Source organism: Schistocerca nitens, chromosome 7 (assembly GCF_023898315.1).
Source record: "Schistocerca nitens isolate TAMUIC-IGC-003100 chromosome 7, iqSchNite1.1, whole genome shotgun sequence".
In the NCBI taxonomy this organism is placed as follows: domain Eukaryota; kingdom Metazoa; phylum Arthropoda; class Insecta; order Orthoptera; family Acrididae; genus Schistocerca; species Schistocerca nitens.
The window spans coordinates 337,741,175-337,885,353 of record NC_064620.1 but is presented as its reverse complement, the minus strand read 5'-3'; positions in this window follow the sequence as shown (position 1 = coordinate 337,885,353).

Below are 144,179 nucleotides of genomic sequence, written 5' to 3'. Positions count from 1 at the left end.
TGTGTCTATGTGCCTGTGGTTCTGTCAGTGTGATCATGTGATGTATCTGACCCCAGGAATGTGTCAATAAAGTTTCCCCTTCCTGGGACAATGAATTCACGGTGTTCTTATTTCAATTTCCAGGAGTGTGTATCAACCTGATGGCTTGTGTGGATGATTGATTTGTTTGGAATGTGTTTGAAAATTTCCTTTGGACTGTGTATGAAAATTTAGCTCTTCCTCTCAATGGTTGCATCAGGCACACTTGGTTGACTGGTACAGAGACAAATAGTGTCCCTAAATTGTCAGTACCAGTGCACAGCTCTTTTTTTACATAGTGCACTGTTTTAACAGATAAACACCTCACATATTCCAACCACAAAGCTCTTTTCTCCCTTTGTCACCATATTGTCAAGATACTGCAGTTGTAGGCATGCAGGTACTTCATTTTGAAAAGGCAAACCGAAGTACCATTTTTTATAAGACAACATCAGCTGAAGGTATTCTGCCTCACCAGAAACTGCCAATGAAAAAACAATGAACAGGAAAAATGCCTAAACAACTTAGGAATCTTCAATCCATTGCTGTGAAGCCAAAGCTAAAATACACAAAACATGAAGACCTGATGGAACTTCTGCAATTTTTGCCACCAATACACCATCAATTTTATAATCTTTTATCCCATGAAACAAAGACTGATGAACCATTTGCACCTAGTACTCATGTGGATGATGATGATTATGATGCCGCTACAGACTTGGGTGATAACATCTATGACACAGATGATGATTGTGATACATGTTAATAAGTGTTAAACCTTAAAAATAAACAACAGACAATAAATGTCTGTTATGTTGAGTATGTACTCTGAGCATTAGCATTTTATTCTATTGTAAGTGAGAGGTAAAGGGGTCTAAGTGCGTATTTCCCATTCTTTGTACCTATCAACTATAAACTCTATGTTCTATTTATTTACTAGCATTGGTAATAAAAAGCTAAGGACCCGAGTATTCATCTGAAATGTTCGAAATGGTGAAAATCTCATGTCCCCTCCTATGAAAACTTTGGGTTTTCTCAAAACTATGATTTTGTCACTTAGACCCGTTGACCTCTGGGGTCCTGATACGTAATTACAGCAACGAAGCCCAATGATCCCTTCAATGCAGTTGCACACCAAGCTCGATGCATTTACCCTGTAATGAATGGAAGGTGTAGTTCAGGCCTGATGTGGTTCTGCGATGTTTAGGGGTGTTTTTAACACCATGACGACTCAGTTAGGTAACCATGAGCATGAACTGTGAAGTTTATTTCAACATTCTCAGTGACCAAGTGTTGACATTTCTTCCACATATTCTGGCAAAGGATATGGCTCAGTTGCTCCAGTCCAGGGTGATACTGGGTGACAAGGGATGCTGAGAAGATTAGGGGGGGTATGGTACGGGAGTTCTGCTTGTGGAGTAGGTTTGGATGGTAGTGCCTGTCTGCGAAGGCTTCAGTAAGACCATCCGCATACTGCCAGGTTCTTTGTAAATGTGACCTGATTTTGTAACATTGAAATAACATCACCTATCATCTCAGTACACGGGGTTTCATTTCATTTTCTCCCCTTTAGGGAGCTTTCTTCTTTGTCAGACAGTCTTTATTTCCCCCTTCAGTCTTCATCGCTAACTTTGAAATATTCTTTCTAAAACAGTTGAATATACTGCTGTCCTGTCAAATCACTAATTACACTGATAAGAATTCAAAAGTTATGCAGGTCATTAGAAACACCCAATTTACAAATGACCATATGTACAAATCTTCTGCTTACAGAATATGCAACTTTTCAGGGAAACTTAACAAAAGGTAATCGTGAGGACACAGTGACTTCAAATCACAACGCGACAGCCTGGTAACAAATCCAAATATTTAGAAAAAAGTGTAGCAGGAAAAAGATATGAATATCAGTACATAAAACTCAAAAGTATAGAAAATGTTGATACTGAAAACTTGTCCAGTTACATAAGTACAGCAACTGTTTTATAGATACATCTCACATTTCAAGCATGAAATTCACAAGTCAATAGAAACTGGAATATGAAATACGTGACTATACCATTAATACTCTTCTGACAATGACCGAGGAGTATTTAAAATGAATGAAGTCTTGAAACACAAATTTAGAGCTCTTGGCATATATTGCTTATTTCCAATTTAGTGAAAGAATTTTTCCATACAGTTAAAAAGTTCAAAAGTAATACCATTATTAACGTATTTACTCGAATCTAAGCCGCACTCGAATATAAGCCGCACCTGAAAAATGAGACTCAAAATCAAGGAAAAAGAATTTTCCCGAATCTAAGCCACACCTGAAATTTGAGACTCGAAATTCAAGGGGAGAGAAAAATTATAGGCCGCATCTCCAAATCGAAACAAAGTTGGTCCATTGTAATATGAGACACAATTTAGGTCGAATGAATGATGATACAGCTACAGTAGTTTGGTTCGAGTCGTAAGCTTAGCAGTTAAGCTTTACCAGGTAGCCATTGCTATGCATCAGGTGCTCCGTCCATATTTATATGGGTACCCTTCCTTTTCCACGTGCTTCGTCTGGTTTGAATTGATTGCTTATTTTTCTTTGATCTGATAAGCACAGTTTTCTTTGTTATAGGTGTTTACATCACTCTAAGCTGAAAATGCATTACTGTACTGTGCCATGCATTGTTTGTCGCATTCTGATAGTGCGTGTTTATGGCCTGTCGCCGCTCGCGGCATGGCTTGCTTTTGTGCGTGCTACCGCTTCTTACAATTAAAAAAATGAGAGAGAGGAATCGTCTCATTAGCGAAACAATGGCAAGAAACTGCTATTTGTTGTTACTTACACTGCTGCTTTCTTGGATAATGATCAACAAGAACCAAATAATAGACTGCATATGATAGAAGATGTTCTGAACGAGAGTTTAGCGAAAATTTTTCTCCGTTTGAAAATCTTTGCAGGCGCCTCTTTAGTACATTACATTCTACACAGAAATTAGAGTCATCTTAGATTTAAAAATCTAGTCAATTGCCGTGCTTCATTTTTGACTGTATCACTATTAAGCATAAGAATAATACGAATATAAACATGACATGATATGTATAGGAAGACAGCATTTAAATGAGATAGCAGCAAACATGAAACAATACATGGCAAAATGTTTATATGCGTATTATTCTTATGGTGACGAGAATACTGCATGTGATTCACAATTTATAAAAGTTCCTATTAGCAACCATCTCTTCTCACAGGTAGGAAAAAATTCAGAACGTAGTGTTGGCCATATTGACAAACATCCCAAACAGTCTTGCCAGTCAGATTTTTGTAGTACATTGAAATGCTGCTACATTCGAAGATGAACAATATGGAATTTGTATTTACTTTGTTGGATAATGTATGAAAATGCAGTGGTCGAAACTAGGGCGGAGAAAATAGCTCGTCTTCTACCTTTTTTTAAAAATTTATTTATTGACGCAGAGGTTTTGGCACCAGTATTTATCTTTGTGCCTACAAAGCATGCCTGTGTAGCGCTACATATATTCGACGGCAGAAGTAAGTTGTGGCGGCACCCACCAACTTTTTTCAGAATTTCCTCTTGCTTTGCACTCGCCGCAGGCGGTTTTTTGGATTACAAAAACCGGAAAAAAAGTGCGGCTTAGATTCGAGTAAATACGGTAAATAGTAGCAACAGATAAAAAGGTTAAACCATATAATTTGCCCTGACATTCTGTAAAGCATTTTACTCCCTAACAAAGCAGCTAATCACTAAAATCTTAACGTGACTACAAGCTACAGATTGGCAATCAGGTAGATCTTGTCCTCACTGTAAGGTGTCCCTCTCATCCTGGATCTGAGTAAACTGACTTACTATTTAATGTTCCCCACCCTACCACTTTCTCCTCTGTGATGAAGCAACTAGTAGTCCCAAAAGCTAGGATAGGGTATCTCATTTACTGTTGCATGTGTCTATCAGCAATATTACACATTTTGCCTCTTGATGGTTAGTACTGATGAGCATTTCTATCTTTTGATACGATGAAAATACACACATCCAAAAAAGTATTGCATCACCCTGGTTCCCAGAACTCCTGAAGATAGACATTGACTGTGGCTACTGTATCACAAACACAACCTCTTTGACTGTTCAGAGATGTCACTAACCCGCCAAAAGATGTAAATAACCATGCATGAGCAATGCCTATTAGACAGAAGGGGACCGACAGCTGATCAGTTCCAGTCATTCCACTAGGAAGGAGATACACAGCTTGTGTTGTCTGTAGTTCAATCACGCCTACACGGTCAATACTGCGGTTCGATTGCGTCCGCATCGTTACTTTGTACCAGGAAGGGCTCTCAAAAAGGGAAGTGTCCAGGCACCTCAGGGTGAACCAAAGTGATGTTGTTCAGACATGGAGGAGATACAGAGAGATAGGAACTGTTGATGACATGCCTTGCTCAGGCTGCCCAAGGGCTACTACTGCAACGGATGACCGCTACCTACAGATTATGGCTCGGAGGAACCCTGACAGCAATGCCACCATGTTGAATAATGCTTTTTGTGCAGCCACAGGACATCGTGTTATGACTCAAAATGTGCACAAAAGGCTGCATGATGCACAACTTCACTCCCAACATCCTTGGTGAGGTCCATCTTTACATCTACAACACCATGCAACATGGTACAGATGGGCCCAACATCATGCCAAATGGACCGCTCAGAACTGGCACCAAGTTCTCTTCACTGATGAGTGCCGCATATGCCTTCAACTGGACAATCGTTGGAGATGTGTTTGGAGGCAACCCGGTCAGGCTGAATGCCTTAGACACATGGTCCAGTGAGTGCAGCAAGGTGGAGGTTCCCTGCTGTTTTGGGTGGCATTATGTGGGGCCAATGTAGGCCACTGGTAGTCATGGAAGACGCCGTAATGGCTGCACGATACGTGAATGCCATCCTCCGACCGATAGTCCAACCATATTGGCAGCATATTGGCGAGGCATTCGCCTTAATGGACGACAATTCACGCCCCTTTCGTGCACATTTTATGAATGACTTCCTTCAGGATAACGACATCGCTCAACTAGAGTGGCCAGCTTATTCTCCAGACATGAACCCTATCGAACATGCCTGGGATAGATTGAAAAGGGCTGTTTATGGACAACGTGGCCCACCAACCCCTCTGAGAGATCTACACCGAATCGCTGCTGAGGAGTGGGTCAATCTGGACCAACAATGCCTTGATGAACTTTTGGATAGTATGCCACGAGGAATACCAGCATGCATCAATGCAAGAGGACATGCTACTGGGTATTAGAGGTATCAGTGTGTACAGCAATCTGGAGCACCACCTCTGTAGGTTTTGCTGTATGGTGGCACAACATGCAATGTGTGGTTTTCATGAGCAATAAAAAGGGTGGAAATGATGTTTATGTTGATCTCTATTCCAATTTTCTGTACAAGTTATGGAATTCTCGGAACCAAGGTGATGCAAAACTTTTTTTTTTTATGTGTGTATATCTGTTTGTGTTTTGAGAGTAAATTAGGATAATACTGAAATATAACTGTAGAATACTTATGTTTGTAATACTCTTATATTTTTCTGTATAACTTGACATTTGTAATACCATTTTGTGAGGACAAAGAAATGCTACTACTCACTGTGTCGCCTTGGCCCTGATGTCAACCAACTGTGCATATAATATTACATTATGAAATAATGTGTGTATAGCTTACGCAGTATGTGTCATAATCAGTGCTGAGAAATGAATGAACAGTGCAGTGCTATTTTTTCACGTTACTAAATAACTTCTTTGAAAATAGTATTGTATACTAGGGTTAAACTAAGTGCGGTTACACTGTTTTCAACAGACTTTGCTTGTACTTGGAAAGATGGAGGCTCCAGTCTCTGTCTGGCCATCCTAATTTAGAGTTTCAGTGGTTAATTTTTATCTCTTTGTCTCTTTCCCTAACACTGCATCCTCAACTTTCTCCCTGTATTCTCCATTTTTTTCTTAATGTTCCTCCTACCAGTCACCTACCAAGCTACCGTACATATCTATTTGTTCCTCTTCAGAACAATTTTGCTTACAACCTTCCCATTCTTTGCTCCCTAGTTCCACACCCCTTACATTTCCACACAATGCCCTTGAACAAATATTGCTACTTGCTCTAATCAGTCAGCAGCATCATAAGGAAACAGTGTCTGTGCACATGTCTTTGTTAGCTGCAAAGCTGTCAAAGTGGATATCAAGTGAAAGCTGGGAAATTTTTCACCTTTTCTGCGTGTTAATCAATTACACAGAATCTGCCCTATCCTTAGATGTGTAGTCACATACTACAAGAGTGAATTCCATCTGGATTACACACACACACACACACACACACACACACACACACACACACACACTCGCGCATACACAATCAAACACAACTTAATGTCATACACTGAAATACACATTGGGCCTTCTTAACTGCATTCTATGAAGAGAAAAAATGAAATTAGTCTACAATTATCTCAACAGGCAAATTGAAACATCTGTGAACTGTCTCTTTTCATAATAAGTAATGTGGAAGACTAGTTAATGAGTTCAAACTCCATTTAGTTTATGGAAACACTTCTTGATTCTTTATTATTGTATGTACACTGTTGTGATTTATATTATTCACTTACCTCATTAATCTGCTCATTTCATTAAGTTTTTCTCTGACAACTTCTTTTGCTGCTAAAAATAACTCATCTAGTTTCCTATGTCGAAATGTAGACGCCTTGTAAGTATTACTGAAATTATTAACAATTAATTAGAATGTGTTCATTTCTTTCATTACAAACAATTTAATGTAAAATCTCATTTAAATCAGTCCTCAACTAAAGAGTAATCTGCTTACCACTATATTTTCATAATAATCATCCTCTAATTATTTTCTGTCCAATCAATGCAGACTGTTTTAATATTTATTATTACTTATATAATGATCATTATTGTTATAGAACCTTCAAATCATAGCACACAGATAGTTTCAAGTGATTAGCAAATAAGCTATCAGAACAGAGGCATTACCGTCTACCTTAATGTTCATTACCAGGTAAAGCCCTATTGTTTTCTCATGGTCATTCTATTTCAATTGTAGAGCAGAGTTTAAAAATGAAACTATATCCAAACATTGGTTATGTTCTTCTGCAGACTTAACCAGCAGACAAAGAGTTGGTTAATACAAATTTGCATATTATTTAAATGACCAGCAAATTTGCATTTCACTGTAGTCCTCTCCAGGGCGGTTCACTGCTTTAGACTAGTGAATGCCTTCCTTTATACATTGTCATTTTTGGTTGTCTATAGAACTGGTGTGGTTGCAGTGATGTCTACATTGGTGAAACCCAGGGACCCATTAGAACTCATGTTTCAGAACATGAATGTTACACATGACTGGGACAGAACAACAAGTCAGCTGTAGCAAAACACCACCAGGAATGTGAACATCCCATCAATTTTCAAGAACCTCTCATGCCTGCTCGGCAGCCACTGAAATAATTAAATGCACAGGGAAGTTTGCTACAAGTTGGCTGAAAGCTCGTTTTGTGACAGGCTTTTTGTTGTTCCTATCTGCAACTCAGCATCTCTGCTACATGGGGAGTAGCAACTATTACTTCCGTAACATTGTTACATTCCATCCTGGATTTTCCATTGCTTGATTACTTACTCTGAGTGCTGTAGTTAGCACTCCAATTATTGTTTGATATGACTGAAAATTTGTCAAAACAATGGAAAATCCAGGATGGACTGTAACAATATTATGAAAAGGAAAGTTCCTATTCACCATACAGTAGAGATGCTGAGTTGCAGATAGGCTCAACAAAAAGACTCACACAATTAAAGCTTTCGGCCATTAAGGCCTTTGTCAACAACAGATATAGAAACACACACACACACAACTCACACACATGACTGCTGCCTCAGGCAACTGAAACCACATTTATTTGTAACAAAATCAACGATCTGACCAGTAATTTCCTTAGTTTGAGACATAAAAAAGGAATGGCAGGATTGTTATCAATAACTTCTGAAACAATTTGTTGCAGCATTTGCCACTTAATATACACTTCTGGAAATTGAAATAAGAACACCGTGAATTCATTGTCCCAGGAAGGGGAAACTTTATTGACACATTCCTGGGGTCAGATACATCACATGATCACACTGACAGAACCACAGGCACATAGACACAGGCAACAGAGCATGCACAATGTCGGCAATAGTACAGTGTATATCCACCTTTCGCAGCAATGCAGGCTGCTATTCTCCCATGGAGACGATCGTAGAGATGCTGGATGTAGTCCTGTGGAATGGCTTGCCATGCCATTTCCACCTGGCACCTCAGTTGGGCCAGCGTTCGTGCTGGACGTGCAGACCGCGTGAGACGACGTTTCATCCAGTCCCAAACATGCTCAATGGGGGATAGATCCGGAGATCTTGCTGGCCAGGGTAGTTGACTTACACCTTCTAGAGCACATTGGGTGGCACGGGATACATGCGGACGTGCATTGTCCTGTTGGAACAGCAAGTTCCCTTGCCGGGCTAGGAATGGTAGAACGATGGGTTCGATGACGGTTTGGATGTACCGTGCACTATTCAGTGTCCCCTCGACGATCACCAGTGGTGTACGGCCAGTGTAGGAGATCGCTCCCCACACCATGACGCCGGGTGTCGGCCCTGTGTGCCTCGGTCGTATGCAGTCCTGATTGTGGCGCTCACCTGCACGGCGCCAAACACGCATACGACCATCATTGGCACCAAGGCAGAAGCGACTCTCATCGCTGAAGACGACACGTCTCCATTCGTCCCTCCATTCACGCCTGTCGCGACACCACTGGAGGCGGGCTGCACGATGTTGGGGCGTGAGCGGACGACGGCCTAACGGTGTGCGGGACAGTAGCCCAGCTTCATGGAGACGGTTGCGAATGGTCCTCGCCGATACCCCAGGAGCAACAGTGTCCCTAATTTGCTGGGAAGTGGCGGTACGGTCCCCTACGGCACTGCGTAGGATCCTACGGTCTTGGCGTGCATCCGTGCGTCGCTGCGGTCCGGTCCCAGGTCGACGGGCACGTGCACCTTCCGCCGACCACTGGCGACAACATCGATGTACTGTGGAGACCTCACGCCCCACGTGTTGAGCAATTCGGCGGTACGTCCACCCGGCCTCCCGCATGCCCACTATACGCCCTCGCTCAAAGTCCGTCAACTGCACATACGGTTCACGTCCACGCTGTCGCGGCATGCTACCAGTGTTAAAGACTGCGATGGAGCTCCGTATGCCACGGCAAACTGGCTGACACTGACGGCGGCGGTGCACAAATGCTGCGCAGCTAGCGCCATTCGACGGCCAACACCGCGGTTCCTGGTGTGTCCGCTGTGCCGTGCGTGTGATCATTGCTTGTACAGCCCTCTCGCAGTGTCCGGAGCAAGTATGGTGGGTCTGACACACCGGTGTCAATGTGTCCTTTTTTCCATTTCCAGGAGTGTATATCATTTCTACAGACTTTTGTGACATTTTAATCCAACAAATATTGAATGAATAGATCAAAATATAGAAGGTAGTTTTCCACCTCTGTGCAAAACCATGGCACAAAGTACAGAATGGAAATTTTAATATGCATCTTAACATTTGTCACATTCTACTGCATTATGTATAAGTACCTTCATGGTTTCAGCAGATGGCTGCACAAAAACTAATGCATGCATTTTGTGTCCTGGAATTCACAAACTGTGGCTTAACTGTAACAGTTCAGTGACAGCTTTGTACCAAATAAAAGTGAAATTCTCCAAAAGACAAAACAATTGATAAGTGATGCAACACATTTCATGGGATTGGCTGCTTATGTGGTGCACAGAAAACAGGCTGACCAGGACTGTCAATAGAGAAAGTGGAGTGCATGCATGAATCATTCTTCAAGAACCTAAAGAAATTAACGACATATGTGAGCAGGCAACTGTAGATACCGCAGTCAACTGTGTGGCACATTCCATGCAAATGTCTGCAAGTAAAACCACATCAGCTGCTGCTGTTACATTGGCTGACTGCTCAGAACAACAAAATTCTTTTTGGCTTTTGCACTGACTTGCAGCAGTTACTGGAGGAATATGATTGTCTTGAGTCTTGCTGTAGCCATGGGAGTGTGAGTTTGGGTGCCTGTGTGGTTGTGTGTGTTGATGTGAGTATTACTGCTGCGGAAAGAGTTAGTGCTTGAAAGCTATTGTGAATACTGTTTTCTATTCTGTGTGCTATGCTCCATGCATCGAACCCCAGTAGGTAAATGATTGCCTTTCCCTTATTTTACATATTGCTCCATCAAGGAATTTCCGTTATTGTTCAACTCTATGTCATTTCTTCCTGTGAGATATGTCAAGAATGTGTGTTCCTGCCTCCACTGCCACTTAATCTAGATGACTTACCAGGAAGATAAAATTAATACAGTCACCAATATTGACCATGAGTTGTTAGGACATGAATGGCCAAGTTTCACTATCACATTGACATTTTTCTTGTCACAAACCTTGCCCATATTAAGCACTTGAAATTTGAGTTAAGAACTTGCAGAGATGCTCTATCCACTATACATGTCTGCTTTCAGTCTGGCTTGCAGTTTCTGTACAGATGTCTTCTGAAACAATGGAGGTACTTATGAATAATCCTGTTTATGGAATTTGTATCTGAATCAGCCCCTCTTTTGACAACATACCATGGATCCCTCAAATGAAACATAGGGCCCAGTAGTTGGAATGAAGGACAGGTCACACTCATCTACCAGAAGGGCAGCAGAAGTGAACTACAATACTTCTATCCAGTGTCACTGACATATATCTACTGTAGAATTTCAGAACTTTTTCTGAGTTCAGAGGTAATGTGGTATTCTAATAAAATGTCAACCATCAGAGATTCTGAAACCATCAGTCATGCAAAATGCAAGTCACACTTTATCTCACAAGACATACAAAAAGGCTTCAAGGGAATCAGGTGGTTGCATTAGTTCTTGACTTCTGAAAAGTGTTTGACTCAGTACCACAAAAACTCTAATTAACGAAAGTACAATTATATGGTGTATCAAATAAAATTAGTGATTGGATTTAAGATTTGTTGGTAGGGAGAACATACCATGCTGTCTTGGATGGAGAGTTACTGAAAGATGTAAAACTAATTTCAGAAGTTTCACCGGGAAGTGTGTTCGGTATCTTACTTATCATGTTATCTATTAATGACCTGGCCAATCATACCTCAATAAAATTTCAAACTTGACTAAACGTTGGTGACTTGATTGAAATGCTAAGAAATGTAGATCTGTGCACTTCACAAAACACAAAAATGTAGTATCCTTAGACTACAGTATCACTGGATCACAACTGAAATCAGTCAACTCGTACAAAAACCTTGATGTAACAATTTGTGGAGGGTATGCAAGGAAATGATCACATAAACTCAAATAGTAGATAAAGCAGGTGGCAGACTTCTGTTCTTTGAGAGGATGCTACGAAAATGCAGTTGATCTAGAAAGGTTTTCATTTACATAACACTCGTTTGCCATATCTTAGAATATTGTTCATGGGTGTGGGGCACATACAAGGCAGGGCTAAAAAGGGATTCTGAGGTTGCACAAATAAGGACAGCACAAATTGTCACATGTTTGTGTGAGCCATAGGAGTGTGTCACGGAAATATTAAAAAATCTTAAAATGGCAAATACTTAAAGATGTATGGTAACTCTATAACAAACAACTGCTTATGAAGTTTCAAGAAAAAATATATGTGAGGAATCTGAGTGACCTGCCATTTCTTTTTAATTTTGCCCAGATTATGCCTCACATCTCCCTGACAAACAAACTGTTAGTTCCAAAAGCTAGGGCAGTACATCACTTTTAATTTTATTTCTATATCTTTCAAAATTTGAAACAATAAATTTCACCTCCTGAAGGTTAATATCCATTTTGTCTATTAGGAGTAAAAGTTTTCAAAATATTTTCTCTATGAGAGCCTCAATTAAATAATAAATATTCCTATCAAATTTCGTATTTCATGGCCACGGTTTAGCAATCAGTGTTGACTACATAAATAATGTGATATGTGATATGTGATTTATTCATATCATTACATACAATTTTCAAATAATTTGATTTGATGTACAGGAGACATGTCAAGGTTTACAAAAAGAAACTTTTTTCTCTTTTTTAAGAGAAACACAAAAGTTTACATTATATTTTACATTTCTAAGTTACAGCTACCCAAGTACATAGTGTAGAGGGAAACATTCCACGTGGGAAAAATATACAAGTACATAAAATAATACATGTAATACAATCCCTGTGTTCAGACTGTGAAGCTGTCCTCAATGAATTCTTCAACAGAATAATAACACTTTTCCACCAGAAGAGTAAAGAGCAATCTTGTCATTGAACCAAACTCCATCATATATTTATTACTGCCTTTTATTTTATTGAAAATTTTTAACCCCATATACTCTGGCATTTGGGCATAAAGTTTTAAATGATGTGTTGGAAGTTTGAAATTATCTCTGTGGCGAGTGCTATAGTTGTGGTCAAAACGGAAAGTGTCTAGTGTATGTTGATTTTTATATAAGAACACCACTACCTCATATACATAAAGCGAGGGGATAGACAGCATTTTCAAATTTTTTAACAGTGGTTGAGAGGATTCCTGCTTTTTTGCAACATACATGTTTCTAATTACTTTCTTTTGTAATACTAGGAGCCTAGTGACATTTGTTGAATTTCCCCAGAAGATTATGCCATAATGAATAAATGACTCAAAGTAGCAGTGATAAACTATCTTTCTGGTATCCATGTTTGTTGCACCTGACAAAATACACATTGCAAGTGCCAAGTTGTTCAGTTTATTTGCTAAGTAATCTACGTGTACCTTCCAGTTTAAATTTTTATCAAGATTTAGGCCTAAGAACTTCAAGTGATTTGCTTCTGTGATATGCTGATCATTGCCAGTTATCTTTATTTCAGTCCTTTCTACTGATTTAGTTTCAGATTGCATCATTTTGGTTTTAGTTACATTTAGTTTTAGTCTGTTTTGATGGAAACAAGATTAGAGTTTTTCTAAAGTATTTTTGGATTTTTCTGGAATATTTTCAGATACCTCATTTTCAATTAGAACTGATGTATCTTCATCAAATAAGACTTAATGAACATCAATAGCAAGTGGTAGGTCATTTATGTAAAAAAGAAACAGATAGCGACCCAGTATCGAACCTTGTGGGACTCCTTAGGGAACTGTTTTCCAGTCTGAGGAATAATTGGTTCCTTTTGAAGTTAAAATTACTCTTTGTTTCCTATCTGACAGGTAAGAGCTAAACCATTTTAAAGCAGTGTCCCCAATTCCATACATCTGTAATTTGTGCAGAAGTAATTCATGGTTCACTGAACCGAAAGCTTTAGTTAGATCACAGAATATTCCTGTAACCTTTCTACCCTTACCTAACATGGAGCATATTTTTTGGATAAGCTCATTTATAGCATTCACAGTGCTTTTACCCTGTTGGAATCCACACTGGTTTTTAAAAATTATATCATTTACACTGGTTTTTAAAAATTATATCATTTACAGTAAGAAATTTATTAATTTGTTTTGCTGCAATCTTTTCAAACACTTTAGAGAAGACCGGCAAAAGAGAGATAGGGCGGTAATTCCCCATATCTTCTGTTGATACTTCTTTGAATAGAGGTTTGATCTCAGCATATTTCAATACATTTGGAAAGCATCCCTGTTCAAAAGATTGATTTATAATAATTGAGAGTGGTTGAGAAGTAATATCGTACACACAATTGATTACAGATGTGGTTATTCCATCCCACCCATGTGAGGTTTTGTTTTGTAGACTTTAAACCCTCCTTACACACCCCTGGGGGTTGGACTTTGAAAAATCCTTTCTTACTAGATGCCTACCTCACAAACAATGTTCCCTCCAAATTCTCTCAGTCAATGAGTTGCTCCTTTTCTTCCTTTTTGGAAAACTGCTAGACTTTGAAGGAATCATAAGAAAAAAGTGGATTTTAGTTTACATATGACCTATTATGAAGCTGAGAAAAATTAAATGCAGAGAGCAATAAAACAAAACAAAAAATGTGTCCTTGTTAAGTAAATAGGAATTCTATTTTTGTTTTACCATAACTCTTCATTTCAGCACTGAAAGTAAAGAAAGAATTAGTTTATACAATCATTCACATATAGTATGCAAACAATCAAACTGAAATACGTACTTCAAGCACAAAACAGTAATAATTTGAGAATCCAAGCTATTTAAGAAATAATCTTGAACTTTATGAAGGCCCAGAGTACTTTTCTCCACTATAAAATCTATTTTACGATGCATCATCTGAAAGTAGCTATCCAGCTCTGCTTCCATATCTTTTCTAATCCTTTTATCAATCTCAAATTCGTCATGTGGAATAACTTGAGATTCAGGAAGTTGCTGATTTCTGTGAAGGAAAACATAACATGGAAATGACACCATTCAAACTCCAATGATAATTAGTATATTTAGTATCTGTAGTGTAGTAGCTAACTAAATATTCTGCTTAGTTTTTTCCTTCCTTAATGTACTATTTTGTGCCCTATGAAAAATCAACTGAAACTACCAAGACATTTTGTATGAGTTACAGTGCAGGACACTACAGTTTTATTGTAAATTCAGACTATTTCATTTAACCTGCCTCTCCCATGCACTTCGCAGTGGTTAGTAGAGTATGGGTGTGGATGCAGGTGTAGATATAATATTAACAACAAAATTGCGTTACTGAATGCACCAGCAGACAGAGGCAGGAAAGTTCATTCATTTTGACAAGGTTGAGTTCTACGCCATTGTAACATGGCTACCAATGTCAGACAAGTTTTGGCAACATGAGTCAGACAACAAGGGTCTTGACATTTGAAATGAAACACAGCCATCTATGACAAATCTTGCACAAGTAGACACCAGAATTAGCCACATTCAGTCCTCCACACTGCTCAAAAATACTGCAGGCCCACACCCAATCAGCTGAATCAATAAAAATGAAAACAACTGCAGTTATATTTTAAAGTACATGTTTCTTGAAACAGATATTAAATTTAGAATACATTATGTACAATAAACATTATACAAACCACTATGGATTAAGATACTTGTGAATTCAGTGTAGAACTGGAGCAAATTCTTCACTCATTAATACAAAGAAAATATCTTTACACATGCATTGAATTATACTCTCAGATTAAAATTGCAACAGAAAAATGGCCAAGAAAGATGAAACCTGATAACTGTAGCAAGATAGTTGTTGCTGATGTCACCTAGTTGATGGGAAAAATAAAACTAAATAAATATGCACATCATAAAATAAATATTGTACAAAGTTACATACCATCCCATGAATGGAATACAATAATTTCTCTGACTATTACAACATTGTGCTCTTCCTGAAAATGCAATCTCAAATTAGCTGAAAAGTTGAATTCATGCTCATTCCTCAAGCATACAAATTTTCAATTATAAATTCATTACCGCACACACTGCAGACATTCAGATTTACCATTACAATGCAGTCCTTTCAAAGTAGCAACATTGTGTTCTAATAAAAAGCAGTAATTCTTATTGGCTGGAATAAGTGCCCTACTACATCATGAACATAAGTCAATCAGCAGAAATGTTGGAGCGCAGATGAACAGTGTTGAGTGGCAGACAGAACCTCATTTACTGTAATAGAGGATGTGGCATATCTATGACAGAATCAAACTGAGCAGTGACCATGTTTATCCAAGTGTTTATTTAGGTGATACACCACATTAAAGGTCTTCCCAAAAAACATCATTTTTAGTATACTTTGTTGTGTTAAAGTGACTGAAAATATGGCATCGGTAAATAAACATGCTGTAGCTCTTGGTATTGTTTAGTAGCTGATTATGGAAAGGGAATGTGATACACTCTGTAAACTTTTTTTTAGAGTGCCTTGGCATCATAGTTTCAGTCAGGTAGCAACAGAAGAACTTAACATAAGATCAAAAATAATAAAAAGACTATAGGAAATAGTTAAAAATGTCAAGTTATATTTTTCTAGTATAGAGCATGATACTTTGGCTACATGTGTCCTGTACTGTTGTAGAGCAATAATAAGGTAATTTAGATATGGAATAAGTACTGTGCACTCAATTTGGGAGTCTGCAGTAATGTTTTAAATGCCAAGTGTATCTGAACCTGTAAGTTGCTTGAGAATTGCACTCTTACAATAGCTGACACCCCTCCTCCCAACCCATCAGGTACGGAGCACACACACTGTCAGCTACTGGAATTGGAAAACTATTTGAGTTCTGAATGTCTGTTTATTTGGAACAGTTGATTATCACTGCCTTGTCTGCCTAAAACATTATTTTAACCAACATGTGTTTTGTACAGTTATAGAACACTAATAAAGACAGTTTAGGTACAAGAATACTATTATGACACTGAGTTTGAGGGTCCATTGTGTTCTGCATCAAGTGGGCTACATATATCAAACCTTACTTTTCGCTAAGTGTGCATTACCCTGTAAATTAGATCAGTAGTAGATCAGTAAGTGAGCCATGTGTATTTTGTATTGTTATAAAATAATAATACAGACAATTTTTACTTGGAAATAAATATGTGATATTTAATTTGAGGGTGCATTCTGCCTTGCAAAGCTCATTGACAAGAGCAGTACAGAGAACAAGACTCTGAGGTACATACAGATTGGCTATTTTGTTTTAATGGCCAGTAAAGTAAGAGAGAGAATGGCCTGTTTCCAGTAAAATGGTGTTGCTTAAGATGGAGTTGATAATTGTGATTGGCCTTAAAATGGAGTTGATAATCGTGATTGCACACTAAAATGCTGGTCCATGATTGGGAGATCTGAATATATGAGTATGTTGGCTTAGAAGCCCTGTTATTGGCCTGAATCAAAAAACTGGCATGGCTTAGAAGAGGAGAGGTGTATGATGATGTCAGCCTGATGCCTCTGCTCTGCCTCTGCAATGTAGGCAACCCCTGAGAGTTCTCTCGTGTGCTAGCCATGTGAATGGTATCCAGCCTGCCAATTGCTTTTCTTCTTACATGTAAAAGGAATGTGGCACAGGTGAGATAATTCTGGCTGCAGGAATAGGGATTTGTGGGCAGTGCACAATGACAGGGAGGAGTGGATTAGAAGTGGAGATAGCACAGAGGAAAAGGGAGATCAGGGAAAAGAGTGGAGTACAAGTGAAGTTACTATCTTGCAGGGATAGTAGTGGGTGTGGGACAGTGGCTAATAGAGAATTAGGCCAATTCCTTAAATGGTGCCTGAGTCACGCAATCCCCCTGAATGGCCTAATCATAAAAATTCTCCTCTCTAGATGCCACCCCCTTTTTTCACAATGACCTACAAATTTTGCCAGTTCCTATCTCTCATGGATCAGATATTTGAGAATCAAATCCCCATGATACAGGTCTTCCTGAACCTCGTCTGCTCCCTTTGCAAGATACTGTTACTGTGCAACCCCAGGAATTTTGAATGTTCAAAATTACAACATTAACTGTACTTTTGAATGAGATTCACATAAAAATGTTTAAGTTTGATAAGAACACATTTTTTCACAGAAAGTTTTATCATTTTGGTTCACCATACCTTGCCTCTTCAATATTGTCTGGCAAATAGCTGATAAATTGTTTGTAAAGTACTGTTGTTGTTGTGGTCTTCAGTCCAGAGACTGGTTTGATGCAGCTCTCCATGCTACTCTATCCTGTGCAAGCTTCTTCATATCCCATCCTTCTGAATATGTTTAGTGTATTCATCTCTTGGTCTCCATCTACGATTTTTACCCTCCACACTACCCTCAAATACTAAATTGGTGATCCCTTGATGCCTCAGAACATGCCCTACCAACCGATCCCTTCTTCTAGACAAGTTGTGCCACAAATTTCTCTTCTCTCCAATTCTATTCAATACCTCCTCATTAGTTGTGTGTAAAGTACTATTGCCTCTGTAATATGTGAGCTAATACAGTGTGGTCAAAATAAAATTGGACTGGATAATACTTGAGGCTGAAACAAAATACATTGACTAAGTTAATGAACAGAGCGTATGACAAATTGCCTTTGTTGTGTTTATGATGTCAAATTATAATCATACACGTTGCTCTCAGGACAGTTTTATTTTGGATATTCTGTGGTAATTGTCTTGCCCCAATCTGGTGTCAAATTTCTCTTCAAAATAGTGTTCCCTTATAGCAGACTTAGTAGCTCTATTACAGACATTATTTGTACAGCCTATTTAAATTAGAATGAATCTGTGTTTGTGGTGCTTAAATAACTGAAATAAGTTTTATATCTTCAGCAGTTATGCATTATGTTAACTATTCAGTTCAGCCTGATTGAGGTGACACACTGGTTACCATATTAAACTCACATTTTGGAGGAAAATATTTGAAATCCACATTGAACCATCCTGATTTAGGTTTTCCATAATTTCCCTACATCACTTGAGGCAAATGCCAGGATGGTTCCTCTGAAAGGGGATGGCTGATTTCCTTCCCCATCTTTGAAACTGTCCAAGCTTGTGCTCTGTCTCTACTGACCCTGATGTTGACACGACATTAAACCCTAATCTTCCTTCAATCTTTGTTCATTTCAGGCCATTTGAGATCATCCAGGGTTTGGCTTGACATAATCGTATAAACAGTAGAACATAAAATGTATGGTTAGTAGTACTTGTTTAGTGATATGTTTATAGTTGGGCCATCTACTGAAATGTTGTAGGTAAAATAGCAGAAGGTGTCACTGTACTGGGAATTTTCGATATTGTGAGAGTCTCCATCCATACTAAAGAAGTCAAGAGGATGCACCTTATTACTCAGCATGACCTCAACATGATGAAGGATTTTTGCATCAATGATAATCAGTACTTGACACTGAAGTGCTGATGTACGTGTTGGTTCTGAGCACACATACCATAATATTTAAGATTTGTAGGGCAACTGGAGAAACTTGCCATGTAAAAATGAGTGTTCTCTTATGGTAATGTAGAAATCCAGATGTCATTAATCCAGAAAACAAATAATTTGCTTGTCTGTTTTTGTTCGTACCTTTATAGTATTACATATAGCTAACGACTTTAACTGAAATACTCAATTGAGTATTACAACATTAATTCAACTTAATGTATTCTGTCAACTTCAATGGTTTTGCTACTTCCAATACATAAAATATCGTATCCTCTGAAGACCTGTATAAAAGTAAATCTGCAAATGCTGTAGTACAGTGTTTGTTGTCATATGTACATCTACATACTGCACTGCAATCATTACAATTGCATTTTTGCATATTCATTGTTCACTTGTGGCAAAAATTTGCACCAAACCTTGACATAGTTTATTATAAGCACACTTCTATACAAACAGATATGTAGAAGATGCAATGACTCTACAAGATACACTCACACAAGCAAAAACTAGTTTCACTCAGGTAAATAGACTTTGGCATTAAATTCAATGTAAGAAACTTGGCCATATCTTTTGATCATAACCCATTTCTGAGAGGCACTGTGGGAAAGGATGGCTTAATTTCATATAAGATATGCTTGATCAGCCTTAAATTGCCTGTAGACATTTGTATAGTAATAACATGCATGAGAAATTAAATGGGGTGATGAACCTAAAATGCCATCTGAAAGTAAAAATGTTTAATTGAAGTAAAGATCTCCCTTCAAATGACAATGATGAATAAATTATCAGTGCACTGTAATATAAATGAAAACTGTAGAATTTTCAAATGTTGTGGTAGTTGTTTTTTCTTAAGTCCAAATTTGTGCTGTATGGGCCTCTTCTTTTCTATATGAGTGTTCAACCTTCATTCATTTCAACATGCTTAATGCAGTCAAGCCCTGTTGTTTCCCTACAAGTTTTAGTCCCCTCCCCCAAACATCCTCTTTTACCAAACTGACAATTTCCTGATGCTTCAAGATGTATCCTATCAATCAATCTCTTGTTTTTAGTCAAGTAGTGTCATAAATGTCTTTACTCTACAACCTGATTTGGTAACACCTCATTGGCTGCCCGATGTATCCATATAATTTTCAGCAGCCTTCTGTAACACTATATTTTGAAAGCAATTTTCTTACTCATTCCAAAAACCAACAGACTTCCAGACTGCATAACCATCTATTTGTTGTTGTTGTTGTTGTTGTTGTTGTTGTTTGTTGCGGTCTTCAGTCCTGAGACTGGTTTGATGCAGCTCTCCATGCTACTCTATCCTGTGCAAGCTTCTTCATCTCCCAGTACTTACTGCAATCTACATCCTTCTGAATCTGCTTAGTGTATTCATCTCTTGGTCTCCCTCTACGATTTTTACCCTCCACGCTGCCCTCCAATGCTTAATTTGAGAACCCCTGATGCCTCAGAACATGTCCTACTAACCGGTCCCTTCTTCTGGTCAAGTTGAGCCACAAAATCCTCTTCTCCCCAATTCTATCCAATACCTCCTCATTAGTTATGTGATCTACCCATCTAATCTTCAGCATTCTTCTGTAGCACCACATTTCGAAACCTTCTATTCTCTTCTTGTCCAAACTATTTATCTTCCACGTTTCACTTCAATACATGGCTACACTCCATACAAATACTTTCAGAAACGACTTCCTGACTCTTAAATCTATACTCAATGTTAACAAATTCAGAAACGCTTTCCTTGTCATTGCCAGTCTACATTTTATATCCTCACTACTTCGACCATCATCAGTTATTTTGCTCCCCAAATAGCAAAACGCCTTTACTACTTTAAGTGTCTCATTTCCTAATCTAATTCAATCAACATCACCCAACTTAATTTGACTACATTCCATTATCTTCGTTTTGCTTTTGTTGATGTTCATCTTATATCCTCCTTTCAAGACACTGTCCATTCCGTTCAACTTCTCTTCCAAGTCCTTTGCTGTCTCTGACAGAATTACAATGTCATCGGCAAACCTCAAAGTTTTTATTTCTTCTCCATGGACTGTAATACCTGCTCCAAATTTTTCTTTTGTTTCCTTTACTGCTTGCTCAATATACAGATTGAATAACATCGGGGAGAGGCTACAATCCTGTCTCACTCCCATCCCAACCACTGCTTCCCTTTCATGCCCCTCGACTCTTATAACAGCCATCTGCTTTCTGTACAAATTGTAAATAGCCTTACGCTCCCTGTATTTTACCCCTGCCACCTTTAGAATTTGAAAGAGAGTATTCCAGTCAACATTGTCAAAAGCTTTCTCTAAGTCTACAAATGCTAGAAACATAAGTTTGCCTTTCGTTAATCTTTCTTCTAAGATAAGTCGTAAGGTCAGTATTGCCTCACGTGTTCCAACATTTCTACGGAATCCAAACTGATCTTCCCCAAGGTCAGCTTCTACCAGTTTTTCCATTCGTCTTTAAAGAATTCGCATTAGTATTTTGCAGCTGTGACTTATTAAACTGATAGTTCGGTAATTTTCACATCTGTCAGCACCTGCTTTCTTTGGGATTGGAATTATTATATTCTTCTTCAAGTCTGAGGGTATTTCGCCTGTCTCATACAACTTGCTCACCAAATGGTAGAGTTTTGTCAGGACTGGCTCTCCCAAGGCCGTCAGTAGTTCTAATGGAATGTTGTCTACTCCCGGGGCCTTGTTTCGACTCAGGTCTTTCAGTGCTCTCTCAAACTCTTCACACAGTATCGTATCTCCCATTTCATCTTCATCCACATCCTCTTCCATTTTTATAATATTGTCCTCAAGTACATCACCCTTGTGTAGACCCTCTATATACTCCTTCCACCTTTCTGCTTTCCCTTCTTTGCTTAGAACTGGGTTTCCATCTGAGCTCTTGATATTCATACGAGTGGCTCTCTTTACTCCAAAGGTCTCTTTAATTTTCCTGTGGGCAATATCTATCTTGCCCCTAGTGAGATAAGCCTCTACATCCTTACATTTGTCCTCTAGCCATCCCTGCTTAGCCATTTTGCACTTCCTGTCAATCTCATTTTTGAGACGTTTGTATTCCTTTTTGCCTGCTTCATTTACTGCATTTTTATATTTTCTCCTTCCATCAATTAAATTCAATATTTCTTCTGTTACCCAAGGATTTCTACTAGCCCTCGTCTTTTTACCTACTTGGTCCTCTGCTGCCTTCACTACTTCATCCCTCAGAGCTACCCATTCTTCTTCTACTATATTTCTTTCCCCCATTCCTGTCAATTGTTCCCTTATGCTCTCCCTGAAACTCTGTACAACCTCTGGTTCTTTCAGTTTATCCAGGTCCCATCTCCTTAAATTCCCACCTTTTTGCAGATTCTTCAGTTTTAATCTACAGTTCATAAACAATAAATTGTGGTTAGAGTCCACATCTGGCCCTGGAAATGTGTTACAATTTAAAACCTGGTTTCTAAATCTCTGTCTTAACATTATATAATCTATCTGATACCTTTTAGTATCTCCAGGGTTCTTCCATGTATACAACCTTCTTTCATGATTCTTGAACCAAGTGTTAGCTATGATTAAGTTATATTCTGCGCAAAATTCTACCAGATGGCTTCCTCTTTCATTTCTTACCCCCAATCCATATTCACCTACTATGTTTCCTTCTCTCCCTTTTCCTGCTCTCGAATTCCAGTCACCCATGACTATTAAATTTTCGTCTCCCTTCACTACCTGAATAATTTCTTTTACCTCATCATACATTTCATCAAATTCTTCATCATCTGCAGAGCTAGTTGGCATATAAACTTGTACTACTGTAGTAGGCATGGGCTTCGTGTCTATCTTGGCCACAATAATGCGTTCACTATGCCGTTTGTAGTAGCTTACCCGCACTCCTATTTTTTTATTCATTATTAAACCTACTCCTGCATTACCCCTATTTGATTTTGTATTTATAACCCTGTATTCACCTGACCAAAAGTCTTGTTCCTCCTGCCACCGAACTTCACTAATTCCCACTATATCTAACTTTAAACTATCCATTTCTCTTTTTAAATTTTCTAACCTACCTGCCCGATTAAGGGCTCTGACACTCCTCGCTCTGATCCGTAGACGCCAGTTTTCTTTCTCCTGATAACGACGTCCTCTTGAGTAGTCCCCGCACGGAGATCTGAATGGGGGACTATTTTACCTCCGGAATATTTTACCCAAGAGGATGCCATCATCATTTAACCATACAGTAAAGCTGCATGCCCTCGGGAAAAATTACGGCTGCAGTTTCCCCTTGCTTTCAGCCATTCGCAGTACCAGCACAGCAAGGCCGTTTTGGCTAGTGTTACAAGGCCAGATCATTCAATCATACAGGCTGTTGTCCCTGCAACTACTGAAAAGGCTGCTGCCCCTCTTCAGGAACCACACATTTGTCTGGCCTCTCAACAGATACCCCTCTGTTGTGGTTGCACCAAAGGTACGGCCATCTGTATCACTGAGGCACGCTAGCCTCCCGACCAACGGCAAGGTCCATGGTTCAAGGGGCGGGGGACCATCTATTTCATCTTCTAAAATAAACAGTGGAATAACGTGATTCAATACACATTTGGTCATGATAACAGACTGATCTCTAGAATAGCTCAAGATCAAGGTTGGGCGGAAATGTGACAATCAGGTTGCAAGTTTGCAAAGCTAACGAACGTGGAAGTGAATAAAATTTGTGGTAGCAAATTCCTCTGTAGCTTAGTATGATGCTGTGCCACATTAAATGCACATTCCATTATAAAAAATAAAACTGCAAGGAAAACTGTGGAAGTCTATTATATAATATACAAGGTGAACCAAAACATCTGACAAATTTCAGACATTGTTCAGGGACACCTTCTGAGTATTCTGGTACAAGGGGTGCCAGCTGATTATAAAATAATAGGGTAATTGCGATTTATTCCGTTTGTTACCCCAGTCACCTTCATTTCTGTGAAAATACTCTAATATCAATGAAAAGACTATTAATATGCAACTATTCTAATGTGGAAGGCTCCGGTTTCTCATAGGGACCTACATACAGATGTAAAAGTACTGTGATGAAGTCATCATCTCTGCAGGAACAGCTCAGTATAGCATCATAGTGTTGCTCTTTCATAGCATTCAGTGATCCCACACATTATGTCTACACTTCATCAGTAAATCAATCCCTAGTGCTATGTATCATTGTTAATGTACAACTAATATTGTTGGAAAAACAAATCTAAGTCATAATGGAGCAGCACAGAATGCAAGCTCAAGCTCAAGGGCCTAGACTAAAGTGGACATTACTGTTGCCAACGGCAAGTACCATGAGTAAATAGAACAACTGAAAAAAAAAGACAGAGAGCGAATACCATCATCATTTGCACTGCTGTGCTCTGCTTTCAGTGCAATACAGATACTAACTGGGGAATAGAAGCCACAAAAAATGAAATAACCCTGTATGAGTCACTGGAGACCATATATCTATTGCACCAAAATACTCAGAACGTACTCCTGAACAACCACTAAAAGTTCATCAGTGAAGTTCTGGTTACGTATATAAGTAATGGCAAAGTTGTGAACTACAGAGTTCTTATGTGCACCAGACTGTAACAGTGGAGCATTTCACAGATTTTGAAGAAAATGACCTTATATTCTGAAAAGTTGTGTAACTATAGTGCTGGCATCGAAGTGCAATGCAGTGTCCTTACCACAGATAAGACAATTAATTAAAGCCTTTGCATAGTTTGAGTCGTAGATAGGCATGACAAAAAGACTGCCACAAATAAGCTTTCGGTCAGCAAAGCCTTTATCAAAAATAGATGACAGACATACACACACACTCATGCAAGCACAACTCACACACACATGACTGCAGTCTCTGGCAACTGAAGCCACACTGCGAGCAGCAGCACCACTGCATGATGGAAGTGGCAACTGGGTGGGGGTAAGGAGGAGGCTGGGACAGGTAGGGGGAGGAATAATAGGATAGGGTGGGGGACAGTGAAGTGCTGTTGGGGAGTGTGCAGAGACGAGGTGGAGAGAAGGTAGGGCAGCTATGTGTAGTTGGGAGGTTTGACGGAGGGCAGGGGGGAGGTGGGGGTTAGTGGAAAAGGAGAGAAGTAAAGTAAAAATGTCCTGCCCACTCCTCAAACAGTGGTATTCCACTGCCTACTGAACCTACAGATTATACTTGTCCATCCCTACACAACTCCTGCTCCCAACCCCTTACCTCATGGCTCATATCCCAATAATGGACGTAGATGCAAGACCTATCCCGTACATCCTCCCACCACCATTTACTCCCGTCCAGTCACAAACTTCACCTATCTCATTAAAGGCAGGGCTACCTGTGAAACCACTCATGTGATCTACAAGCTAAGCTGAAACCACTATGCTGGCATGACAACCACCAAGCTGCCTGTCTGTGTGAATGACCACTGGCAAACTGTGGCCAAGAAATAAGTGCACCACCCTGTTGCAGAGCACGCTGCCCAACACAATACCCCTCATTTCAATGACTGCTTCACATCTTTTGCCATATGGATCCTTCCCACAAACACCAGCTCTTCTGAATTGCGTAGGTTGGAACTTTCCCAGCAATATATACTACATTCCCATAACTCTCCTGTCGTCAATGTTTGTTAGTAATTTCCTCACCTGTCCAAACCCTTCCCTGTTCCCATTCCAGCACTACACAGCCCTCATTCCAACATCGCACCCAGTCTTTTTACTTCTCTTCTTTTCCACTACCCCACCACCTCCACCCAGTGTTCCATCTAACCTCCCAACTGGACATAGCTGCCCTATTCTCTCTCCACCTTGGCCCTGCACACTCCCCAACAGCACTTCACTGTCCCCCACCCCATCCTACCACCCCAGCCTCCTCCTTACCCCCACCCAGTCACCACTCCCATCATGCACTTGTGCTGTTGCTTGCAATATGCTTCAGTTGCCAGAGACTGCAGTCAAGTGTGCGTGAGATGCATTTCCATGAGTGTGTGTATGTCTGTTGCTATTTTTGATGAAGGCCTTGCTAGCCGAAAGCTTATTTGTGACACTCTTTTTGTTGTTCCTATCTGCGACTCAGCATCTCCACCATACGGTGAGTGACAACTTTCCTTTCATAATATTGTCACATACTGCATTAATGATAATTCAAGCCTGCCTTTATAATGTTATCACCAGTGATCAGAAAAATCAGTATGAACTTGTCTGTTCAATATTTATTTTGTTATCTGAACATAAAGGTCAGTCGTATGTGAGTGGATTAACACCCACTCTCGCTACCATTTCATACCTAGGTTTTGGCGACAGGCAAATCAGTAATATATCCAAAGGTCTAGGTCTGGTTTGAAGACAACGGTTTGGTTGTAAGAGCAAGTGGGCTCCACTACACAACTTTTGTCCAGAAGAGTATACAGTTAAAACTAAAAACTATAATGCCTGCTGCAGAGTGCAATAAAATACAACTTCTGAATGACAAGAACATTGACAATTACAGAACACATTTGAAAATGAGGAAATATAATCATGAGCTTGAAAATTCTTCTTCAGGAATCATTTACATTATTTATCATTGTAATCTCTGAAATGTTTTGTCCTGTTTGCCCTAAGGCAGTAAAACAGAGATGTAGCAACTGCCAAGAAACATAATCCCACACCTCCACACAGAGAGATCACAACTGACCTGCAAACCCTTAGAATTCTGATCATAATTTCTCATGAAAAACAGAGAACGTCAACTATGTACAGGTATAATGAAAAGAATAGAAATCAGGTTAGCCAAATGCAAGGTGAATGATGAGTACTTCAATAGCTCTCAAAACAATATAAAGCTGCATGAAATTTTATCAAGATCCAAGTGGGTAGAAGTAATAATAGCAAAAAGACTCCCTCAGGAGATGCTATCTCTCCATATGGTTTCAATAGTTTCTTCAGTAATGCTTGTGCGTCAAATAAAAAAAATAAATAATAAAAAAAAAAAAACCTAAATTTGACAACATCGAGAATACAAACAATGTTAATCTGAATCATTTGGAACTCATTGTTCCTGCATTTCATTGGAAGGACATTAATGTAAATTATTACAGAAGTTCAAAGTTAGGTCACACAAAATCAGAGAACATTTATTGTCTCTCCAGTTTTGCAATAAAAAACCTTATGGGTATAACAGCACACCCACTATGTTCACTGATTCATTAGATGTTTAGTGGAGTCCATTATCCTTGATCCTTGAACAATGTAGTTGTGACACTTCTACTAAAAAAATGTGACTAGACACTTTCTAATAATTAGTACCCAATCTCTCTTGTATGCAACCTTTCAAAAGCACTAGAGTACTGCATACAGTTCCAGATCTGTAAACGTCTTTCAACAAATGACATTCTCCGTGAGACATAGGATGGTTTCAGGCACAGTCTGTCAATGGAGAAAGCATTTGAAGATATTTTTTCATTTGAACTACACTCATTTGTGTCATTATTATCTATTAATGTCATGGTAGTGGATCTCAGGAAGGCATTGAATCAGTCAGCCATATGATGCTGATAAATAAAAACAAAATTCTCTTTCATAATCTCAACCCTGAGTGAGAGAAAACAAATACTACAGTTATACTATAGAAGAACAAATGTTCTGGATGTCATATGTCTTTGCTATTTATAATCTATGTGACTTGTCAAGTACTATGTTGTAAAAGTCTACAATATATGCATATGCCACCACATTTGCATCACCTGGAAAAGTCTAGCAGCACAGCAGCAAGTAAATGGTTTAGAAACAATGATCTGATTTATAAAGAACGAATTGTATCTTAACCTTGAGACAACTCTAAGTATTCTCATTAGTTGACCTACTAAAGATGCCAATCATTGTGCTTCTCCTAAACTACTCAGGGTTCCACTTGACTTAAAGCAAACTTAGAAACATCATGTGGAATACCTGTGAACAGCCTTGGCATTTATCAAGTAAAGTCCGGTTTTGTGTTAGTGGCAATCTATTATACACTGCATATTATGCCTTTTTTTCTACAACCACTTGACATATGGAGTTCAGTTATATGGCAATTCCTCTCAATTAAAAAAAATCTTAATTGCCAGAAAAGGGCAGTCAGATGAATTTTTGGAGCTAATTAAAGAATGAGTTACATTCCTCTTTATTCTAAATTGTTTGATACATACAAAGGAAAACCAACAGTCTGTTCACCAACATGATAAACCAATGACACCAGATTGACATCCCAATTGTGTGTCAAAATGTACCAGGCCAATTACAGACACCAGTATTTAACAAATGGGCAGCACAGACATAAGGTGTGACATGTAGTGTATATTTTGATAGTAATCTGTTTATTTATTTATCCAGGGACCGTATCACAGTGATACAGGGTTTGTCATTATAACGCAAGTAAAAAAATAGCTCTAATATACATACACACAGAATATACAAGTATGTTTTATGAGGATCAGACAGGTGGTTGACTGTGGCCTTGCTGAAGTAATCATCCTGCATTTGCCTGAAAAGATTTATGAAAACCATGACAAACTCTAAGAAGAAATTCCATCCAACTGAATATGAAGTCAGTCTCTTAACAACTGCACTGCCCCATATGGATGGTCCATATTAAATGATGTTCTTTTCATAATACATGATTTGCACCAAATATACAATCTAAGACCAAAAAAAAAAAAAAAAAAAACGGTATATGTGATGTACATGTACAGACAAACAAATGACTACAGTTTCAGAAAAACTGGATGATTTATTCAAGAGAAAGAGTCCCACAAATTGTTGTTGTTGTTGTGGTCTTCAGTCCTGAGACTGGTTTGATGCAGCTCTCCATGCTACTCTATCCTGTGCAAGCTTCTTCATCTCCCAGTACCTACTGCAACCTACATCCTTCTGAATCTGCTTAGTGTATTCATCTCTTGGTCTCCCCCTACGATTTTTACCCTCCACGCTGCCCTCCAATACTAAATTGGTGATCCCTTGATGCCTCAGAACATGTCCTACCAACCGATCCCTTCTTCTGGTCAAGTTGTGCCACAAACTCCTCTTCTCCCCAATCCTATTCAGTACCTCCTCATTAGTTATTCGATCTACCCATCTAATCTTCAGCATTCTTCTGTAGCACCACATTTCAAAAGCTTCTATTCTCTTCTTGTCCAAACTATTTACCATCCATGTTTCACTTCCATACATGGCTACACTCCACACAAATACTTTCAGAAACAACTTCCTGACATTTAAATCTATACTCGATGTTAACAAATTTCTCTTCTTCAGAAACGCTTTCCTTGCCATTGCCAGTCTACATTTTATATCCTCTCTACTTTGACCATCATCAGTTATTTGAAATTGAGCAAGTCAATAATGCATTGGTCCACCTCTGGCCCTTATGCAAGAAGTTATTCTGCTTTGCATTTATTGACATAGTTGTTGGATGTCCTCCTGAGGGATACCATGACAAATTCTGCCCAACAGGCATTTTACACTGTTAAAATCCCGAGATGATTGGAGGACCATGCCCATAATGCTCCATACATGCTCAGTTGGGGAGATATCCAGCGACCATGCTGGCCAGGTAGGGTTTGGCAAGCATGAAGACAAGCAGTAGAAGCTCTTACCGTGTTCATGCAGGAATTATCCTGTTGAAATGTAAGCCCAGGATGGCTTGTCATGAATGTCAATAAAACAGGGCAGAGAATATCATAAACATACCACTGTGCTGTAAAGGTATCATGGATGACAACCGAAGAGGTTCTGGTATGAAAAGAAATGACACTCCTGATCATCACTCCTGGCTGTCGGGCCATATGGCAGGTGACAGTCAGGCTGCTATCCCACTGCTGTCCATGGTGTCTCCAGACACGTTTGGCCTGGTATCTCATTGACTGCAGTAGAATTGTCTTCAGTGATGGGTCCTACTTCGAACTGAGCCCTGATGACAAGCAAGGGCGTGTCTGGGGATACCAACGATAGCAGTGTGATACCAACCTGACCATCACCCACCACATGGCCCAATAGCAGGAGTGGTGGTCAGGGGTAGCATGTCTTTTCATAGTAGGGCCCCTTTGGTTTTTATCCACAGCACCATTACAGCACAGTGGCACATCAAAGATATTCTATGCCCTATTTTGTTGCGCTTCATGGCAATCCATCTTGGACATATTTCAGGAACGTAATGCCTGCCTGTACATGGAGACAGGTTCTACTGCTTTTGTGCTTGTTAACCCCTACCTTGATCAGCAAGGTCGCCAGATCCCTTCGCAGTTGAGACTGTTTGGAGCATTATGGGCAAGGTCTTCCAACCATCTCAGGATTTTGACAATCTAACACACCAATTGGACAGAATTTGACATGATATACCTCAAGAGGACATCCGACAACTCTCTCGACCAGTATCAAACTGAATAATTCTTTGCCTAAGGGCCAGAGGTGGACCAATGTGTTACTGACTTGCTCAGATTATGCAGATTGTTCTCTTGAATAAATCATTCAATTTTTCTGAAATCGTAATCATTTGTTTGTCAGTACAGGTACTGATTTCCAAGCCATTTAGATAATTCCCTCGTGGTCAACATCTCTTCCTTTTTTTTCTTAGAGTGTATTGTAAGCTAAAACATAGTTTTGACTGGATTACTGTGGATGCCTGCAGGTGACACCTGGATCACAAACATTGCATCTTACCATGTCTTCCTCATAATATATATATACATATTTTTATCTGTATAAGTTCACAAAATGAGGAGGCTCAACTGAACCTACTGATACTGGAAGTAAGCTTTGTCCTATGACATAATGATGTGGCATAGAATGTAATACATGTGCAAATAGGATGAAAACAGAACAGTGACAATATTTTTTTGGTTTCTATATTAAGTTTTGGTGTGTAGGTTGTAGTGTCAGCCTGATCTCTAGCATAGCCCAAAGTATAGATTAGGCTGAAAGATGAGAATTTTGTTGTAAGTTAATGAAGGCAGAGAATGTGAATACACTATCTTAAGTGGGGTCATCTGTAGCACACCCCAAGGCCTACGTTAGATTGAAATGTGATTCTTTGGTTGTCGTTTGGTGAAGTGGTATTGAAGGCTTCAGTTAATTGCATTTATATTCTTGAAACTAAACTAAACTCCATCCGAACAGGCTTTGTATGGCCCAACAATACTGACCAGCTGCCGTGTCATCCTCAGCCCACAGGCGTCACTGGATGCGGATATGGAGGGGCATGTGGTCAGCACACTGCTCTCCCAGTCATATGTCAGTTTACAAGACTAGAGCCACTACTTCTCAATCAAGTAGTTCCTCAGTTTGCTTCACAAGGACTGAGTGCACTCCATGTGCCAACAGCACTTGGCAAACTGGATGATCACCCACCCAAATGCTAGCCCAGCCCGACAGCGCTCAGCTTCGGTGATTTGATGGGAACCAGTGCTACCACTGCGGCAGGACTGTTAGCTTGTATTATTCAAGATGGAAAAAAAACTCAAGAAAAATGACACAATTTTTATTAAAGCATAATAACATAGAGCTAGTTTTTATGATAATATGATCATTTACTGATCATATTTCAGTCATGTATCTGATTCTAAAATACATGAGCATAAGCTACATGATCATAATAATGCCTTTTTTAAAAAATAAAATATCATACATGACTCAGGTGAGCAAGAAAATGGAGATAATGATTGTACCAAACAGTTTTTTGAGTGAGCTTGTAACGCAGACCACACCACATGTTATAATTTAGCCTGTTCTTCAACTAAACATTCATAATCACATTCATTGGCATTAGACTATTACCTTACAGTCTGATCTATAACTACAATACTGAGGAAGCTGTCACCACATTCAAGATCTATCACACTTGAACCTTATTTTCTAAAAAAAAATTTCAGTTACACAGAGCTGAAGCTCCTTGCGCCGCTCTACTGAGTATTACAGTAAATGTCACCATATGACATTAGTTACATACTCATATCATTCAGATGCCTTCCTTATTATGTCATGAATGTTATCCAGTCAATACACTTTCAACCACACATATTAATGTACTGCCTAACAGCCTTGTGCATCACCTACAGGGTTCCACACAAAATTTGATCTCTGATCATAAACTAAAATTCTGTCTTTGCTACAAAATAAAGCATCAACATCAGGGGGTCAACCACTCATAGCTTTGCTCTTCTGTGGCTAGTATGAGGACCCCTGAAAACAATAAGTCAATCACACAGCAGGTAGAAGAAGAAGAAGAAGAAGAAGAAGAAAGAAGGGAAAAAAACATGCCATACTGATCCCATTCCTGAAAGAATGCACTCTGGACAACTCATATGGACATGTGAAATGAGGACCGATGACTGTAGCAGTCTGGCCCCTTCAATCTCAAAAACCAACCATGTGAAATGATCTTCCAGAAAAGTGGGTTGGCAGCCACGATCTCCTACAACCTCAAAGGAAAATCCAACAAAGTCTGCTGGAAGTCTTTGTCCAAAGAGGAAACAAGAGCCTCCTGTCATTTGAATTCTAGGTCTGGTGCTGCTGGCAATCATGATAGTGCATCTGCATCTGCATTCTGTGCTGGTGGTAGCACACTCGACTTGCATTCAGGAGGATGACGGTTCAAACCCACTTCTGGCCATCCAGATTCAGGTTTTCAGTGATTTCCCTGAATCACTTCAGGCACATGCCGGGATGGTTCCTTTGAAAGGACATGGCTGATTTCCTTCCCCATCCTTCCCTGATCTGAGCTTATGCTCAGTCTCTAAGGACCTCATTGTTGACAGAACATTAAACACTAATCTCCTCCTCCTGCTGGTGGTGGACTGATACCTAATGTCATAACAATAACTGTTGATGAAGAGCAATCATCCCTGCAAATGGGGGCCATCCTATCCAGCAGCTTGGAATGAGCAACTTGTGACCAGTGATGAGCAGAAACTTTATACCATACAAGGAGACATGAAACTTTAATTCCTTTCACCTGTGAATAATGACACTGCGAGACAGAAAGTGTCTTTCATGCATAACCAATGAGCTGCTCTGTGCTATCAAGGTTCTGATATGACAGAATTGCAGCAATGACATATTGGAATGTGTAACAGGCCACGATTAAGGGTTTTCCTGGTGTAATTGGGACCAACAAGAAGCAGAGCACAAACACGGCTTGATGGACTAAAAAACCTATTGACAATCTCCAGAACAGACTCCTTTTTGGCGCAGCCAGTTGAGAGGATAGCAGATGTGTGCAGTCAGGGGAATGACCTGAAAGTAATATGAAATACTGCCTAAAAAGTACTAGGTCTCCTTCATGGATTGGGCACCAGCAAGTTGATGGTGACTTTGATGTCCTTATCCATTCAGACTAGGCTATTTTGCTTAACACACGACCCAAAAAATGCCCCTTGGAGGAAAAACATGACATTTTTCCAATTTGCAATGAAGACCACTCAAGAAGGCACTGGAAAATTTCCTGCAGATTCCACAAATGCTCCTCTCAAGTGGAGACTGTGACACAGATGTCATTAAGGGCATTTATGGAACAAGAAATATACTGGATAAATACTTTTGATAAATTCCAGGCACAGGCATGTTTTCCAAAGGCAAGTGATTAAACAAATAAAGCCCAAAGCACTAAGAGATTTTACGAAGCAGCATGTAGCAGCACCTGCAGTGTCACATAAATTGATGTGTGAAAAATACTGAGCTCCTAACAACTTCACCAACTGCTCTGGCTGCAGAACTGCATAGGAATCCAGGACATAGTGTGCATTGATTGTCTGTTTTAAATCACCACAAAGCTGCATGATGTCATCTCGTTTCTGAACTACCACCAAAGGATGGCCCACTGACGTGACGAAATAGGAGAGCAGACGCCAAGGTTCTGCCAGTGCTGCAGTTCAGCCTTGATCTTGTTGCGCATGGCGAAAGGAATGGGACAGAGGTGATAAAATTTAGGTGTCACCAGCAACATAAGGGACATGTGTGCTTTGAAATTTTCTGCCTGACCCAGACTGTCAAACAGCTGGTGGTGCTTAGTAAAAAATCCAAACCTTGAAAGGATACCAATGAGACACTAAATCTACCTTCTCAACCATCTGGAAGCCAAAATCAGAAAAGACATCTATCACAAAAATATTTTGAACCATTAGTGAATTTTCCATTGGCGGCATAAGTTTCTGTCCCACATTCTTACAGTTCACAGAGAGAGAGAAGTTCCTGTCAAATAAATACACTGTTTACTATAAGACACAATTTGATGTAGTGGCAGTTGTAATGAAGGGCAGCCCAAGAGCCTATACATATCTAAGTCAATTCCACTGGTCACCCATCCACTACCACAGACAGCATAATATGCTGGGGCGATGCTTGTGGACCATTGCAGACAGCCTCCACATCCAGAGGAAATAGTGGAGCTACTGAAAACCTTTCTGCAACTTGCCAACAGTCTTTAACTGTTGCCAAATGGCCTATTTTGTGACAGACCCCACACATGGCCTCTGCATGGAGACAATCCTGTTGAATAACAACAATACAGACAGTATAGATTGCTACTCATCATGCAGAGGAGGCATGGAGTTGCAGACTGGCACAATGAAAAAGACTGCTAAATAATAACTGCAGTTGAGCTGTAGTGCCCTGAGACAGTGGCCATGTGTATATGTGATTTTTTATTGCAGAAGAAGGACTTCGTCCATTAGCTTCAATATTTTAGCAGCCTTTTCCACTGTGCTTGTTTGTGATTCAACACCACCTATATACGGTGAGTAGCAATCTATCCTTCCCATATTGTAGTTATTACATCCTGGACTTTACATCAGCTGTTAATAAGAAACATACAGTGGCAATGGTGTATGGAAAGTCAAGAAACACCCCACAAGCTTAATCTTGCACTCATTAAACCAACTTGCTAAATTAGCTACAATCCAAAGAATTGCTTGTTTTGGCTACTGATGCTTCAAACTTTGGGATCAGAGCCATTATTTCATACAAGTCCATGGTGTGGAAAGGTGAGCAACTTTTGCTTTTAAAACACTTAATACAGTGTAAAGAGACTACAGCCAAATCAAAAAGTAGGCATTGGCCATTGTTCTCAATCACAAAAAGATTTATGACTATGTGTAGGGGCAAAGATTTCTTGTGTTAGTGGGACACAAGCTTTCACTCTCCATCTCCACTGATGGTAAGGGCATAACACAAAGAATGGCTCTGCATCTTCAATGGTGGGCTGTGTTCCTGTCCATGTATAACTATGAGATGCAGTACAGCCCTGCCGGCTGGGCAAGACACATCACTTGATGCAGCACCCTAAATCTGCTTCCACTTGGACACTGTTACAGAAGAAGAAGTGGAACATTTTCCAATTATTGTTACTTCCATTGTCAGTCTTATCCCAATGGCCCTATTCTGCAGGACATCAAATGTTATGTCAAAATGCAGTGGCCATTGGATAAGAAGTTATTTCTTAACTCAGAGATCACTGCATATTAGCACAGAAGGCATGAAATTACTGTTTTGAAGGGGGATTCCTCTTATAAGAAGAGAATGGGAAAAGCAGACTCATTGTTCAAAGTGCTCTTCGATGAAAAGTGATGAGTTTACTAAATTATGGTCATTGCGGTGTTGTTTTCACAAAATGGATGGCACATAAACATGTTTTTTGGAAAGAGATTGACAAAGGTGCTGAGATCATCCTCAGCAACTGTACACTCTGTCAGTGCCACCAAGAAGAGCCTCCTATTTTTCTTGACCACAACCCACTCACTCTTGGACAAAGGTGCGCCTTGATTTTGCATGACCATTTTTGGGGCACAGTCGCTTATGCCTTTAATAACTTTCCTTATACCTCCAGGATATATTTGTTTACCTCCTCAAAATAAATTTAAGCATTATCAAAAATTTTTGCTACAGAAAGGTTACCTGCCACTTTGTTTACTGATAACAGTACCCAATCCACTTCTCAGGAATTAGAAACACACACAGGGAAATGGTGTCACACATATTCAGCCAGCACCATTTCATCCATGATTCAATGGACTGGCAAGCAGATTTGTGAGGTCCTTTATGATGCAAATGGCCAAGCTGTTTAGTAATCACAACCAATATTACATATTAACAGAGTTCTTATTCAGACATAATACTCAGACCTAAGATGGTCAATTTCCAGTGAATAAGTTAAACTGTTGATCCCACAGACGGTGTTCAGGAAAGATAGATTAGGCAGAATTGGTGGTGGAGTGTTTGTGTCTGTCAGTAGTGGTTTATCTTGTAGTGAAGTCGAAGTAGATACTCTGTGCGAATTGGTATGGGTGGAGGTTATACTTAACAGCTGAACTAAGTTAATAATTGGCTCCTTCTACCGACCCCCAGACTCTGATGATATAGTTGCTGAACAGTTCAGAGAAAATTTGAGTCTCATAACAAATAAATACCCCACTCATATGGTTATAGTTGGTGGGGACTTCAACCTTGCCTCGATATGTTGGCAAAAATACTTGTTCAAAACCGGTGGTAGGCAGAAAACATCTTCCGAGATTGTCCTAAATGCTTCCTCCGAAAATTATTTCGAGCAGTTAGTCCACGAACCCACGCAAATTGTAAATGGTTGCGAAAACACACTTGATGTAGACGAGATGTGGCTCAAATTCAAAGATATAGTAGCAACAGCAATTGAGAGATTCATACCTCATAAATTGGTAAGTGATGGAACTGATCCCCCATGGTACACAAAACAGGTCTGAACGCTGTTGCAGAGGCAACGGAAAAAGCATGCGAAGTTCAGAAGAACGCGAAATCCCGAAGATTGGTTAAAATTTACAGATGCACGAAATTTGGCACGGACTTCAATGCGAGATGCCTTTAATAGGTTCCACAACGAAACATTGTCTCGAAATTTGGTAGAAAATCAGAAGAAATTCTGGTCTTATGTAAAGTACACAAGTGACAAGACGCAGTCAATACCTTCGCTGCGCAGTGCCGATGGTACTGTTACCAACGACTGTGCCGCTAAAGCGGAGTCTTGAACGCAGTTTTCCGAAATTCCTTCACCAGGGAAGACGAATGTAATATTCCAGAATTTGAAACACAAGCAGCTGCTAGCATGAGTTTCTTAGAAGTAGATACCTTAGGGGTTGCAAAGCAACTCAAATTGCTTGATACGGGCATGTCTTCAGGTCCAGATTGTATACCGATTAGGTTCCTTTCAGATTACGCTGATACAATAGCTCCCTACTTAGCAATCATATACAACTGCTCGCTCACTGATAGATCTGTATCTACAGATTGGAAAATTGCGCAGGTCGCACCAGTGTTTAAGAAGGGTAGTAGGAGTAATCCATCGAACTACAGACCTATATCATTGACGTCGGTTTGCAGTAGGGTTTTGGAACATATACTCTATTCAAACATTATGAATCACCTCGAAGGGAACAATCTATTGATACGTAATCAGCACGGTTTCAGAAAACATCAATCTTGTGCAACGCAGCTAGCTCTTTATTCGCACGAAGTAATGACCGCTATCGACAGGGGATCTCAAGTTGATTCCGTATTTCTAGATTTCTGGAAAGCTTTTGACATCATTCCTCACAAGCGACTTCTAATCAAGCTGCGGGCCTATGGGGTATCGTCTCAGTTGTGCGACTGGATTCATGATTTCCTGTCAGGAAGGTCGCAGTTCGTAGTAATAGACGGCAAATCATCGAGTAAAACTGAAGTGATATCAGGTGTTCCCCAGGGAAGCATCCTGGGACCTCTGCTGTTCCTGATCTATATAAATGACCTGGGTGACAATCTGAGCAGTTCTCTTAGGTTGTTCACATATGATGCTGTAATTTACCGTCTAGTAACGTCATCCGAAGATCAGTATCAGTTGCAAAGCGATTTAGAAAAGATTGCTGTATGGTGTGGCAGGTGGCAGTTGACGCTAAATAACGAAAAGTGTGAGGTGATCCACATGAGTTCCAAAAGAAATCCGTTGGAATTCGATTACTCGATAAATAGTACAGTTTTCAAGGCTGTCAATTCAACTAAGTACCTGGGTGTTAAAATTACGAACAACTTCAGTTGGAAAGACCACACAGATAATATTGTGGGGAAGGCGAGCCAAAGGTTGCGTTTCATTGGCAGGACCATTAGAAGATGCAATAAGTCCACTAAAGAGACAGCTTACACTACACTCGTTCATCCTCTGTTAGAATATTGCTGCGCGGTGTGGGATCCTTACCAGGTGGGATTGACGGAGGACATCGAAAGGGTGCAAAAAAGGGCAGCTCATTTTGTATTATCATGTAATAGGGGAGAGAGTGTGGCAGATATGATATGCAAGTTGGGATGGAAGTCATTAAAGCAAAGACGTTTTTCGTCGCGGCGAGATCTATTTACGAAATTTCAGTCACCAACTTTCTCTTCCAAATGCGAAAATATTTTGTTGAGCCCAACCTACATAGGTAGGAATGATCATCAAAATAAAATAAGAGAAATCAGAGCTCGAACAGAAAGGTTTAGGTGTTCGTTTTTCCCACACGCTGTTCGGGAGTGGAATGGTAGGGAGATAGTATGATTGTGGTTCGATGAATCCTCTGCCAAGCACTTAAATGTGAATTGCAGAGTAATCATGTAGATGTATATGTAGATGTAGACCCTTCAGTTTATTGTCAAACTGATTGACCATAGTGACCTACCATATATCATGCAGATGCTCAATGTCTAGCTGCATGACCAAGTGTTTGCCTCCATATTTCAACAGAGAAAACAACTGTGGATGCCAACACACACCAGCAAGCTGTTGGGTCATTCCATGTTTGAGACTGAATCAGCAGATGAGGCTAATGCCAGGAAACACTTGAATCAGTTACATCCATGAGAGGGTCTTCCCTCAAATGATGGAAATGCTTCCATGTTCTCTTTTTCAGGAAAACTCAGATTGGGTCTCTCGCCTGGCCAACCACAACACCTGCAGTCAGAACTTCCCATACATTAGGACCTCATCTCCATGGACAGAAACATGGTCTAGGGTTTCAAAACTGTCCCGCTGGAGGTTGATGTCATCGACCCCAAGGTAACTCCTCCCACCAACAAGCTTTCCAAGCATTAACTCAATGACACTGAGATAGCTCCACCACCTCTCCCCTACTGGGGAGAGGGATGCTGTATCCAAGGGGTACTGTGAGTGATCATTAGTGGATTTGTGTGCTCTACAATAATAGTCTTCATAAGAGTTAGAACTGTATTTACTACTGTGCTTGTAAGAAACAGGTAACTTCAGGTCAATGCTGTCACCCCACAGTTGTTTACCACCTTGATAAACACAGATAACAACTTCTGCATGCTATGCAGCATATGGTGATGACAGTCACTGCATCTACTACAGCCACTTATCATCGGAAGCAAGGACCAGAATTTCTCAATAGTCAGAGTCACGGAAAAAGTTGGTTATATGCCAGAACCAGTTGTGGCCATATCTACACAGTAAGAGCCTATGTCATCTCCCCAATTACAGCAGCCAAAGGTGTAGTAACAACTGCTTCAGCATTAGCACACCAATATGGTCTGTGCCCTCAACATCTACCAGTACCAGACATGAGCAACATCTGGAATGCAATGGAGATGAGACACCTAAAGACATACACTAAGAACCCTCAGCTTCAGCCCAACACCAGTGGTGGTACATAAGATGAACTGACAAACCATTTATTCTGATGAGAATTCATTTGACTATCTTCCACCCTCCTTGGTAATCCAGGTATACATCAGGGTGCAATCAGACATACAGGGTGGTCCGCTAATAGTGACTGGGCCAAATATCTCATGAAATAAGCATCAAACGAAAAAAACTACAAAAAACAAAACTCGTCTAGCTTGAAGGGGGAGCCGGCCACGGTGGCCGTGTGGTTCTAGGCGCTCAGTCCATAACCACGTGACTGCAGGTTCGAATCCTGCCTCGGGGATGGATTTTTGTGATGTCCTTAGGTTAGTTAGGTTTAAGTAGTTCTAAGTTCTAGGGGACTCATGACCTCAGATGTTAAGTCCCATAGTGCTCAGAGCCATTTGGAAGGGGGAAACCAGATGGCGCTATGGTTGGCCCGCTAGATGGCACTGCCATAGGTCAAACGGATATCAACTGCATTTTTTTAAAAAGGAATCCCCATTTTTTATTACATATTTGTGTAGTACGTAAAAAAAAAAGTTTTAGTCAGACCACTTTTTTTTTTTTTTTTTTTTTTTTTTTTTTTTTTTTTTTTTTTTTTTTTTAGATGGCACTGTAATACTCACAAACGTATAAGTACGTGGTATCATGAAACATTCCACCAGTCCAGATGATATTTGCTTCATGATACATTGCCCGTGTTAAAATGGACCATTTACCAATTGTGGAAAAGGTCAATATCGTGTTGATGTATGGCTATTCTGATCAAAATACCCAACGGGCGTGTGCTATGTATGCTGCTTGGTATCCTGGAAACATCATCCAAGTGTCCGGACTGTTCACCAGATAGTTACGTTATTTAAGGAAACAGAAAGTGTTCAGCCACATGTGAAACGTCAATCATGACCTGCAACAAATGATGATGCCCAAGTAGGTGTTTTAGCTGCTGTTGCGGCTAATCCGCACATCAGTAGCAGACAAATTGCGCGAGACTTGGGAATCTCAGAAACATCGATTGCACCCATACCATATTTATATGCACCAGGAATTGCATGGCGATGACTTTGAACATCGTGTACAGTTCCGCCATTGGGCACAAGAGAAATTATGGGACAATGACAGATTTTTTGCACGCGTTATATTTAGGACGAAGTGTCATTCACCAACAGCGGTAACGTAAACTGGCTTAATATGCTCTATTGGGCAACGGAAAATCCACGATGGCTGCAACAAGTGGAACATCAGCGACCTTGGCGGGTTAATGTATGGTGCGGCATTATGGGAGGAAGGATAATTGGCAATCTAAATGGTGCAATGTATGCTGATTTCCTATGTAAGGTTCTACCGATGATACTACAAGATGTTTCACTGCATGACAGAATGGCAATGTACTTCCAACATGATGGATGTCTGGCACATAGCTCACATGCGGTTGAAGCGGTATTGAATAGCATATTTCATGACAGGTAGATTGGTTGTCAAAGCACCATACCATGGCCCGCACGTTCACCGGATCTGATGTCCCTGGATTTCTTTCTGTGGGGAAAGTTGAAGGATATTTGCTATCGTGATCCACCGACAATGCCTGACAACATGTGTCAGCGCCGCGCTGTAACAGCATGCGTTCTCAGAAATGATAAGTTCACAAAGGTACATGTATCACATTGGAACAACCAAAATAAAATGTTCAAACGTACCTACGTTCTGTATTTTAATTTAAAAAACCTACCTGTTACCAACTGTTCATATAAAATTGTGAGCCATATGTTTGTAACTATTACAGCGCCATCTATCACAAAGCAAAAAAAGTGGTCCAACTAAAACATTCCTATTTCTTTACATACTACACAAATATGTAATAAAAATGGGGGTTCCTATTTAAAAAAACGCAGTTGATATCATTTTGACCTATGGCAGCACCATCTAGCGGGCCAACCATAGCGCTATCTGGTTTCCCCCTTCAAGCTAGACAAGTTTTGTTCTTTGTAGTTTTTTCGTTTGATGCTTATTTCATGAGATATTTGGCCCAGTCATGAGCAATGGACCACCCTGTATATGTCACTTATAGGCGGAGAGATCTTGTATCCCAGCCAGATCACCCAACACAGATGAAAGCCTGCAGTCCCTAGGTGACACTGTTATTACCATATACGTAATATGTGGATACATGCCACAGCACCAGGCCACCGATGCATTACACTCAAACACTGAGTCAACATCAGCTGCATGGGCTGGCCACCAGAGTCTGCCCGTGACTTGTGTACATAGCACAGCACTCATTGCGCCATCTACCAGTTCTCTCTTCTATAAAGGACAGTGCAGCACGCACCCATCCTCAAATTGTGTTCTATGCTTATTAACACGTTTCTGTTGTTTACTTGACAGTGGATAAATAAACTTTTGTTCTTTGGGGCTGCACTATTGTTGTGTCTAGCATTATGATGCAGTTGCTAACAACTGTGGCATTCACTTCTGTGTGCTCATTCTGTTTTTTTCCAGCAGTCCTCATGTCCATGGAGGCAGTGCTCAAATCTATACTCAAACAGCTGCAGGTTTTTACATTTGCTGTCACAAACTGACTAGGCAGGCACCCATGCCATCAGTGCACCTACCACCCTTTTCCCCCTTACTATGATGCAGCCAATGACTGGGCAGCTTATGAGAAGTGACTTCGACACCACTTCCTAACCTTTGGTATCACTGATGCACTTATCTGCACGGCTTTCTACCTTTCTTGGATCTCTCTTTGGATCCATCATTTGTCTTGCCAGTTAAGCCTGCTCCTGGAACCTGTGATGCATTTATTCAATGGAATGTGTGTGTTGTTCTCAAAATATCACCATAGATGCACACATGTAACTGTAGCACATGTAGGGTTCTATTATTGTCATAATCACCCCACCAGTTCAACCAGTCTTGGACAGTCAAACTCCACACCCTCAGTCACAAATGTCAGTTTGTTACCAATGCTCATCATGATTCCTATGCTTATTCTATGGTCTGTGATATCATCATTTAGTTGGTTCCTGACAAAGACGGGTGCAAAGAATCCATCTTTGATTGAAGTGTTAAATATTGCTCAATCTTTTGAGGTATCTCATGCTGCTGGTGATCAGATTGAGGCTGGGTGTGACATCAATGCAGTGGCTCCTGTTCCTGGTCATTGGAGGTCAGTTAGTTCTCGGGAGGAGGACGGCATGGCAGCCATAAAAAATGCAGCCTCTGTGCCACACGGGACAGTGACATGGCAAACAGCACCCACAGCAGTGCCACAACCCCTAACCACTGTGTACAACAGTAAGAAGAAAGGACATACAGTGTCTGTTCAGATACGAACATGGGTGTTAATTGGTTGTCTCCAGTGCTCATGAATAATAACAAACTGTTTATTGAAGTGTGACTGATGGACAAGCGTACTCAGACTAGAAGTGGACATAGGTGAAGCTGTGACACTGCTGAACTTCAAACTTACGCAGACTTGTGATCTCCAGCTTTGCTTCAAGTTACTAAACATTTGGTGAGTTTCAACAAACAGAATATCCCAATTTTGGGACAATTTATGGCTCTGGCTGAGTATAAATCTGTGGTTTACTCCTTGACTTTTCTGGCAGTGGATGATGCTGGTGCCAACATTTTGTTCGGTCTGGATGCTTTCAATGGTTTTGGTTTTTTCTTTACGGATATGGTGTACTTTGTTTCTGACAAGGTTCCTTACTGGCAGGTAGAGTCTCTGTGTTCTGAGTTCTCACCTCTTTTTTCAGAGGGGTCAAGTCATGCCACTAATTTTAAGCCCACATACCTTGGAACCAATGGCACAGCCACACATCTTCCATATGCTCCCTGTTTCAGTGGCTTTGTGTGATCAAGTGAAATCAGAATTGAACAGGCTGATGTCATAGGGATCATACAACTTACTACATCCTGTGAGTGGTCCACCTTCTCATGATTGTTAAAAAACTGAGTGGTCAGCTTCACCTCTGCCACGACTTTAAAGTTGCTGTTAACACTCAGTCCATAACTGACACCTACCCTTGGCAACATTAGGATGAGTTTCTGGTCAAACTCACAAAGGGCCAGTTTTTCTCTAAAACTGATTTATCTGAAGCCTATTTACTGATTCTGTCAAATGAGGATCCGAAAACGTTCCCTGTCACTGACATGCCCTTTGGGTTCTACCAATATCAACACCTCCCATTTGGTGTGGCTAGCACCACATTGATTTTTCAGCATTTTTTGGAACAACTGACAATGTCAGTTCCAGGATGCATCAACTATCTCAATGACATCATGACAGGTGCATTCCCAGAACAGCATTTACGCAACTTACATTCCTTGTTCACAGTCTTACATGCTGCAGGTTTCAATTGCAACTTGGCCAAATCCCACTTTTTTCATGTACTTGGGGTTTGAGGTGCCTCCCAATGGTGTAAAGCCTTTACATCATCATGTCACCACTGTTGTGGCTCTGCCTCACCCTTCCAATGTCAAAGAACGTCAAGTGTGTTTAGGGAACATTGCTTATTATCACAAATTCATTCCAGGTGCAGCCACATTAGCCATTCTCTCCATGAATTGCTCCACAAGGACGTTCCCTTTTGGGCCTATAAGCATAAATTTACGCTTTCGACATCTAAATTACATTCTACTCCTTGTTTGATACTTTCCATCTTAGCAACCCTATGTTCTTGACTACAGATGCTTTACTACCATTCTTGCAAATTGCTATGAAGATGGTTCTGAATTCCAGTAGCTTACATGTCAAAAACAATCAACTTCACTCAACAGCACTACTCCCAAGGAAGCACTGGCCATTATCTATGCCCTCAAAAAGTTTTGTGTATTATCGTATGGGTCTAAGTTCCACCTCAACACAGAGCACAAGCCCTTGGTTTTGATGTTTAATCATTCTGCTTTGTTGTTCAACAAAGCAGCACATCACCTCGAGCATTGGACCTTGTTTCTGTCTTGCTACAAATATGAAATACATATTTGGCCTACTGCCAATACTGATACAGTAACCCCACTTCCGATGGGTCCACATCCTACATCTGATCAGCATGAGCTCCTTTGTTTTCACTTAGATATTCAGGGGCAAGTCGAAGGGTCTCCTCTTACAGGCTCCTAGATCACAGTTACTGTTGGTGCCGATCCGATTTTGCATCAAGTTAATCATGTCATTCAGCATGGTTCACCAGACAGGCCTCTCAGCAGCGCTTCTGATCCTTTAAGTAACTATTATGCCCTCATCACTGCCTTCAGTGTTTGATGGTGTTGTTTTCTTAGCTATGGATGGGCTGTAGACCTCTGTGATTTCTGCACCTACTGAGGCATTTCCTATGTGACTGCTCCTTCTTTTTTCACCCCCAATCTAACGGTGAGGCAGAAGAACAGCTCAATCCTCCATCAGCACCTGTCCCAGCCTCATGGGGCATCCCTGCTGTGAGGGCAGGCCCACCCTCCTTGTGGACATCTGCAGTTCCTGCCACTCCTCAGGGAGTCCAGTGGGCTGACACTGGCCCTTCCTGTGTGATTTGCTGTCGCCTGTGCTTCCGCCACCACCTGGGAGGGTGCCATCAGGTCCTTTACCACCAATGTCACCAGCACCACTGCTCCAATTGTTAGTGCAGTTCCACCATGTTGAGGACACAGATGTGAAGATGCTACCAATATCTTATTACTCATCCTCTCTTAGGGTACTCCATGGGGGATGGAGGAATCACCGCATGTGTCTGTGGCCATGCTGCTTTTGTCCTATTTGCGAACTTTGTCCCAGAATCTGCTTCTGCCACCATTGTTATCACCTGCAGCACCCACTGCAGAGACCATGGCTGTGTTGTCATCCACCTCAAAGCCTGCATCAGATGAGTGTCCTTTCTCCAGGGGAGGAATGCTATAATGCTGTACATCAAAACTGGATACTTGCTGCAAAACAATGCTGTTGGTGCACTACACTCGAATACTCCACCAATAAATCATTATGTAATGAAGACATAAGCGCAGATTAAATAAATTTATATTTAGCATTGGACTTGTATAAGACTGGAGTCAAATGGGGCAAGACATTCAAAATTCTGAGAAAAATGCAGTTAAAATGTAGGGAGAGACAGGTAACACACAACATGAACAAGAGTCAAGAGGGAATAATAAGAGTGGAAGACCAAGAATGAATGGTTTGGATTAAAAAGGTGTAAGACAGGGTTGTAGTCTCTCCTCTTCTGTTCAACTTATACATCAAAGAAGCAATGATGGAAATAGAAGAAAGATTCAGGAGTGGAATTAAAATTCAAGATGAAAGGATACTGATGATACAATTCACTGCTGACATTGCTATCCTCTGTGAATATGAAGAAGAATTACATGATCTGCTGAATGGAATGAGCAGTGTAATGAGTACAGACTATGGACTGAGAGAAAAGTGAAAAAAGACAAAAGTCATGAGAAGCAGCAGAAATGAAAACTGTGAGAAACTTATAATGACTGACAGAGCAAGGAAGACATCAAAAGTAGTCTAGCACTGGCAAAAGGGGCATTATTGGCCAAGAGAAGTCTACTAGTATCAAACATAGGCCTTAATTTGAGGAAGAAATTTCTGAGAATGTACGCTTGGAGCACAGCATTCTATGGTAGTGAAACATGGACTATGGGAAATCCAGAACAGAAGAGAATCGAAGTATTTGAGATGTGGTGCTACAGACGAATGTTGAAAATTAGGTGGACTCATAATGTAAGGAATAAGGAGGTTCTCTACAGTATTGGAGAGGAAAGGAATGTGTGGGAAATACTGACAAGAAGAAGGGACAAGATGATAGGACACAGCAAATAATTCAGGACATAAGGTGCAGCTGAAACTTTGAGATGAAGACGTTGACATAGGAGACAAATTCAGCGCAGGCCACGTCAAACCAGTCATGAGACGGACAAGCAAAAAATATAAAATAAAATAAAAACTGGAGTCTGTGTTTCTATGATGCTGATGGACTCTGGGCATTCCTTTGGTACATCTGGGATTACTCTATGGTTTGGCAGTCACAGGTCCTACAGTTATGTTGCTTGTATTAATAATATGTTTTGTGTATCTACTGGATGTCAGATGTGATATTTTGTGGTTAAAGTTACAAAAAATGAAAATAAGTGGAAACATTGCAGAATGGGCTGCTAAACAAGGTGTCATTATGAAATCATGTACAATGAACTGCTCCAATTAGCACTGTATATATTATATATTTATATTTTCATCATTTGTTTGACCTGAATGAATGTAGCAGAATGAAATACACAAACCGAAACAGTTAATCCAAGATTTTGTTCAGTTTTTCATAAATAGTGATACATAGCACCCCAGTGCACATCAGTAGATACTTCTTAGGCAAATAAAGATTAATAACACGATAAGAAGAAAATATCAGAAATTATAACCTCTTCAGTAGTGACTCAAATGTTTGTTGGTAACTTTTGAGTAAGTCCAAAACTCCTTGTTTTCTTTGATTTGCAACTTCCATTTTTCTGTCATACTCGGCTTGAAGTTTTGTTTCTTCAAGACTAGAGCATTCTTCACCAATTATGTCTTCCACTATGTCTTTTGGCTAAAAGAAAAGTGCAACAATTCAATTATGCTAGCAGCTGATTTACATATTCTCATAAAGAAGTACAGTCAAATAAATGCTATGAAGAACCGGTTACAAAATTTACCTCACAAATTTTCAGAACAGATTAACACCATCATAAAAATTTAGAATAAACTGGTCACAATATATTTCTTAACAGACTTCATAATTTATACACATTCGATTATAATCATAAAAACATCAGAATCACATCCTTACAATATTAATCCACATGCATTTGTAGCGGTCTTCTTTATTTGTTTACTGCAAAAAGGAGTAACTTCACTTTGAAGAATAAATGGAATAATTTATAAGATATAACCATAAACTAATGATAGGTGTAAGTTCGGGGTATACTAGATTTTTAAAAAAGCAAGAAACTATCTTAAACTGTGTTCTTATGATATGATATGTTCATCAAAATCAGTGATAGCAGATCAGTAGTTTATTACAGATTTGTTCTCATGCTTAAGCAGAAGGCAAAAATGGTTTAGTTTCTCTGTGGCAGTACGGAAAATTATTTTCAAAAATATTTTGAGCAGGTACAGAATGAATTATGTATGTGTGGCTTCAAATGGGTCCTATTTTGGATATGACCACTGCTAACTGAACATAGTTTTGTCAGTACACAAATCTGAGAAATCAGCCTAATTTCTTTCACATAAGAAGTCAATGTGGCATTTTCTGGTGTACAAAAAAGATTGTTTCCACAACATTTTTGTATATTGCTTTACACTGGGTTGTGCAGGAACTTCCACCATTTTTGCGCCCTTCCTATAAATTGCAAGAACATGTCTGTAGTAATCTATTCCTTCTTTGCTACTGATCTGACTCATTTTTACGAAACTTCTCACAGCATTACCACACAACTTGACATCGCAAAAGCCATGAACTACAATAGCACAACAGATAGTAAATTTGCAATGGAAGCAGTTTCACCCCTTTTGTTCCTTGGAGGGATATCACACCAAACTATGAGAAACTGTGTTAATTCTAAAACATGATAACAAAAATACAATTAAATAAATGTGGGCATAAATAACAACACTGATTAACATAGTCTGAGTAATGAAATTTTCAGCAGAAATTGAGTAACAACTAGGATTCACCTCCTGTGGTATGACTAACAGTGAGCAAATGATCAGCAACAGCTCTACAATTGGAGCTTAAAACCAAGAAACTGGACAGAGAAAATTGAAAAAGAAAACAAAGAATTGAAAGTATTAGAGAAGTAGAGGGACACATGGAATGAGCTGTGAGGGAAGAAATAAAAATAAAATAAAATAACAAGACGATAGACAGTGATAGAGAGACTGAGAGAGAAGAATGTGAATACAAAACAGAAGAAAAGAAGGAAGGCTGCAGTGTCCTAACTTTAAGGTCAACATTAAGGCGAGATAGATGGTGTTTTTCTTCAGCTCCAGGTGACAGACAGATATGGGTGATGTTTCCCCAGCATATTTCTACCTAGTAGAATTCTTGGGCGTCTGTCCAGGTCTCATCATAATTCCGCCACCAAACCAGTCATGGCTAATCACAGTATAAAAACCAGCCATATGTAGATAATGACAACACCAAAATACTTGAGCAATCTTCCTCCTCCTGGGATTGCTTGATTAGAGGTCACTGAAATTAGGGTTTCAGATGATCTAACCAACAGAGATAGCAGCCTACAAGTGGGTCAGGCATGGAGCCCTGCACTGAACCAAAAAAAAGAACAACCCCATACAGTGAAGTCTGCACTCAACAGCATTAATGCGTACACTGGAGGCCATAGTTTGGAGCCACATACCACTCTCTCCACCACTATCATCATCCATGGTGGGGGGGCTCCACAAACAGCAATTGGAGCAAAGTGCTGGATGGGGTAACAGCCAACATGCATATGACACCAACAAGAGCCAAGCACCAGTCATCAGGAAACACCTGAACATTGCAATGAGTCTGTTTATTGAATTGTCATGGAGGAATTACAATAGCATCCAGGTGGACATCTGAGAACTCTACATAGTTTTGAAGATCACACTTCAGACATGGATTCACGAAATATTGTAATAACCAGCACCAAATTATTCAGTTTGTTTATCTCATGTCCATAAGTAGTACTACATTTTTCAATTTGTATGTGGTGTACTTTCCATTTGCTATACCTTACTACCATCTGAGACCTACCCAACAGACATACTAGAATAAAACTACACTTTCTATTGTTTCACATGTTTTAGACCTTTTTCAAATAATACAACCATGTCATCCTCCTGTACTGTGGATCAGAGTATGTTTACAGTAATTCCTTTTAACACAAATTCCATGTGCCTTCACTACTGCATAAATGTTATGTTTGCTGTTTAGTCCCATAGATGAGGACTACTGGAAGAATCTTCGTGCATCTAAACAGTTGTTCATAGAGGTAGAGAAATTTGGTACTCTGCCCATCCTCAATGTTCCCATCTGCTGGAAAAGTGCTACAACAGTTTGTTGCGAAAGCTTGAATTTTGTGTGTGTGTTTGTGTTTGTTTGTGTGTCTATCGACCTGCCAGCGCTTTCGTTCGGTAAGTCACATCATCTTTACCTTTTTTAAATAAATATTTACAATCTGCAGTTTTCTCTGCTGCACTCAAAACTGCTAAAGTCTACATCTACATCTACATCAGTACTCAGCAAGCCACCATATGGTGCGTGACAGAGGGTACCCTGTACCACTACTAGTCATTTCCTTTCCTGTTCCACTCATAAATAGAATGATGAAAAAACGACTATCTATATGCCTCCGTATGAGCCCTAATTCCTCATTCTTATTTTCATGGTCCTTAAGCACAATATATGTTAGTGGCAGTAGAATCGTTCAATTGTCAGCTTCAAATGTCGGTACCCCAAATTTACTCAACATCGTTTCTCAAAAAAAAACATCACCTTCCATTCAGGGATTCCCATTTGAGTTCCTGGAGCATCTCTCTAACACTTACATGTTGTTCAAACTTGCCGGTAACAAATCTAGCAGCTGCCTCTGAATCACTTCGATGTCTTCCTTCAGTCCGACATGGTATGCATTTCAAACACTTGAGCAGTACTCAAGAATAGGTCTCACTGGCATCCTATATGCGGTTTCCTTTACAGGTGTACCACTCATTCCTAAAATTCTCCCAATAAACTGAAGTCAACCATTCATCTTTCCTGCCACAGTTCTCTCATGCTCGTTCCATCTCATATCGTTTTGCACCGTTATGCCCAGATATTTGAACAACTTGACTGTGTCAAGCAATACTGTATCTGAAAATTATAGGTTTGACCTTCCTACTCACCAGCATTAACTTACACTTTTCCACATTTAGGGTTAGCTGCCATTAATCACGCCAACTGGAAATTTTGTCTAAGTCATCTTGTATCTTCCTACAGTCACTCTACTTTGACAACTTACTGTACACCACGGCATCATCAGCAAACAACTGCAGATTGATGCCCACACTGTTCACCAAATCACTTATGTACATAGAGAACACACTCCCTGAGAGAACACACTTCACTGGGGCACTCCTGATGATATCTTGTCTCAGTGATGAGCACTCACCGTCAAGGACAACAAACTGGGTTATATTATTTAAGAAGTATTCGAGCCACTGACATATCTGTGAACTTATTCCATATGCTTGTAACTTCATTAACAGCCTGCAATAGGGGCACAATACCAAACGCTTTCTATAAATCTAAAAATATGCAATCTGCCTGTTGCCCTTCATCAATAGTTCTCAGTATATCATGTGAGAAAAGGACAATCTGAGTTTTGTGTGAACAATGCTTTCTAAAACCATGCTGATTCATGTACATAAACTTCTGTCTCAAGAATGTTTATTATATTTGAACTGAAAATATGTTCAAGGATTCCACAACAAATTGAGGTTAGGGGTATTGGTCTGTAATTTTGCAGAGCCATTCTTTCACCCTTCTTATGTACTGGAGCCACCTGTGTCTTTTTCCAGTCACTTGGGACTTTGTGCTGAATGAGATATTCATGATAAATGCAAGCTAGGTAAGGAGCCAATGCCGTTGGGTACTCCTTGTAAAATCGAACTTGGATTCCAACCAAACCTGGTGGTTTATTTACTTTCATTGGTTCTCTATGCCAGGGATTCTTGTTACTATGTTGTCCATATGGGAGTCTGTCCAATGGTCAAATGATGGTATGTTTGCACAATTCTCCAGTGAGAACAGTTTCTGGAATGTGAATTTTAAAACTTCAGCTTTCATTTTGCTATCTTCAACTGCCACATCACATTGGTCAATAAGGGACTGAATGGAAGCCTTGGACCCACTTAGCGGTTTAACATAAGGTCAGAATTTCCTCGGGTTCTATGCCCAGCTAAAAAAAACTATTTCAAAAAGCATGATCTCCAAGTTAAAGTTAAAAACCAAGTGCTAACTGCACTTGCAAATAAAAATTTGGTATCTGTTGCATTTTGTGACCTCAGAAAGTTTTTGACTGTATACCCCATCTTACTTGCAAAATTGTAATTTTACTATACTCAGAACTTCTCTTTAGATGTGATCTAATCCAATTAGAAAAAAAGAGACAGTTCATCCCAGTTAAAATTAGATGTTCTCCACTGAAGGTAATTTGGACTGGTGAGCCACAGGGCTCAGTCCTCAGTCCATTATTTTCCTTTGTTGCAATTAATGATCTAGGAGCTCATTCAATAATGTGCTTTACAGGTGGCATGACACTGATTAAGACACACCAAGTCAACACAGAACTGCATTGGCAACTTCAGAAAAAATTGTAAGTAGATACTAAATTAAACTGGAGTAAAAATATTTGCTGTGCCTGCAAGCGAATACCTTAAGCATGTTATGTGAAAACTGACAGATGCAGTGACTAATGAGTCTTTCAAGGCAGCATAGGTCAGTCTTTTCCAATCTGACATCTCCTGCGGCATACTGATATGGTGATCTTCCTGCTACATCCATGAAATAGTGAAAATCCTAAAATAGCAACCAGAATAATGACTTCACAAAATAATTTTTGACTATATAATATAACTGGGTAGACAGAAAAATGTGCAAGTTTTTGGAGCCAGTAGCACCTTCTCCTGGCAGAAGGACTGAAGGGGAATGAAGAAGGATGAAGTAAAAGTACTGGAGACATTTAGGAAATAGGGAGAGTTGTGGAAAATTTGCCCAGAACATTGGGTCAGGGGAGACTTACCAGACAGGATGAGAAGGAAAGACTGCTTTTAGGTGATTGCACTGGATGAGATTTCAAAACCTGAGAGCTTAAAGGAGGAAGATAGAGTAATAAGCAAGATAGAGGTTACTGACAAAATATCATGCAAGAGTTAACAATAGCACACAGCTAAGGGCATTATACGTAGTAAACAGGTGAGTTGGGGGGGGGGGGGGAGGGGGGTGTGAGGAAAAATAGACAGGTCAGAAGATAAAAGATGTAGAAAACTAAAAATGAGCAAAGAAAGGAACACTTACTGTAAAGAAATGCTGAGTCCAAAGAAATTAACATAAATTAAGGACATTTTGTAATGCCAGTTCCCCCCCTTCATAGTTCTGAGAATCTGGTGTCAGGGGGGAGAATCCAAATGGCATATGTTGTCAAACAAGCACAAAGGTCACAACTCTCAAGTCGTAGAGCATGCTCTGTCTATGCCCATTCATTCTAATTGGTAACTTGGTGGCAGTTGTACCAATGCAGGAAATCAGACAGTGTTTGTTGTATTTCAAAATGCACAGAAAAGCATTAAAATAATGTTTTAAGTAATCTAAATTTCAAAAACACACACTGTTGTCCACTTTGAGGTCACAGTACCAGAACATCTTTTTTAACAAATCAAGCACTGTCTTATACTATCCTGCCACTTTCCTCATTCGCTAATTCTCTGATCCCCTCATTTCTTAAGCTATCTGCCTTTATCATTCCAACACTATAACTCATGTATTTCATCTGACTAGCTTGTATTTTGCTTCTTTCTCTTCCTTTCATTATCTAGGTCTCCATTGCATATGTCATGATTGGAATGCAGTATGCCTGATATCCAACACTTTTGCTGTTTGAGGAATATCCTTACTCCACATCAGACTCCTAACACTGTTCTGGAATGTTTCTGATTGTCTCCCCCACTCATTTATTTCTCTGTTTTTTTCTTCCATTCCCCTTTATTAAACTTCCCAGATACTTGGAACTCTCCACCTTCATTAGTTGTTCCCCACCAACTGTTATTCCAGTTGTGACTAGTAGATAATCCTTCTACTTTCAAGAATGGAACCAAGTAACAAAGTATGGTGAGGATTTTGTGTTGTTATGTTATGAACTTAGAATATTCCCACACAGATACCATCTCAAGTTAAAGTTACAGGGTACTAGTTGCAGTTCAAAAACATATTCTAACTATTTAAAATACTTGTTTATAAACAACATTTTGCTATCTGAGGTGCATATGCACAAATTTTTCAAATTTCCTCCTCGAGAGCAAGATACGTTTAGTTGATTGTGAGAGAGGCAGGAGTCTTTGAGATTGATGCAGCAATAATTTAAAGTTTGTCCTTGCACTTTGTTACTTGTAAAACTGTAGGCTAATTTGACTAGAAACTGCAGTCTTTTAAACTGGAATGACAGTTCAGTAGAGATCAGTGGCATTCTGGGGATAAATAGTGTCTGTCCTTTGTACTTTCCAGTTATAATTTTGGCTTCTGTTATGTTGTTCAATAATTGTTTGATGATCATTCCCAGTCCATCACATAGTTGTGGTGAGTTGAGATTTCTGAGCAGTGTCATTAGAGATCTAGTTTTAAGTTGAAGGCAGTGCCCTGGTACTTGTAAGGAGCCTACAAATTCTGTACAGAAGTTCACACTTTCTTCAATGTTTACCATCATGTTAATTGATTTGTATAGACTCTCTTCACCAGGAATTTTCTTTTGAATGTTAAAGTTGATATCATCAACGATATTTCTTAAGTTGCCAAAAGTGCCCCTTCAAATAGCCAGTCCTGGTTGGTATAGTTGTGAACAGTGTTAGTATAAATTTGATCAGTGAGTTCATTTTCAGCAGTGACTATTTTTGTGTCGTCTCGTTGTCACTGTAGACTTGTATCATGGGAAGCAAGAAGTGGATGTTGTTGGTGGATGGAATCCCCTTTTCTGTAACACAACAGCATGAATTTATTAATAGGGTTCTTTATTAATATAAACAAAGAGCTACTTAAATTAAGCTTCCATGTGCTGTGGTACAAGTCTTCCGTAGTAGTCCGCATTAGCCTCACTGCTGGTGAAGAACAAGTCCGCTATGCACACTACTCTTTCCGCTATGTGTTGCTTGACTATGAGCTAGAGGCTGAGCTAAATGCAACTATGACTCTCATTGGGCTGCGACTGATGCCTCGACTCATTGGCTCACTGGATAACTGACTGTTACTGGGCCCTTCGGTCTGCGGTGGCCATCTAAATACTGTTGCTGAGAGGGCACTGGCAGGGCGTTTCTTGCAAGTCTGTCTTTGGCCTCTATCAATCTACTTGCAACGTCTTTGCTGCCCAGAGTGCTTATGCCAGCACAGCTACGTTGTAGAAATAACTGTTGAGTTTAATGAGGCCGGTCAGTAGGATATGTGCCTTGTTGAGCAAAATGTGTGGTTGTTTCATCTTTCGATGGCTAAACTCTCATATTTTTGTATATCATTGTATTTGTATGTGTTGCCAGAGACTTCTCACAAGCCTTGTTATATTCAGTCCATGGATTCGAGTGATTTTTTTTATGTACCATTGTGCATTCATCCCAGAACATAATTTTAGCTCCCTTTAGAAGTTCACCCCATCTTGATGCTCTTGAGATTTTACATACAGGAAATTGTTCCTTGGCTATATTCAACGGTAGCTGGAGGGTGGAATGGGCGGTCTGTCCTCCTTCCATAAGTCTGGCTGCAATGCTGGATGATGCCAGTACAAATGTGATGTATTGATTAGAGTGTATTTCTGCCAGCAATAGATTTATTAGAAACATTTTCCCAGTGCAGCCTGGTGCATCCAAGTAAATAATTCAACCAGTGTTATTGTCAATCCAGTCCATGATAATGTTGTAAATTTCCTTTTGATTGTCACTGAGGATTGGTTCGTTGTGAGCAATGTATTGAAGTAGTTCATTTTTCCATAGTAATTTTGTAGTTTAGTACACTGATAGCATCTTTTCATGGTGCTTGCATTCCAAGTTGTACTAAGGTGTGACTGTTTATTGCTAAACATTTATCTTCTAGGCGAATGAGTGTTTCGTTGAAGATGTTGTTGAATTCAATGGTGTATGTCATCATTCATATTCTCTTTAAGTGCCCCAAGTCTCTCATGTGTTCAGCTGAGGCTGAGAGCGAGGTTTATTGTAGTGTTAATTCCCAGTGGTTGTCATTTTCCAGTAGTCCTAAGCGTTAGCATGGTTCTCTGTATGTCTGTCATAGGTAACCATCGACAGTCTTGACATCTGTGAAACTTGTTGGTCTCCGTATTTCAGCATTTCATGTAGCAACATCCAGAGACAGAAACATTTAATGTTGTTCAGATGTACAGTGTATACTTGGCCTAGTGCTCTAGTTTTCATGATTTGTGGATGATCTTCTACTGGAATTTCTTGTTTTTGTTGTTGAATGATTTTTCTCGTGTTCCACATATAATAAGTAGGGACACCAACACAAAGTAATGTTTTCACCAATGGATCCTTTTGGCACAGTTGGTAAAGAGCTGTTAATGTTGTGTTCTGAGGTGGTTCACTTGCAATTTTGCTGCTGGTGTCTTTTGTGAAGTAAACCCTCTCCAAATGTACTGCTAGATGTTGCACAGTTGGTATGCATTCATGTATGGGAAATTCGAAAATCCACCATGCCGCTTCTTTCCCATTTCGTGAATGAGGATGTCATTGAACCCAACATTTTTCATTTTTGAATGATTGTCTTTTGTATTTGGGGTAGCCACAAACTTCAGCTTGTGTGTCATCCAAGTCGTCTTCTTCTTCTTCTTCTTTTCTCTCATTCATACATGGGTTAATTGGGGTTTAATGGCCCAAAAATATTATTTTTCACTACTACGTCACACAGTTCCAAATCTTTTTATGGATGGGGAAATTCTGACATGTTCCACATCCTGGAGGACCTCCTCACTATGGATCAATTGGAATGAAAGTAAATCTAATCTAATCTAATCTAATCTAATGATATTGTCATTGTCTGTGGGATGAATTGTCGTGTAGCCTGCTGTTTGATCGTGTACATCCAGCATCTAATGGTTCCAAATATGTGGTATTTTGTGATGGCTTCAATAAACCTTGTTCGTTTTTGTCAGAAAATTGAGGCTGTTGTGTCATGTTGATGTATGGGGGTTTGCCTGTATCTTAGTTGTTCTTTGATTTCCACCCACAATGAGGCATGTGAATGTTATGAAGTGGTCAGATCATCTACATTTTCTTATGCAGGTGATGGCATCTTGAGTGTATTTGTGCATGTGTCTTGGACTTCCTATGTATCTTGAGGGTAAGATTACCATTGTTCCAATGTCATCAGTGTTTCCATCATTTACCATTGCATCTCAAAGGTGGATGTATTCTTCCACGCATAGTTTCTTCTAATTCAGTCTTATTTAAAGCATCCACTCCAGTTCTATTTTTGCATATGTATCTACCAGGAATTGTTGGAATAAACAGCAAGTGTTGACAATGTGATTGCATGTTTCATTGTCTCTTGATCATTAAGCAGTAAGCAAAGAACTCCTTGGAAGTGACCTTTTTGTTTGTTTCTACACATGTTTCAGGTTTCTCAGGTTGCATTTGTTTCACATTAAGATGATATTCATCCTCTTTCTACAGAAATATTAACAGATATTGGAGGGCATCATGTCAATGATGTGTCTCTGCAATGCCTTGTAGTCTTTCTCTTCTTTATTGTACAATTATCTCATGGCTTGTGTTTTCACTGTACTCTATTACGATGGTGACTTCTTCTACCTGAGGTGATTTAAATCAACATTCGTATTCTCCATGTATTATAACTTTATAGTCATCAGAAACCATCCAGTGTAACGGTGTTTTGGATATGTGAATCAGATGATTGCATTCATGTAAGATCCTCTGTACATCTTGGGCTACTTCTCATCTCAATCCACTGATATTTGTGCATCATTGATCAACTTCTGTTTCTTCATCTCCAGTTAAATATATCTGCAGAAATTTATGCTCTTCATTGAGTAGTGGTAGTAATGATCCCATGTTGGGATATGTTTGCCCCTGAATGTAAGGAACAGAAACGATTTCACCTCTGTTAGTGTAGAGCAAAGTGATACTGAAATAAGTCAGTTGGAAGCGGGCATTGTACACTTTAATATTTCGAAGAAAGGCTTTGATTTTGGAGATTTCCTGGTCATATAATGCAAAAATTCCTGCAGAGATGCTTCCAGTGGTGGTAACTGATTTTTCCCTTCATGTAACAGAATCCTGGTGTTTCTCTACTCAATTTTTTGCATTACAAAATTTGCAGATGTTATCCATTCTTCCAATTATGGTGTGTTTGTGTTTGCTATACTCTTTCGTCAAGTCATAGTGAAATGCTTCTTTTTTTTTATGTTGTACTGTTTACTTGTCCTTGTCTGTGCTTCTCGTACGGTGATATTTTCGTAGATAGCTTGAGCTCATAGTCTTTTATTGTAAGATTGTGTCACAGTTCTTAATTCTTCAATCTGTTCATTTTGTTGTTCTTCCATTTCTCTGCTTCTCACAGTGCTCATCCTTGTTCGTTGGGAACTTAAACAAGCTTCACACTCTTCATCTGTTTCACTTTTTCATTGTTCTTTTTGTTTTCACCATTTTGCTTCAGAACTGGCAAGATCTCTTCCATTTTTATGTTTGGGAATTGTCTAAAATATAAATCAAATTAACTTTTCATTAACAAATATGCTAAGTACACTTTACACATTTGTCACACTTTATTTTGAATTTATATTCAATCACTGTATCACTTTGAATACTCACACTTCACTCTTTGCCTTTATTCAGTCACTGCACTAGTTTTTCAGTTCCTCCCTCTGTCACTGATAAGAAACTGACATTCAAACCCATGATGAGTCTTGATTGATATACACCTATCAGTAGCAAACTCCAGAACATACCAAAAAGGCTTCAAATGGTCCACAATGTTCCAGAACATTCCACAACATTAAAGAGTGTTCTGGAATGTTCCACAAGGTATGGGATGTTCTGGGGTGTTCCTGAACATTCTGGAATCTTCTGGAACACACTGGATTGTTGTGGAATGCTTTCAAATACTCTCAAATGTTTTGAAATGTTTCCAAATATTCTTGAACGGTCTGGAATGTTCTTGAAATTTATAGAGGGCAAAACTTTCCAGCCTTCATATCTTCAAAAGCACGCTCTTCAGGTAAAAACATGAACCTTATTCATGGATGGGGGATAGAGGGCTGCCACACCACATAACTCGCTTGATCGTACCAGGACTCATTTCTGAGTTTTAGTAGCATGCACACAGTACACTAACTTCTATGATATACATTGATTGAAGTATCTATTAATAAGGTCCTACTGAAATAAAACCCAGAGCAATGTTCTTGTGTGTAAAAAGTCAGCCTACAGTGTTTTAGATAATAGAAGCCACATTCTACTGTGAGTCTAAGTGTTTTGTTGATAAGCTTAATACTGCACTGATATGATGCTGGAAATTTTTTTAGCCATGTTTATGTCAAAATATCTTTGCAGAATATTAACAGCAGAAACCCTCAGGGCAGTTATGATATTTCAACATTTCCATTTTTTGGAAAAGTTATAAAGCATCTCGGACTATTTCTTTGTATAGCCATCAGCCAAGGATAGCACTCCAGAACAATTTAGTGGCCCTTTAGGCTTGTTCATGTGTGCAGTAGTTCACTATGCTGTCTACCACAATTTCACTATTTGCAGTATGATGTTGCTACCATCACACTGCTCCCAATACATATTGCCCTTCCCCTCTTCTTTAAGAAGTAATTTTAAAAAATTGACAGCTCAATATTTTTTTATGCTATTCAATGTGAGAATTGGTTAGATGTACCTTTCCATAATACACTATGCCATGCAAGTGTCTTCACGTCTGCATAACTACTGCAATCAACATCAAATTGAACTTGCTTACCATAGTCAAGCCTTGGTCTACCTCCATTACAAATTAACTACCTCATGATATTTCAGGATCTGTCCTATCAACCAATCACTTGTTTTAGTCAAGTTGTGGCATAAAATTATTATATTCTAAGATAATTTTAATAAATTACTGAGTGAAATTATTGTGTTTACACAATTAGCAACATTTGCACATTCAGCATTGAATTGATTTTACAATAAAAAATTGAAACAGGTTGACATTATCAATGTAGTACAACAACAGTAAATTATGAAACATATGGATATGACTACCTAGAGAAGTCCAGCATTTGAACTGCTACCCTTTTTCCATACACTAGATTTCATGTCTGAATTCTAGAGATTAATATCCTTCAAATGGGTGTCATAATAAGGAAAGATTGTTGAGGGCTGGAAGTGCCACAGATCCAAAACAATTCGGCAGCTAATGACTAATATGCTGCATAGCCAATGTGTTCTTCAAATGCCACGAGACGATGGCTTACATTATAATGACATCCACATGGATGGAGCAGCACTGACTCACCCTGACTATGTTCTTTTAGTTTGTACTGCTCACATCATTTATTCTATGTACTGCTTATGTTGCAACTTCTGTATGATTCTTTTCCCTTGTTACATGTGGAGTCACGAGAGGCTTATTTCCATTATTGTTCAGAGGTTTATGAATGAAGCCATATTTGTGTTACTTCTGTCACTTTCATGTATTACTTAGTTACTACACAAATGGTTATGAGTTTCGAACGGTTCCCACATGTGCAGTCTTTAAATGTGCTTTCATCAGGTTTGGCAATAATGGACACTGATTGAACAGCTTACTTTGGCAGTAATCACTTCGTTGGCTTCCATTAATGGACGGGGTACTGTTCCACCGATCTATCCACCCATTTTTCCTCCATATGATGATATAGCCAAGGATTGGGAAGCTTACAAAAAAAACTCCGATAGCATTTTTTGGCTTTCAGTGTGACAGACTCGATTTTCTGCAAAGCCTTATTCCTCTTATGGATTTCACCTAAGGTGTATCAATTACTGTGTCAGCATGACCCTTTACAAGAACCTGTGCTCTTACATTTCATCACATGTGCAGTTTATTGTCCAAAAACCATTGCAAATGAACACATCAAAGTGATGCGAGTTGAATTATATTGCTGTCACAAGAAACCAAACCAGTCATACAGGGCATGGGCAGCTGATCTTTATGGCCTTAGTTGTAAGTGTCAATTTGTTACTGATGCCCATAATGACTCTTATGTAGACTCGATGGTGCATGACACAGTTATCTGGTTACCTATGGAGAAGGAAGTGCACCAGAAGGCTTTACCCTGTGAAAACCTAGCATTGGCTGAAGTTTTGAAAACAGCACAACCTTGTGAAATTTTTTGGGCAGTGGGTGACCAAACTTATGCGTGAGATGATGTGGCAGTAGTGTCAAAAGATAGGCCCATCCCAAGCAGCCACCACCACCACAACACCAGTGTCAGCATTCACAGTTTCCATCTTGTCCTTTCTGTTTCATACTGCATGAATCTTTGGCATGCCATAACTGCTGCACTACTTGTAATGCTTGCCAGAAGAAAGGCTACACCCCTTCCACATGTTGTTTATTGAAGGTTGCTCAGGATATGGACATGGGCAAAACTGTGTGACTCCAATGCTTGTGACTTCTCCAAAGTTCTTTATTAAGTGTTTTTCGCCAAGTGCTCTGGCTACAGGTTGACCCATGTGCTGCAGTAATACTATTGAATTCTCAAACCCATGTGTGTTTAGGCTCATTACCATTGACATAAGTCATGCAAAAGATGGGCAGTTATAACAAACAGAATGTTGTGCTGTTGGGACAATTTATAGCATTTGCCTCTTGTAGGTCAGTGATTCATTGCATTACACTTTTGGTAGTTGATGATGCCGGTGTTGAGAGCATGTTCAGAATGGATGCATTTCAAACATTTGGATTTTCTTTCACTGATTCAGGTCACCTTGTGACCAATCAGGTACCAAATTCTCAATTGCAAACATTTTGTGATGAGTTTTCAGACTTGTTTTCAGAAGGTACAGGGTGTGCTAAAAATTTTTCTGCTCATTTTTCTTTCAGATCCATAGCTTGCCCTCCTTTTTGTCATGCACATCCTGTTCCTGTTGCCCTGAAAGATCAAGTGGAAGCACAACTGGACAGACTTCTACCTCTAGGGGTGGTGCAACCTATTATGGATAATGAGTGGTCATCTCCGCTGGATGTAGTTCGAAAGCCGTTGGGGAAACTTCACATCTGTGGCGACTTCAGTACTACTGTCAACACACAACCGTTCGTGGATATGTATCCTGGCAAAAATATCAAGTGGCCAGTACTTTTGTAAAATTGATTTGTTTGAAGCATATCTGCAGCTTCCTGTGGACAAAGAGTCTTGGCGAGTAATGGCTTCGAAAACTTTTTATGGTCTCTATTAATATTTGCACCTTTCTTTTTGTGTGGATAAAGCTCCTGTTTTTCCAACAATTTTAGGGCAATTGACTCTGTCTGACCCAAATTGTATTAATTGTCTGGATGATATTGTTGTCACAGACCCCTCAATGGCCGATCACTTAAAAATTTGTGCACTTCATTTTCTTTTTTACTGTGTGTAGGCTTACCACGTAACCTTGTGAAATCTCCTTTTTCAACCTTTTGTTGTTTATTTGAGGTTTCAGGTTTCGTAAGAGGGGTTCACCCTCTGCCAGACCACATCTCTGGAGTTATGTCTATGCCTCGCCCCTTGTCCATGAAAGAGCTGCACACCTTCCTAGGGAAGATAGCCTACTACCATAAATTTCTGCCATTGGCAGCCACATTGGTCTGCAAATTTCGACCTTGTTATGCAAGAATGTACCTTTGGCTGGAGACCAGGTTGTAAACATGTTTTACAGATGTCGAAATCCAAAGTACATGTTTTACAAATGTTGAAATCCAAAGTACTCTTGGCCCCTTGTTGAACTACGTTCTGGTGACTGACACCACACAGTACAGCCTCGGCATGGTCCTAGCAGACCAATATGTTGACAGCTCTAAATGACCTGTTGCTTTTACCTCTAAATCTCTCATTCGGGCACAGCAGTATTACTCTCAGATGGGAAAAAGAGGCTCTTGCCATCATTTATGGTCTCATGTTTTGTGTGTGTGTGTGTGTGTGTGTGTGTGTGTGTGCTTCCAAGTTTAACTTTAGTACCCATTACAACGCCTTAGTTTCCTTGTTTAACCCTCAAACTTTCTTGCCTGACAAGGCAGCACATCGTCTACAATGTTGGGTGCTGTTCTTGTCTTGCCACAATTATGAAATCCATTTTCGACCTACATCAAAACAACCCAATGTGGGTACTTTGTCCAGCCTCCCTGTGGCTCCTGGTCCCAACTTTGATCATGAAGACTTGCTTTGAGTCCATCTTGATACTGAAATGCATGGCATAGTTGAGGGTTTCCTAATTACAAGCTGACACATAGCAACTGCCTCGGTTCCCCACCAGGTTGCTCAGTTTGTTCAACATGGCTCACCAGATAGGGGCCCGGATCGTGCTTTGGACTCCTTGCACAACTATTTATCCTCACAGTATTCCCTCTGGTTTTGATGGTGTTTTGCCATTGCCCATGGAAGATGTCTCTCCCAGAGTAGTCATTCCCACCACATTATGGTGCAGAGTTCTATGCCTTCTCCACCAGGGTCATTGGGGATTTTTTCACACTAAACTGTTAGCTAGGAGACATGTTTTTTGGCTAGGTATTGATGGTGAAATTATCCATTTTGTCATGACTTATGAGCAGTGTGCCCAACAACAGGCAGCTCCCAAAGAGTCTGTCCCCCTGGCATGCTTCACGCAAGTCATGGGAACACTTTCATGTTCATTTTGCAGATCCCTTCTTGAATTCCTATTGGTTCTTGGCTGTGGATGCATTTTCGCAGTTTCCTTACATTCTCTAGTGTGTGTCAACATTGGCTGAAGTCACAGTTCATATGCTTTTGAGGGTTTTTTTCTAGTATGCGTTGCCTTGTACTTTAGTTTCTTACACCTTCAATTGTTTTATTCCCATAACAACATTCATCATGTTATGGCTCCACCATTCTACCCTCAATCAAATGGTGAGATGGAATGACTAGGTCATACATTCAAGTCCCAAATGAAAAGTTTGATGTGGATTCTTAGCTGGATGACATCCTTCTCCTTTTTCTGAGCACCTATCACTTCACGCTCATGGGGCAGCAGAGCCCGGCTGAGCTGCTTCACAGCCAGCAGCCACACATGCTCCTCCACCTTCTGCGACCTGTGCCACACCTGCCATGGTTGGTTTTGTCCAGCTACTTAATGCCTGGATCACTGGTGTTGGCATGACAGATTGGTCATCGGCCTAAGTGGATACTGGCCACTGTTATCTGCTGTAGGGGGCCTTTTTCATGACATTTGTATAGCCAACCAGCTGGTTGATCTGTTGCAGCATCACTCCCTGCTGGGAGCTAACAGTTGGCGGGTACAGCACCTGTCACCAAAGTGCACCTCGCTGCCCTCCACCTCTAGACCATCATCGCCTGTTGTGGACATGCCCACATTCCATTGGCTGCCTCCTCCCCGTGCAGCGCCTGCAGGTTCTAGCTTCACTGTGCCAGGTGCCGGTCTGTCTCTAACCTTGGGTCCATTGACAGACCCTGCTGTTCTGGTCAGGCCATCCCCACCAGCCCCATCACATTCATCGCCTCAGCCACTGTCACCAGTGGGTCCATGGCTGCAGATGATGAGACAGAGATGGTGACGGCACCCTCCTCCCCAGTGCTGTCTTTGGGCGCCACATGGGCCCATTGCCCTTGGATGTGCAAGCATCACCAGGCATTCTGGCCCTATATTTTGGTCCCTGTCTGGCACATCATCCAACCCTGCCATCGGCACTGGCTGCCATCACTCCACATCCAATGGCTGAGTCTCTCATCTGGCCACTGGTATCTCCTTCATTGCCTGTGTGACCTCTTCAAATGAGGAAGAGATGTGCTGTATCCTGCCACTCGTGCATGAGTGCAAGTGAGTCACTGTGTGCCAGGCATAGTGTCGTCATGCTTGTGTAGTTAAATCAACCGCCAACTTATCAGTGCAGGCCAGCCACTAGAGGCTGCCTTTTGGAAGCATACTCATACATATGGCACGGTCTCCACTGCACCATCTACTAGCGAATCACACCTATAAACTCACAGACCACTGCGCAGTGATGACTCACCCCAGTATGTTCTTTTACTTTGTACCACTCACATCATTTATTCTGTTTTGTCAGTTATGTTGCACCTTCTGTATGATTCTTTTGCCTTGTTACATATGGAGCCATAAGAAGCTATTTCTGCTACTGTACTGAGGTTTATGAACATCAGCATATTTGTGTAACCTGGATCATTTTTGTGTATTACTTGGTTACTACAGCATCAACAAATCATGACAAGTTGAAAAATGCATGGTGGATAAAAAACTACAAACATTCGAAACTGATAATTTCATGTGAGAAAGAAGATAAATAAAACAACTCACTGTAGGTAGCACAGAAAGTGCTAAAACATGTTAGTGCGAAACAAAACTAATCAATTGATGCCTTGCATAAGGCAAAATTCCTCTCCAATTTTTCTTAGAAAGCATGGACAGTAAGAGCAGCTAAAACATCCGAAAGATGATTATTTCTGTTCCCATTTTCAAAACCATATCTAGATTCTCCTTTTCCATCTCAAACAAATTCCTTTCTGGGCCTAATATTTTGACATGTAGTCCTGAAAATAAATCAAATGGTGCCTTGCATAAGAGAGAATTTCTCTCCAATTTTTCTTAGAAAGTGTGGAAAGTATGAGGAGCTAAAACATCTGAAAGATGCAAAAGATGACTATTCTTAAAATAAAGCGAAACATGTATGGCCTTATTACAGTTTCAAAAGATGGTATATAACTTAAATTAATAATATTTTTAATTTACATAGTGCTTAAATTAGAATCAAATTATCTAAATAAAGTCTATCTTTGGATGCATACATAAAATAAGGTAAAGGCTATCACTTTCCTATAGCATACCAGTGAGTGTCACAAAGAAACACATAACAGAAAAAGTTAACACTAGCTTTCAAGTTCTTCCTCTTTTTCTAGCAAGAGTACACACATTCATACACACATATACCCAAAATTACACACCAGTGGTAGTGATGAGACTTGTTGTTGTTGTGGTCTAGTCCTGAGACTGGTTTGATGCAGCTCTCCATGCTACTCTATCCTGTGCAAGCTTCTTCATCTCCCAGTATTTACTGCAATCTACATCCTTCTGAATCTGCTTAGTGTATTCATCTCTTGGTCTCCCTCTACGATTTTTACCCTCCACACTACCCTCCAATCCTAAATTGGTGATCCCTCGATGTCTCAGAACATGTCCTACCAACCAATCCCTTCTTATAGTCAATCCTATTCAATACCTCCTCATTAGTTATGTGATCTACCCATCTAATCTTCAGCATTATTCTGTAGCACCACATTTCGAAAGCTTCTATTCTCTTCTTGTCGAAGCTATTTATCGTCCACGTTTCACTTCCATACATGGCTACACTCCATACAAATACTTTCAGAAACGACTTCCTAACATTTAAATCTATACTCGATGTTAACAAATTTTTCTTCTACAGAAACGTTTTCTTTGCCATTGCCAGTCAACATTTTATATCCTCTCTACTTCGACCATCATGACTTATTTTGCTCCCCAAATAGCAAAACTCCTTTACTACTTTAAATGTCTCATTCCCTAATCTAATTCCCTCAGCATCACCCGAATTAATTTGACTACATCCATTATCCTCGTTTTGCTTTTGTTGATGTTCATCTTATACCCTCCTTTCAAGACACTGTCCATTCCATTCAACTGCTCTTCCAAGTCCTTTGCTGTCTCTGACAGAATTACAATGTTATCGGCGAACCTCAAAGTTTTTATTTCTTCTCCATGGATTTTAATACCTACTCCGAACTTTTCTTTTGTTTCCTTTATTGCTTGCTCAATATACAGATGGAATAACATCAGGGAAGGCTACAACCCTGTCTCACTCCCTTCCCAACCACTGCTTCCCTTTCATACCCCTCGACTCTTATAACTGCCTTCTGGTTTCTGTACAAATTGTAAATAGACTTTTGCTCCCTGTATTTTAGCCCTGCCACCTTTAGAATTTGAAAGAGAGTATTCCAGTCAAGATTGTCAAAAGCTTTCTCTAAGTCTACAAAAGCTAGAAATGTAGGTTTGCCTTTTGTTAATCTTTCTTCTAAGATAAGTCGTAGGGTCAGTATTGCCTCACGTGTTCCAACATTTCTACGGAATCCAAACTGATCTTCCCTGAGGTCGGCTTCTATCAGTTTTTCCATTCATCTATAAAGAATTCGCGTTAGTATTTTGCAGCTGTGACTTATTAAACTGATAGTTCGGTAATTTTCACATCTGTCAACACCTGCTTTCATTGGGATTGGGATTATTATATTCTTCTTGGAGTCTGAGGGTATTTCGCCTGTCTCATACATCTTGCTCAACAGATGGTAGAGTTTTGTCAGGACTGGCTCTCCCAAGGCTGTCAGTAGTTTTAATGGAATGTTGTCTACTCTGGGGGCCTTGTTTCGACTCAGCTCTTTCAGTGCTCTGTCATACTCTTCACGCAATATCATATCTCCCATTTCATCTTCATCTACATCCTCTTCCATTTCCATAACATTGTCCTCAAGTACATCACCCTTGTATAGACCCTCTATATACTCCTTCCACCTTTCTGCTTTCCCTTCTTTGCTTAGAACTGGGTTTCCATCTGAGCTCTTGATGTTCATACAAGTGGTTCTCTTATCTCCAATGGTCTCTTTATTTTTCCTGTAGGCAGTATCTACCTTACCCCTAGTGAGATAAGCCTCTACATCCTTACGTTTGTCCTCTAGCCATCCCTGCTTAGCCATATTGCACTTCCTGTTGATCTCATTTTTGAGACGTTTGTATTCCTTTTTGCCTGCTTCATTTACTGCATTTTTATATTTTCTCCTTTCATCAATTAAATTCAATATTTCTTCTGTTACCCAAGGGTTTCTACTAGCCCTCGTCTTTTACCTATTTGATCCTCTGCTGCCTTCACTATTTCATCCCTCAAAGGTACCCATTCTTCTTCTACTGTATTTCTTTCCCCCATTCCTGTCAATTGTTCCCTTATGCTCTCCCTGAAACTCTGTACAACCTCTGGTTCTTTCAGTTTATCCAGGTCCCATCTCCTTAAATTCCCATCTTTTTGCAGTTTCTTCAGTTTTAATCTACAGTTCATAACCAATAGATTGTGGTCTGAGTCCTCATCTGCCCCTGGAAATGTGTTACAATTTAAAACCTGGTTCCTAAATCTCTGTCTTACCATTATATAATCTATCTGATACCTTTTAGTATCTCCAGGGTTCTTCCATGTATACAACCTTCTTTCATGATTCTTAAACCAAGTGTTAGCTATGATTAAGTTATGCTCTGCGCAAAATTCTACCAGGCGGTCTCCTCTTTCATTTCTTAGCCCCAATCCATATTCACCTACTATGTTTCCTTCTCTCCCTTTTCCTACTCTTGAATTCCAGTCACCCATGACTATTAAATTTCCGTCTCCCTTCAGTACCTGAATAATTTCTTTTATCTCATCACACATTTCATCAATTTCTTCATCATCTGCAGAGCTAGTTGGCATATAAACTTGTACTACTGTAGTAGGCGTGGGCTTCGTGTCTATCTTGGCCACAATAATGCGTTCACTATGCTGTTTGTAGTAGCTTACCCGCACTCCAACTTTTTTATTCATTATTAAACCTACTGCTGCATTACCCCTATTTGATTTTGTATTTATAACCCTGTATTCACCTGACCAAAAGTCTTGTTCCTCCTGCCGCCAAACTTCACTAATTCCCACTATATCTAACTTTAACCTATCCATTTCCCTTTTTAAATTTTCTAACCTACCTGCCCGATTAAGGGATCTGACATTCCACGCTCCGATCCATAGAACGCCAGTTTTCTTTCTCCTGATAACAATGTCCTCTTAAGTAGTCACCGCCCAGAGATCCGAATGGGGGACTATTTTACCTCCGGAATATTTTACCCAAGAGGACACCATCATCATTTAATCATACAGTAAAGCTGCATGCCCTCGAGAAAAATTATGGCTTTAGTTTCCCCTTGCTTTCAGCCGTTCGCAGTACCAGCACAGCAAGGCCATTTTGGTTAGTGTTACAAGGCCAGATCAGTCAATCATCCAGACTGTTGCCCCTGCAACTACTGAAAAGGCTGCTGCCCCTCTTCAGGAACCACATGTTTGTCTGGCCTCTCAGCAGATACCCCTCCGTTGTGGTTGCACCTACGGTACGGCTGTATTGTTGAGGCACGCATGCCTCCCCAATGGCAAGGTCCATGGTTCATGGGGGGGATGAGACTTATTACTGAATATTGATTGTTGAAAGCAGTTGCCTGGGTAGATGTAGGTTGGGAGGGGTAAAGAAGGACAGAAGAACAACAACGCAAGGAGGAGGTAGTGGTGTAATATGAGGCAAGTCTTTCAACAGATGACAAACAGATAAGACAAAATAGGGCAGAGCATATAAAGGATAGAGAGGAAGAGGGATGATGGCACAGAGGGAAGGAGAGGAAGGTGGTGATGAAGAGGGAGACAGGCAGGGGAGAGGGTAGGGGGGGAGTGGAAAAATGAGGGTAGAGGAGTGACAGAGACAGGGAGAGAGACAGGGAGAGAGAGTTCACAAATTGGGAGGGGAGGGCATAGGGTGGAAGAGTGGTGTGAGAATTTACTACACAATCTGGATAGGGAAGGAGTGGTGTGAACAGAAGAGAGAAAGCAAAGGGTATGCTGAGGCAGTAGGAAACAAGTTAATGGAGGTTTAGGCTTTGGGCCAGGGGAAGTGTGAGAGTGCAGGATAGGCTGAAGGAACAATTCCCACCTGCAGAGTTCAGAGAAGCTTCTACTGGAAGACATTATCTAAATGGCCTGCATAGTGAAGCAGCTGCTGAAGTATTTCAGCTGTGGTGCACAGAATGTTTGGCAATTGGATGGTCAAGTTTGTAGTTTTCCACAGTTTGGCAGTGGCCATTCATGTGAGTGGGCACTCGATTACTTGTCACATCCACACAGAATACTGTACAGAAAATGCAGCATAGCTGATACATAACATGGCTGCTTTAACGTGTGGCCCTGCCATTTATTCACGAGATGCCCATAACTGGACTGCAGTAGGAGGTGTTGGGTGGATGTGTGAGACAGTTCTTGCACCTTGGTCGACCACAGTGTTCAGTGGGATGCAGGATAGGGAGCAAGACTGAGGTGCAGATGGACAAGGATGTTCTGTAGGTTGGTTGGTCAGCAGAGCACTAGTTTTGGTGATGTGGGGGGATGTTGGGTAGCATATCCCTCATGTCAGGGCACAATAGGAGAAAGTCGAAGTCCTGGTGCAGATGTGGCTGACCATTTCTAGACCACAACAATACTGAGTGACTAGAGGAGTGGTGGCTGGTAACAGGTTAACAGGGTTACTGGTGTTAGAAGAGGAGATTGTACAGAAGATCTATTTATGGATGAGCTTGATAGGCTACTGTCTGTCAAAAAAAGCTCTGGTAAAGTTATCAGTGTATTTCAACACTTTCTGCTTTCCATTGCAAACACAGCATCTACAGCTGACAAGGCTGTACGGAAGAGACTCTTTTACATGAAATGGGTGAGAGCTGTAAAAGTGGAGATACTACTGGTGCTGGTGTGCTTGATGTAAAGAGACATATTTACTGAGTTATCTGAGAGGTGGAGACTGACATCTACAAACGCGGTTTCTGAGTTGAGATGGACCACATTTTGGAAAAAGTGCTTAGTTTATGGATGAAAGTGCAAAGGTTGTCTCTGCCATGAGTCCAGATCATAAAAATCTCATCAATGAATCTGAGGAGGAGTAGAAGATTAGTGTTTAACATCCCATTAGCAATGAGGTCAGATTAGGGAAGAACGGTGAAGGAAATCGACCATGCCCTTTCAAAGGAAGCGTCCTGGCACTTGCCTGAACTGATTTAGGGAAACGATGGAAAACCTAGATCTGCATGGTCAGACAATTGTTTGAATCATCAGCCTCCCAAATGCAAGTCCACATGCTAATCACTGTGCCACCTTGCTTGGTAATGAATCTGAACTAGGCAAGGGGTTTCAGGAGTTGACTGGGCAGGAAGAATTCCTCCAGATGGCCCATAAATAAGTTTACATAGGATGGGGTCATGTGAGTACCTATGGCAGTACCATGGATTTGTTTATAGATTTTTGCCATCAAAATTGAAATAACTGTGGGTCAGGATGTGGTTAGACAGGAGGATTAGGAAAGATATGGTGGGTTTGGTATCAGGGGGATATTGGGAAAGGTAGTGTTCCATAGTTGCAAGGCCATGAGCACATGGGATGTTGAATGAGATTTTCACTCTGCAGACACATTAAAACTGTGTGCCGGACCGAGACTCGAACTCAGGACCTTTGCCTTACACGGGCAAGTGATCTACCTTCTGAGCTACCCAAGCACGACTCCGACCCATCCTCACAGCTTCAATCCTGCCAGTACCTCATCTGCTACCTTCCAGTTTGGAAAGTAGGAGATGAGGTGCTGGCAGAATTGAAGCTGTGAAGATTGGTCATGAGTCGTGCTTTGGTAGCTCAGTTGGTGGAGCACTTGCCAGTGAAAGGCAAAGGTCCTGAGTTTGAGTCTCAGTCCGGCACACAGTTAATTTGTCAGGAAGTTTCATATCAGTACGCTCTCCACTGCAGAGTGAAAATCTTATTCTGGAAACATCCCCTAAGCTGTGGCTAAGCCATGTCTCCGCAATATCCTTTCTTCCTGGAGTGCTAGTTCTGCAAGGTTCGATGAAGTGTAGTCAATGGCTGCACAAGCTTCAGACACTTTGAAATAGAATCCTCTACACCACTGCAGGAGCGGACTGATACATGCCCAGACACAAAGTCATACATACAATCACTTATATAATCAACAACAGTGGTTTCCAAAGATCATTCGGCCATGCTAGAAGATAGACAGGCAAAGACCTCTGGTGCATCTTTGTCAGAAAAATTCAGATAAAGCTAGTAAGTACTTTTGCTCTAGCAGAAGGAGAGGGGGGGAGGGAGGGGTGGGGGGGGAGGAACTGAGGGAAAACCTTGCACCCATAATAGATGGTGTACCCTTCTGCACTTTTCCCTGGAAACTTTCCTTGAGCAGGCATAAGTATTTTTATGGTAAAGAAAGTATCTGAAACTACTCTGGATAGAGAGTTCCCCACAGAATGTGAAATGTAGTTTTATTTTGATATTTTATCCTGAAAACAGCCAAAGGATTGATACCAAAAAAGAACAAGATGTGATATGACCACAAGTTCCTGAGAGGATACCCAGAGTATTTTCCAAAACAATTGATGAAAAGCATGTTAAATAATGCTTATGACATAGAGCGTGAGGACTTCTCGTTACTGTTGCAGCTCAGAATGTTTAATTCTTTAACTACCATTGCGAAGAAATGCAACAAATTTTATATTGCTGAAGCTATATCTTGCTCTTCTGAATGATCAATGATATCAAATACCAATGGAAATAAAGCTTTTATCCCATGTCTTTGGAGGATGAAATTCATCTGGTCAGAGAATCTATTAAGTAAATGAAAGGATTTACTTCCTATTCAGGCTAGTTTATATGTATCTCCTAACAGATACTTTCTATGGGAAGGTGATACAATCTGAATGATTTTGGGTGACAGTTCCACCCAATATAACATTTTATAAGTGATGAAGGATCACTAGAAGTTTATCTATTACAGTTGCTAATAAAGATTAATTTGACGAAACAGTTACTAAAGAAACACTCTTGCTGTACTTGGTGCATCTGATACAGGCTACGAGAGATACACACTTACATATGTACATAAAGCTAAACGATTATTGTTGTTTGTGAACAGTATATTCAAAACTGAAATTGTTTCATACATAAGTCTCTCAATCTTCTGGTTAATACCAACAGTTATATGAGTAAACCCAGCATTGCCGAAATAGTTAATGCTTTCTTTATGTGAGCTATAGAATTATCAGAAATAAATAAATAAAGAAAAATACATAAGAAAAGATGCAATTGCTGTGCATCATAATCTCCATAATCTCCTACTTAATTACATTGTTATACTAGCTTAGCACCCACTGCTTCACTCATGTAGCCTGCATGGCCTGCAGTGATTTTCTTTTTTTTTAATTTTTTATTATTTAATTGAATTTCTATGTTGTTCACTAACTACGACACCTTCTCAGCTTTTCATGCTAGGTAAGGCCATATAAGCATGGTCTCTTCCGAGCACACTTCTGCCCATAAAGTGGTCCTCATAGCTTGGTAGCTGGAATCCAAACTTTTGTTAAACATGCCTTTTGCATTCTTGTGACAATATTTCCATAGCAACTTTCATCCCCTAATAAATATTTCTTCATACGTATTCAAGACATGGAATACCAGTTTTCTTAAATTTAGCTTTACTTTTTTAGTGCACAAAGTGTTTCTTAATAATATTCATCCTCTGTTGCACTCCCTTGCGGGTTGAATTTCCAGAAACCCTGAAACATGATTTTTTTTTTAAATTTATAAACGTATAGTCAAATACCAGTTATCATAGATGTAGCCTTATACATCCTTAAGTAGGATAGGTGTTAAGATTCATTGAATTCAGTTACAAAGTCATACACAGGCCAAGCAAGACACATGGAAATGTAGAAGCTTTGAGTAGAAAGGTAGTAAATGCTTGGCTGTGCACTTGCTGAATGACTAGCTCTGCAGAATGCTGAGGGTGACTGCAAGCTTTCCAGGAAGCAACAACAGTTCAGCATGAGTGATGGCCTTATGTGTAAGCTAACCAGGTAACAAGGTTTGGTTTGTGGGTAATGTTGCCGGCTAAGACAAAGGAGGAAGTCCTGAGAAAGGCGCATGATCACATTTTGTCTGGTCATGGATGGTGCAAGTCAATAAACCATAAGGTGGCTGTGAGATATAGATAGAAGGGAAGAAAGGGAGATGCAGATCAGTATGTCAGAAATTGTGTGCAGTGTACACACTGTGCAGACTTGAGTTATAAATGAATACCATACCATTACGGAGACTGCCACAAGCGCCAAAGCCATTTCAAATGATTGAGGTGGATGTGTTAGGACCATTTAATGGGACTCTGTCAGGAAACTGTTTTGTGTTGAGAATAATAGATCACTTTTCTCACTATAGGGAAATGATTGTTATGCAGAACCAGCAAGCAGTTACAGTTGCACACGCAATGTTCAACAAGCTGGATACTGAGTGTTAAACAATATGCATATGCTATGGAAGCTGATGACTGAGGTGATGGAATATGCAAAGCTTTCAAAGGACACTGTAAACAAGCACAGGTGGATGTGTTTTATGTAAGTCACTATAACAAGGCTGTTACAATCACTAGCACACATTATATGGGTAATAGTGAGCTTACATAAAGTTATTTATCACACAATTCATGGATGGCCGTGTACCATACTGTTCTTGCCAGAGCAATACTTGTTATGCTTGCGAAAAGTTCAGGGGGAACTGCCACCAGAGCTGAGATTGATTACAGTGCTCAGTAGAGAAATTTATACATGTAAGGGCAGCTGGTGAATTGTTAATCTCAGAAGGAGACAGACATGTAATAATGACAGAGGGGAACTAGAACACTGTCAGAGAGAGCAGATTGTAATGTGCCTGGCCCAACTGCTTCAAACTGGTGAAAACACGTGTGCAGTGCAGCTATTCTTGGGCCGAAAACATGGGAACAAGACTATCTATCAGACATTGTGGTATCTAAATGATTTTGCATCTTACAGTGTTAACTGTATTTACTCAGGATATGATGTGGTAGTGGTGCTATGAACAAGCAAGGCTCACAAAGGCATGGGGAGTGAAGCTGAGCTGTAGTGGGTTGTTGATCAGTGGGATAGCAAGTGACATATGGCCAGCCTTCCATCTACCAGCCACAGTTGTGCAAACTGCAAAGTTGAACATCACACATACCACACAGACACAGTTGTACCGGCCAGATCAACCACTAGAGGTACTTCCAATGTAGAATCAAACCATCCTTAACAATACATTGAAACTACATCTGATACATTCCTTGAACCAATTAATCGAAGCACAAGAGGGGCAGATTTCAGCAGAACAGTTGACACCACATATTAAGCTATTTAGGGAAGGGTAATGATAAGCAACTGTGACCTTGAGCATCACACTACATAGCACCATAGTAGCTCTGATTCTGCTATACATAGCCTTTATCTAATTTAGATGGAGAGGCACCTGTCAACCTGATCCACTTGTGAACAGATTATGGTAGACAGGATCCTGAGGGCATAAAAGTGAGTGTATGTCTGTATGTGGAATGATGTAGTGTGAATGTTGATGATAAATGTATGTTCTACAGTTTAAGAGAATACGAAGATACAGAACAAGCCATGTGAGCATGGAGAGAGATTGCCAATGGCATATGACTGGGAGGATATGAAAGTGTACAGGCATAATGTGTTGTGGGTTCCAAAGGAATTAATGAATCATTAAGGGGGGGTAGCAATAAGTAGCCTAGTAGTGTAAGAGGAAGTCTAGGAAGTAAGTTTTGTAAGTTAAATACGGTCTCTGAACCTTACGCATTAAGCCCCCAGATACTGTTATAATGGGAATTTATCTGTAAATGTAATACATTGTTGTAGATTGGTCTAAAGTGGGAGACTGCAAGCTGGGTCTTCTCATGGAGGGGGGATAGTGTAGTGTCACTACTATAGTATGGCAAAATCTGTGAAAATATGTGTTTAAGTACTGCAGCAGCCACTGGTAGCTGGCAAACATGAGCTGTTGGCATTTAGATTACAGTAACAGAGCTGTTGCATTATTGCTAGGGGTACGGCTTGCTCAAAACTTGCCAACATGACAGTGGCACACAGTTCTTGCAGGACAGGAAAAGGTTTTTCTCCATTGAGGGTTTCAGTATTGTTGTACACATGACTAGAAGTGGTACAGTGGCAGAACAGGTGCACTGTTAACCTGTACAGATAGTTGTGATTTTTGTAAGTCACAATTGTGGTGCCTACTTTCTGCACTAAGCTCACTCCCAGATATTGACCCACAGCACAGCAGGCCATCCCAGGCTCATACTATCAGCAAGCCAAATTCCTGCCCAAGGGGCACCAGATTGCATCACACACACGGCAGCCATCTTCCACCATCGTGCTGTGGGCGCCACTGCACTACACACCAGCGGCCGCTGGAATGCAGTCATTCATCCATTAGCTGGCTACTGCAGCTAAACACTTCACTGTCCATTGTCTGTGGGCGCAGATGACACAAGATGCTTATCGCATGACAGATGCAGTGCGGTTGTGTGCCATAGTCCGAGTACAAGTGTCAGAAAAGCTGGGAATGCATGTTGCAGTCACCTGCCTGGACACTGGCTGTCATCTCGCGAGTCACATGGTCTTCTACATGTGCAGTGGGAGTAAATATCACTACCCCATGCCCACAAAGTACAGATGTATGAGTAAAATGAACTGCTAAAGTTGTCATCAATGTTCAGACAGAAAACTCCCAGGGTTGGTTGCAATATCTTTAATACAGTAATATCCTTAAAGTAAGCAGATTTAAACTTACTATTACTTCCTTATTTAACAAGGGCTAAAATTGTGACTTAGGTAAAGTTAATACAACTTTAAATAAATGAAACTTACAGCTCCCATTCGCATGATATATTTTATATCTGTGGCAACATCCATTGGAATTTCTAGATTGAAATTGTACATATATGTATTTCCATCACAGCCACAAGAAAACATGTATGAAAGATCATTACTGAAGCAGAGATGTGTGATAACTCCATTATCATTATCATGCATTGATAATAGCCAGTAATCTGACATATCACGATAGTTTTGTTTAACACGGTTAATGCGAATTTTTCCATCTTGCATGCCAAGTATGACATATTGGTTGTCAGGGCTGAAAAAAATGCAAGATTTCTTTTAACTTTGTAATGAGATGTAAAAGTACTGAAATACGCTAATATTCCCCTTACTTATAACATTTTGTCAGACGGACAAAGTGACCACATTTCATAAATTATAAAAACTGGGAGCAGTAGAACTGACTTGTGATCAATAACACATAATCATCTTGGGGTTGAAGCTCTTTTTACGTGTTTGCTTTAACAAAACATGTGTTTTTGGATGGGGTCCGCCTTGTCTACATTAAAGTGTATACGAATATAAAAGAGGGAAACATTCCACGTGGAAAAAATATATCTAAAAAGAAAGATGATGAGACTTACCAAACAAAAGCGCTGGCAGGTCGATAGACACACAAACAAACACAAATATACACACAAAATTCAAGCTTTCGCAACAAACTGTTGCCTCATCAGGAAAGAGGGAAGGAGAGGGAAAGACGAAAGGATGTGGGTTTTAAGGGAGAGGGTAAGGAGTCATTCCAATCCCGGGAGCGGAAAGACTTACCTTAGGGGGAAAAAAGGACAGGTATACACTCGCACACACACACATCAATTCGGGAAAATTTCGAAAAAACGTGTAAATGTATCAAAAGGAGTGGTGTTGTGGTGAAAGATAACGAAAATGGGGCTAACAATTGTAATAATGACGTTAAAACCTGTGGGGAGCGGCTAAAAATGATCAGTGATGTGCGAAAAACGGAAGTGGAAATAAAGTGAAAGTTATATTAACAGAATCTTCCGTGGGTTCTTGGTAGAACAACATTATAATAATAAATGAAAAGCACCAGTTTGCTTTTGTTCTACAATATTGTAGAACAAAAGCAAACTGGTGCTTTTCATTTATTATTAAAGTGAAAGTTATTAGAACTAGCCGAAATGGTTGTTTAATACGTGAAAGCAGCTGTTATTGAACTAGAAACGGTGGATTTTATAGCAGCGGTAGTGTTGAAAGCGGAAAATAAAATTTTTTGGTTACGGTTTGGAAGTGGGTTACGTATTATTGAGTATGTATAGGCGGGATAAAATTGTATTACGGTAAAAAGGGGAAGGTGAATACAAAGTGAGACTACTGGTAAAAACAGAAAGAGAAAATAAGGAGAAAATAAGACGACAGGAAAGATTTCGAAATGCAACAGCGACAATAACAAACGTAATTGTTGGGTTCAAATTAATGATATGGTTTGAGTGAATAGCCACTGAGGCACTGTTTCTTACAATGATGCATAAACGTTGTTTTCGTCGTCGCCGGCGAATGCTAGTTTACAAATCACTTGTCAATGTGGACGGCACTTTTGGTGCTTCGACATCATCTGCGAAGGGTAAAAAGAACGAGGTAAGAGGAGTTGGTAAAACTACTCAATTTGTTCTTATTAATGGACCTACTTTATTTTGTGGTGCTAAGTTAAATTTTTCTTTAATGAAAGTTTCTTCTTCCTCTAGTTTGGGTAACGGATGGCTAACTGTAGCTTTCGTTGCTTGTAACAATGCAGGAAGAGCCGATTTGGAATCCTTTGAAACTCGGGAAATCTTAGCTTACCGTACTATACCGGTTTCTGAGATTATTATTGCTAGTGAGGGTTCCTACCTTTTTCCGCACGGGAGTTTGTCTTTGTCTTGTCGTAGACGTTGTAAGATAAATTCTGATTGCAGCGTTCACTTATGGGTGAAGGCTAGTGGTCCTTCTTCTTTGGAAGATTGTCGCATTGTGGGTGATTGTACTCTGTATAATCATTAAAAGCAGTTGTCCTTAAACGGCCCTCGTCAAAGATTTACTGTCCTACACTCGTACTCTCTGCTGGAAGTATCACTCTGCCACGAAGAAAAATGATCCTAATCCTACCCCTAATGATCCAACTCCCCAAGACACTATCCAAATTGAACCCTGCCTGGAACAGTTCCGTCCTCCGTCACAGCAGGACCCACCTCCTCTTCCTCAAAATCACCCTCTCCAAACCTTCCAGGAATTTCTAACTTCCAGCCTTGCCTCTCAATCCTTCTTAAAAAACCTTAATCCTACTCCCAACATCACCACTGCTGAAGCCCAGGCTATCCGTGATCTGAAGGCTGACCGGTCCATTGTCATTCTTCCGGCGGACAAGGGTTCCACGACCGTGGTACTTGATCATCGGGAGTATGTGGCTGAGGGACTGCATCAGCTTTCAGACAACACCACATACAAAGTTTGCCAAGGTATTCCCATTCCTGATGTCCAGGCGGAGCTTCAAGGAATCCTCAGAACCTTGGGCCCCCTACAAAACCTTTCACCTGACTCCATCAACCTCCTGACCCCACCGACACCCCGCACCCCTATCTTCTACCTTCTTCCTAAAATTCACAAACCCAATCATCCCGGCCACCCCATTGTAGCTGGTTACCAAGCCCCCACAGAACGTATCTCTGCCTATGTAGATCAACACCTTCAACCCATTACGTGCAGTCTCCCATCCTTCATCAAAGACACCAACCACTTTCTCGAACGCCTGGAATCCTTACCCAATCCGTTACCCCCAGAAACCATCCTTGTAACCATTGATGCCACTTCCTTATACACAAATATCCCGCACGTCCAGGGCCTCGCTGCGATGGAGCACTTCCTTTCACGCCGATCACCTGCCACCCTACCTAAAACCTCTTTCCTCATTACCTTAGCCAGCTTCATCCTGACCCACAACTTCTTCACTTTTGAAGGCCAGACATACCAACAATTAAAGGGAACAGCCATGGGTACCAGGATGGCCCCTTCGTACGCCAACCTATTCATGGGTCGCTTAGAGGAAGCCTTCTTGGTTACCCAGGCCTGCCAACCCAAAGTTTGGTACAGATTTATTGATGACATCTTCATGATCTGGACTCACAGTGAAGAAGAACTCCAGAATTTCCTCTCCAACCTCAACTCCTTTGGTTCCATCAGATTCACCTGGTCCTACTCCAAATCCCATGCCACTTTCCTTGATGTTGACCTCCACCTGTCCAATGGCCAGCTTCACACGTCCGTCCACATCAAACCCACCAACAAGCAACAGTACCTCCATTACGACAGCTGCCACCCATTCCACATCAAACGGTCCCTTCCCTACAGCCTAGGTCTTCGTGGCAAACGAATCTGCTCCTGTCCGGAATCCCTGAAGCACTACACCAACAACCTGACAACAGCTTTCGCATCCCGCAACTACCCTCCCGACCTGGTACAGAAGCAAATAACCAGAGCCACTTCCTCATCCTCTCAAACCCAGAACCTCCCACAGAAGAACCACAAAAGTGCCCCACTTGTGACAGGATACTTTCCGGGACTGGATCAGATTCTGAATGTGGCTCTCCAGCAGGGATACGACTTCCACAAATCCTGCCCTGAAATGAGAGCCATCCTTCATGAAATCCTCCCCACTCCACCAAGAGTGTCTTTACGCCGTCCACCTAACCTTCGTAACCTCTCAGTTCAATCCTATGAAATCCCCAAACCACCTTCGCTACCCTCTGGCTCCTACCCTTGTAACCGCCACCAGTGTAAAACCTGTCCCATGCACCCTCCCACCACCACCTACTCCAGTCCTGTAGCCCGGAAGGTGTACAAGATCAAAGGCAGAGCCACGTGTGAAAGCACCCATGTGATCTACCAACTGACCTGCCTACACTGTGACGCATTCTATGTGGGAATGACCAGCAACAAACTGTCCATTCGCATGAATGGACACAGGCAGACAGTGTTTGTTGGTAATGAGGATCACCCTGTGGCTAAACATGCCTTGGTGCACGGCCAGCACATCTTGGCACAGTGTTACACCGTCCGGGTTATCTGGATACTTCCCACCAACACCAACCTATCCGAACTCCGGAGATGGGAACTTGCTCTTCAATATATCCTCTCTTCCCGTTACCCACCAGGCCTCAATCTTCGCTAATTTAAAGTTGCCGCCACTCATACCTCACCTGTCATTCAACATCATCTTTGCCTCTTCACTTCCGCCTCGACTGACATCTCTGCCCAAACTCTTTGTCTTTAAATATGTCTGCTTGTGTCTGTATATGTGTGGATGGATATGTGTGTGTGTGCAAGTGTATACCCGTCCTTTTTTCCCCCTAAGGTAAGTCTTTCTGCTCCCAGGATTGGAATGACTCCTTACCCTCTCCCTTAAAACCCACTTCCTTTTGTCTTTCCCTCTCCTTCCCTCTTTCCTGATGAAGCAACCGTTTGTTGTGAAAGCTAGAATTTTGTGTGTGTGTTTGTGTTTGTTTGTGTGTCTGTCGACCTGCCAGCACTTTCATTTGGTAAGTCACATCATCTTTGTTTTCAGATATATTAAAGTGTATAAGGTTACAGATAACAAAATGTGAAAGAAAACAGTCACTGTACAAATGAAATACATCAGGAAAACCACACCATGTGGTAAAAAGGTATGAATTCATAATTTTATGTGTTTCTCCAAAAATCTGTAATTATTATTTTAAAAACTAAGATTTACATGTACACAAAGAGTAAATAACATTCTTTATCTTTAACTGCCATAAAATAAAAGCCAACTAATGATGCTGCAACTACAATGAAACATGTTTTGGATGAAAAACAAAATTGTGTTTTGCTAAAGGTGGGCCCCATCCAAAAAAGTATGTATCAATAACACAATTATTTTGTCAATAAGTAGTCATCTCCATAAGCATTTTGATACAGTTCTAAAAACTAATTTCAAGACTTTCTTTGGTGTATCGTGTTAGACTTCAGTTAAAATTATATTAACACACTTATTGGCACAAGTATGGTTCACGAAGTGCTTTCACTTTCGATTAATGAAAGTAATTTCAAGTGGTTTAACAATTTTGAAACATTTCTAGTAAATCCATCAAATATTGTGGATTTGTATGTATATAACAATGAAAATAATCAATTATTGACAATATAATTAAACGGATAGATAAAAAAATCTACTCACCAAGTGGCAGCAGGAGAACACACACACAAAACAGTTTAACTTTTACAAGCTTTCAGAGCCAGTGGCTCCTTCTCCTGCCAAAAGAGTTGAAAGGGAAGGAAGAGGAGCGAAGAAAAAGGACTGGAGAGGTTTAGGGAAAGGGGTACAGTTCAGAAAAGTCACCCACAATCCTGGGTCGGGGAGACTTATTGGACAGGATGAGAAGGTGGAAAGTCTCTCCTTCTCATCCCGTCCGGTACGTCTCCCTTGACCCAGGAGTGTGGGTGACTTTTCTGAACTGTACCCCTTTCCTTAAACCTCTCCAGTCCTTTTCATTCACTCCTATTCCTTCCCTTTCAACTCTTTTGCCAGAAGAAGGAGCCATTGGCTCTGAAAGCTCATAAACGTTAAACCTTTTTGTGCGTGTTCTCCTGCCACTGCTATATATACAATGACTCATCTACACTTCAATCAAAATGAATTCATGATTTTCCATATTTAAGATAATCACATTACAAAAAAAAAATGATGATACTCTTTTGAAACAAGGCTCATGCAAATTTCTACCAGTAAATATTATTGATGAATGAACTCGTTCCTATTGTAACATTAGTATGCCCTGATCCACTTCTTTGTTTCCCATCTCTGCTGATAATTGCCAATATGCATCTCTCTGTTGGCAGCTGGGAAACCCTCACTGATTTCAATGATTTTTTGTAATAAAGCACCTTACCTCACTTTCATGATTGTAAGTTTTCTGTCTGAGACACAGTGGAATCTACCACCAGTAAACTCTGTTCATTTTACTCCAAGACCTCTAGATCACACAAATGCTTTCTCAAAATCTATGAATGCAAGACAATGCAGTAATTCATACCCATTACTCTGTTCCATAATTTTGACCACAACTTGTAAATTGTCTGTTGTGCTATGTCCTTTTTTATAGCCAGTTTAGTTATGTAAAATACAGTGTTTTTTATCCAACAATAATTTTTATGAATATCTTGTATAATATAAACACAAGGTTGTTAGGTTTATAGCTTTTCATGTCATATCTCTATCTTTTTTGAAAACAGAACAACTATGACATTGTTTAACTTTTGGTGAGTTATCTCCTTGCACAAACATTCTGTAAACAATTTTGTATTATTTTCTCAAACAATGGAAACTCCAGGTAGGAATATGAACAATATCCTAAATTGCTGTATTACTTTCTTAAAATCGTAACCATCTACATTAAAATTTCATCATCATCTTTCCTTTCTTCATACTTCACATGGCTTAGTACTCATCAACTTGCATTACTTTCATAATGCCATTGGTTTCATTGTTAACCAGACACTTTTCTTTTTATTTCTTGAACCACACAAACATTTAAGGAGATCTTTCCACTCTGTAGTTTGTTTCTTTGCTATCTAGAATCTATATCTACACATACACACATACTTCATAAACCACTGTGAAGTTCATGGCAGAGGACAATTAGTGTGGTACCACATGTAAATATTTCTTCCAGTTACGTTTTAAGTGCAGGAGCAATGACTGTTTGAATTTCTCTGTGACTGTTGTAATAAGTCTGATCTTGTCTGTGAAGTCCCTAAGAGAGAGATATGTAGGGTGATGAAGAAAATTTCTAGATTTTTCACTTAATACTGGTTCTTGACACTTTAAAAGTAATCTTATATGGAATATTTTGTGGCTATTTTCAAGCATTTGCTGATTCAAGTGCTTCAGAATTTCTATGATGGTCTTCCTTGAGTTGAACAAATCTGTAACCATTTGTGTCACTCTTCTCTGTATATGTCCAATGTCTCCTGTTAATACTAATTGGTATGGGTCCCACAAACTTGAGACATATTCTAAGATATGATGCATAAGGGATTTGTAAGCAATTTCCTTTATAAACAGACTGCATTTTCTCAGTATCCTGGCAATAAACTGAAGTTACCAAGCCCCCACAGAACGTATCTCTGCCTACGTAGATCAACACCTTCAACCCATTACATGCAGTCTCCCATCCTTCATCAAAGACACCAACCACTTTCTCGAACACCTGGAATCCTTACCCAATCTGTTACCCCCAGAAACCATCCTTGTAACCATTGATGCCACTTCCCTAAACCAAGCGAGGTGGCGCAGTGGTTGGACACTGGACTCGCATTCGGGAGGACGACGGTTCAATCGCGCGTCCGGCCATCCTGATTTAGGTTTTCCGTGATTTCCCTGAATCACTCCAGGCAAATGCCGGGATGGTTCCTCTGAAAGAGCACGGCCGACTTCCTTCCCCATACTTCCCTAATCCGATGAGACTGATGACCTCGCTGTCTGGTCTCCTTCCCAAACAACCCAACTTCCCTATACACAAATATCCCGCACATCCAGGGCCTCGCTGCGATGGAGCACTTCCTTTCACGCTGATCACCTGCCACCCTACCTAAAACCACTTTCCTCATTACCTTAGCCAGCTTCATCCTAACTCACAACTTCTTCACTTTTGAAGGCCAGACATACCAACAATTAAAGGGAACAGCCATGGGTACCAGGATGGCTCCCTTGTACGCCAACCTATTTACGGGTCGCTTAGAGGAAGCCCTCTGGGTTACCCAGACCTGCCAACCCAAAGTTTGGTACAGATTTATTGATGACATCTTCATGATCTGGACTCACAGTGAAGAAGAACTCCAGAATTTCCTCTCCAACCTCAACTCCTTTGGTTCCATCAGATTCACCTGATCCTACTCCAAATCCCATGCCACTTTCCTCATCGTTGACCTCCATCTGTCCAATGGCCAACTTCACACATCCGTCCACATCAAACCCACCAACAAGCAACAGTACCCCCATTATGACAGTTGCCACCCATTCCATACCAAACGGTCCCTCCCCTACAGCTTAGGTCTTCGTGGCAAACGAATCTGCTCCAGTCCTGAATCCCTGAACCATTACACCAGGGCTTTCCTACATGTGGTCCGCAAACCCCTTAGGGGTCCACCAGCTCTTTCTAGGGGTTCCGCTGCCACCTTTCACAAAATTGTGTAAAATAATGGGTAAAATTATTGAATAAAAATGTTAAAATGAAATTCATCACTATTTTTTTCCTGTGAAAAACATGTGTATAGCACTCATAAGTTGGCAATAACATTCGATCTTTGGCAATAATATTTGACAGTCGGCAACACAAACCAAAACATTGGTGCGGCTCCCGCTGTGGGAGGTTCGAGTCCTCCCTCAGGCATGTGTGTGTGTGTGTGTGTGTGTGTGTGTTGTCCTTAGCGGAAGTTAAACTTAGGTTAATAGTGTGTGAGACTAGAGACTGAGGACCTCAGCAGTTAAGTCCCATAGACTTTACATACATTTGAACATTTTTCTTCTGATTTCACAAAAAACCACACACACACACACACGACTGTTACGAAATATGCATGCTCATTACACAACAGTTGCCAAACAGTGGAAGTGAACAGACCACAGGCGGCAGCTTGTCAACAGCGAACAGTTTGGACGTGACGTCGATTGCTCTTGGAGGAAGGCAGCTCCAACGTGTGAAATGTCAGTTACCAAGTAATATTAATCAGGCTATAGTGTGTTGAACAAAGGGAGTTAATCCACTAGTAAGTGTCTGGATACAGTGGGAACTCAAATTGGATCGTTAATTTCAAGTTGTTCTCATTCATCTCTAAACCAAAGACTGTTGATAATTCGTAGAGGGGGGAGGGAGGGGGTGTCATTGGGAACATACCACTTGCATTAAGAAGCTTTCAGTTCCCATGGGTTTTGCTCTGAAATTTAAAGTTACTGTGCTCTTGACTGACTAGGGGTCCACCATGGATTTTCGACTGAAGAAGGGGTCCACCAGCTGAAAAGGTTGGGAGGCACTGCATTACACCAACAACCTGAAAACAGCTTGTGCATCCCGCAACTACCCTACCCTGGTACAGAAGCAAATAACAAGAGCCACTTCCTCATCCCCTCAAACCCAGAACCTCCCACAGAAGAACACCAAAAGTGCCCCACTTGTGACAGGATACTTTCTGGGACTGGATCAGACTCTGAAGGTGGCTCTCCAGCAGGGATACGACTTCCTCAAATCCTGCCCTGAAATGAGATCCATCCTTAATGAAATCCTCCCCACTCCACCAAGAGTGTCTTTCCGCCATCCGATTAACCTTCATAACCTCTTGGTTCATTCCTATGAAATGCCCAAACCACCTTCCCTACCCTCTGGCTCCTACCCTTGTAATCGCCCCCGGTGTAAAACCTGTCCCTTGCACCCTCCCACCACCACCTACTCCAGTCCTGTAACCCGGAAGGTGTACACGATTAAAGGCAGAGCCACGTGTGAAAGCACCCATGTGATTTACCAACTGACCTGCCTACACTGTGAAGCCTTCTATGTGGGAATGACCAGCAACAAACTGTCCATTCGCATGAACGGACACAGGCAGACAGTGTTTGTTGGTAATGATGATCACCCTGCGGCTAAACAGGCCTTGGTGCACAGCCAGCACATCTCGGCACAGTATTACACCGTCCAGGTTATCTGGATACTTTCCACTGACACCAACCTATCAGAACTCCGCTCCCATTACCCACCAGGCCTCAACCTCCTCTAATTTCAAGCCACCGCCACTCGTCCATCACTTTTCACTCAACAACATCTTTGCCTCTGTACTTCCGCCTCAACAGACATCACTGCCCAAACTCTTTGCCTTTACATATGTCTGCCTGTGTCTGTATATGTCCGGATGGATATGTGTGTGTGTGTGTATGTGTGTGTGTGTGTGTGTGTATACCTGTCCCTTTTTCCCCCTAAGGTAAGTCTTTCCACTCCCAGGATTAGAATGACTCCTTACCCTCTCCCTTAAAACCCGCATCCTTTCATCTTTCCCTCTCCTTCCCTCTTTCCTGATGAAGCAACCATGGGTTGCAAAAGCTTGAAATTTGTGTGTGTGTTTGCGTGTTTTTTTATTGTGTCTATCTACCAGCACTTTCTCATTTGGTAAGTCACAGCATCTTTGTTTTTTAATATATTTTTCCCATCTGGAATATATATATATATATATATATATATATATATATATATATATATATATATATATATATATATATATATATATGATGTGACTTACCAAACGAAAGCGCAGGCAGGTCGATAGACACACAAACAAACACAAACACACACACAAAATTCTAGCTTTCACAACAAACGGTTGCTTCATCAGGAAAGAGGGAAGGAGAGGGAGAGACGAAAGGAAGTGGGTTTTAAGGGAGAGGGTAAGGAGTCATTCCAATCCTGGGAGCAGAAAGACTTACCTTAGGGGGAAAAAAGGACGGGTATACACTTGCACACACACACATATCCATCTACACATATACAGACACAAGCAGACATATTTAAAGACAAAGAGTTTGGGCAGAGATGTCAGTCGAGGCGGAAGTGAAGAGGCAAAGATGATGTTGAATGACAGGTGAGGTATGAGTGGCGGCAACTTTAAATTAGCGGAGATTGAGGCCTGGTGGGTAACGGGAAGAGAGGATATATTGAAGAGCAAGTTCCCATCTCCGGAGTTCGGATAGGTTGGCGTTGGTGGGAAGTATCCAGACAACCCGGACGGTGTAACACTGTGCCAAGATGTGCTGGCCGTGCACCAAGGCATGTTTAGCCACAGGGTGATCCTCATTACCAACAAACACTGTCTGCCTGTGTCCATTCATGCGAATGGACAGTTTGTTGCTGGTCATTCCCACATAGAATGCATCACAGTGTAGGCAGGTCAGTTGGTAAATCACGTGGGTGCTTTCACATGTGGCTCTGCCTTTGATCGTGTACACCTTCCGGGTTACAGGACTGGAGTAGGTGGTGGTGGGAGGGTGCATGGGACAGGTTTTACACCGGGGGCGGTTACAAGGGTAGGAGCCAGAGGGTAGGGAAGGTGGTTTGCGGATTTCATAGGGATGAACTAACAGGTTACGAAGGTTAGGTGGACGGCGGAAAGACACTCTTGGTGGAGTGGGGAGGATTTCATGAAGGATGGATCTCATTTCAGGGCAGGATTTGAGGAAGTCGTATCCCTGCTGGAGAGCCACATTCAGAGTCTGGTCCAGTCCCGGAAAGTATCCTGTCACAAGTGGGGCACTTTTGTGGTTCTTCTGTGGGGGATTCTGGGTTTGAGGGGATGAGGAAGTGGCTCTGGTTATTTGCATCTGTACCAGGTCAGGAGGGTAGTTGCGAGATGCGAAAGCTGTTGTCAGGTTGTTGGTGTAATGGTTCAGGGATTCTGGACTGGAGCAGATTCGTTTGCCACGAAGACCTAGGCTGTAGGGAAGGGACCGTTTGATGTGGAATGGGTGGCAGCTGTCATAATGGAGGTACTGTTGCTTGTTGGTGGGTTTGATGTGGACGGACGTGTGAAGCTGGCCATTGGACAGGTGGAGGTCAACGTCAAGGAAAGTGGCATGGGATTTGGAGTAGGACCAGGTGAATCTGATGGAACCAAAGGAGTTGAGGTTGGAGAGGAAATTCTGGAGTTCTTCTTCACTGTGAGTCCAGATCATGAAGATGTCATCAATAAATCTGTACCAAACTTTGGGTTGGCAGGCCTGGGTAACCAAGAAGGCTTCCTCTAAGCGACCCATGAATAGGTTGGCGTACGAGGGGGCCATCCTGGTACCCATGGCTGTTCCCTTTAATTGTTGGTATGTCTGGCCTTCAAAAGTGAAGAAGTTGTGGGTCAGGATGAAGCTGGCTAAGGTGATGAGGAAAGAGGTTTTTGTTAGGGTGGCAGGTGATAGGCGTGAAAGGAAATGCTCCATCGAAGCGAGGCCCTGGACGTGCGGAATATTTGTGTATAAGAAAGTGGCATCAATGGTTACAAGGATGGTTTCCGGGGGTAACGGATTGGGTAAGGATTCCAGGCATTCGAGAAAGTGGTTGGTGTCTTTGATGAAGGATGGGAGACTGCACGTAATGGGTTGAAGGTGTTGATCTACGTAGGCAGAGATACGTTCTGTGGGGGCTTGGTAACCAGCTACAATGGGGCGGCCGGGATGATTGGGTTTGTGGAGTTTAGGAAGAAGGTAGAAGGTAGGGGTGCGGGGTGTCGGTGGGGTCAGGAGGTTGATGGAGTCAGGTGAAAGGTTTTGCAGGGGGCCTAAGGTTCTGAGAATTCCTTGAAGCTCTGCCTGGACATCGGGAATGGGGTTACCTTGGCAAACTTTGTATGTGGTGTTGTCTGAAAGCTGACGCAGTCCCTCAGCCACATACTCCCGACGATCAAGTACCACGGTCGTGGAACCCTTGTCCACCGGAAGAATGACGATGGATTGGTCAGCCTTCAGATCACGGATAGCCTGGGCTTCAGCAGTGGTGATGTTGGGAGTAGGATTAAGGTTTTTTTAAGAAGGATTGAGATGCAAGGCTGGAAGTCAGAAATTCCTGGAAGGTTTGGAGAGGGTGATTTTGAGGAAGAGGAGGTGGGTCCCGCTGCGACGGAGGACGGAACTGTTCCAGGCAGAGTTCAATTTGGATGGTGTCTTGGGGAGTTGGATCATTAGGAGTAGGATTAGGATCATTTTTCTTCGTGGCAAAGTGATACTTCCAGCAGAGAGTACGAGTGAAGGACAGTAAATCTTTGACGAGGGCTGTTTGGTTGAATCTGGGAGTGGGGCTGAAGGTGAGGCCTTTGGATAGGACAGAGGTTTCGGATTGGGAGAGAGGTTTGGAGGAAAGGTTAACTACTGAATTAGGGTGTTGTGGTTCCAGATTGTGTTGATTGGAATTTTGAGGTTTTGGAGGGAGTGGAGCTGGAAGTGGGAGATTGAGTAGATGGGAGAGACTGGGTTTGTGTGCAATGAGAGGAGGTTGAGGTTTGCTGGAAAGGTTGTGAAGGGTGAGTGAGTTGCCTTTCCGGAGGTGGGAAACCAGGAGATTGGATAGTTTTTTGAGGTGGAGGGTGGCATGCTGTTCTAATTTATGGTTGGCCTGTAGGAGGATGCTCTGAACAGCTGGTGTGGATGTGGGAGAGGAAAGATTAAGGACTTTTATTAAGGATAGGAGTTGACTGGTGTGTTCATTGGCTGAGTTGATGTGTAGGTGAAGGATTAGGTGGGTGAGGGCAATGGATTGTTCAGTTTGGAACTGGTTAGTATAGGGACTGATGGAAAGAAGGGTTGCAGCCAGAGATGGGAACTTTAAGTGTGAGGCCTTTGGGGGTAATGCCAAATGTCAGACAAGCCTGAGAAAATAGAATATGGGAGCGTAATCTGGCTAGGGCGAAGGCATGTTTGCGGAGGGAATGTAAATAAAACTTAATGGGGTCCTTGTGGGTTTTTTTTTACGGTGACATGGTATTAGAAGGTGGAAAGTGTAACATTAGGCTGAAATGAAAATGAAAATAAAAATATATGGGGAGAGATAAAGGTGAACTGGAAAGTAACTGGAGATCTGGTGTGAATAAAGGCGAGAAGGTATTGGTTACTGCTGGGCTATGTTGGACTTTGGTTGGTAGACAACGATGTGCACAAAGGTTAGGTGGTTGTGTTGCCGCCAAAACACGTAAAAGGACGGAGAAATTCCGGAAAATTTCGAAAAAACTGCGTGTAATATATTAAAAGGAGGGGTTTTGTGGTGGCAGATTATGAAAATGAGGCTAACAATTGTCTGACGAAGAAATATTTACGTTAAAACCTGTGGGAAGCGGATAAAAATTATAAGTGATGTGGGAAAAACGGAAATGGAAATAAAGCGAAAGTTATTAGAACTAGCCGAAATGGTTGTTTAAAAGGTGAAAGGAACTGTTTGTGAACTAGAAATGGTGGATTTTATAGCGGCGGTAGTGTTGAAAGCGGCAAAAAAATTTTTTTGGTTATGGGTTGGAAGTGGGTTACGTATTATTGAGTATATATAGGCGGGATAAAATTTTATAGCAGATTACGGTAAACAGGAGAAGGTGAATACAAAGTGAAACTACTGGCAAAAACAGAAAGAGAAAATAGCAAATAAGACGACAGAAAAGATTTCGAAATGCAACAGTGCAGCGGGACCCACCTCCTCTTCCTCAAAATCACCCTCTCCAAACCTTCCAGGAATTTCTGACTTCCAGCCTTGCATCTCAATCCTTCTTAAAAAACCTTAATCCTACTCCCAACATCACCACTGCTGAAGCCCAGGCTATCCGTGATCTGAAGGCTGACCGATCCATCGTCATTCTTCCAGCGAACAAGGTTTCCACAACCGTGGTACTTGATCGTCGGGAGTATGTGGCTGATGGACTGCGTCAGCTTTCAGACAACACCACATACAAAGTTTGCCAAGGTAACCCCATTCCCGATGTCCAGGCGGAGCTTCAAAGAATGCTCAGAACCTTAGGCCCCCTGCAAAACCTTTCACCTGACTCCATCAACCTCCTGACCCCACCGACACCCCGCACCCCTATCTTCTACCTTCTTCCTAAACTCCACAAACCCAATCATCCTGGCCGCCCCATTGTAGCTGGTTACCAAGCCCCCACAGAACGTATCTCTGCCTACGTAGATCAACACCTTCAACCCATTACGTGCAGTCTCCCATCCTTCATCAAAGACACCAACCACTTTCTCGAATGCCTGGAATCCTTACCCAATCTGTTACCCTGGAAACCATCCTCGTAACCATTGATGCCACTTCCTTATACACAAATATTCTGCACGTCCAGGGCCTCGCTGTGATGGAGCATTTCCTTTCACGCCTATCACCTGCCACCCTAACAAAAACCTCTTTCCTCATCACCTTAGCCAGCTTCATCCTGACCCACAACTTCTTCACTTTTGAAGGCCAGACATACCAACAATTAAAGGGAACAGCCATGGGTACCAGGATGGCCCCTTCGTACGCCAACCTATTCATGGGTCGCTTAGAGGAAGCCTTCTTGGTTACCCAGGCCTGCCAACCCAAAGTTTGGTACAGATTTATTGATGACATCTTCATGATCTGGACTCACAGTGAAGAAGAACTCCAGAATTTCCTCTCCAACCTCAACTTCTTTGGTTCCATCATATTCACCTGGTCCTACTCCAAATCCCATGCCACTTTCCTTGACGTTGACCTCCACCTGTCCAATGGCCAGCTTCACACGTCCGTCCACATCAAACCCACCAACAAGCAACAGTACCTTCATTATGACAGCTGCCACCCATTCCACACCAAACAGTCCCTTCCCTACAGCCTAGGTCTTCGTGGCAAACGAATCTGCTCCAGTCCAGAATCCCTGAACCATTACACCAACAACCTGACAACAGCTTTCGCATCTCGCAACTACCCTCCCGACCTGGTACAGATGCAAATAACCAGAGCCACTTCCTCATCCCCTGAAACCCAGAATCCCCCACAGAAGAACCACAAAAGTGCCCCACTTCTGACAGGATACTTTCCAGGACTGGACCGGACTCTGAATGTGGCTCTCCAGCAGGGATACGACTTCCTCAAATCCTGCCCTGAACTGAGATCCATCCTTCATGAAATCCTCCCCACTCCACCAAGAGCGTCTTTCCGCCGTCCACCTAACCTTCGTAACCTGTTAGTTCATCCCTATGAAATCCGCAAACCACCTTCCCTACCCTCTGGCTCCTATCCTTGTAACCGCCCCCGGTGTAAAACCTGTCCCATGCACCCTCCCACCACCACCTACTCCAGTCCTGTAACCCGGAAGGTGTACACAATCAAAGGCAGAGCCACATGTGAAAGCACCCACGTGATTTACCAACTGACCTGCCTACACTGTGATGCATACTATGTGGGAATGACCAGCAACAAACTGTCCATTCGCATGAATGGACACAGGCAGACAGTGTTTGTTGGTAATGAGGATCACCCTGTGGCTAAACATGCCTTGGTGCACGGCCAGCACATCTTGGCACAGTGTTACACCGTCCGGGTTATCTGGATACTTCCCACCAACACCAACCTATCCGAACTCTGGAGATGGGAACTTGCTCTTCAATATATCCTCTCTTCCCGTTACCCACCAGGCCTCAATCTCCACTAATTTAAAGTTGCCGCCACTCATACCTCACCTGTCATTCAACATCATCTTTGCCTCTTCACTTCCGCCTCGACTGACATCTCTGCCCAAACTCTTTGTCTTTAAAAATGTCTGCTTGTGTCTGTATATGTGTGGATGGATATGTGTGTGTGTGCAAGTGTATACCCGTCCTTTTTTCCCCCTAAGGTAAGGCTTTCCGCTCCCGGGATTGGAATGACTCCTTACCCTCTCCCTTACAACCCACTTCCTTTCGTCTTTCCCTCTCCTTCCCTCTTTCCTGACAAAGCAACTGTTTGTTGCGAAAGCTAGAATTTTGTGTGTGTGTTTGTGTTTGTTTGTGTGTCTATCGACCTGCCAGCCCTTTCGTTTGGTAAGTCACATCATCTTTGGTTTTAGATATATTTTTCCCACGTGGAATGTTTCCCTCTATTATATTTATATAAAGAAACATTCCAGATGGGAAAAATATATTAAAAAACATATATATATCTAAAAACAAAGATGATGTGACTTACCAAATGAAAGTGCTGGCAGGTCGACAGACACACAAACAAACACAAACATACACACAGAATTCTAGCTTTCGCAACCAACGGTTGCTTCGTCAGGAAAGAGGGAAGGAGAGGGAAAGATGAAAGGATGTGGGTTTTAAGGGAGAGGATAAGGAGTCATTACAATCCCAGGAGCGGAAAGACTTACCTTAGGGGAAAAAAGGACGGGTATACACTCGCACGCACACACACATATCCACCCGCACATACAGACACGAGCAGACATTTCAGGGATCCATTTTAATTTCTACATAACCAAGCTTTGTATATCAAGATGTGGGCACCAAAGTAGCCTGAAATTACTATCTTAGTTCCCTTAGTCTACAATTCTCAATATTCATTTGCTTCACCAGGAAACTGACATACCAGGAACTCAAAAGAACTCATGAAGTGTATTTGCTTCAGTGGTTTGAGTACTTTCCTGATGAGGCAACAGTTTGTTGCGAAAGCTTGAATTTCATGTGTATGTTTGTGTGTCTATGCATTTTCATTCGGTAAGTCAAATCATCTATGTTTTTTCTTCCACGAAGATCTTCTCAGCACAGATCTGTGGAACGAAAAAATAATGTAATGTAATCTAATCTAATCTAAATTTAATCTAGTAATAGGAGACTCTCTGTATTCTGTGAAATTTGCACCTCTTTGAAATCTTATGAAGATTTCACTAAATATTTGTGCTGGGTTTTCTTCAGATAGTACTTCATTATAGAAAACTCATCATCCATAGAATGTCTAAGATTACTACTAACACTGTCTGTCTGATAATAAATATACAAAATGAACAGCAAGTGTCCCATCCTATGACCCTGGAACCCTTCTTGACAATTATTCTCTATCTAAAATAACATGATGTGTCCTTCTTACCAAGAAATCCTCAGTCCAACCACAAATAAGCATTTGTGAGATACAGTTTTAATCACAAGTTTTCAGCTGGATAATCAACTTATAGTGTGATCTACTGTCATTTATGAGTTTCTACAGCTCTTCATAGAAGTCTTCTACCTCCTCATTAGAAAGTGTACATAGATTTTAATAATTTCCTTATGTTTTGCTTATGTGTAAAACAAAACCTGGCAGCCTGCTCAAGATTCATTTAACACTCTAATATTTAATTTTTTTCTCTTTTCTATGGCATAACCCACACATTAATTACCACAAAGGTCTGTTCCTCAGCATTGAATGTTCTGAGTTTAATTCTATTTCATCTCTATTTTTCAAGTACACTTTTGCCAACCTTCTTGCCTTTCAAGCCATAGAGTTCTGCAAAATGTTGCCCCTAACTAAAAAGTAAGTTTCTATGATCCATTTTAATGTCTACATAACCAAGCTTTGCATATCAAGATGTGGGCACCAAAGTAGCCTGAAATTACTATCTTAGTTCCCTTAGTCTACAATTCTCAATATTCATTTGCTTCACCAGGAAACTGACTGACATACCAGGAACTCAAACGAACTCATGAAGTGTATTTGCTTCAGTGGTTTGAGAACTTTCACAGTTAGTAACTTTCACTTCCTGAATGTTATGTACCTTGAGACTGAGTGAACATTCTCTCCTCCATGAAAGTTCTTAGCACACTCATCTTCACATAAATGTGGTGAGTCTATTTTATGAACTTGTAATCTACATTGATTACATATGTGTTTGCCTTTAGGTGCAATATTAGAGTGCCCAATCCTCTGCTATTTGTAGAAGCCCACATGATTTGGCATGAGCAGTAACAACTCAAGACAAATATGAGGTCTGACAAAGGACTGAGACTGCTCACACTGCCAAAGAATTACTTATCATGTGTATTAGTGTGTGGTTCTTTTTGACCTCGTAGTGTGTCATTATGCTGTGACAAGTTCAACTTGCTTGATCAACTCAGTCACAGTTCACAAGCAGTTCGGTGCAGATGTGGTTTTGTACACAAACTAAAAATAACATATGGTGTATATTTCAGTATTCACTAAATATTTTCAATTTTTAGTGGCAGATTTCAAAGTAGGGCCCATTTGAGTCCATGAACAATTGTATACATTCCTTTCAATGCTAAAACAATTTCTGCTTGTCATTCTCTATACAGTTGCAAGGATACTCCTTCACATTCACCTTCTGATGGAGCACAAGAGCAAATCTGTAGTAAACTGTTTGGTCACTGCCACTGAGCCACTGAGCAAGTTGAAATTTGCCACAACTTAACACAAACAGTGCACATTTAAAACCCAGTCTTGCACTAATATGCTATAATACATTAGTCACCATCAGCAAAACCAGAGCAATAGACACTTAGTAATTGCAGCTGAAACTGAAATTTTTTGTTTAATTCCAAGAATGGTATGCATAGAAATGCTTCACAGTAAAAGTTATTTCAGGAACTAACCTGTACAAAAAATAGTTTATTTCAATATCATCTGCATCAGCTATCATAGTGGAACACACAGGATCTTCTTCACCAAATTTATATTCATACATATAGCCTGCATCATAACCTCCCATGGATAACCAAATTATATCTGGTGCAACATACACAGCAAACAGTACAGAGTTTGGTACTTCTGGGAAGTACAGAGGCTCTAATTTTTCTTCTGACTCTGAATCCTCTGTGAAAGTACATTTAAAACAAGCATTATTCACTACAGATTTGGCTCACTTTGCAATTGACAAGTTAACACAATACTATGATTAAATTAATTCTCTTCAGTTATTTTCTGCTCATAGGATTACATTCATTCCATTACTTACAATCTTTGTTAATATGGAAGGCAGTTTTTTATTGGACTCTTTATGTGCTATAAGCATTTGCATAATTACTCATCATGTAAATGAATATTTACCAAAAAATGTTTCCTCATCAATATCTAGATGTGGGTTTTCCTCCCTCATCTTTCTTAGCTCTTCTCTTTTTTTCTCAAGCTTCTTTTCTTTCTTAGCTTCTATTTCTTTGATTTTAATCTCTCTTCGAATCATTGATTTCACAGACTTGAACTGTAAAACTCTTGATTCAACTCTCAATCTGAATGTTTTCTTTGTGTAAAAGACAGGTCTTTCAGGTAAAATCATTTCCATATAGTGCCCAGTGCTACAGCCAACCATTAAAGTTGAGACCTGGATAAAAAACATCAAATAAGATCAGATTTCTGTTGATACAGATCAATAGTAACCAAATAAAATCAGTAAGTATTAATTCAGAGAAGGATAGATACACACAGACACAGTTTCTTCTTTAACATCATGGAATTAATTTTTTTGGTCACAAATAACTAAGCAAAGGAGTACGAGACAAGGATTATTAAGCGTGGTAAAAAGATTCATGAAATAATGACAAATAAGACTATGTTTTGGACCTGCATAGCACAAATCATATTAAAAAAGCAAAACACGGCCACAAACTGCAAACAGGGTATTATGTTGTGTTGTTACAACATTGCATCCATTTACCTAGGGTACTTTGTTAGAGAATGTCTTCCGACATGTACATCTTATAGTGAATGCTTCCTAGTAATATTTTCCTGATATTAATACAAAATAAAAAAAAAACAAAAAAGGCAATGCCTGAGTTTTATAAAATTGTGTTAGTGTTGAATCCTCAAGTTTTTGTGGATTTGCACAATCTTCATTGTCCAGATATGACTGGCTGCTGGCCAGTGTAGACACAGATCAGCTCTGACTGGGGAGTTTACTGTACTCAGCATACAGTGTCTTCTCACCATAATTCCACCAGGCACTCAACACAGTGTTTGTGGTCAGTGATTATGGATTTGGATTTTCATATTACATACAACAATCAGACGATTTGTGTCATGACATCAGCACAACTTGGTGAGGATTTTGTATAAAGCTGTTATCTACAGGTGCAAGTTGCCTATTTTATTTATTAAGAAGCTGTAGCTATAGCCTAATTTCCCATTTTGGTTAGCTGCAGGCAACTCGAAGATGTTCAACACATGAAGTCGATTATAACACAATAAATGTTTAAATAATACAGCTGACATGGTTTTCAGTAAACATTACGATTAGTGTCAGCTGTGGTGCTCAACATGATCAAGATTATACAAGTAAGCTAGGGTGAATAGCTTTGGGGCTAATGGTTAGGCTTCTTTTGCTCTGAATTGTTACAAAGTTACAATGACTTTCCACTGTTGTTACAGGACACATACTTTTGTTAGTAACATGAGTCCATTCACTACCTACGTCTACCACTAATTTGTAGAATGTGAATGTTGAACACCACATTGTTGGATGGATCTTGTCGTTAATACCTGGGGTATTAGGAAGTACAAGAAGTTATTTCTCTGCCATATTCAAATTCAATCATGGGCATCTGCAAGAATGGACAAGAGGTGTTACTGCTGCCCCTCCCCCCCCCCCCCCTCCCCATGCCTGTTGTTGTTGCTGTGGTATTCAGTCCTGAGACTGGTTTGATGCAGCTCTCCATGCTACTCTATCCTGTGCAAGCTTCTTCATCTCCCAGTACCTACTGCAACCTACATCCTTCCGAATCTGCTTAGTGTATGCATCTCTTGGTCTCCCCCTACGATTTTTACCCTCCACGCTGCCCTCCAATACTAAATTGGTGATCCCTTGATGCCTCAGAACATGTCCTACCAACCGATCCCTTCTTCTGGTCAAGTTGTGCCACAAACTCCTCTTCTCCCCAATCCTATTCAGTACCTCCTCATTAGTTATGTGATCTATCCATCTAATCTTCAGCATTCTTCTGTAGCACCACATTTCGAAACCTTCTATTCTCTTCTTGTCCAAACTATTTATCTTCCACGTTTCACTTCAATACATGGCTACACTCCATACAAATACTTTCAGAAACGACTTCCTGACTCTTAAATCTATACTCAATGTTAACAAATTCAGAAACGCTTTCCTTGTCATTGCCAGTCTACATTTTATATCCTCACTACTTCGGCCATCATCAGTTATTTTGCTCCCCAAATAGCAAAACGCCTTTACTACTTTAAGTGTCTCATTTCCTAATCTAATTCAATCAACATCACCCAACTTAATTTGACTACATTCCATTATCTTCGTTTTGCTTTTGTTGATGTTCATCTTATATCCTCCTTTCAAGACACTGTCCATTCCGTTCAACTGCTCTTCCAAGTCCTTTGCTGTCTCTGACAGAATTACAATGTCATCGGCAAACCTCAAAGTTTTTATTTCTTCTCCATGGACTGTAATACCTGCTCCAAATTTTTCTTTTGTTTCCTTTACTGCTTGCTCAATATACAGATTGAATAACATCGGGGAGAGGCTACAATCCTGTCTCACTCCCATCCCAACCACTGCTTCCCTTTCGTGCCCCTCGACTCTTATAACTACCATCTGCTTTCTGTACAAATTGTAAATAGCCTTACGCTCCCTGTATTTTAGCCCTGCCACCTTTAGAATTTGAAAGAGAGTATTCCAGTCAAGATTGTCAAAAGCTTTCTCTAAGTCTACAAATGCTAGAACCATAAGTTTGCCTTTCGTTAATCTTTCTTCTAAGATAAGTCGTAAGGTCAGTATTGCCTCACGTGTTCCAACATTTCTATGGAATCCAAACTGATCTTCCCCAAGGTCAGCTTCTACCAGTTTTTCCATTCGTCTTTAAAGAATTCGCATTAGTATTTTGCAGCTGTGACTTATTAAACTGATAGTTCGGTAATTTTCACATCTGTCAGCACCTGCTTTCTTTGGGATTGGAATTATTATATTCTTCTTCAAGTCTGAGGGTATTTCGCCTGTCTCATACAACTTGCTCACCAAATGGTAGAGTTTTGTCAGGACTGGCTCTCCCAAGGCCGTCAGTAGTTCTAATGGAATGTTGTCTACTCCCGGGGCCTTGTTTCGACTCAGGTCTTTCAGTGCTCTCTCAAACTCTTCACACAGTATCGTATCTCCCATTTCATCTTCATCCACATCCTCTTCCATTTTTATAATATTGTCCTCAAGTACATCACCCTTGTGTAGACCCTCTATATACTCCTTCCACCTTTCTGCTTTCCCTTTTTTGCTTAGAACTGGGTTTCCATCTGAGCTCTTGATATTCATACGAGTGGCTCTCTTTACTCCAAAGGTCTCTTTAATTTTCCTGTGGGCAATATCTATCTTGCCCCTAGTGAGATAAGCCTCTACATCCTTACATTTGTCCTCTAGCCATCCCTGCTTAGCCATTTTGCACTTCCTGTTGATCTCATTTTTGAGACGTTTGTATTCCTTTTTGCCTGCTTCATTTACTGCATTTTTATATTTTCTCCTTTCATCAATTAAATTCAATATTTCTTCTGTTACCCAAGGATTTCTACTAGCCCTCGTCTTTTTACCTACTTGATCCTCTGCTGCCTTCACTACTTCATCCCTCCCTCATCCCCATGCCTATGATTTTACTAAACTGCAGGTTTAGGTAATCCTGGCATAAAGTGGTTGACTACAATCTGAAATTATTTGAAAATCTTGTATGCTTGGCACTCTGTAGCTTGTATATATTAGTTAAAGGACATCTTGTTAACATCATGAGTTGTTTTCTATCTAGGAATACACAGGAACAATGTCAATAAAAGAGATACAATTCATTGGCTCATGGAGTGATGTCAACAAGAATACAATGAAAGTATTTCACACATCACAAACATGCTTAACAACTGATTTCCCAGAGGCCTGCACATGCCGTTATAAAGATGCTATCTGCTGTGGTGCCCAGGGTCACTAACTGGAACACACGATACTTATTTTGCATAAGTCATGGAAAGCAAAGGGCATGTGATCTGTGGCAGCCACGTGGGATTTTCAAGTATGCATCTGGACTGCCAGAACTCACTCTGAGAGCTACAGACCACTAGGTACCTCACCAGGCATCAGCAAGACATGCTGGCCACATTGCAAGACCATGCCTATAACCAGTCACAAATTACTACAGGTCAGCATGTCTCTTCCTGGAGAACAATGACAATATTATGAAAAGGAAAGCTGCTACCTGCCATAAACGTAGATGATGAGTTGTTTATAGGCACAACAAAATACTGTCAAACAAAGCTTTCAGCCATACAGACCTTCATCAGAAAAGACGACATTTTGTTGTGCCTATCTGTGACTCAGCATCTCTGCTATATATTGAGTAGTAACTTTCTTTTTCATAACACTGTCATAAAAAAAATAAAAAATAAAAATAAAAAAAAAACGGAATCATTGTGGACATTTATTGTCTATGAGAACCAGCCAACTCATGCACTGAGTGCTTGCAGACTCTCAATTAAGCTCTCATCGACGTGCCATTGGTGACAACAACGTAATGTCAAGAAGTAGGCTTCTGTGTTGGAAAGCAGTTTTCTTCAAGTGCTGATCATTTCAGTGTTAGTTCCAGCTCCAGGGAGTTAGCTGCAGCCAAATCCCTAGAATTATATATTTTTTTTAACTGCAGAAGATGCAAAGTTAATTTGTAATAATAAATTGTGATGAACAGATTTTTAGTTTTCAGTAGGACAATTAAGAAGATATAGTACTCCTATTGGGGCTCTCCCTCTCAATTAAAAAAAATTAAAAAAGAAACAGATTTTGCACTATCCATGCCAGGTGTCGCAGGTGCAATGTTGCACATGCGCAGCAGACTAGTGTTGGTAACAACCAAATTAAAAAAATTGATTATTTTGGTTGTTGGAAAACAATCGACTCATTCGGTTGTCATTTTAAGTATTGGTTGTATAATTCATTCATTCTTTTGAGTGAAACTAGTCTCTGACAGCAACTGAATGAGAAATGTCAATCAGTTAGTCAGACAACTCATTTTGAGTGAAACCAATCTGTGGGAGCAATCAAATGAAAACAGTTGATTCATACAGTATGAAAACTTTCAACACCATTGTAGCTTTGTATACTGATGGAATTATTCAATCTCTCTTTTCAAGTGAAAACAGTCAGTAGCTTTTCCAACTGTTGAACAATGTATTCATTCTTTCATCTGAAACCACTCTTTAGTAATTTAGGTGTCTCAGGTATGCAGTCATTCTTCTGAGTGAAACCAGCCAGCAGCACTTTCATTAGCTGAGTTAAAGCAGCGCAACATTATATTGCCAGAAGGCAGCCCTACTCCCACAGGTAAGTGAAGACATATCTCAGTGGGTATGCCAAGTGCCAAAGTTCTAAATAAGCATTACATATGTTCATTTAATTATGTACTAATTGGAGAATATTTTATTTTCATCATTTAAAACCAATTCGTATACTGTTGCGGATTAAGTAGTTCCAGATGCTATTAATGTGAAACTAAGTAAGCTAATGTACCACTGGGGTAGGCTTGCCATCACTTTAATTGCCAGCCCCGGACAAAAACTTCAAAAACTGTGGATAACTGGGTCAAATCTGATTACCGAACACACAGTCTGTACACGATAATTGTCCAATTGCCACACCAATGACACTTTTTCCAGCAGTGGAGGCAAAGTCACCCGCAACAAATTGCTGATAGTTCTGGCCTGTTAGGCAATTTGGAAGGAACACTGGTCCCAAAATACAGTCGCTAATGATCCCGGCCCACTCATTCCAGTTGCACTGCGCTGATGATTGCTGTCACCATACCATGGGGGTTCTGCACACTTTCAGATGACTTTTATGAAAGCTGATGATACCACTCTGTCTAAAGGTGGCCTCATCTGTGAATAGAATGGATGATACAAATCCTGGAATCATGGTTGCATGGTGAAGAAACCAACAAAACTGCTCCCAATATGGAAAGTCTGTTGCTAGTAAGCCATGCACACTCTGTAAGTGCTAAGGGTGGTAACAATTGTCATAAAGAATGTTCCACATGGTCATATGGCTTGCCCTGTACTGGCAGGCCAACTGCCTGATACTGACTCAGCAATCACCTTCCACAGTGTTAATCACATTTTCTCATTTCAGGTATGTCCTTCACATTTTCCTGCTTCCTGAAATGATCCTGTCTCAGGCAAATGGTAAAACACTGTTGCAAACACTGAACGCTGTGGTTGTTGTCAGCACCGTTAGGTCTCCTGATACAACCTTGCCTCCTGCCGCCCATTGTCATGTGCCTTACTGTACGTAAACACCATGTCAGCAGGCTATCGATTCAAATACAGAATCATTGTGTACAATGCTGTATCACATCCACAAAAAAGGTGAGTCAGCAAGAGAAGTGAATTGTACACAACATTACCAATTATTATGACAGGAGAGAGCACTAGGGCATGTGTGAGGAACAGTACCATCCTCTAGGAGGAAACCATGCATACTGCAACTGTGGCTTCATGGTACAACATGTATTAGACCGCAGCCTCTGTAATAAAGTACCATTGAATAAATGGTCTCTAGCATGGAAACCATGCATTTCTGGACATAAGTTCATTAGATCTTTTTTGTCCCGTATCCTCTCATTGATCAATCCCTAGAATTTGTACCCATTGGAAAAAATCACCCTGTATATCAAATGACATGGGTACCAATTATAAATTAATTCTCTATTATTCAAAAACCAGTGTTCACCAAGAAAACATACAATCCCATGGATATTTAAAATGTAATTGTAACCATTTCTATAAGGTTACAGAAGGAGGAGGAGGAAGAGGAGGAGGAGGTGTTTAATGTTGTGTCAACGACGATCTCATTAGAGAAGAAGACAAGTTTAGATTAGGGAAGGATGGAGAAGCAAAGCAGCCACGCCCTTTCAAAGGAACCATCATGGCATTTGCCTTAAGCAATTTAGGGAAATCACAGAAAACCTAAATGAGGGTGGCTGGATGCAGGTTTGAACCATCACCCTCCCGAATGTGAGTTCAGTGTGATTGAAATAGGATCAAAGATCTGTCCTAACTCTCACAGTGCACAAATCATCATGCATACATATTACAGCTGTCAAAATGTTAAAGCGGTGACATTTCCAGCTCACATTGGACACCACTGTCACAGGATGTAAACATGGAGCTTATGGATACGACAAAGAGTCTACATAAGGTGAAAAGGTAGCATCTAAAAATGGCTTTGACCCACCCCTAATTATGAGGTCATACACCAAGAGATCAGATCACATTAGAAAAGACTGAGGAAATCGAAAAAGATGAGATTATAATTTTACCCCACTGGAATCGCATCGCGGATAATATAAGTCATTTGTTTCAAAAATATAGGCTAGTAATTGGCTTCAGGACAGAGAACACAACCTTCTTGCCTTTCAAGCCATAGAGTTCTGCAATATATTATCCCTAACTAAAAAGTAAGTTTTTATGATCCATTTTAATTAATGCAAAAAGCTCTGCTTCATAAGTTGGTGCAATAACAGACAGAACTTCTCATGGTCATGTTACAGGCTATGCTGGTGTTACTCTCTCCCTCTCCATCTATGGCAATGTTTCCACTTCCATTTCCACTGTCTGATAAGGCAGTAGAAGATTGGGAAGTGTATAAGCACTGCCTACAGCAAAATTTCCATACCTTCCAAGTTGTGGATGCAGAGTTACATCGTACACTGCTTTTGTCAGATCTTCTTCATTGTCTTTTGACAATTTTTGCTAGTTCTTGTATTATCACTGTTGCATGCACGGTCTGGCCACAAGTGTTGAATTCTACCAATGCGCAAAACAGACCATCAGTCTTATTGTGCCTGGGCCATGGGTCTCCACGGCCTTAGTAGCAAGTGCCATTTTGTCATGTCCAAGTCAAAAGAGTCATATGCAGACATCAAAGTTCATGGTGTTACAATCCTCTCCACTCTGGATACAAAAGACTGCTGGTGGGAACTCCGACCCGAAAACCATTCTCTCAATGAGATGTGATCCATTGCCCAGTTGTATGAGGTCTCACAGTCTCGAGGACAACTTAGAGACAATGCAAGCTGACCGGTCCAGTGGCTTTCATGCAGCATGAAGACAGCGTTCCAGCCACAGCTCCCTGTTGCCATTGTGTATGTCTTGTTACTCTCAACATGATAGGTCAGAGTGTCCCCAGCACTGGGCCATCTGTCATAAGCATCAGAAAAAAGGCCACATTATGGAAGTCTGCCACTCAACAGCATAGAACACAGCATCGGTGAACATGGATATGGATCCCCAGGAAGCATCATGATCAGGGCCGTTTCCCGATCAGGAGTGCAGCAAGCTTTTTTATCAAGGTTTTGGTTCTTTCACTGCAAGTGTGACTGCTGGTGGACACTGGCCCAGCCGTTTCCCTGCTTAATGCCCGCATATATTCAGACCTCGGCTCTCCTCTGCTGTCACCAGTAAAAGAGCACCTATGGGAATATGATAAACAGCAGATCTGTGGGCTTGGCCAATTCACTGCTGATATTATCTATAGATCAGTAACTTGGCATACTACCTATAGTGTTCTTATGGCACTAGTTCAACAAACCTTTTCAGGTTTAATGCCTTTCAGGCCTTTGGCTTTTCTGTTACGGACTCCATATAGTTGGTATTTTCCAGTACCCCTATCAATCATTGGAATCTCTGTGCTCTAAATTTCAGGATATTTTTGTGGAAGGCCTAGGGTGCACCACAGACTTTAAAGTCCACGTAACCTTGAGGCAGTCAGCTCACCCTAGATTTTTTTGTGCTCAGCAGATCCCTATAGTTCTCTGCTCCAAAGTCAAGGTGGAGCTGGACCAGCTCTCATATCTTAGGGTCATGGTTCCCATTTTCTCTAGTGAATGGGACACACCCCTTATTATCATGAACCAACCCTCTGGTAAACTGCGACTTTGTGGTGATTTTGAAGTCACCATGAATTCACAGTCATGGTCAACACACACCCACTGCCAGGTCTGACAGAGCTGTTCACATGCTTAGCAGATCAATGCCTCTCCAAACTTGATCTTTCCAAAGCATATCACCAGTTACTCTCGGACGGGATTTCCAAATGTATCATGGTTCTTAATACACTTTTCAGGCAGTATCAATATCAAAAGTTTATGTTTGGCATAGCAAGTGCCCCACAATTTTTCAATGTTACCTGAAACAACTCTCGTCCACTAATCCACACAGTTTCAACTACCTGGATGACACTGTCATTACCAGACATACTACAAGCGACCACCTGCTCAATCTCTGGGCCCTTTCTGAAGAACATGGTTCTGCATTGCAATCTAGAGAAGTATAATTTTTTCTAACCCTCTCTTCAATTATCTGGGCCACATCCTATAACAGTTGGATGTTTAACCCCTAGTGAGCCTGTTCAAGGGCATTATGGACCTGCTGTCTCCCTTGTCGTTGCATGAATTGTAGACTTTCTTCGGTGAAATACCCTATTACCACCAATTCATTTCTGGGGTGTTCACCATTACATGCCCTCTCTGCCTTCTTCACAACAAGGGTGCTTGCTTTTGTTTGTTCTCCAGCATACAACCAGGCCTTCCCCATGCTGAAGGACTGTCTCAGGTCAGTACCATGTCCAGCTACTTTTGATCCTAACAAACCACTGTCTTTGGCTACAGATGTCTTGCAGTATGGTGTGGGGTCAGGTCCCTGATAAGGTGGCCCACAGGTTGCAGTGGTGGGCCTCATAGCCCTCCAAATACCACTAAGACATTCATTTTTGCCCCACTGGGCACCATGTCGACCCGTACACCTTATCCACGCTGCCAGTCAATTTGGACCCCAAGTTTGATTGGATTGAGGATTGGAAGGAGCTCATGTAATTTCACTTTGATGTCGCCTCAGACCAATTGGTGGACAGTTTTCTGATCACTAGTACCCGGATCACTGATGCCACAGCATCTAACTACATCCTCAAGCAGGTCCTCCACCTCACCCAGCAGGATTGGTTGTTTCATCCTCCTGACTGTGCTTCCAAATCGCTTCATAACTATACTTTGCCTTGCACCACTGTCTCTTGGTCTTAGACGGTGTCCAGCTCTTCTTCATGGAAAACACACCTCCCAGGGTGGTCATTCCCACGAGTTTTCAGTGTGAGTCTTACAGCTTTTGCATAAGGGTAACTTGGGTGTTTCCAGCACCAAAGGCTTGGCTTGCAAACATGTGTACTGGCCCAGCATTGAAAGGGAGCTGGAGCATTTGGTTTCTGTATGATCCCAGTCAACAGGCGGCGCCCAATGTTTTATTTTCCCTGCTTCTCAGGGTTCAATTTCCCCATGGCCTCCAGCAACCCAGTCCTGCGAATGCATCCATTTCTGAATGTGTTTTGGCTGATTGCCACTGACATGTTTTTGTGTTTTCCATATTTCCTTTTTTTTTCCTTTCCTCCAGCGGAAGGTCTCCCTATTACTCTCATTCCTTGCAACAGACCTCTGTTCCTGTTGTCCCAGGAATTCTGTGATTTTTATGTTGCTGTAAGACACTTGTCATGTTTGCTACTTTCCCTTCCACTCTCAACCTAACAGGGAGGTTGAGCACATGTTTTGCACCTTTAAGAAACAGCCAAAAAAGTATCTGCAGGACCTACCTGCTGAGGAGGCATTACTGTTTCTTCTGATGCCCTACCAGATGACCCATACTGTAGCCTTGCAAAGCTTCTACACAGGTGCCAGCCGTGGACACTGCTCCACCTCCTCCATCTGGGTTCTCGCATGCCATAGTACGAGGGTAATCCCAAAAGTAAGATCTCTTATTTTTTTATAAGTACAGAACTTTGTTTGTGTGGTAGTTGGTCACACTGTTATGAAGAGTGCTTCATGTGCTGTGTGTAAACATGCGCATACCACACTGAGACGCTCAGTCTTGTCTTGGCAGCCATTGAGAATGGAGCTCCCGTTGGATATTACTGCCAAGGGCAAATTGCGCGCAGTTATTCAGTTTTTTAATGCAAAGGGCACTGCGCCGATTGAAATCCATCACCAATTGATGGATGTGTAAGGAGAGTTGTGCATGGATGTCAAAAATGTTCGTAAGTGGTGTAGAGAGTTTGCAGCTGGTCGTAATGAAATTCACAACGAACAAAGGAGCTGGAGACCATCAATTTCTGAGGAGACAGTGCTGAAGGTTGAGCAAAGCAATGCATGTGTGAAGATCGGCGGATCACCCTGGATGATCTCTGCACGTTGGTTCCTGAGGTTTTCATAAGCACCGCTCACAGAATTTTAACGGAAACATTGAATTACCAGAAAGTGCGTGCAAGATAGGTCCCACGCATGCTGACTGAGGACCACATGCAGCAAAGAGTTGATGCTTCCTGTGCATTTCTTCACTGCCTTGCAGCCGAACAGGACAAATTTCTGGACTCAGTCGTCACGGGTGACAAAACCTGGGCATACCACTTTACACCTGAGACCAAGGAACAATCACACCAGTGGCGGCACCCTTCTTTGCCAAAGCCATGGAAATTCAAACAAACACAGTCTGCCAATAAAGTCATGACAACCGTTTTTTGGGATCGGAAAGGGGTCTTGTTGGTCGACTTTATGCCCGACTTTATGCCCACTGGGACCACAATTAACACTGACAGGTCTGTGAGATTCTGAAAGAACTCAAACGGGCAATTCAGAACCAGAGAAGAGGAATGTTGAGCAAGGGCATACACATTCTCCATGACAATGGTCGTCCACACATCACTCGACAAACTGTTGCTGTCCTGCAACAGTTTCAGTGGAACATAATCACCCACCCACCCTATAGTCCTGACTTGGCACCCAGTGACTATCAACTGTTGCCTAGGTTAAAAGAACATTTGGCCAGAAAGCGATTCAGCTCTGACGATGAGGTGAAAGAAGAGGTTCATAACTTTCTGAACAGCATGGTGGCGAGCTGGTATGACATGGGCATACAAAAACTGTCACAGTGTCTACAAAAATGCATCGACATAAATGGTGATTATGTTGAAAAACACCTAAATTTTCAAGCTGTAAACTGATTTAAACCATTGCAGAAATAAACAGGTCTATGTACTTACAAAAAAAAATAGACCTTACTTTTGGGATTACCCTCGTACTACACTGTACCATTCTTTACACCATGGACGGCAGTCTTTGTGCGTGGTTTTGGTTGGTTCCCCTCCTGGTTACTGGCAACCATCATGCATCAGACCAGCCACCATGTCTACACTCTACAGACAGGAGGTCTGGTGACATCAAAATCAGCTCCAAGTCTGGGTGGGCACCATCCTAGGTGCACCACCACCTTCACCTGTTTCCTAGTCACTGGGTGCCACCTATCCACCAGTACTCCAGCCTCAATTTCTGCCTGTGTTACCACTGCCCAATACGTCTACAACATCACAGACTCTGGTAGCAGCTCCAGTGCCCCTCCAGCTGGTAGACATGCCCCTTGCCGGTTCGATGTCTCCTGAATGGCGTCAAACGTGGTGGAGTTGCCTCCACCTTCCCCACTGCTACTGGACATCACCATGGGCTCAGCTTCTACTGGCCATCATTGGTCCTGTCATCTTATGCTCCCACAGGTGGCATGTTGGAATGCTCCTCATGCTAGCCACTTTGGCCCATATTCCAAAGTCTCCACTGATTGGGAGTTTCTCTCACCTCCAAGGTCTCCACAGATGTCGATGCTATCTGCACAATGCAGCTGTTCACTCGTTGCCTGGAAAACCAGCAGCACTCAGACCCAAGGGTGAGGTGTGTAGTGACCACATAAGATTCCACACCTGCAATCTGGACATGCAGACACTAGAGCGGGCGTCATGTATCTTGGCGGATGGTAGGGGAGTTCTGCGCAGCCAGCAGTTAGTGGTGGGGGGAGCCAGCTGCCAGCCATGGCAGTGTAGCCACACTATGCTTTTCCGCTCGATTCGACTGTCGGCTACTGACCGCCGCGCATTGCAGTACGCGCACATGCAGGAAAGGGGACAAGCGCAGTAATACCTACCATATACATCTTTGTGAGAAAGGCGTTGTCATCGAATTGTCTGCCTTTAAAATATGGAGTTGTATAAAATGAGTAAAAAAAAAAGCTATGAACATTGGCAAGAATAATAGAGAGACTTGCATTGTTTACTGTGTCTGTCGATTAACACAAGAATACCGTGTTGAGTAACTGGGAAAAATGCTGCGCATTTATTTATCTTTCCTACTCTAACTCAGAAAATACAATCTTCTTGTGCTGCCTTGAAAAATAAAATTAGAAAAGTAGAAGAAACCTCATGAGGAAATGTATACCTACTGATACTCAAATGATTTTTATAATACACATAAAATGTTTGGCAATACGTGTGAGTGCTGGGAAAAATCGTGCCACATACAGGGGTATTTCTGTCTCCCTTTCAAACCCAGAGAATACATTCACCCTGTGATGGCTTACTATCTGAAGTCAAAATTATTTATTTGGATTGCAAGGGAAATATTCGCACATGTGAAATTTTTACATACCAGTTTTTTAAGTGACCTGAGCAAACCTTTGAACAGTCTACATGCTGAGCATCTTTTCGGCACATAGCTGAAAGAATCATATTTCAGAAAATATAAAAAGAGCCTGTCATACATTAAAAATCATTATTATTAAAAGAACCAAAGGCACTTTCTGTTTCTAGACACCTCACTTATCAACAAATAATTTATAGTTGTTGATATTGTGTCTATTGTACACAGTTATTGTCATACATAATATGAAGCCAGTTTCCACATTGTTGGGACTAATTTTTGGGAAAGCAAGAACAATTACTTTTTCAGAAATGAAGACAGCAGTCTGACTAGCATAAACACAAACAAAATTTTACATATTTTGATGGATAATTCAGTAAGAAAATCGAAGGGTGTAATCACTGAAGACAAGCTTTAAACAAAGTCCACAACGAAATTGTGTAAGAAACTAAAATATTTTTATAATTACTTTACCAGCCAGGCAAACCTCGACTCAAGTTATATAATATAGGCTTATGATTTACAATATATGTTTAAATGCTTACTGCATCATTGCAGTACTGTCACAGGTATCCCAAAACATCATCTTCATCCTCGCTGTCTGATAAAGACGAATCCGAATCGTGAAGATTAATTATGAAAGGCTCCATCACCAAGTCTCTGTCGATTTCCTTTTTAAAATCTTCTTCCTGGAGTGTTTCCAAATGTCTGACACAGTTTGCCCATGTGGATTTGCTTACGTTGTCCACTGCTTCACGTTGTGAGTCTTTTCACGTCAGCAATTCGGAAGGTGCTGTTTCTTTCTGAGATAAGGGCTTTAACGTGCGCCCATACCAGTTCAATAGGATTGTAGTGGCAGTGATATGGCAGTAACCTGATTACTCGGTGACCATGCTGTCTTGCCAGTTCATCTAACTCGTAAGTGCGGTATTTAGGCTTGTATGCATTTACGAGCACGAGTAACTCTGCCCTGGTCTGTGACGCTGAGTGAGGAATTCCATTAGACGAGAACCATGAAATAATTTCATCCTTCCTGGTATTTGAAGTGGGAGCCTTATTCACTTGTACAGAGTGCACGCTTACATTGTCCATGACAATAACAGAATTCTCTGCCAAGTACGGAAGTAGCTGTTGCACAAACCACCGCTTGAAGACAGCATAGGTCATTTCAGAATGATAGTCACCTGATTCCTTCGTCTTCGATGCTTTAAATATTAATTTACTCTCTGGTATGAAGCCTGTCTCTGCAGAACCAGCGTGAAGCACAATAAGGCATCTCCCTTTTCCCACAGGAACCTTCAGGCCACCAACATCGTCACTTGTCTTCCAGCACATTGGTCTTGAATGGTTCTGGTGAACGTATGTTTCATTGAGATATTAAATACGTGCTTTTCTGGCTTGTTTTACCTCATGCATTTCTCTCAAGAACACAATTCTTGTTGCTACAATGTCGCTTCTCTCTAAGAGCAGTTTTCTTCCGCCATTGCTCTTTCTGTATTTAAATCCCATCTCCCATAATATTCTGAGCATGGTAGATTTGCTGCCGTTGAAACTTTCAGCTTCTTTCATGTAGGAACATAATTTTGTCTGCCATACGATATTCACCTTGGCTATACATGTCAAATATTTTGCGCCGTAACACATTCTTGCTGAAATCGTCGAGCTCACTTACGAATTTCTTTCGATTTCGGCACTTACCAGGCGACTTAAAAATAGGTGATACACTCTCTTCAGTAGATGCTTTGGCTTTGTTGGTGATCCGTTGTACAGTTCTCAAACCGATACCACATGCCTCAGCTGTTCATTCTTGGCACTTGGCAAGACTGGGCGATGCTTTTTTGTCAGCTGTGGCTGCCGCTTCCAGATCCTGTCTAAAGAGTTGATACACACGAAATATTATTTCTCTCGCCTGCCTATGTAATACTGGGTCCGATTTTCTGTTGCCACTCATATTACCACAATGCCTTGCAATAATTTCCGAAAAAGCACGACACACAATGCTAAAACCAGCCATAAACTTGCTCCGCAAAGAACGATATTAAATCGGGCACTCGCCACGGCTGAATGACTCCTATTGGTCGGCAGGTCACATGACTTCCATGCTACTGCGCATCCAGTCCTCACCCGCCAAGTTACATGACGCCTACTCTAGCCCCAGCAGAGGCCTCTATTGCTAGATGCATGTGCAGTCTCTCCATACTGAACTGTACCAGCTGACCAACAGCTTATAAAGTCGGGCCTGGCCAGCCTCACCCTCAGTCATATATTGACATTTGGCCCAAGTGTCTCGGACTAGTATTGCAGCCACCTCATGGCAAATGTTTTCCTGTACCAGTATTCTTGAAATAATAACATGTTCTGTTTTTATTATCTGTGTGTTCTTGTAGTCAAAACAACAACCATCTTAATGAATTATAAACTAAGATGTGCACACATAACTTTGAAAGTGTTTCAAAGTGTTTTAGCCAAATAGGTTCAGATGAGAGTGTGTAAATATGACTAATTTGATGTAAGAAGTTGGTTCAGCATTAGATACAGGTCTGAGTTAAAAAACTCATTGCATGGTAGACACAGACTTTGCATTACATCTAACTTACTCACTTGTTGTTTGTTAAATAGAAATCAATTTTTATCTATTTGCATATAATCTACACTTACATGTCTTATACATTCTATACTTATACACTAATTGTCCAACCACAGATTTAATGTATATGTCAATACATTTCACAGATATACAGGGTGTAACAAAAATGTAAAGCACAAACTGGAGGACACATTCCTCACACATAGACGAAGAAATTATGATACGTCAACATGGGTCTGGAAATGCTTTGTTTCCATCTTACAACTCATTTTCTCCAAGTCATTAATCATAGGAAACACAAATATCACAATCACCATGTATGGTAGGACGTCAATCCTCACACAACTGTTGAAACAAGTCTACGTCAAAGCTGATGTTTGGGCCCGCATTGTTGGTGATTGTTTGGTAGCATCTCACTTTCTTCCACCCAGGTTCAATGGGCAAATTTATCATAAATTCGAAGAGAATGTTCTTCTTGATCTATTAACATCTGTGAATTTAGCTGTGCAACAAAATGTGTACTTCATACATGATGGAGCACCTCCTCATTTTAGCATTAATGTCCATTGGCTTCTAAATAACATGAATGAATTAAGTTGTGAAAACTTCTACCTAACAAATGAAAATTCAGTGCTGCAAAAACTTAGACACCATGAGTTCCTGACCTTCAAACAAGTAAGCCTAAACTGCAAGACTGGAAACAATTAAGTGCTGTAAATGCAAGAAAGATATCAATCACGGCACATGACCTGATTTTTTTTATAAAAACAGGTATAGTATACTCTCAATAAGTAGTTGCACTGATGGCAGTAAATTTACAGAACTCTATAATGAATGTAGTAAATGCAATTTTTAAAAAAACATGGTGAAAAATACAAAAATAAGATACAACACCAGATCCTCAGTAAAAAAGTGTAGTTTATCTCTGATAACTACCATAATGAAGTGTAATGAGCACAAAAACAAAAAAACATCGTACAAGATGCTGACTTTATAGTTTGCTGATTTTATAGTTTGTGTAAGTGGTGCAAATGATGTGAGAAGCAATGAAGCTGACATCAGCATTGAAGCTCTGAAGAATTTCCTTGTTGTCACTGTCCCACATTGGCACAATCTGACCTATAACTTGTAGGTAAACAAGGAAATAATAAAAACTAATATTAGAATTAAGGCACTATGTTCAAACTATGGAAATATCCTAGATATAGGAAAGTTGGATAGAGGCCAACACACTAACCACAGATTGCACTTGAATTATGGAGGTACACATAATTTGTGTGAAAAATTAAATCAAATAATAAAAGAAAGGACTGAACTGAAAATCCTTATAAATAAAAACAGTTCGTTCATAAATGGAAGTAGTAGTAGTAGTAGTAGTAGTAGTAGCTTTATTCATCCATAGATCTCTTTTTATATGGATATAGGACATGTCAAAGTATTTACAAATTTAGATCAATTTCAAATTAGCTAATTCTTATTACACATATATTTACAGACTTCTAGTTATAGACAATCATTAGATATACTCCTGGTACAGAATACTTTTTTACAAATAATTTATTAAATAATGTAATGCCACACTGTTTACTCATATCTCACTATTAGTCACTGCGCACACTATACACACATTGTTTCATAACACTTCACTCACTACACACACACACACACACACACACACACACACACACACACGGGTGATCTCTGGGCCATTTTCCATACCGCAACTTCCCATTTCAATGCTGAAAACCTGAGTCAGCATCCATCCATAATGAGTGAGATGTTGAACTCAGAAAGAGGAAGAGGTGTTAATATTGTGCCATGCATAGCTTGGGGGTAAGTATTTCTAGAAAGGAAAAAAGAAGGAAAAAACATAAAGTGAATGTGTTATGGGGAATGTAAGATATTTTATAAAATCATTATTATTATTATTATTTATCTGTATAACATTTTTTTATTGAGCCACTACTCTGTTTTAGCTAAGTAATCCTCCAATGTATAAAATGTACTGCATAACAGGTACTTTTCAGCTGCCTTTTTAAATAAGTGTATTTTTGCAATTTCTTTAATCTCTTTTGGTAATTTATTGTACAATTTTATTCTTTGGTAGAAAATGCTATTTTGAGTTTAATGTTTATTTTTTATTATTAAATATAAATTTAGTCTATCTCTTGTTTGCTTGGTCATGGACAGAGTTGTTTGTACAGTAATTACCAATGTTAGTTTTGATGTGTACAACTGACTGGTAAATGTATTCACATGGAGCAGTTAAAATCCCCAGTGTTTTGAACAGATTTTTACAATGAGCTCGACTAGTATTTTCGGTTATAATTCTTATGGCTCTTTTCTGGAGTTTGAAAATTGTGTTCACATTTTGTGCATTTGTTCCCCAAAAAAGAATGCCATAGCTAAGAATTGAGTGTAAATATGAATAATATGTAACTAAAAGACACTGCATGTTACACACTGATGATAGGATTCTAAGGGCATAACATGCTGATGACATTCTGTTTGCAAGTACCTTTGTGCATTCACATCAGTTCAACTGAGATACAATATTCATTCCCAGAAATTTTGCATTTGTTCCACAGTCATTTTTTCTCTTCAAACTGAAATTCATGCCATTAATTTTTTTATGTTCAATGTCACTTTATTGCTTATTGACCAATCATAAACTTCATTGAGAGTTTCATTTGCTTTCTCAGAAAGGACTTCTCTTGTTTTCTCAGCGACTATAATATTGCTGTCATCAGCAAAGAGAATTTTTTTCACCATGAGTAACACTGCTGGGAAAGTCATTGATGTATATCAGGAACAGTATTGGTCCGAATATGCTACCTTGCAGAACCCCTATATTAATGTATTTTGGTTCTGATAAGTGTTTTACTAAATGTTTAGATCTATTTGAGGTATGTGTTATCTCTATTCTTTGTACCCTATCTGTTAGGTAAGATCAAAACCAGTCATCAGCTACCCATCTTTCTAATGCTTCTAATTTATTTAATAAAATTTTGTGGTTGACTGTATCAAAGGCCTTAGAAAGATCCAAGAATATGCCTGTGACACACTCATGTCTATCAAGAGCATCAAGTACAAATTTTGTGAATTCTACTATGGCTGATTCCATAGTTTTGCCACTTCGTAAACCAAACTGTGATTTGCTTGGAAGATTGTATTTATTCAGATAATTCATTAATCTGTCTTTCATAATTGCTTCTTTTATTTTTGAGAATAGTGACAGCAGGGAAATGGGCCAGTAATTTTCTGTCATCTTCATTACCTTTCTTAAGCAAAAGTACAACTCTTGCCTGTTTTAACTGCTCTGGAAATGTCCCTGATGTGAAGGATTCATTTTTTATATTTGTTAGGAGGCCTTATATAATCCCTACGCATTGTTTCAGTACACACAGTGGTGCTTCATCTAAGCCTACTGACTTTTTTATTTTTTAGTTTTTGAGCAGTTTTATTGACTTAATTCTCTGTCATTGGAAGTAACATCATTGTATTTAGTGCAACATTATTTACAGGAGTTATATTTGTTTGGGGCAATTTTTGCTGTATCTTCTCTGCAATACTTGAAAAATGCTTGTTTACATAGTTTGCTAAGTGTTCTGGAACATTTAGTACCTTATCCCCCTCCCTTAGCAGTATGTTATTCTGCGTTTGTTTGCCTCTCCCCATTTCCTTTTTTATAACATCCCACACTGCTTTTCTTTTATTCTCTGCATTATATATTATTTTGTAATTAAATGACTTTTTTGGAGGAATCAGCAATTTCCTTTAGATATTTTTGTATCTATGGTAAAAATTTAAGAACTCTAGTCCATTGCAAATCTTTTTCATGGAATTGAGGTGTTTAAGTGTTTCGGAGGACTTCATAATACCTGCCGTTATCCATCTGTTTTTGTGGATGTTTATACAGACATCCATACTTTTGGAAATGCCTTTTCAAAGTTCAATTTAAACAATGTGGAGAATTTTGAGAATTTCACATTCACATTGGTTTCCTTATACACTTCATCCCAGCTTGGTTTTTCTAGTTCTTTTGAAAAATCTTTTATTTTGATTTCTGAGAGATGTTGTTTGTAGGTGTGTAGTTTAGGGAATGATTTGATGCCTGATTTTACTATTGTTGTTTGACAGAGATGGTCTGATAGCCCAAGATCTTTTACAGCTACATCACATTTTTCCCTGTCAATATTTGTGGCCACATGGTCAATTACTGATAAAGTCATTGTAGTAACCCTTGCTGCACTATTGACCAATAGGGACATGCCAACACTTTGAAGGATGTTTATGAAGGTGCTGCTGGATTCATTTATGATATTACTGTGGATGGTAATGTCCCCACACAGAATTATGTTGACTTTTGTACTTGAGACTTTATCTAGAACTTCTGTTAACTTATTGATATAAGTGTCCACACTACCACTGGGAGATCTATACAAACACAAAATGATTAATTTCTTGGTGATATCAAGCCCTGTTAATTCAATAGCTGATATTTCAAAGTGTTTGTCTTCACTTACTGTACTGAGGTCATGTCTTGATTTGAACTGTGTTCCTTTTCTGATATAACTGCATGATCCTCCACCCCTTGAAGTAGTTCTGCAGTAAGAGTTTGCCTTTTCATACAATGATAATACTACATGTTGGATTTCTGTGTCTCTACACCAGTGCTCAGTAAAACCCTTGAAGTAGTTCTGCAGTACGAGTTTGCCTTTTCATACAATGACAATACTACATGTTGGATTTCTGTGTCTCTACACCAGTGCTCAGTAAAACAAACTACTGTGCAGTTCAAAGATTGAAGCTCAACTTCTAATAGTTGTATTTTATTTTTTATTGATTGCATGTTTTGATGGAGGATTGTTAAGTCTGTGAAATGCTCCATGTTACTCTTTCCAATGGTTTGTTTTTCTTTGTGAAATCTGGTATATGAGATATTTAAGGTGTTAAAATCTGTCTTGCAAGTGATTGTTTCAGTATTTTTTTAAGTGCTGGAGATACTCTTTAGGCAGGGGAACCTATTGTCTGGATTTATCCTAAAAAATATCTACTTTTCCTACCTATGACAACAGGTATTTGACCATGTGTGGCCCAAGATCCATATTTTCATGAATCAGCTGTACCACTCTTCCCTCCCAGTCCTGTTTAGGTGTAGACCATGCCTAGTGAAACACCATCTGTTGATAGTCCCGACGGGCACCAGAGAAACATGAGCAAAGTTGGTTGTCCTCAGAGCTATCCCTAACACCACACTGATTCACCTCACATCTCCATCAAGGTGTGGTCGATCATGATGCCAGAACAGCTCAACAAAGTGTACGTTGGTGCCATGAGTCAGTGAAGCTATCTTGTCCAGGTCACCACCTATGTCATATGCCCCATCCCTGTCCAAACCATTTCCCACCCCACCCACTATCATTACATGGTCCTCTTTTGTAAAGTCCTTACATAAAGACCCTAGGTCCTCTATCACATGACTTAGCCCTGCATTTGAATTGAAGATACTGGTGGCCTGGTATGCTGCCCCTAAAGTTTCCTGTAACTCAGGGCCTACTCCTCACCCATGGCTACTATCTAGCAGCAGAACTTTCTTCTTCCTAAGACTTTGTACATTCCTAGGCTTCTTGGCCTCAGTTGAAGTGTGTTGCACATTTCCTGCTCCTTGTTCAACCTGAGGCTCTTCTCCACTAAACTCTGTCAGTGGTAGATACCTGTTTTTGGTGTTGATGATAACTGTCATATCGTGTTCTCTTTCTTCATATTCTCCTACCAGCTGCCAGTTCCCAACCACCCTCCTCCCCCTATCTCCCTTGGTCCTTATGAGTTCTTTCCTTGCTTCCTTCAACTGTGTTTAAAGGGCACAGATTTTCCTTTCCTGTTCCCCAATCAGAAACTCTTTTAGAGTAAACAGCCTTCATTATGCATATGTGAAGTCAAAGTACTTGACAACCAAATCATAAATGACAGTAAACTCAAAATAATATCACAAAAGCCCAATATATTACCAACAAAACTGAATATATTAATGAATTTATAAGTGATAGTAGTCCTTAGATTCATCTCATGAATGAAGTAGGTTGCAAAACTGAAGAAATGTGTAGCATTAATTTAAGTAATTATAAACTGTCAGTGTGTATTGTAGGAAACAATATAAAGGTGGTGGTGCTGATATTTATGTGAAAAATAATGTCCAGTGTGAAAACATTGACTGTGTAGATAAATTTGAATGTGAGATGGTTTCTGAAATGCTGCAAGAAGAACAAAGCTCAGAAATAGCAGTTTACTAATACATATCCCCTAACAGTAATATGGAAGAATTCTTTTGTCACTTATAGGAACTTGTTGTGAATCTCTCATAACATAAAAAACAGACTGTAATAGTAGGTGATGTTGACTCCTTCACTAATAGTACTAATAATCTTAAACAATGGAAAATCCAGGATGGAATTATATTAATTATCTTAGATATATTGACATGTTACACTCCTATAATTACACCCATGTGAATTCAAGAGAAACAAAAATAACATGTGACTCCCAACATGTATTTACCACGTTATTACAAACTTAAACAAGAAAGATCTTGTAGTTAGAACCACTGAGAACCATATTTCAGATCATAGTGCATTACTCATAAAGCTCCATACAGGCTAAGAAATAGTATCTCATGGGGACCTACTTACCTATAAAATAAAGCTATACTATCATACATTAAAGGAGACCCTGGCATACAAAAACTCGAATCAGAGAGGCCTATACGAAACAGAAGATATTAACGAAAAGTGGGACAAATTTTATACAACATTAACCCATTGTCTTAATCAAGCATGCCCAGTGATCAAAAAACTAAGAAAAACTGACACTTCTAAGAAACTTAAACTTCCCCCATTGTGATAAAATTGAAGGAAGATATTCTTTTTAGAGACACCAAACTGCAGTTCTTCAAAAATAAAAAGAAAGCATGTAGAAAAACCTAGAGGGAAGCACTTACGACATTAAAAAAATTGCTGAGTGGCGCAAAGGAAGTATGTGAGAGATTCATAGATGAGTTTAGTAAGATGAGTAGGGAGGAAATGATAGACCCACCACAGGTGCTAAATCCCAGTAACATCAGTAATTCATTCTTTCTGGGGTGTGCTACAGAATTGGAAATCATGAAAACCATTTCCAACTTAAAAGCAAATACATCCAGTGGCTGAGATGACATCTTAGCCAAAAATTTGAGAAAATGCAGTAATGAATTAATAAAGCCACTACAACATACAATAAACAACTCTTTCAGTCATGGCTCATTTCCTGACTTGTTAAAGGTCACTGAAATAATACCAGTAGACAAAAAGGGAATAACTACTGATATGCAAAATTAGAGGCCTGTTTCTTTGACATCAGTACTCAGTATTTTGTTGGAAAGGCTACTTCTCAATCAACTTCAGTCATTTTTCTGCAACTACAATCTACTAAAAAGCTCTCAGCACGGTTTCAGGAAGGGCAGGTCTACAACAACAGCTGTAGCTACATTTTTGAAGCAGTACTGGATAAACTTGATGATGGAAACAAAGGAGCTTTTTAGACCTATCCAAGGCCTCTGACTCTGTAAATCATTCCATTCTTCTATATAAATCAGAAATTTATGGAGTCAGAGAAGTGGCATTAGACTTGTTAAGATCATACCTCACTGACAGAAGACAATGTGTTACGCTGTATCATACAAATGGGGTACACACATAAACAGTAAAATCATCTTATAAAATTCTTAGCTGTGGAGTCCCTCAGAGAAGCATTATCAAACCTTTTTTGTTTATTGTGTACATCAATGACAATAATTTCACAAAATTCAAGTCTAGTAAATTATGCCAATGATACCTCCTTCATAAGCTGGGGCTCAACAAAACAGGTAGCAGTGCAAAATAATATAGAGAACATTACCCTCATCACAGAATATCTCACCAAAATCAAATTGGCACTAAATAAGGAGAAGACAATCCTGTTGGAGTTTTTACTACAGTATAAATCAAGACAACTGGATATTGAGCCAGAGTATTCCGTTGAAGCAATTGATAAACATAAATTCCTGGGTATTGTAGTAGATGAACATCTTAAGTGGAAGGAGCACATCAGCTATACATGTAAAAAAAAATCCTGTAACATCTACCTGCTAAAACACCTTTCTAGCATATTAGTGCCACCTGTCTTTAGCCAAATCTGTTTTGGAATCACACTCTCTCACCTACAACATTGTATAAAGATTTGGGATGGGACACCAATGGTATACATGAATACGGCTTTCAGAGCCCAGAAAAGAGCATTTAGGATAATAGATAATATTAGTAAACAACAGTCCTATAGAGAATACTTTATTACGTATAACATACTAACAGTGTCTTCATTGTATGCACCCAGGATTATACTGTTTGTAAAAGAAAATACAGAACATAGGTTAATCAATAGTGAAATCCATAATTATAATACCATACAAGAAAAAGAGAGGATTGCCACATAAAATTTAGTAATAAAAGAGCAACAGATCATAGTCTGTTTTCTGCTGGAAGACATTTTTGTAGCAGACTGCCAAATAATATAAAACTGTTAAACGGAAACATATTTCAGACAAAATTAAAGCCACTGTTAAATGTTTGTACTCCATCAAGGATATTTAATGATATTCTATATAATTTATCTTTATTTATAAACTCTTATTAACATTCATATGTTTATAAACAGAAGTGAAACATGGACAGTAAATAGTTTGGACAAGAAGAGAATAGAAGCTTTCGAAATGTGGTGCTACAGAAGAATGCTGAAGATTAGATGGGTAGATCACATAACTAATGAGGAAGTATTGAATAGGATTGGGGAGAAGAGAAGTTTGTGGCACAACTTGACCAGAAGAAGGGATCGGTTGGTAGGACATGTTCTGAGGCATGAAGGGATCACCAATTTAGTATTGGAGGGCATCGTGGAGGGTAAAAATCGTAGGGGGAGACCAAGGGATGAATACACTAAGCAGATTCAGAAGGATGTAGGTTGCAGTAGGTACTGGGAGATGAAGAAGCTTGCACAGGATAGAGTAGCATGGAGAGCTGCATCAAACCAGTCTCAGGACTGAAGACCACAACAACAACAACAACAACAATGTCCATGACTGTAAAAGTTATTATGGGCAAATAAACCATTTATTTTATTTTATTATTATTTTATTCAGTGATACATGGATAGGTAGAGGTGGATCAATTGCCCAGCCTCCATACTTCTGGACCTAAGCCAGCAGGACTTTCATTTGAAGGAACATTTGAAAGGTCTTGTGTACAGAACACCAGTACAAGAAGTCTCCACGCCCGTATTATGGAAGGCTGCAAAACCATACACAATACTCCAGGGACACATCAGAGCATCCGAGATTCACTATGATGGCAGGTTTGATGCCTGTATCAATGCCCACAGAGAGCATACTGAACATCTACTGTTAGAAAAAGTTGCATGTGGTATGCTGGTGCATTCTGTTCATGTGTGTTCTCCTTGATTAATGAGTTGAAAAAAATGAGCTGTAACATGGAAACAAAGCATTTCCAGACCCATGTTCATACAACATAATTTCTTTGTCTACATGTGAGGAGCATGTTCTGCAATTTGTACTGTAAATTTTTTTTGCACCCTGTACAAAGATATGATCTGAGAAACAACAGATCAGTAATGCAAACTCTTTGTACTAACTGTTAGATCCAAATTTACATTCTATGATGGTAGTGTCCAATATGCCCCGGAAATGTTGCTGTTTAACATTTAGCATACTTCTAAAAAATTGAAGTTATGTCATATAAGGGATCCTTCTATGTGTCTTATAGTAACATACCTGTTGACTTCCTCCAGTGAAAGGGTTGTGCAAAACTTTTACCTCATTATAAGCTAAGCAGATGACACCTAAGTCCTGCTGTATTGTAGGGAATATAAGGAACTATAATCTTTTGCTACTAGTGGTGTAAAGGAATTAATGAAAAACTTCAATGATCAGGGCCTCAATTAGAATGTCACAGATCTCAGTTATCGGTGTTTAAAACTGATTGCTCTCATCAGCCCAGTATAAGTAATTTTGGCAACAAAAATGAGCAGCTGTAAATTTCTAGGTGCTTATGTTGAAGAAAACCTGCAATGGACTAATCATGTTAATTTTGTATGTGGGCAAGTCAGTAGAGGCTTATATCTCCTTAGCCAGTTCACCGAGATAGTTCTTACTCAAACTTTAAAAAATAGTTTACTATGGAACAATTTACACCTTTCATAAGTATGGGACTGGATTATGGGGTTGTCCACTTAGAAAGAACATTGCAATAAGACTTATACATAGGATAGACCATTGACAATCATGTCATGAAGTATTTGTGCAGCACAAATACTTGACAGTATATTCTTCACACACATATAAATTACTTACATTGTTTTCTGAGTCAAGCAACGGAATTTATCATGTGCTGTGATGTACATCACCACAACATCAGAACAAGATATAAGTACTTTCAGAAGAGAACAAAATTAAAAATGACAGATAGGAGCCCATACATCAATAATTTGATTTAAATTAACGATATACCACATTATTCAAGAACACTTAAGGGGATTGATTTTAACTATTAATTAAATTATTTTCACATAGAAAAATGATTAGATTTAAGATAATTGTCATTTATTGTTCTGTCTCAGTTACACACTTTTTTAATCACTCTGGATGATCTTCAGATCTAAGAAATTGCATCAGCAACTCACCTGTCAATTCAGAACAACATGTCATAGTAGTGTTATTCTGAGTAGACAAAACTGGTTGCTGATGCTATTACTTAGCTCTGAATATGATCCAGAGTGATCAAAACATGTAACAAATTCAAAAAGTGTGCAATTGAAGCATAACAATAAATGACAACTATCTTAAACATATACTCGTATACAGTTGCTGAATGCTATCAAGACCGTTATGTCAACTATAGTGAGATAAATGTTTATTTTCATTCAACTAATTCTAAGACACAGCTTGTTAAATGAATCAGCATATCTGCCATAAAGTAATTAATGTATAAAACAGATGCAAGATGCAACTATTGTAGTATGGTACAATTTTATAATTTGTGTTGTATTATTATATCTGATATTTGCAAAAGCTATCACTGTGCTGGTTCCATGCAAAGAAAATATAAATAAATCCATACATATTACAAAAATTGATGTGTGTGTGTGTGTGTGTGTGTGTGTGTGTGTGTGTGTGTTTCACATCTCCTAAACCATTGAACTGATTTCAACCAGACATGGTACACATATCCCTTACTGTCAGGCAACAATTGCTGTGGAAGTAAGAAGCATTTAAATATCACATCACAGTTCAGCAGATATAATGTCATAAACAATGAGATGTGTGAAGAACATCTGAATCATGCAGGATGCTTCATTCTGTGCTACTAAAATGCATCCACAATAAATTTTATAGATGGTATCCACATATACTGCTAAGCACCTACAAAAGTGTATCACATAAAACATACAGTTAAGGAAATATGACATCATAAACACTGAGATCTTTATAAAAATGTTGCATTCTACATAATGTTTATATTTTTTTACTTCTTTTCTTTCACTCTGTTCACAACAAATTTGGCATATAGTACCCACATGTCACTGAATGTACCTACAACATCATGTCATTGTATGACATATAGATCAGGAGACATGACGTCATCACCACTGAGATGCATGAAAACTGCCACATCATGCATGAAGTTTTAATACATTTATTCTTTACAACTATGACACTCCTATAGTCTAGTCAATTTAACAAATTCCTTCACACATGGCAGCACTTTTGATAGCTTTCAACTGCAAACTGAAAATGGTTGTAGTAGGTGAAAACTACACCATTTTTAGAACTATGAAGACATGTTGCCACAAAGATATTTACATAACTGCATTATAGACATGTAATCTAGCTGTGCCAAGTGTACAGAAATTGTCCAGGAGCATGTTTCTTAATTTGGATACCAGGCTTCCACATTTGTACATTATGCATATTTCTTCATACAAGTGTTTCATAATTTCAAAGGTGTTTTCACAAATGCAGGGTAACAAAAATTTTTTGATACTTCTCAAAAAACACAGTTCCGCCGCCCCCCCCCCACCTCCCTCCGCCCTCCCTCCTCCCCCAATACAAAACGCAACATAAGCACCCAGGCAATCCCGCAATCCCAGGTTTGTCAGCTAGTAAATAAATACAAATAAATAAATTTGACAGCTGTAACACATACACAAAATAACCTGCACATTGTGAAGCAGGACAGATCTTAGATCTTACCATAATCGCATAGATATGGTTACTGTTAGATTTTAAGTATTCACAGGTTTCTATGTTTCCTGAATCACCACAATTTTGAAATCATAAAGAATTTAAAACTGTCGCCCACAACATTTGGAATAGGGGCATAAAGGTCCATAAGGGGATAAGGGGGGCACTTGCCCCCCCCCCCCCTCCCTCTGTAATCTGGAGTACAGAGTTTTTATTCACTACATAATTCTCATACATTTCTTGTAAAAACAATTTACAATATTTCCACAAAACCTCTCATTAAACCAAGCTGATTGCAGTGAGCCAATACTATAACAATTACCATCTTCTCTTCAGAAAGTGCAATACCAGACATTCAATTATGGAGCAAGATCTTCATTCATTTGTGAGTCATTCTCCGTCTCATAATAACGGGCATGCTGTTGTACTGCAGATCAAAGGAAAGCAGAGGAAAAGCCGCTCTCGTCCACTGTGCTAAAGTCCTTTAAGGCTTCTTCTAAATATTGTTGTCACGATGGCTGCAAAACATTCCCCAACTTAAGCAGAATCAAATTCCTTGCACACTCTTCAACAATTACTAAACACAGTGCTTCCTGAAGCATTGTTTGGTTACACAGAATGCTATGAGCAGTACCATGTGCACTGCACTTTGCCTCAGCGACTGCTTTTGTAGCAAATTTATCATCTTCATCACGAGAACACATACATTTCATAGTGCTGGAAGGAAGTGTAGGGAAGTGTAGCCTGCATAAGGTGTTAGTTTAGTATATAATGCTTGTTTAACAACAAGGGAACACTACAGCCAGCTCCATGCCTTAAGAGTCCAAATGAGGCTAATTCCAGGGACTTCAGTAGGCTAAAGCCAGAAACACTATCATTCACATTTTTTAGGGCTGCAACAGCCTGATGGGAGTCAGCAACTGATGTTTTAAAAAGTAAAAAATTCTAAGAAAGGATAGGAATACAGTAATCAGTCTCAATCCCATTGGTTTTTTATTATTCTTGCAGATCCAGATTACAGCTATAAATCACCATCTTCAGAGTCCACCTGCTTAGCTGCCTGGTAACATGCTCGGGGACTGAGTATTGTGTTGTCCTCATCATCATTTCATCATCATCGGCCACAAGTCACCCAATACGATGCCGACTGAAACAAGACTTGCACTTGATGGCCACACCCGACTGGGACATCCTGTCCAACAATGCCATATGATCATTTCATTTTTACAATCTTCAATGCGTTTGAGTGAGTTATAATACAACAAACTCCCAGTAGCACATGTCACCATAGGACTTTATTGATGTGATGATATAGATAATAAAAAAAAACAATGTGATTGCAATTTATCGCTGTAATCCTATCCCTTCTTGTAATAATATACAGTTTCTGTGCACAACAGTTCTGTATGAAGTAACAAGTCATCAGCTGAACACATTTCTAAATAATTCGGATTTATGGAAAGAAGGATTTTTGTAAAAACATTCTCTTCTGATACACATCTTTCCAGATTCTTGATTTGGCTTTGGGTGACAAAGTCCCTACAGGTAGCTACCAATACTGTGAGTTGTGCTCTATGGGTTTTCTGAAAATGTAATACTGATTAGGTTTACTCTGCAATTTTCTACATGAATGATTACCATTATTTTTATTGTTGAGACTACTTGCAAGATAAACTTGATAATTTACAGCTCAGCAAAGATAGTATTCCTTAGCCACAAGTGGCTCAAAAACATTATAATACTGATAACTTCTTATATGAAGCAAGTGTGGTATGATCTTTGGTCAATAAGAGCAACTGAAATTGTTGAAAAACATACAGCAATTTTCCTACTATGAAGAAGGCTGCTCTTGATTTGACTGCTACCACATGCACACTTAAATGATCTTCCAGTACTCTAGGAAGAATGAAACTGTGGTTGCGTTCTTCAGTGAGAGAAAACAGGCTATGTGAGTTGTACATGCTGTATGTTCACAGGTGAAAACTAACTGAAAAACCTGATTCTACTAACTTAATCATTAACCAATTCAGACAACAACCTTGGTGATTGTCATTCACCTTCAAACAAGATTGTGTATAATATCACATTTTGTGTAGTTTCATATCACATGTTATTCACATCACTGTTATTCTTTCCTTCAACAGCAACTGTAAGGAAAACAGTTAATTATTTAATATTTTGAATTGTAATTTGTAAGGTTTCATTTGATATGACTGAAACAGCATTTTGTGAATGTAGGTATTTCTTTTCTTTTTTTTGGAAGCAAAGTTTTAGATATGGGTGTATAAGCATTTTTAAAATTTGTTCTCTGCATTTTCACGTTCGAGGAAGATTAGTCAAAGGCTTTTCATGACTGGCCATTTTTGTTTATAACCAACAGTATTCTCATTTCTGAGTTTTTCCTACTTCAGAATTTTCACATTCAATGTCAGTCTAACATTATTCGTATATGAATAAAAGTATCTTTTCTAAATACTGTATGGTTTATTTTCTAACTTATCTATCATTTTTTAACACCTTATGTGTCAGATTTAATCATGAAAGGCTACGATTTTAGATCATCAACTATAAAAATGTGTCGCATCCAACCATACTCACTGTTATCTAAAACTCTGCTTACAAAAAAATGCATCCATTCACATAAATTCAGTTTCCATTTACCTACAACAAATACTGAGTGGATAACTTTTGTTTCTCTGGGATTTCACAATAAACGTCAATTTCCTTGCCTCTGCCTCCTCCCCCTCCCAGAAAAATTTCTGTGGACACCCATGTATAGAGGTACATAATATAATTAATGTTTCTATTGTTATGCAATCAAAAGTTGTCATGTCAACAATTATGAAAAGGACAGATTGCTACTCACCATAAATACTACACATTGAGCTGCAGAAAAAAAAAAAAAAAAAAAAAATAGGCACAACAAAAAGACTGCTACCCACTGAGCTTTCGGTCAAAGTCTTCTTCAGAAAAGAGAGGAAAACACACACACATGCACACAATCAGGCACACCTCATGCACACATGACCACTATCTCCAGTCATTCTGGACAAGGTGCAAGTGCTGCAGTCTGCCCAGATCAGCCAGAGATAATGGTCCTGCATAGATGAATGTGTGTGTGTTTTCGTTCCTTTCTGAAGAATACTTTGGCCAAATACTCAGCACATAACATATTTTTCATTGTGCCTGTCTGTATCTCACTGTTGCACCTGTATGGTGAGTAACAAACTATTCTTTTCATAATTGATATTCTGACCTGGACTTTCCAATTGTTATGTTGTACATACATATATGCACATAACTGTTTGTCTTTCAATCATTATCATAATTTCAATTGAAGCAAATGATAGCTAACTGAACAGCATTATTGAAAATATTCAGCACATTAAAGAGCCTGGAAAGACAGTGCCTCCTGATATGAGGATCCAACAATGACAAAAATTCCTACTTTAAGACATTTTTAATGGCACAAGCAGAATTAAAATATGGGTTGCAAATGGGTGGTTACAAATTGCTGCACCACATACCCACATGTAATTCTTGAGCTGATGGTAACTACAGTCTTATCAGGAATTACGAGTAACATAAAAACTAAGAAGATTTGACAGTGCATGAGTATTTCATTGGATTTTTTATTACAGATAGTACTTCAGCAGAAACTTTGTTTGATCTCATCAAAGACATTTCAATCTGGCACACACTACCACTCATAAAACTCAAAGGCCAGTGTTGCAATGGTAAATCAAATGTTTCTGACAAAGCCTCAGGATTGCAATCATGCATAGCAAAGAAGAGTGTTGAGCATTGGTTATGCATTTTAATGATAATAATCCTAATCTTGTTATGTGGGATAGAAAAGAAAAAGTTTTACCAGTACGAAGTTTTTTTGAAATAATGAAAATTTTAATAAAATCTATATGGGACTCACAAAAGAACTGTGTGACACTCAGGGAGCTGCAGATAGAAGCTGAGAAAGGAAAATAAAAATCTTTACCTTCTCTATCCACCTACTTTCCAATAAGGTACATATTATAATGAAAACAATCAATTTTTGAAAATGTAATATAACTGTGTAGGTAAAAAAATCTATTCCCCAAGTGGTGGCAGGAGAATACAAATACAAAGGCTTTTAAATCTAAAAGCTTTCAGTCAGTGGCTCCTTCTTCTGGCAGAAAGGTTGAAGGGGAAGGAAGAGGGGTGAAGGTACAGGATTGGTGATTTTCAGGAAATGGGTAGAGTTCAGTAAAGTTGCCCAGTACCACAGGTCAGGGGAGACTTACGAGACATGATGGGAAGGAAAAACTGATTCCAGAATGAGATTTTCACTCTGCAGCGGAGTGTGCACTGATGTGAAACTTCCTGGCAGATTAAAACTGTGTGCTGGACCGAGACTTGAACTCTGGACCTTTGCCTTTCGTGGACAAGTGCTCTACCAACTGAGCAACCCAAGTATGACTCACACCCCATCCTCACAGCTTTACTTCTGCCAGTACCTCGTCTCCTACCTTCCAAACTTTACAGAAGCTCTCCTGCGAACCTTGCAGAAAGTTTGGAAGGTAGGAGACGAGGTACTGGCAGAAGTAAAGCTGTGAGGACGGGGCATGAGTCGTGCTTGGGTAGCTCAGTTGGTAGAGCACTTGCCTGCGAAAGGCAAAGGTCCCGAGTTCGAGTCTCAGTCCGGCACACAGTATTAATCTGCCAGGAAGTTTCGAAAAACTGATTGTTGGGGACTCCACCGGACGAGTTTTGAAAACCTGAGAGCTTAAAGGTGATAGATACTGTAATATGCATGACAGAGATTACTGCCAAAACTTCATGCACACATTAATAAGAGCAGAAAGCTAAGTGCATTGTATGTGATAGACGTGGGCAGGGCGAAGTGGGGGTGGGTGGGGGTGAGGATAGACAGGTCAGAAAATAAAAGATATAGAAAACTAAAAGGGATTGAAAAAAGGAATATATACTATGAAGAAATGCTGAGAGTGAAGAAATTAATGTAAATTAAGGCCAGTTGGGTGGCAAGAACCAGGACATGTAATGCCAGTTCCCACTTGTGGAGTTCTGAGAAACTAGCATCTAGGGGACAAATCCAGATGGCTCAAGTGGTGAAACAGGCACCAAGATCAAGACTGCCACATTGTAGAGCAATTTCTGTAAAATAATATTGTGTGTTGCCAGTATCCACCCTCTGCCCATGCCCATTCATTCTAATTGATATGTTGGTGGCAGTCTGCTGATATAAATGACCGAACAGTGTTTATATAGCAGTCAGTATACAACATGCATCATTTCACAGGTGGCTCTCCCTTTGATAAATATGCTTAGCCAGTTACAGGGCTGGTATGGGTATGGACAGAAGGATGTATAGGGCAAGACTTCCACTAGAAATGGTCACAGGGGTAGGGGCCACAGGGTAGAAACATGAGTCTGGAAGAAGCATAGATGTTTTACATCAGCATAACTACCATCAAGTCTGTTAGAATGAAAGGGTGTAGCAGACGGTGTATACTGACAACACACAATACCCTGTTGCACAGCATGCTGTATAACATGACAGTGCCACACATGTCATCTGGGTTCTTTCACAGACACCAGTTTCTCAGAACTCTGCAGGTGGGAACTGCTGTTAAAACATTTCCTTGGTTCTCACCAGCCACCTGGCTTTAATTTATGTTAATTTCTTTGGTATTGGCATTTCTTCACAGTAACTACATCTTTCTTCACTCTCTTTTAGTTTTCTATATCTTTCTTTTCCTGATATGTTTGTTTTTCACCATCCATCTCCCACCTCTATCACATAAAATGCACATAGGTTTCCACTTTTATTAACTCATGCACAGTGTTTTAGCAGTAATCTCTGTCTTGCATATTACCTTATCTTCAATCTTCTAGCTCTCATGTTTTCAAATTTCGTCCAGTGCAGTTCCCTGCTATCAGTATTTCCTTCGCATCCTGTCCACTAAATCTCCCCTTACTCGCGATTGTTGGTAACTTTTCCAAACACTCCTCATTTGCTAAACATCACCACTCCTTTCCTTCAACCCTCTTTCTTCCATTTCAACCCTTCTGCCACAAATGGGAGCCACTGACTTCGAAAGCTTGCTAATTTAAATACCTCTATATGTGTAATCTCCTGCTGCCACTTGGTGAGTAGATTTTGTATCTATTGAATATCTGTGCATATATAACGATTAACAATTTTATTGAACTGTGTTTGGTATTTTATGGTTATATTTATAAACAGTTTTATTATACAGATAGTGGTATGAGTAAAATCTCTGAAGGACAAAAGGGCAATTCATGTAGTTTCTGTGTAACCAATCCATTGAGAAGGGAATTGATTGAATGGTATCATCCAAAGCATCAGGAGTCTATGATTACTTGCAAAGATTTAAGTTCTATTTTAAATTAAGAATGCTTACTGAAGTTTTTTATCAAGTAGAAATTTTAAATATAGGTTTACAGATGTCTAACCTATGTGTCATTAAATTTTTTGGAAAAAATAGAAGGAGTCACCAATGTTTTAAATGCTCCTCACAATTTTAAATTTGAGGAAATTTGTGCAAAAAGTTCCAACTATTTCTGAACTTGACCTTGAAGCATCTAAACTTCTATGTAAGCACAAAACTCTAAAACATTTCGATACAGGTAATAACGAAAAAGTCAAAATCTGGCCTAAATGCCCCAAAAACTGTTCAGAAAATCCTTTTTGAGGATTTACATCAAGTGATTGCTTTACTCAGGAGTTGATTTGATAATGAGTCCACTAAATTTTTTAAATTGTTGGAAAAATTTACTACTGGGCATCCTACAGACATGGATGACATTGTAAAATTTTACAAAAATTACCACATTTTCATGGAGACATACTGATAAGCAATAGATATATGTTTTTGTAACTTTTGAAAACATTAAATGAGCAGGCAAAAAACTTGAGAGAAGTTATGGAGTTTTTAAAAACTAGGACTGAACAAGGGGACTAATTCCAGGGTTTGTGTGGTTTTTTTGTTTATTTGCTATGGCCCTTAGACCACCGTATTGTAATGAATGACGTTTTTCATTGTTACATCAATCCACATTTATTTAAGGTGAACAACGTAGCAAAATCAATTTAATCATATTGCGATTTTGCATGTTTACTGTGACATTACTGATAAAACTAGATTTAGATGATATGTTAAATTCATTTACTTTGTGACGTACAAAGTGAAACATACTTTTTGTGTTGTACAGGTGACTTTTTGCTTTGAACAGCATTTAATTAAACAAATAACACTTTAAGAATCATTTTAAATTTAATTGTAATCTTTATCCCCAAAATGTCTACTTTTAGGAACTTTTGTTCTGTTTACTATTTGTAGGGTAAAGGTGGGGTAGGACCCCTTATGGACAGTTACCCAACAAGATACAATATGAATTACCATTCCTGTCTCTGGGTCAAACGAGTTCATAAAGCTGTGATGACTCACTCAGAGAAATGTGAACAATTGAAAGGTTTATTTCAAATTGTGATTTGTGAAGATACACTATGTGATCAACAGTATCCGGACACCTGGCTGAAAATGACTTACAAGTTCGTGACGCCCTCCATCGGTAATGCTGGAATTCAATATGGTGTTGGCCCACCCTTAGCCTTGATGACAGCTTCCACTCTCACAGGCATACGTTCCATCAGGTACTGGAAGCTTTGTTGGGGAATGGCAGCCCATTCTTGATGGAGTGCTGCACTGAGGAGAGGTATTGATGTCGGTCAATGAGGCCTGGCACAAAGTCAGCATTCCAAAATATCCCAAAGGTGTTCTATAGGATCCTGGTCAGGACTCTGTGCAGGCCAGTCCATTACAGGGGTATTATTGCCGTGCAACCACTCTGCCAGAGGCCATGCATTATGAACAGGTGCTCGATCATGTTGAAAGATGTAATTGCCATCCCTGAATTGCTCTTCAACAGCGGGAAACAAGAAGGTACTTAAAACATCAATGTAGGCCTGTGCTGTGATAGTGCCATGCAAAACAACAAGAGGTGCAAGCCCTGTCCATGGAAAACACTATCACACCATAACACCACCACCTCCGAATTTTACTGTTGCCACTACACACAATGGCAGATGACGTTCACCAGGCATTCGCCACACCCACACCCTGCCATCAGATTGCCACATTGTGTACCATGATTTGTCACTCAACACAGCATTTTACCACTGTTCAATCGTCCAATGTTTTCACTCCTTACACCAAGCAAGGCGTTGTTTGCATTAACCAGCATGATGTGTGGCTTATGAGCAGCCGCTCAACCATGAAATCCAAGTTTTCTCCCCTCCCGCCTAAGTGTCATAGTACTTGCAGTGGATCATGATGCAGTTTGGAATTCCTGTGTGATTGTCTGGATAGATGTCTGCTGATTACACATTATGACCCTCTTCAACTGTCAGTGGTCTCTGTCAGACAACAGACGAGGTCAGCCTGTACGCTTTTGTGCTGTACATGTCCCTTCACATTTCCACTTCACAATCACATTGGAAACAGTGGACATAGGGATGTTTAGGAGTGAGGAAATCTCGTGTACAGCCATATGACTCAAGTGACACCCACTCACCTGACCACGTTTGAAGTCCATGGGTTCTGCGGAGCGCCCCATTCTGCTCTCTCACGATGTCTAATGACTACTGAGGTCACTGATATGGAGTACATGACAGTAGGTGGCAGCACAATGCACTTAATATGAAAAACATATGTTTTTGAGGGTGTCCTGATACTTTTGATGACATAGTGTATAATGTGCAGAGGTGTGAGCTTGTGACGCATGTTACCACTGTTAAGGATCATAAAGTGTATGTACTATCCTGGTCTTTGTGAGACATAAACAGAATTGACACAGTCGTCATCAAAATGTACTTTGATACTAATAAGTGTGAAGTAATTTCAAATTTAAATTAAAAGGATCATTCATCATTTGACTGTTAGGTTACAGCTCCAACTTATTTCAGAGAACAAGACATCATAACATCTGGCTGTACTGAGGAGCAACAGCAGCAGTAGTATGACTAAATTAGTATCTTCACGAAATTATCTTCCTGTGTCAGTTCCTCCAATTGTATCTAAAATACCCAAATTTAGAAATTTACTGCAAAATATTTCACTACCCTAAACAATCATTCTGGTTTTTAATAAGGAAAAACACCAGGGATACAGTAAACAGTTTTGCTGAGAAAATAAGCACATCATTAGACATGAATAATGAAGCTGCAAGAATCCTTTGACACCTTACAAAGGCTTTCGATTTTGTAAACCATGCCTTGCTTATTAATAAGCTTTATAAGAATGGAATCAGGGGCAGTGTCCTACAATGGCTTGAATCCTACTTATGGAACAGAAAACGAAATTATCATTGCTTGAGTGGGCCAAATTATTACAGTAAAACCCAGCTTAAATGAACTTGGATCAACTGAAACCCAGTTTATCTGCAATGCCTCTGAAGATAGCACTCTGACTTCAGGCCACAAGTGGCCCATCGGGACCATCTGACTGCCGTGTCATCCTCAGCTGAGGATGCAGATAAGAGGGGCGTGTGGTCAGCACACCACACTCCCAGTCATTGTGATAGTTTTCTTTGACTGGAGCCACTACTATTCGGTCAAGTAGCTCCTCAGTTAGCATCACGAAGCTGAGTGCACCCCAAAAAATGGTAAAAGCACAAGGCGGCCCAGATGGTCACCCATCCAAGTGCTGGCCACGACGGACAGTGCTTAATTTTGGTGATCTGACAGGAACCGATGTATCCACTGTGGCAAGGCCATTGTCGCCTTTAAATATAGCAAATAAATAAATAAAGAGACTCATTCTCCACCAAAATAAACTGAGGCAAGTGTATGCTGGGTTACAGAGTCACCAGTCTAAATGCCAACAATAGTGCATTGTAGTGATAATTTCTTTCTGTTGCATGTGTATTTTTGTGCATTGGAGACAAAAGCAAAAGCATGTTGTAATTACTTACTTTTGCTGATAAATTAGTGCTTTCAATGAAGCTGAAAAAGGAAATCGATTGAAAACTGTTGCAGCTCATTAAGCTGTTGGTGTTTCTACCATCTGAGAGTGACTGAAGTCAAAACATAAATTTCTAGAGCAAGGTGTGAAAAAAACTCCTCAAGACTGAAAACACCTGACTGAAAAGGCAGGTGAAGCTCTTTATCTTTGGTTCATCCACCAACAAGAAAAAGGCATGCCTCTGACTGGCCCATTATTGCAAGAAAAAGCTAAAATGAGTTGCTATGAGGTAGGAAAACATATTTCTTCAAGCTCTGATGTTTAGACAGGTTTATAAACAGATATGGCTTTTGGCAATGTACGACAAAAAAAGTTGTTCGGAGACCCAAACACGGTTCATGGTTTCAAAACTGAGTTTGAAGATTATACCCAAGACTACACAAAGGACCAATGAAATGAGAGTTACTCTCAAGATATTGTCTACAAAAACCTTAGCTTCCTCAAAGTAATGTTTGCTTAAGCACACAAAATGAAAAAAGAAAGGATAACTGCTGTTTTGGTTTCAGATGCTTATGGTACTCATACACTGCTCCCATTGTGTATCAGGATGTCAAAAAAACCTCAATCCTTGAAAATGCATGACCAGTTTTCTTATGGATCCCAAAATAGTTCTTGGATGTTTTGTGAACTGTTTGCCGAATGGTTTCATGATCACTTTGTACCAAAATTTGAAAGTTTTTAACTGCAAAAGTCTGCCTAAAAAGCCTTCTTATTAACTCACAATGGCACCTATGCAGTCTTGCGATTTAATTCGTGACGATATTATTGTGCATTTTCTTCCCCAAATGTTATCAGACTATTTCAGCCACTGGATACTGGTAAAAGTAATTCCCAGATGGAAAGACATGGATTTGTGTGAGGTGAATGAGTGGATTGTCATAGACGAATCGGAATAAGTTACAGACTGAGAAATGGCGATGGAGTCAAATGCTGATGTGACCAAAGAGACTGAAGCAGCATTGGTGTAGCGAGGGGGGTGGGGGAGCAAAGGGGTCTATCATGACACAGGTGCCACTTGCAGAGGGGCGTTAAAAAGTTCTTCAATACAAACAAGATTTTTCGAAAAGCATATTATTAGTAGAGTAAATGCTACATATTATATTACTGTATGTGTTTCTGTGGCAGAGGGCGGTGGTGAGCAATAAAGTTTAATGTAATACCCCAGCCAGGTGCTAAGGATGTGGGGGAAGGAGGGGAAGTACCAGACGAGTAAAGTGTTGAACCCCAGGTGCTAACAAAGGTGGGGGGGGGGGGGGGGGGGTGCACCAATGGAGTTAGGTCCACTGAAAAGACAGCTACAAAAGGCAATGGTACTGAAATGCTATTACTCATTGGACAAATACATGCTGACTGATGACCTTAGCAGTTAAGTCCCATAAGATTTCACACACACAAATACAAGCAGGATGAACTGTTAATTTGAGTTAGATACAAGTTATTACATATCCCACTACAACGGGGAAGGCACAGCACGGAAATCAGTGATTTGGCTCAAACTTTGTGAATAGAAGCAGGCAGTTGGCCCTTAAAGTTTCTCTTCTGAGTGGGATATAGGAAAAGGTAAGATGTTCTCCAAAGATTTTTGAGTAGGGTCTATAGTGGTACATAGCAACGCATCTCACTTTCCTTTTACTAGATCAATGAAAGATGTGCATGTGAAAAACATGACTTTAATTAGTAGTGGTAGTAGGAGGATGTATGGGACAGGTCTTGCATCTAGGCCTATTACAGGGGTATGAGCCATGAGGTAAGGGATTTGGAGTAGGGGTTGTATAAGGATGGATGAGTAGATTGTGTAGGTTCGGTGGACAGCGGAATACCATGGTAGGAGGGGTGGGAAGGATAGTGGGTAGGACATTTCTCATTTCAGGGCACAACAAGAGGTAATCAATCCCTGGCAGAGAATATAATTCAGTTGCTCCAGTCCCGGATGGTACTGAGTTACACGAGGAATGCTCCTCTGTGGCCAGACTGTGGGACTTTTGGAGATGGTGGGAGACTGGAAAAATAAGGCACGGGAGATTTGATTTTGTACAAGGATGGGAGGAGAATTACGATCAGTGAAGGCTTCAGTGAGACCCTTGGTATATTTAGAGAGGGACTGCTCGTCACTGCAGATGCGATGACAACGGGTGGCTAGGCTGTAGGGAAGGGACTTCTTGGTATGAAATGGGTTGCAGCTGTCAAAGTGGAGGTATTGCTTGTGGTTAGTAGGTTTGATATGGACGGAGGTATTGATGTAGCCATCTCTGAGGTGGAGGTCAACATCTACAAAGGTGGCTTGTTGGGTTGAGTAGGACCAGGTGAAGCAAATGGGGGAGAAGTTGTTGAGGTTCTGGAGAAATGTGAATAAGGTGTCCTCACCTTCAATCCAGATAGCACAGATGTCATCAGTGAATCTGAACCAGGTGAGGGGTTTAGGATTCTGGGTTATTAAGAAGGATTCCTCTAGATGGTCCATGAATAGGTTGGCATAGGATAGTGCCATGTGGGTGCCCATAGCCATACCGCGGATTTGTTTGTAGGTAATGCCTTCAAAGGAGAAGTAATTGTGGGTGAGGATATACACTCCTGGAAATGGAAAAAAGAACACATTGACACCGGTGTGTCAGACCCACCATACTTGCTCCGGACACTGCGAGAGGGCTGTACAAGCAATGATCACACGCACGGCACAGCGGACACACCAGGAACCGCGGTGTTGGCCGTCGAATGGCGCTAGCTGCGCAGCATTTGTGCACCGCCGCCGTCAGTGTCAGCCAGTTTGCCGTGGCATACGGAACTCCATCGCAGTCTTTAACACTGGTAGCATGCCGCGACAGCGTGGACGTGAACCGTATGTGCAGTTGACGGACTTTGAGCGAGGGCGTATAGTGGGCATGCGGGAGGCCGGGTGGACGTACCGCCGAATTGCTCAACACGTGGGGCGTGAGGTCTCCATGGTACATCGATGTTGTCGCCAGTGGTCGGCGGAAGGTGCACGTGCCCGTCGACCTGGGACCGGACCGCAGCGACACACGGATGCACGCCAAGACCGTAGGATCCTACGCAGTGCCGTAGGGGACCACACCGCCACTTCCCAGCACATTAGGGACACTGTTGCTCCTGGGGTATCGGCGAGGACCATTCGCAACCGTCTCCATGAAGCTGGGCTACGGTCCCGCACACCGTTAGGCCATCTTCCGCTCATGCCCCAACATCGTGCAGCCCGCCTCCAGTGGTGTCGCGACAGGCGTGAATGGAGGGACGAATGGAGACGTGTCGTCTTCAGCGATGAGAGTCGCTTCTGCCTTGGTGCCAATGATGGTCGTATGCGTGTTTGGCACCGTGCAGGTGAGCGCCACAATCAGGACTGCATACGACCGAGGCACAGAGGGTCAACACCCGGCATCATGGTGTGGGGAGCGATCTCCTACACTGGCCGTACACCACTGGTGATCGTCGAGGGGACACTGAATAGTGCACGGTACATCCAAACCGTCATCGAACCCATCGTTCTACCATTCCTAGACCGGCAAGGGAACTTGCTGTTCCAACAGGACAATGCACGTCCGCATGTATCCCGTGCCACCCAACGTGCTCTAGAAGGTGTAAGTCAACTACCCTGGCCAGCAAGATCTCCGGATCTGTCCCCCATTGAGCATGTTTGGGACTGGATGAAGCGTCGTCTCACGCGGTCTGCACGTCCAGCACGAACGCTGGTCCAACTGAGGTGCCAGGTGGAAATGGCATGGCAAGCCGTTCCACAGGACTACATCCAGCATCTCTACGATCGTCTCCATGGGAGAATAGCAGCCTGCATTGCTGCGAAAGGTGGATATACACTGTACTAGTGCCGACATTGTGCATGCTCTGTTGCCTGTGTCTATGTGCCTGTGGTTCTGTCAGTGTGATCATGTGATGTATCTGACCCCAGGAATGTGTCAATAAAGTTTCCCCTTCCTGGGACAATGAATTCACGGTGTTCTTATTTCAATTTCCAGGAGTGTAGTTGGTCATGGAGACTAGGAAGGAGGTCGTTGGTTTGTACTCCATAGGGCGCCTGGAAAGGTAGTGTTCAATAGCACTAAGGCCATGGGCATTAGGAATGTTAGCGTACAGGGAGGTGGCATCAATAGTTGCCACTCCCATCATGCACTGGTGTTGCTTCTCGCAGTGTAGTTTCAGCTCTCTGAGACTGCAGACGTGTGTGCAAGTTGCGGTTGCGTGAGTGTGTGTGTGCGTGTGTGTATGTGTGTTTACTGCTGACAAAGGCCTTAATAGCCGAAAGCTGTGATTGTATGAATCTTTTTATTGTACCTACCGGGACTCAGCATCTCCACTACATTAATTTATGTTTTGCTTATAAGACAAGCCACACTGTCTCTAGTTGTGTAGGTTATTCCACTTGACGTCTTTCATCCTTTTATTAGACCAATGAAAGACATGCATGAGGAAAGCATGACTTTAATTAGAAGTAGTGTAAAGAGCATCTACTATGCCCAGGTTTTTTGAAAATTATGTGCAGATGTGAGAAAGAAAAAATGCAAGCACAGAGCAGAAAGTGATAACAGATGTGTAATTTGGACTGGCCAGTGAGGGGTCATTTCCACTCTACAGTCATGTTTTGGGGCTGCTGTGGACTCCAAAGAAGAAAGGGTTCTACAACAATGGTCAAGTACTACAGAAAAATAAATATTGTTAGACAGAATCAATGCTCTGTTATCTCAAGTTAAGTATGAACTTATGATTTTGGTCAAGCACTGAAGCATCATGTATAAACATGTTATCTGAAAAGCTTGGTTAATTATCAGTTGTTGTGAGCTGAAAACTTATATGAATATAGAAGAATTATAGAAACCATGTTTCATGAGATGCTGAAACTCTCTTATAGCCCTCACCCCTCTGCAGTCAGAAAAGAAATCAGTGGTGAAATACATGGCACTGCATATCAGGACCACAGCATCAAGAGAAAACAAGTCAGCAACCGAGAAATTAGGAAAAGATTGTAGCTGATACTACACAGAATGAGGAAAGACTTGGCATCTTGCAATATATCAATCACTTAAAATCAACTCACAAGAAAAACCTCCTCAGGTTTGAGAGGTTATTTTTCAATAATTTTCAAGTCTGTGGCATGGGTCAAAGGTCAAGCACACTGTCTGGTAACTCACCAGAACAGGTTCTGTTCTTGCTGCTACTGTTCAGTTTAGTTAAGATCACTTTAATTTAATTAATTAATATATCTAAACAGTTAATTTACATAATTGGATGAAGTTCTGAATGAAAGAAAAATTTCCAAAAACTCTAGCAGTTAACTACCAAACCACTATTTATTTATTATTAGATGATGCAGTAAATTGTTTAGCGTGATAATCATTAAAGAACCTTCAAAAATTAATATGTTCACATCATACACACTGGACAAAAGCATTTCTGAGCAAGAACATTTTTTTCAAAATATGTTTCAATGGAAGCCACACTTGATTCAAGTTTTTAAATGAGAAGGTAGCAGTAAGAATCCAACCCGAGGCGGTGAGTTGCCAGATTGTGTGCGTGACCACTCTGCCACACCACTAACTTGAAAATCATTGAAAGAAAATCCCTCACATTTCACTCAATAATCTTTAGAGAGAATTTTACCTTTTTCTATGGCCCACTCATGGAACACATTCTAGGAATTTGACAGGAGCACATTCTTGCTTCCACTCACACAGTTTGAGCAAAATCGGTGAGCCCTGTCCTACACCCTTCCCTTGTAAGTTAATATGGCCATTCATAGAATTATTATTTTAGTGTTACATTATTTTTTGTGCAAAAAACATTGTAACTATAATGTACATTTTTGGCAAGACTCCTGTGTGTAAACCAAACTGATTGCAAATGTAAGTCATGAGATGAATACAGAACTGTTCACAATTCACAATTAATGTTGCAATTACTGTCTCATCCACTAACAGCACTGCTGATTGCAACTACAGGCTAAATGTCTTACTAAAAACCAAACCATATGTTTTCCTACTTTAACACTGGAGTTCTCCTCATCTCCCAAACCAGTTCATGATATATTTTTTTCTAGCCATCCTCACCCATCTCCAGCAAATATACCAAAGCTAACCTTAGAACTTGTCCTACCTGTGATCCCGATTCATCTTACAATCCATCCAAAACAACTAAGTGAGTAACAATACAGTATGTAAAGTCTGTCCTTGAACAAATAGACACAGGTAACAAGGAGATAAAGATTAATGGTTTAGCTTTCTGTAGATGGCAGTGAACTTGTAACAACAGTCATAACCAGTAACCACCCTCCTCTACCCTCGATTCTTTAAAGAATAGAGCTCCCATGTACGAAACAGCTTCATACATCCAGTTACTTTGCAAATGCATAAATGTGAATCATGTAAGGGAGAAAAGTTTTTAAAAAGTTTTAAATTATGTTTAACGTTTATTGGAAGCAGCTAAGTGCTCTCAATCATTTGGGTAATTCTTTTAAGCAAAAGGGAGTTTTTCACACAGCTAAATGTTTTTGGGGTAATAGGTCCTGAGTTATACATCACGCAATGATATAATTTTGTAGGTACATTCAGTGATACATGTGAATCCTGACTGCAAATTTTGTTGTAAATAGAGTTAGTACTAAAGAAGTAATAAATTAAAACATCCTGGCTGGCGCCGAAGTTTTGAGGTATGAACAGCAAAAATGAAGTAAGCTGTAAACTGTTTTCCTTTCCTCATGTTATGTGTGTGTGTGTGTTGCGGGGGATTGGGGGAGGTTTGGTGCTTGCGCTAGCAAGAAAAAGTTTTGTTAAGGTTTGAAATTATGTGCAAAGTTTGTTGGAAGTTGTTAAGGGCGGTAGGATGTCAAACGGGCCGACTTGGAGCAGGAGAGGCACCACAGGACATTTTAATTTCCACTGTCTATGCTTTTACAAATAAATTCATAAAACTTTGGCAGCATGACCAGGAAGAATTCAGAATTCACACTCTTAGCAGTGGAACTCCGAAAATAATAATGAAATAATTTTTTTTACACGTGAAATTTCATCTTTTTGTTGCTATAGGTACACTTTTTCTTCATAAGTATGAGAGATCCTTCGATGAATTTTGCACAGCATACAAACCATACTTAAAGGTGTATGAAACTCTAGAATTTTCCAAATCTATTAAAAACTGTGGTAAAAATTGAGGTAAATAACTATAAAATTTGTGTTTTTCCTAATCATGAAGTTTAAAATACAACAGCTCATTCGTTTTTTTCATAAATTAAATAAATTCTACAGTTTCATACACCTGTAAGTATGGTATGTATGCTGTGCAAAATTCATACAAGAATCTCTCTAACTTATGAAGAAACGTGTACCTATAGCAACAAATGTTGCCATTAGTAAGTGAGAGAAATGATGAAATTTCACACTTAAAAAAATTTATTTTATGTTTTCGAACTTCCACTGCAATGAGTGTGAATCCTGAATCCTTCCTGGTGATGCTGACATAGTTTTATGAATTTATTTGTAAAAGTATAGACACTGGAAACTAAAATGTCCTATGATGCCTCTCCTGCTCCAAGTCGGCCCGTTTGACGTCTTACCCCCCTTAAGTAGTCTCAATCTCAAATACAAGATAAACAGAGTCTGAGTAATGTATGCACTGTGAGTTATGCTGCATCAAGGTGTATATACAGTTTCTAACTGTAATACAGTCTTGTGTTACTGTGTTAAGCCTTTAACATAAGATTACTCCTCTTAATGAGTAGATAGTAAAGAATTTTAAATTTATAAATTAAGTCAATAATTAATTGGAGTACTGAAAATTAAAGTTCTGTTGCCTCTGTAGCCTGCAATTGGGTCAATGTACCGGGTTAGCCTTTTAGTACCACAGGTGATAAAAACACACTAAAATATAGAGAGTCTAATGTCTATAAAATCATTCATTAAGTATTTTTCAGAGTTTTCTTTCCATTTCCTGTAACAATATGAGTATTTATAAGAATGGAGGAAGGAAATAAACAGTACTAAGATCTATTTTGAAAACATGTTTCTGCTACTGAGAGATTTGCTACTGAAAGAAATAAGATGAGTGATTTGGATGTTCAACTCCTAGTGCTTGCAGCTTTTTGTTGCACTGTGATAGATACTACATGATTATTTAATGGATTAAATTACCTCATTTTCTTTCCAACCTAGATATGAAACACCACCCGGTGTTGGTACAAAACCAATAGGATTTAAAGCCACAACATCTCTTCTACGCTGAATCTGATACACAAACACAGTTGCGTCTTCACTTCCTGTAACTATTAAATTTCCTTTCTTGTTGATAGTTATTTTTGTTATTGTTTTTGAGTGGGGCTTGGTTGTTTCAATTAGATTTACATATGCATCCTGATTCTCTCCACCATACATCTCATACTCTTGTGCAGATACAACAACAAGACGTAAAACACCATCAGACATGCCAACAATAAGAATGCTTCCTGTTCTATCCAACTGGAAAAAATCAAACAAATATTTAATTTGTTTTTGTATTTCAGTAAGCAATAAATTAAAAACAAAACATGCTTAGTGAATAGCAGCAGACCTATAAACACATACAGCAACAACAGGTGTTCAGAAACTTCAGCAATCTGGAGTTCCTTCATGTTACAGAGGAAAGTTTTAAAGGAAGTAATATTGCTGACTTCTCTCCCAAAGTGGACTGCTGTATCTGACAGATCTGCCAGAGTCACTTCTCTGCTCAGCCTTTGTCATGTTTCAATGTCTTCAACACCTAAATTTTATTTTTTTTTCTGTACACAGGAATGCCATGGCATGCAAATAAGTGAATCTGTCAGTTTTTTTATAGGTCTGAAAATTTCCTACTCTTGGTGGATATTTTTCTACTTGTATGTGGTTTTGATTCCTTTTTGATTGTACTTTGAATTGAAATCAAATTTAAATTTAAGTCATGCAGTCATGAAACATAAGCCTCCCATCTAACAGACACTTCCCAAGTCTTCCATCCGACAGGTAGTTTATAAGACATCGATCCTTGATAGTTCCTGAACATTTCTGAAAACAATTTAAAATATTTATTTTAACCGTCTCAGTTCCAAATAGTCAGATTTGATCGCTAGTTTTGATCACAAGTAATGATCTAATAGTAAAATAACACAAAACATTAATAAATAATTATTTCAAACATTATGAATGTTATTGTTGTTATTCCAAGCTGGACTTCTCATAGTTTTATTTCTACAGATGACACAAATTTAAAATATTTAAATTTTAAAACTGTACCTGAATATGTAGACAACATAACTGACAATATTTAAAATTTTAAAACTCTACCTGATCCATGATGAGTTGTGAAAAGTCAAAATTCTCCAAAAAAAAGTAAAATAAAGGTGATAGCACACTAGTATGCTTGTGACAAGATTCCACGGGAGCTAGCATTTTATTAAACACACAATGCATCATATAGGCCCAACATGAGGAATAATGGGTAAGGAAGAGAAGAAGGTGGGAAGGGGAACTTTTTCTTGCGCGGCAAATCTCGATGTTTCCATTCCATACTCTGCCATTTACTCTCCAGCTTGTAATGATGGATCCATGTTTCATCACTAGTAATGATCCAGTCCAAGAAGTTGTCCCCTTCATTACCACAGTGATCCCAACGTTTTTTGCAGACGTCCAAGCGCATTTGTTTATGAAACTATGTGAGTTGTTTTGGGACCCATCTTGCACAAACTTTATGAAACCCAAGTCTGTTGTGGATGATTTTGTAGTCAGAACCATGACTAATTTTCAGACAATAGTTAATCGTCTGTCTAAGAGAATTGTTTCACTTGGACGCTCAATGGTTTCTTCATTTGTGGCAGTAAATGGTCGTCCAGCTACTTCATTGTGCGTAACACTTGTGCAACCATTTCTGAATTTTTCAATCCATTTGTAGACACTCTGTTGTGGGAAAACACTGTTTCCGTACTGTACCGAAAGTCTTCGACGAGTTTTGGCCCCTGATACACCTTCCAGCCACAAAAAACGGATCGCTGAATGTTGCTCTTCTTTGGTGCAAATAGGCAGTGGAGCAGCCATAATTAACAGCACAGCAG